We start from the raw sequence: 136,335 nt of genomic DNA on the forward strand, positions 1-136,335 counted from the left end.
AGAGGGAAAAAGAGGAAAAAGAAGAATTAAAACCCAAACTCTGCATCTCTGCGTTGTCAGTTCTAGGCTGTAAATTCCAACTATCAATAAAAGCTCAAAACTCACATGATGGTGGTGGAGTCCTCCCTCGTGTCACAGCAGCAACCATGGTGGAAAAGCCCTTTAAGCTCCTCCAGTGCAACCGCTCCCCAGCACTGCCAAGGCCACCACTGACCCATGGCACTGAGGCCTCGTCTGCATGGGGTTTGAACCCTTCCACCCTGCAGGGCACGCTCAGCCCTGGCCATGCCGCATCCCACCCTCTGCCCGGGCGGTGCAATGGCTTCATCCAGCAGCGGGTGCAGGCGGAGCACAGCAGCGCTCTGTTGTGGGGCTGCTGGTGCTGGATGCACCCCCGGTGTCTGCAGCTGATGGGTGAGGCGCTGCGGGGCTGATTCTCTCCCCCACCCTCGAGGGGCTGTCACTGACCCCGACTGGTCCCTGCCAAGGCTCTGGCCAGCAGCAGCTTTGGCACTTGCTGGCTCTGCACATCCCGGTCCCTTGTGCTGGCTCCGTTGTCAGAGCAGTGCAGTCCCAGGAGTCTGGGTGGCACTGGGTAAAACTGGGTGACACTGGGTGGGCACTGGGTGACACTGGGTAACACTGGGAGGGAACTGGGTGGGCACTGGGTGACACTGGGTGGCACTGGGTAACACTGGGTGGGCACTGGGTGGCACTGGGTGACACTGGGTAACACTGGGTGACGCTGGTCACTGGGTGACACTGGGTGACACTGGGTAACACTGAGTGGGCACTGTGTGACACTGGATGGGCACTGGGTAACACTGGGTGACACTGGGTGGGCACTGGGTAACACTGGGTGGCACTGGATGACACTGGGTGACACTGGGTGACACTGGATGGCCACTGGGTTCATCCAACCAGGTCCCGCTGGGGCAGAGCAGCAGTCGGTGGCCCCGGCACAGGCAGGACGCGGGTCCCTGCCTGGCACAGGGGCGCAGCGTGGGCCCGTCCCCAGTGCGGTGCAGCAGCCCCGTGGCACCGGGCAGTGCCCCCCCCCCGCCCCCCGCCCCGAGGCTGGGGGCCGCCCGCTCTCCGTGACTTTTTTTATTAAACCGTTAGTTTCTCTGTGCCGCGGCCCCAATGTACAGAAACCTCAATAATCTACACCTGCTGCGGCCAGCCCCACCGGCGGCGGCTCCAGCTCCTGCGCGGCCGTTATTGTACAACGGGATGGGGGGGGGTTAAGACTGTACAAAGAGCTCTGCACTGAAATAAAACATTGTACTCCGTAAAAACAGACAGGAACGAGCTGGGGGCGGCGGGGCAGGGACCCCTTCGGGTGAGCCAAGCCCCCCTCCAGCGGTCACACCAGTGCCGGGGGAGAGATGCTGCAGGAGCCGCTTGTACCGAGATTCCCCTTTGCACTGGTATGGGAAGGGGGGGACACGGGGGGGCCCTGCAGCCACCCCCAGGGCAGCCCCGCTCTGCTCAGAGCCCCCCAACAGCACAAACACGGGGGGGACAAGAGGAAGGGCCCTGAGGTGGTGCGGGGGGACACGGGGCAGCACTGAGTGCTGCCACGCTGGCGGCGGGGGGGGGGGGGTTGACCTGTGCAAAGAGCCCCGGTGGCACCAGCCAGCGCCACAAGGACTGGAGTGACCGTGTCAGCCCCGGTGTCCCAGCCCCGGTGCTGCTGCTGGAGGGGTCCCTTGGGCACAGGGACCCCAGGACCAGGGCTGGTTCCCCCCCTCCATGCAATGTGACAGGGCTGGCACCCCCCGTGGGGAATGTGCCCCCCCCACGACAGCAAACCTGACCGTGGAGGTAGAGACTGTGCCCAGCAGGGACACAGAGCCACAGCCATGGCCACATCCCTGAGCCCAGGGCCCAGAGCTCCAACCACCAGCAGCCGTGGGCAGCGGCTCCTGTGCAAGACCGGGACCCTCTGCCCGCAGTGCCATGGGGACACCAGATGGGCAGCGCACCCCTGTGCTCAACGCGTCACCCCCACCAACACCAGCACCTGAGCAGCAGGTCCCTGGGGCCAGCAAGGTGGGAGCGGGGTGGGCGCTGCACTATGAGACACGGGGAGCAGGGCTGGTCCCCCTGGGTGCTCGGTGGACATGCAAGCCATGGGGAGGGTGAGGAGGGCAGCTCCTGCCTCCTCCAGCAGTGCAGGGGCTGCAGTGGGGTGCGGAGGGGACACAATAATTACAGGGCTCAGACAGGCCCGGGGGGGGACAGAGCGGGACCAGCTCCTGCTCATCCCAGCTCATCCCGGGCCTGCTTCAACGCGACGGGATCCTCCACCAGTGCCTCCCAGCGCGGAGCCGCAGCTCCAGCCCCGCGGCCGCCCGAGGCCAGGGCTTCACCCGCAGCCGATCCCAGCCCCGGCTCCAGCGCTGCCGCTGCTCCGCGGGCCCGGACCCTGCGCCCGGACAGGGGCTCCCGCGCTCACGCATCCGACAAACAGCTCTGGATGCGGTCGATCCATTGCTGCGCCCCCGGCACGTCCTGGGCACAGAAGTTGTAAACGCGCTTCGTCGTCTTCAGCTGCAAAGGAGGAGGCAGGAGGTGAGGGGGGACGGGGCACGGCGGACCCCAGCGCAGGGACACTGCAGCCCAGCACAGCCCAGCACCACACTCACATCGAAGAAGGCTTTCTCATCCACCGTCTTGGGTGCCCCCATGGTGGGGGTCCCTGGGGTGATGGACTCCACCTCGGCCAGGTCAATGACTCCTTTGCACTCCGTGTCCATCCGGCTGTCATAGTACCGCAGCTGCAGGGAGGCATTCCGAGTGGTCAGAGCACGTGGGAGGGATGGAAGGAAGACAGAGGAAGGAGACAGGGATGGATGATGGAGGGATGGGTGGATGGATGCATGGGTGGATAGATGGAGGGATAGAGGGATGGATGGAGGGATAGAGGGATGGAGGAATGGAGGGATTGGTGGATGGATGGATGGATGGATGGATGGATGGATGGATGGATGGATGGATGGATGGGTGGGTGGATGGAGGGGTGGGTGGATGGAGGGATGGGTGGATGGAGGGATGGGTGGATGGATGGATGGATGGATGGATGCATGGGTGGATAGATGGAGGGATAGATGGATGGGTGGAGGGATAGAGGGATGGAGGAATGGAGGGATTGGTGGATGGATGGGTGGACGGATGGATGGATGGATGGACGGGTGGGTGGGTGGATGGGTGAGTGGATGGGTGGGTGGATGGACGGAGAGAGGGAGAGAGGGATGGATGGATGGATGGATGGATGGACAGGTGGGTGGGTGGATGGGTGAGTGGATGGGTGGGTGGATGGACGGAGAGAGGGAGAGAGGGATGGATGGATGGATGGATGGATGGATGGATGGATGGATGGACGGATGGACGGATGGAAGGAGGGAGGGAGGTATGGAGAGAGGGAAGGAGGGAAGAATAAGTGGACAGATGGAAGGCTGGAGGGCTGGCTGGCTGGGTGGATGGATGGATGGATGGATGGATGGATGGATGGATGGATGGAGGGATAGAGGGATGGAGGAATGGAGGGACTGGTGGATGGATGGGTGAACAGATGGATGGATGGATGGACGGGTGGGTGGATGGATGGGTCAGTGGATGGGTGGGTGGATGGACGGAGAGAGGGAGAGAGAAATGGATGGATGGATGGATGGATGGATGGATGGATGGATGGAGGGAGGGAGGGAAAGAGGGAGGGAGGGAGGGATGGAGAGAGGGAGGGAAGAATAAGTGGACAGATGGAGGGCTGGAGGGATGGATGGATGGATGGATGGATGGATGGAGGGAGGGAGGGAGGGATGGAGAGGGACATATGGAGGCAGGGAAGAATGGAGGGAGGAAAGGATGGGTGGATGGATGGAGGGAGGGAGGGATGGAAGGATGGATGGAACAATGGAATGATGCAAGGATGGAAGGACAGAGGGATGGAGGGATGGAAGCATGGACAGACCCCAGGCCTCCCCGCCCCTCCGTACCTGGTGTTTGGTTTTATCCAGCACGAACCAACGAGGCTTCCAGGGTTTCATGAAGGCTCCTTTCTTGTACAGAGACCCCTCGTAGGACCTGCAGGGATGGGGCAGCGCGTTAGGGCGGGAGGGAGAGGCGGGATGAAGCACAGCTCGGTCTGTGGCATCAGTGGGGACAGGAGGTGACCGTGGTCCCACAGAGCACCCACAGAGCATCCCCCCAGCACCCCGGGCCCGGCTCCTGCCTGTTCTCGCTCTCGGACGTGTGGAACTGGCTGTAGAGGGTGCTGGTGCTCCTGCGCCCACCCGGCTTCCCGCTGGACGGCGTGGACGTGCTGCTGGTGTCGCTGTCCAGGCTGAGGTTGAGCGTGGAGCCCACTCCACTCTCCTGCAGGTACACCCCGAGCGAGCGGCGGTGGTGGGACAGGCCCGAGGACATCAGCAGGGAGCTGGGGGTCTGAGGGAGCAGAGACCGCAGCGTGAGGAGAGTGCCCAAGCAGCAGCACCAGCATCTGCTGCATGGGGCACCCTGGGCACAGCCACCCCTTCAGTCCCTCCATGGACCTACCCTGCTGCCCTCCTGCCGCGCCTCGGTGCGCTGGGAAGCTTTCACCTTGTCCCATGTGTCCTTCCAGCGCTCCGGAATCTGCCCCAGCTCCATCTCCAGGTTGTGCAGCTCCTGAGGGGGCGTTCAGGAATCAGACCAGGAGGGGACAAGACCCCTGGGACCACCCTGGGGCTCAACCAACACCAACCCCACCACAATCCCACTGTTGGGACACCAATGGCGCTTCCCCAGGGGCTGTGCTCACCTCCAGCAGTTTGGAGATGGCGTCAGGCTCCACGCGGCTCCGGTTGTCGTAGCAGGGCCAGATGATCTTGCGCTTGGTCTGTGGGGCTCCGGTGTCCTGTCGATCCGTGTCCTCCACCGGCTCCGGCTGCCCCTGGGCCAGCTCCCAGTCATAGGAGGGGCCCTCGGAAAGCGTCTCCTCCGTGTAGTAATCCCACACTTTCAGGTTGGAGATGTTGCTGTATGGCCTCAGCACCTGCAGGAGCACAGGGTGATGCTCAGGGAGGGCAGGACATGGCACTGGCCATGCTGCAGGGACATGGCCTGGAGAAGGCTCCATAAGGGGAGACCTCAGAGCAGCTCCAGTGCCTAAAGGGGCTACAGGAAACCTGGAGAGGGGCTTGGGACAAGGGCCTGCAGGGACAGGCCAAGGGGAATGGCTTGAACCTGCCCGAGGGGAGACTGAGCTGAGCTCTTAGGCAGAAGCTCTTCCCTGTGAGGGTGCTGAGGCGCTGGCCCAGGGTGCCCAGAGAAGCTGTGGCTGCCCCATCCCTGGCAGTGCTCAAGGCCAGGTTGGACACAGGGGCTTGGAGCAAGCTGCTCCAGTGGAAGGGGTCCCTGCCCGTGGCAGGGGTTGGGACTGGATGAGCTTTAAGGGCCCTTCCAATCTAAACCATCTCATGGGTCTCAGGGGCCTGACTGCTCCTGCTCCCCAGGGTGGCAGACAGCCCCTTGGTGGGCAAACACCTTGGTCCATCCAACAAGGGACTGCTCCCTCAGCTCCATGGAGGTGCTGGGGTGTGCAGGGCAGGACTGAGCTCTCACCTCCCCATCCTCAGGAGCATACATGTAGTTGAAGAAGATGGGGGCCTTCTTGTTCAGGCGGTCGATGTAGTCCCAGATGGACTTGTAGACCTGCTGGCTCTTCCTCTCCCCCTTCTCCTCGTACAGGAGGCCTGAGGGGAGCAGAGAGGGGATGAGGTGTTCTGTGAGGACACGGTTCTGTGCTGCCATCCCTGTGTGCCCACACACTGCCCTCACCCAGCTCGATGCGCTCGTAGTCCGAGTCCAGCAGGAATGTCCGGAAGCGGTTGGAAATGTAGTGGTAGCTCAGGAACTTCAGGTAGTACTGGCTGAACTCGAACTCCATGGGGAACTGCAGGTGGATCTGCAAGGAGCAGCATGGGTGAGACCCCCGGGACACAGGCTGCTCTGGGACCGTTCCCTGCTGCAGGACGAGCTCCTGCCCCCGGTGCTCCCGAGATCCCGGTGCTCGGAGCTCACCTGGTGCACACAGTCCAGGAACTGCAGGAAGATGGGAGCAAACCCGCTGCTCTGCCCGGCCAGGGTCTGAGCCCCGCGGTGGCTGAAGCGGTGCCCGAAGCTCAACCACTCCTTCTCCACGAGCAGGCGGAAGCCTTCCAGTGTCCGGTAGTAGGGGTCAGACAGAAGCTGCACCAAGGACACGACCTGCAGGGACAGGAGGGGTTTGAGATGCTTCATGGAGCGGTGATGGTCACGGGCAGATACCGTGTTCAGCATCTGGAGGGCTCCTACCTGCGTGGTGATGTCCCAGCCGTCCTCCAGGCTGACCAGCACTGAGGAGCCCGTGTCCAGGAGCTCCACCACCAGCACCGAAATCTGCAGGATCTTGTGGATCTGCAACGTGAGGGACAAGAGTCACCAGAGTGCAGGAAGCTCGTCTGCTGGTCCCTGTGCAAATGGAACATTCCTCCTGGAAGTGACTGAGCCAAATGGAGCAGAGCCCAGGGGTTACACAGGGCTGTGACACAGAACCCTGATGGAGTGAGTGCAGAGAAGGCCCATGGAGATGCTGCGAGGGCTGGAGCAGCTCTGCTCTGGAGCCAGGCTGAGAGAGCTGGGCTGGGGCAGCCTGGAGAAGAGAAGGCTCCTGAAGGGGAGACCTGAGAGCAGCTCCAGCGCCTAAAGGGGCTGCAGGAAACCTGGAGAGGGGCTTGGGACAAGGGCCTGTAGGGACAGGCCAAGGGGAATGGCTTGAACCTGCCTGAGGGGAGACTGAGCTGAGCTCTTAGGCAGAAGCTCTTCCCTGTGAGGGTGCTGAGGCGCTGGCACAGGGTGCCCAGAGAAGCTGTGGCTGCCCCATCCCTGGCCGTGCTCAAGGCCAGGTTGGACACAGGGGCTTGGAGCAAGCTGCTCCAGTGGAAGGGGTCCCTGCCCGTGGCAGCAGTTGGGGCTGGATGAGCTTTAAGGGCCCTTCCAACCCAAACCATTCCATGAGCCTATGATTCTGTGACAACTGACCTGTGACAGCCACTCGGACTCCTCCAGGGAGCGCAGGTAGGCAATGCTGGGGTCCGTGGAGGGGCAGCCTGGCACACAGGCCTTCATCAGCTTCTTGAAGCTGGCCTTGACCTGCCGCACGTCGAACACCTCAATAGGAACCACCTCCCAGTGCTGCAGCGGGTCTGGCTTCACGCCCTGAACAAGGAGACAATCCGTGCTCAGACACCCCAGCAGACCCACCACCCCCAAATACAACACTAGACCCATGTGTTCAGTTCTGGGCCCCTCACTCCAAGAGAGACATTGAGGGGCTGGAGCGGGGCCAGAGAAGGGCAATGGAGCTGGTGCAGGGCCTGGAGCCCAAGTGTGATGGGGAACGGCTGAGGGACCTGGGGGGTTCAGATGGAGAAGAGAAGGCTCAGGGGGACCTGATGGCTCCCTACAAGTGCCTGAGAGGAGGATGGAGCCAGGAGGGGCTGGGCTCTGCTCCCAAGGAACAAGGGATGGGACAAGAGGAACCGGCCTCAAGCTGCCCCAGGGCAGGTTTAGATGGAGCTGAGGAACAATTCCTGCCCCAGAGGGTGCTCAGGCATTGGAACAGGCTGCCCAGGGCAGGGCTGCAGGCACCGGCCCTGCAAGTGTTCACACAGCGTGGAGACGAGGCCTCAGTGCCATGGGGCAGTGGTGGCCTTGGCAGTGCTGGGGACTGGTTGGACCGGATGAGCTCAAAGCTCTCTTCCACCCTGGCTGGTTCTATGCTCCTATCAACCATGTGTGTGTGTCCCGGTGATGCCGCTGGGGTCACCTTGAGCTGGGACTTGTCCCCAATGATGTAGAGTGAGGCGCGGTGCGGGCGCAGGAAGCCGGGCTCAGCCGTGCCGTTGTGGTGGGTTCCCAGCAGCTCCTTCCCCGCCAGGCGTGACCCGATCTCCACGTTCAGCGCGTAGCTGCTCATGCGCCCGCTGGCCCGGATGCTGCCCCACTTGCCTGCAGGACAGCAGCATCAGGAGGGGTTCTGGGGGTCCCGGCAGCGGTGTCTGTGCCCCCCCCGCTGGGCTGGCACGGGGGCCAGCAGCTTGGCACCACATCACCCAGCCATGGCCAAGCCACTGTCCCCCGGCACCCGGCAGCACATGCAGGAGGCGCTGGAGCCAGGTTTGCTTTTGCTCCTCTCTCCTTGCTGGGTGCTGTTGGAGTCCTGCCTGGTGCAACCCAGCCCAACCCAACCCCGGCACCCCCGCACCCATCACCCAGCCCCGCCACCGCCACCCAGCACCAGCAGCGTGCAAGGAGTCCAAAGCAAACCCGAGCAGAGGAGTGGGACACGGGCTGGGCTGGGCTCGGTACTTACCCCCAGCGCCGGGAGCCAGCGACATGCTCAGTGAGGTGTTAGCGGCCCGAGGGGGGGATTGGGGTGTTAGTGGGGTGAGGGGTGGGGTGTGGGTCAGTGATGGGTCAGCCCCAGTGAGGGGGGTGTGTGTGGGGTGAATATTGTGGTTAGCACCGTGAGGGGTGTTTAGGAGGGGCCGTGTCATGGTTAGCACCAGTGAGGTGTCACAGGGGGTGCATGGGGGTCAGTGTTGTGGTTAGCACTGGTGAGGGGTGCGCACGGGGGTCAGTGTCATGGGTAGCACGGGTGAGGAGGGACAGGGGGTGCACAGACGTCAGTGATATGGTCAGCACCAGTGTGGAGTGTGTATGGGGGTCAGTGGTGGGGTCAGTGCCATGGTTAGCACCGGTGACGGGCGACAGGGCGTGCATGGGGGTCAGTGCTGTGGTTAGCACCAATGAGGGGTGCATGGGGGTCAGTGCTGTGGTTAGCACCGGTGAGGTGTGCATGGGGGTCAGAGCTGCGGTTAGCACTGGTGAGGTGTGCATGGGGGTCAGTGTTGTGGTTAGCACTGGTGAGGTGTGCATGGGGGTCAGTGCTGTGGTTAGCACCAATGAGGGGTGCATGGGGGTCAGTGCTGTGGTTAGCACCGGTGAGGTGTGCATGGGGGTCAGTGCTGTGGTTAGCACCGGTGAGGCGTGCATGGGGGTCAGTGCTGTGGTTAGCATTGGTGAGGTGTGCATGGGGGTCAGTGCTGTGGTTAGCACCAATGAGGGGTGCATGGGGGTCAGTGCTGTGGTTAGCACTGGTGAGGTGTGCATGGGGGTCAGTGCTGTGGTTAGCACCGGTGAGGTGTGCATGGGGGTCAGTGCTGTGGTTAGCACCAATGAGGGGTGCATGGGGGTCAGTGCTGTGGTTAGCACTGGTGAGGTGTGCATGGGGGTCAGAGCTGCGGTTAGCACTGGTGAGGTGTGCATGGGGGTCAGTGCTGTGGTTAGCACTGGTGAGGCGTGCATGGGGGTCAGTGCTGTGGTTAGCACTGGTGAGGCGTGCATGGGGGTCAGTGCTGTGGTTAGCACTGGTGAGGCGTGCATGGGGGTCAGTGCTGTGGTTAGCACCGGTGAGGCGTGCATGGGGGTCAGTGCTGTGGTTAGCACCGGTGCAGGGGCTGACGGTTCCGTACCTCGAGGAGTGTCGCGGCCCTTCGCCGACGCGCACTTTGGGGTGGACAGGGTGATGACTTTAGCTCGGTGACCGAGCCCTGGCAGCACAGACAAAGCGACTCAGCGAGGGCACCCAGCGAGGGGACCCGCGCTGCCTGGACACGGGGCACCCAGGGCCCCAGGCGCAGCGGCTGCAGCGGTGATGGGGATGAAGGAGATGGTGGCTCTGGGTGCTCAGAGGGTCCCTCCCTCCCTCCCTGCAGCTCAGAGCTCGGGGGGAAGGAAGCATCTACTCTACACCATTTCCCCGAGGCGGGGCCTGTGTGAGGCCCCACAGGCAGAGTTCCCTCACACATCCTCACCTCCACGGCTAATAGCACCAGGCCCATCGTCCTTCCCTCCCATCACCTGCTTCATGAGCGATCCCAGCTTAGGCTGCCTCTTGTCGGCGTGATCTGTAGCACCAACAGAACGTCAGCTCTCGTCTCGCTGGGCTGCTCTGGGGTTCTCCCACCTCACCCCCCAGCACTGCTCAGGGTGGAGGGCAAGGCACCAGAGGAAGCAGCACAAGCAGGAGCGCTGGGGCTGGGACCCAGCATGCAGGGACACCTTCCAGCAGGAGCCACACCACGGCACCCACTGCAGCAGCACAAACTGGGACTCGACCCTCCTGCAGCTCTGCTTCAGTATTGGGGGTCACCCAGGCACTGCCACAGCCCTGCAGCCCTTGCTCTGAGCTCCATCACCACCATGCCAGATCTGCCACCCCAGCGCTGGCCTGACACCCCCTCCTTTAGCCACGGCTCTGGGCATGTCCCCAGCACATGCCAGGAGGGGCTTTTGGCACATCCTCTCCTCCCCAGGCTGCAGGGAGCCCCTGGCTGGGTCCCCATGGTCCCTCTGGCCCCCAGTGAGCTCTGCAGCAGTGATGGGGTGGAATGGTTGAGACAGAGGATGAATGACACTGGAGTGGGACAGTGATGACAGCTCTGCCACAGCTGGAATGGGCAGGATGCTCACAGAGCAAAGGAGACACAGACTTACCAAGGCTTCCCATGACAGCACCGGGTGCCAGCAGTGCTGGGAGCTCAGGTGGCAGGGCCTGTCCCACCAGGTCCTCAGCAAGCACCCAGATCCAGTGCTCACAGGTCTCAGGCCACTGGGGTTCCCAAAACCAATCCCAACCTCATCCACGGAGGCCCAGCTGGAGCTGGGAGCTGTGGAGCAGCCTCTGCTGCCTCCTCTGAGGTGGGCCATGGGGGCCAGCAGTTCACTCAGTGCCCATGGTGTGGGATGCAACCCATGGCTGCAGCCTCCTGTATCCCTGTCCCCGAGCTCCTCACCTGAGCTGCTCATGTGAGCCGAGGTGAAGCCACTGAGCGTGTTGCGCCCGCTGGCGTCGGCGTAGTGCGGCATGGAGTTAATGACAGCCTGCAGGTACTTCTCCTGCTCCAGGCTCGTGGAGTCTGCCTGCGAGGGGCCTGGCGGAGAGCACCAAAACCACCGTGAGACATGGCGAGGGCTCTGCAGCATGGCCCCAGCATGTGCAATGCCCTGGGGTGGAGGGGGTGGAGGGGACAGAGGGAATGGAGGGGACGGGGGGCACAGAGGGTACAGGCACCTGCAGTGGGAGCATTCTGGGACTTGAAGAGGCCCACGACGCCCTTGCCATGCAGCCCCCCTGAGCGCAGCAGCACGGCTTTGGTGCGGGAGTTCCTCCAGCACACCACGGGGAAGCGGTTCTGGCGGTAGCAGCGGGAGATGCGCTGGATCGTGTTGTCCTGGATGCTCTGCGGCACGATGAGCAGCCCGGGGTAGCTGCAGGGGAGAGCAGAGGTGCTGCGGAGCTCAGTGGGGTGCAGGATGAGCCCCCCCCAGCACGCACAGCGCAGCTCAGGGCCCGCTGCCCTCCCTGCCCCGCAGGAGCCACCCCGGCGCTCACCTCCGGCATATGGCGTACATGCGGTTGACGGTGGAGATGCGGAAGGGCTCGCTCTTGGAGCGGGTGAGGCTGCTGCTGAGGGTGCCCAGCCCCAGGCGCTGGTAGTCCCGGCAGCAGGCCCGCTCCACCAGGTGGTTGATGGTCATCTTGTCTGAAGGTTTCATGGTGGTGGTGGGGGTCAAAGTGCTTCTGTCCATCTCTTCAGACACTGCGGAGACAAAGGGGTCAGGGTCCGGCACTGACAGTGTCCCATGTGCTGCTGGTGGAGGTGAATGGGCTGGAGGCATCTCCCAAACCACCACAGACAGGGCAGGGCAGGGCAGGAGCTCCATCCCACCACCTCCACCTGAAATGGTGAAGCTCAACTGCCCCAAAGTGCTGGGCATTGGACTTTGGGGCAAGAGCCTTCACTTGTGAGGTTAAAAGCACAGAGAAAAGTCAGCTGCTGCCTGGGGGCTGGCGTTAGAGCAGGTTTCTTTGGTGCTTTCACATTGCTTGATATCACTGAGACAAGAAACAGCACAACACTGACCGGCCAGAGCCGCTCCACCAATTGGTCTCATCTCCTCCCTTAGGGGGGAGCAGCTCCAGAGAAGCTGTGGCTGCCCCATCCCTGGCAGTGCTCAAGGCCAGGTTGGACACAGGGGCTCGGAGCAAGCTGCTCCAGTGGAAGGGGTCCCTGCCCATGGCAGGGGTTGGAACTGGAGGAGCTTTAAGGTCCGTCCCAACCCAAACAACTATTGTGGAATTCTATGATCTCCACAGCATACAAACTATCTCCATGAACAGAAGGGAAGATCCCAAATCAGCCATGTCCAGTCTGCTGGATGAGCCCCACACCGGCAGGAGGGACAGGTCCCAGCAGGCACCATTCCCAACTGAAACCCTAATCCCATCCACCACATCTTCTCTGACCAGCCTTTCCACCCAGGAAGGTTGTCACCTTCCACACAGAGGACTCCTTCCTGGCCCTTCTCAAACCAATCAAGCTCTTCTCATGTCTAACCTAACCTGACTGCAGATGAAATTTGGGACTTCTCATCTGAAGAGCTGAGACCAAAGAACTCCCTCCTCTCCACAGGGCTCGCTGGGTACTGGAAGAGTGTCCCACAGCAGATGAGAGCTGGTGGACCACTGAGAACTGGGAGAGGTAACCACGGTGGCAGCGCAGGGAAGCTCCTGTGCCTGCTGCCCTACGGAGTGATGAACATGACCTGGAAGAAGCTCCTGCCCCATCCAACAGCCGGCTCCCAACCTGAGATCTCATCCTCGTTGTCCTCGGGGAAGTGCTGGCTGCCCCTCTGCTCCCACATGGGGGGGGTGTACTTCTTCCGCGTCACATACTGCCGCCCAATGGTCTTCTTGGCGTTTTTCACCAGGTTTTTGGAGAGCGTCCTGGGAGCAGAGAACAGGCTGAGACCCCCAGCACCACCTCCCGTGGCCACAGCCCCGGCACAGCCCCACCAGCAGCCCCGAAGGGTTGAAGACACCAACACTCAGTCACACCGAGAGCGAAGCAGAGACGGGCGCGTCCCACACCACCGCCTGCAGGCGCGGGGTGGTCGCTGTCACCACAGGAGGGGAGATGCCACCTCATGGCTCCCTGGTAGGAGGAGCCGGTGCCTTCGACGTGGAGGGCACCGAGTAGGGGCAGAGCTCCAAGGTTTGGCCGTCTATGGATGGAGCTGCCAGGCTGGGCAGGAGCCCCAGGCTCCTATCCCAAGGGAAGCCTTGTCCTGGCTCTAACTCTCACCTCCACACTGGAGCTCCAGCAGGCACTGATCCAGCTTGTCCCTGGAGGCTCTAGCTTATGGCAAAGGCCAGAGCCATGACAGGGAGGTTTCCAGCCCACCCTGGACATGGGGTGGCTTGTGGAAGGTGACCTGCTCCACACCATGTAGGACAGGGACAGCATGGCTGGGTTCAGCCATTCCTCAGGGCATCCCATGGAAAGCAGGAAGGGAGACCTTCCAAAACCCTTGGAGATAAGGCTGCATGGTCAGAATAGGCTCAATATGATAGAGCTCCAGAAGGCAGGAATTCCTGAAGACAGGAATACGTCCTGCCCACACACAGGACCTCATGCTCATCACCTCCTTGGTGAGCTCATGGGCTCAAAGGGGAACAAATGAAGGAGACATGGGATATACATCCCACAGGGAACAGCCATGGCCAACCCTGGACAAAGCTACACTGATGAAAGACTTCTCAACATTCACCTGATCAAGACAGGGCTCAAACTGAGACCTTCAGGTGCCTTGTTTGGCTTTGTAAAGTGGGTGGTGAAGGACTCCAGCTGCTCCCTGCACGTACCAAGGGAGGGAGAGCCTCAGGACAGAGGAAAACCATTGTCCTGAGAATGAATGCTAAGGCACGGAGACTCAGAACGGGAGAACCAAGGTTTGTAGATAATGTGGGGCACTGGAAGCAGCCTTGGAGAGGGGTGACAAAGCCCATCTCACAGGTTCAGACACTGGAGACTGTGCCCAGGCCTGGCAGCTCTAGAGCTCTCTGGAGGTTAGTGGTAGAGGCACAGCTCCATGTCGTGGGGCCACCACAGTGGCATGGAGCACAAGGGTGGCTGATCAACAGATCAACCACCTCTAAGCATGGTGCTGCCGTGGTGAGAGCACACCCTCAGACCTGGAAAAGGGCATTCCCAAGAGACAAGCCCCAGGCCACATGCAGAGCAGGTTAGAGGAAACCCTGGGAGCAGCCAGAGTCAATGCCACCTCGCAAGCTCCCACCCAGGCTGAAGGCATCTTACGTGCTGGAATGGCCAAGGTGCCCGAGGGACATGACCCCCACTGCCAGGCCCTGGAACATATCGGTGACCTGCTGGGAGCTGAGTCACAAACACACGGGAGAGGGGCTTAGAGCGGGGCACAGCAAGCGAGCAGAGCAGCACCGAGCCCAGCCGTGCCTGTCGCTGCCACCGAGCGCAGGGCAGGGGCTGGCTGCAGGGCAGCACCTCCAGAGTTCCACCACCCCCAGTGCTCCCATCCTGCAGCACAGCACAGCCTGGTCCCTCACATCCCTGGAGCCTCTCCCTTGGACACCTCCTCAGGGCTTGTGGGCTGGGGAATGGGGCAGAGATGCCATGGAAGTGGACACCCCGCTTCCCACCTCTGACCGGCTCTCTGCTGGGTGTGCAGCACGTGCCCCCCGCAGGGACACGTGGAGACCCTGCACCAGCAGAGGCCCACAAGCAGAGGTCCCAGGGACCTTCACCCCCAGCCTGGGGGGTTCTGCCCCTCTCCCAAGCGAGCCCCACTCAGCAGCTCTCTGCAGGTGTACAGAGGAGGGAGAAGAGAAGCCCTGCCATGGATGGGTGCCCGAGCGGTACCTGAGCGAGGGGTTCTTCTCCTTGGCCTTGGGCTGCATGGCCTGCTTGGGCGACTGGCCCACGGTGAAGGCGAAGGTGCCGCGCACGTGCTGGGGGTAGCGCAGCTTGTGCAGATGCTTCCGGAAGATCTCGGCGCTGTCTGAAGCCACCTCCTCGTCAAAGGCGATCTTCAGCAGCTGCAGGACACAGGCGCTGGGTCAGGCTGGGACAGGGCTCTGGAAAGGGCTCATCCCACAGCGCAGGGCACAGCTCAGGTCCCAGCTGGGAACAGATGTGAGGCTGCGCTGCTGTCCCCCTGTGCCAGTTCCTCTGTCCCATTCCCCTTCCTCCTGCAGACCACTCCAAACCCAGCACTGCTGCTCCTCAGCTGTCCCCAGTGCCAGTCACTGTGGCTCACAGTGCAGAAGATGGGCAGGAAGGAGCAGGCAGTGTGGTTTAGGCGCTTTTCTCCAAGCACAAGTCTCCCAAGATGTAAAATGCTGAGTAACTCCTCATGTTGTGACACCTCTCCCTGGTGTATTTCTCTCCCCCACAACCTGCTGCAAAGCTTTGCAGAACCACCTCCTAGAACACTGTGTGGGGATGTCTCACGCCTTCTCAGAGCTCCAGCAGACACTGGAGCAGTTGGAAAGAAGTTTACGAGCAAGAAATTGCTCCTTCTTACAAGAGGATTGTGTCTGGAGCACCTGTGGAGCCAGGAAGAAAGAGCTGGGCTGGGTCAGCCTGGAGAAGAGAAGGCTCCTGAAGGGGAGACCTTAGAGCAGCTCCAGTGCCTAAACAGGCTGCAGGAAACCTGGAGAGGGGCTTTGGACAAGGGCCTGTAGGGTCAGGCCAAGGGGAATGGCTTTAACCTGCCAGAGGGGAGACTGAGCTGAGCTCTTAGGCAGAAGCTCTTCCCTGTGAGGGTGCTGAGGCGCTGGCACAGGGTGCCCAGAGAAGCTGTGGCTGCCCCATCCCTGGCAGTGCTCAAGGCCAGGTTGGACACAGGGGCTTGGAGCAAGATGCTCCAGTGGAAGGGGTCCCTGCCCGTGGCAGGGGTTGGAGCTGGATGGGCTTTAAGGTCCCTTCAACCCAACCCATTCCATGGTGCTATGAAACCACCACAGCTGGGTAGTGCCTTGTCCCAGGGGCTGGTGGAGCCGTGGCCACACACCAGTGCCATGCACAGGAGCACCCACAGCCCCTCATGGCCTCACCTGGAATGTGCACGAGCGCAGCTGCAAACCCTCCTGGATGAACTGATCCACCTGGGCCTGGACATTGATCTTCTTCTCTTTGGTCAGCGAGGCGATGGGAAAGGACCTGATCACCACCTGCTCCCCCACTGGGCACAAGCATGGAACAAGTTAGACATGGTCTCAGCCCTGTGCAAGCCCAGCCTACACCAGACCCTTGGTGCCATCACCACAGGGAGCATGAAGTGGCCAGAAGCACGCTGGACATTCAACAGCCAGCCTACAGTGACTTGCACGTGATGCCTTGGATGGGCATGAGTAATCATCATCTACCACATGTGGAGAGCAAGAGCAACCACCTCCTTTGTAGTAGTGGGGCACAACCATCAAGCTTGTGGTGGCTGTAGAAGCCCCCAGCAAGGCCCAGTGTTGGCTAGGAACCCGCTCAAGGGAACCACTGCAGTCCTAAGCTGCAGCCCTGCTCCAGGATTGCTCCAGCCACCTCCTCCCCAGGCACCACCAACCCCAGGAGGCAGAGGACAGAGGACCTTACCCAGGGGGTCAGTGGGAGTGCCTTTGAAGATGATGCGGTACGTGGTGAGGAAGATGGCTCCTTCTGCAGGGAGCAGAGGTGGGCCACCAATATTCCCTCCAGCAGCTTCCTCCCGCCCATCAGGCATGAGGTACACGCGGAGCCCTTCCATCACACACTCCTCTCCCACCAGCAGGTTGGGGCGCAGCAGCTTTGGCTACAGGGATGTACAATAGGAAGTTCAGACCCACGTGTACTGTGGAGGGGGACTTAAAGGTTCCCACAGCACCAGAACCTTCCACAGCAGCAGGCTGGGTCCATACCTTCTGGATGGGAGGAAGCCTCTTGCTCTCCCTGTGCACGGCATCCAGTGTCTCTATGTGCATCTGCACGATATCTGTGAACAAACATGAAGTTAGAGATGGAGAGCAAAGTCCTGTCCTGTACAGCACCCAAGCACGCTGCCAACCCACCCTGTAGCACCTTCTCTTGCCCTTCCTACTGCTTCTTGCAGAACCATCTCCTGAGCAGCCCCCTGGGGTGATGTGGAAGGATTCCCAGTGCTAGCACGGAGTTACCCAGTCCCCAGCACTGCTGCAGGGTGTATTACCAGGGATCATGACATGCAGCCCCTTGAGGTGCTCGTTGGTGACTCCACTCTCGGTGCAGACTTTGTCCACGAAGCGGTTGATGAACCTCACCACGTAGTTGGCCACATCCGAACTCTCTGCATCCTCAAAGCCACTTTCTGTGTCATAGCTCTCGGCCACGCTGCCAGCAATGCTGCCACGAGGAGCAGGGAAGAGTCAACCCTCAACATCTCCTCTGCTGTGTCCTCACACCACACAGAGCGCAGGAGAGCTCCTGCTCTTGATATGAACCCAGGAGAGCTTCCACCATTGACATGAACCCAGGAGAGCTCCCAATCTTGATATGCACCCAAGAGAGCTTTCAACCTTGATATGAACCCAGGAGAGCTTCCACCATTGACATGAACCCAGGAGAGCTCCCAATCTTGATATGAACCCAAGAGAGCTTCCACCCTTGATATGAACCCAGGAGAACTTCCACCCTTGATATCAACCCAAGAGAGCTTCCACTCTTGATATGAACCCAAGAGAGCTTCCACCCTTGATATGAACCCAGGAGAGCTTCCACCCTTGATATTAACCCAGGAGAGCTTCCACTCTTGATATGAACCCAAGAGAGCTTCCACTCTTGATATGAACCCAGGAGAGCTTCCACCCTTGATATCAACCCAGGAGAGCTTCCACCCTTGATATGAACCCAGGAGACTTCCCACCCCTGATATGAACCTGTTACGAACCCAGGTGAGCTCCCACCCTTGAGATGAACCCAGGAGAGCTCCCACCCCTGATATGAACCTGTTATGAACCCAGGAGAGCTCCCACCCTTGATATGAACCCAGGAGGGCTCGCTCCCACTTCTGATATCAACCCAGGAGAGCTTCCACCCTTGATATCAACCCAGGAGAGCTTCCACCCATGATATGAACACAGGAGAACTCCTACTCTTGACATGAAACACCCCTGGGCACTGCAAGCTGCTTGCATCCTGCCGGCCACTGAACGATCCCAATGCCCTGAGTGCTCCTGTGTCCCACCCCACTTCCCAGCCCTGCTGACCTGTTGGTGACGAAGCTGTTGCTGACGCTCTCCATGTCACCCAGGCCGGAGCTGCGGAGCAGGCGGTTCTTGCTGGTGTCAAGGGGCAGCAACAGGTAGCTCATGCGGTTGGCGTAGTGGATGGCCTGGCTGAAGACAGTGCTCTCCTCCTTCTGGATCAGCTCCTGCTGCTTCTCTCTGCTCATGGTGGGCCAGAGCCTCAGCTGCTCCGATGCTATCTCCAACGCAGACTTGGCTTCCTGTGGCTCCTCTGGGCTCTCCTGAAGGAGATAGAAGAAGATCAGTCACCTTCATTGACAGACCTACCAGCCTTCCCCAGATGTTCCATAGAAACCTCACAGAACCTCAAGCCGGTTCACCCTCCTCAGCCCATGGACCACAGGGACCCTGTGTCACTGCTGTCACCTCCTCACCTCATCCGTGTGGTTCTCCTCGCTATTGTCCAGGTACAAGGCTCGGATGTGGTTCTGCACATCACAGTAGAACATGGCCTCCCAGAACTGGATGTTGGTCCACACCACGTGCTCCTGCACGCAGCTGTAGGCGAACTGTGTGATACCCGGGCTCAGCTTCTGAAAAAGCACAAGGTGGAACAGAACTTCAGCACAACCTGCCCTCAGCTCCCACCCCTGCAGCCTTCACAGACCCCTGAGCCTGGGAGGGCTCTGCAGGGTCAGGACATGAGGACACTGCGGATACTCACTCGGCAGAAAGCAGTGACCAGTGGCAGGAGAGCAGCTGCAATCCCATGTTCATCCATGGCAGTGCAGTCCTGGAGTGAAGAGAGCAGAGCTTACAAAGGCTTCACCACAAGACCCCCAGACCCCTGTGATCCCTGTGCTGTGCTGTCCCATAGAATCATGGAAAGGGTTGGGTGGAAAGGAGCCCTAAAGCTCATCCAGTTCCAACCCCTGCCACGAGCAGGGACACCTTCCACTAGAGCAGCTTGTTCCAAACCCCTGTGTCCAACCTGGCCTTGAACACTGCCAGGGATGGGGCAGCCACAGCTTCTCTGGGCACCCTGCGCCAGTGCCTCAGCACCCTCACAGGGAAGAGCTTCTGCCTAAGAGCTCAGCTCAGTCTCCCCTCGGGCAGGTTCAAGCCATTCCCCTTGGCCTGTCCCTACAGGCCCTTGTCCCAAGCCCCTCTCCAGGTTTCCTGCAGCCCCTTTAGGCACTGGAGCTGCTCTCAGGTCTCCCCTTCAGGAGCCTTCTCTTCGCCAGGCTGAACCAGCCCAACTCTCACCCTGTCTGCATGGGCAGACAAGCTCTCCCAGCCCTGCCCTACCTGCAGGCAGCAGTTCATCATGCGGATGATGAAGTCAAACTGCTGGTGGTCCAGCACTGCTCGGTTCTGCTGCACGTGCAGGTTCAGCTCCTGGGTCAGGCAGTGTCGTGCCGCTCGGCCCTTCATGGCACGCAGCACTGCAGGGAAGAGCTGCAGAGAAAGAAGTCACGGGGGAGAAAGAGGGGTTCGGTGGAGCTCTGGTCACAGAGTGAGCTCAAGGACAGCCCACAGTGAGGGGGCTTCACATTCTGGCTGTTGGCTGGCACCAGGGTGTCTGCAGGCCGCTCACTGCACTTGGATGGGGAGGCAAAGCCACAAACCCACACAGAGCAAGGTGAGGAGGACCCAGCCTGGTTATTTCCCCAGGCCAGACCCCGCAGAGCAACCTCCGTGTCTCCTCTCCTCACCCACCAGCTCCTCAGGACCCCCCTCACCTTTTTGGCTTCCAGCATCTTGTTCTCAAAGACGTAGGAGATGCAGTTCCTGACCACCTCCAGGCGCCGGGCGCTGTTGGCGAGGGCATTGCCATTGCGCTCCATGATGGCAGCTGGGGAGAGAATCCCCCGTTAGTGCAAGCAGGGGAGGACCTTCACCCATGGTGGGGAGAAAGCATGGAATTGTGGAATGGTTTTGGTCCAACCTGGCCTTGAACACTGCCAGGGATGGGGCAGCCACAGCTTCTCTGGGCACCCTGTGCCAGTGCCTCAGCACCCTCACAGGGAAGAAATGCCTTATATCCGATATTAATCTCTCCTCTTTCAGTTTAAACCCATTGTCTCCCATCTTATCACAACCTGCCCTTGTCGAAAGCCCCTCTCCAGCTTCTTCCCCTGTTCCACACAGGCAGGAACTCACCCTTAAGGAATACTATGGGGTCTTCAACCATCCCCTCATGCTGGCTTATAGAGCCCAGGGAGCTCTAAGCACCCCAAGGGGGCAGAAGCAAATGTGGACAGTGATGCTGCTTCTTCAAAGCACATTTTACTCCTCACATGGAACCCTCAGACACACCATAGTGTGCCAAGGAACTGATACACCACAGTAAAGCTCCTCCTGGGCAGGGAGGTCCCTCTGCACACACGCACCGATGGGGGGCCCCGATGGCACCATGCATTTCTTCTCTGCCTTCACAGCAGGAGGAGCTGTCTGCAGCTTGGCGGTGGCCTGGTCGATGATCCACTGCACCGTCCCCTCATCCAGCCGGGGGAACGGCTTCTGGTGCAGGCGCAAGTGACAGCCCTCCGTGGGCTTCTGTACCTTGTGCATGGTCACCGCGGGGTACGGGTTCTCCTGGAACACCAAACACAGCCTCTTGTCAGGCCTGTGGACACCACGGGTCCTGTCGCAGGGCAGGAGCCTCAGGAGATGCCCCCATCCTTCAGCAACCTCCAGCGCTCTGAGCCCCAGCACTCCCCCAGATGGTATCTACAATCCCTGGACACCCCCCAGGCCTGAGGGCAGGTCCCTGGGCAGAGATGCTCGAAAGGAGCCTCAAGGACAGGTCACTTTGATCCTGAACACAGCAGTGAGCTAAGTACCGTTCAGAAGCTCCATCATGAGATGGCCAAATGCCCACAGGTGATACTCTGCTTTCAGAAGACCTTTGCTGGACAGCCCTGGATCAGGCAAGAAGGCAGTGGCTGCTCCAGAGCAAAGGCATGGAGTGCTGGATGCCCATGTAATCCAAAAGTGAGGAATCCCACTCCTGGGAGTAGCTCACACCAGGCCAGACACTGCTGTGTACATCACAGAATAACAGAATGCGTGGGCTTGGAAGGGACCTTAAAGCTCCTCCGGTCCAAACCCCTTGCCACAGGCAGGGACCCCTTCCACTGGAGCAGCTTGCTCCAAGCCCCTGTGTCCAACCCGGCCTTGAACACTGCCAGGGATGGGGCAGCCACAGCTTCTCTGGGCACCCTGTGCCAGTGCCTCAGCACCCTCACAGGGAAGAGCTTCTGCCTTATCTCCAACCTGAACTTCCCCTGTTTCTGTTTGAATCCATTACCCCTTGTCCTGTTGCTACAGTCCCTGATGAAAAGTCCCTCTCCATCATCCTTGTAGCCCCCTTCAGATACTGGAAGCTGCTCTGAGGTCTCCACGGAGCCTCTCTTCTCCAGGCTGCACAGCCCCAGCTTTCTCAGCCTGTCTTTGTGTGGGAGATGCTCAAGCCCCTGATCATCCTCGTGGTCTCCTCCTCGTGACAGGTCCCTCCCACCACAGCATCACACACTGCGAGCATCACTTCCAGCAAGACCTTATGGAGGGAGCACAGAGCAATGGAACTCAGGCCCGAGCAGCTCCCCCTGCACTGGGACCTCCAGGACTCACATTCTTGTAAAGCTTCTCCGCCAGCTCCTTGATGTGCCTCAGGATCTTCTGCTTGTTCCCCTCCTCTGCACGCATGCGCTTTACTTCGTAAGCCACGAGCTGGGGGCAGAGGACACAGGTGAGAGGAGCAGGTCCTGCAGGATCCGGACACCATTCCCACATCCCAGTGCAATGCTGCAGCCGGAGCATCATGGCACATCCCCAGCTCAGGCCACTGGGGCAGGGAGAGCAGAGCAAGCACAGCCAGGGCAGGCGGGGGGCTGCTCCCGAGCTGCTCCTCTCACCTCATCAAACAGGTCGATGGAGCGGTACGGAGCCCCGCGCTCTGTGACAAAGCCGGCGAAGGCCATTCCCTCCAGCACCTTGGTAAGGAAGTCATCCTCTGTCAGCCCCCTCTGCCCAAGGAATGCTGCCTGCAACAGGGGAGATCACCGTCAGCAGCTCATCTGAGCAATGGGTGCCCACCCCAAACCATCCCCAGCATGGCTCTGAAGGAGCCTCTGGCTGGCACCACAAAGGGAGAAGCACCAGGTTTGCTGTGTCTGCTGAAGCTATTTGGACCCTTGGCAGATGAATGTGGGAGCTCATCCCACCCCAGAACCACCCACTACAGCTCACCACATGCCTTCAAGCAACACTGAGGGCTCCACACCATTGCCCTCCTCACCTCTCTGGAGCAGCCCCTTGCTATGGGATGGACCTGAGAGGTGCAGGACTTGGTGCCAGAGCCGTAGCACTGCATCACAGTGGGTGCCGAGTCCTGTGGTCCTGAACCCACAGTGGGAAGCACAGATGTTGCAGTGACCAAAGCAGCTAAATGAGTGACATGCAGGTCATTCTGCACAGACTGATTTCACCACAGAACCACAGAACCCCAGACTGGTTTGTGTTGGAAGGGACTTTAAAGCTCATCCAGCTCCAACCCCTGCCACGGGCAGGGACCCCTTCCACTGGAGCAGCTTGCTCCAAGCCCCTGTGTCCAACCTGGCCTTGAACACTGCCAGGGATGGGGCAGCCACAGCTTCTCTGGGCACCCTGTGCCTCAGCACTCTCACAGGGAAGAGCTTCTGCCTAAGAGCTCATCTCAGTCTCCCCTCGGGCAGGTTCAAGCCATTCCCCTTGGCCTGGCCCTACAGGCCCTTGTCCCAAGCCCCTCTCCAGCTTTCCTGCAGCCCCTTTAGGCACTGGAGCTGCTCTCAGGTCTCCCCTTCAGGAGCCTTCTCTTCTCCAGGCTGCCCCAGCCCAGCTCTCTCAGCCTGGCTCCAGAGCAGAGCTGCTCCAGCCCTCGCAGCATCTCCATGGCCTCCTCTGGCCTCGCTCCAACAGCTCCACGTCCCTCTTGTGCTGCTGCCCCAGAGCTGGATCAGGGCTGCAGGGGGGGTCTCCCCAGAGCGCAGCAGAGAGGACAATCCCCTCCCTGACCTGGATGTTATGACCTGGAAGTTCATAATTATCTTTCACTCATTTTATGGCACTTTATGACGGGCATTTTCAGTTTATTGCAGGTTTATGACTTCATGGAACCAGTGAATCTTTGTTGGGCACCTGCTGGGAAAAGTACAGCTCAAAGCCCTTATGAACGTGCTGCTGCTTCTAATGGCAGGGACCAGGAGACGTTTTGAAGCTATTTCCTGCTCTCCCTGCCCTGCCCGCCCTTCTGGTAGAGCTGACACAAGAGAAGCAATAGGGAAGGCAGCTCCTTCCTCCTTCCTCTCCCCAGATGTAGGGAAAATCCTCTGCCAGGACGTGAGTGACACATTCCAGGAGGCTCTAAGGCATCAGGATGCTGGCAGCAGTGCACTGACCACACGGCTATAAACCAGGAAGCGCCACCTGATCCTCAAGACCTTGGGATGGCCAAGGACAAACAAGGGATGCAGGTGGAGCTGGGAGTGATGTAGAGGTCACTGTGCAAACACAGCATTGTTTCTAGATAGAGCTGTATTTGTGCAAACCTCATCCCAAACTCCTCCCCAATGTACCTGGAAAGGTGTTATTCCAGAGGACAGTTTGGAACAGTAATTCTGTGGACAGGTTGGATGGGGCTTGGAGCAAGCTGCTCTAGTGAAAGGTGTCCCTGCCCACGGCAGGGGTTTGGGACTGCATGAGATTTAAGGTCCCTTCCAACACAAACCATTCCATAATTCCATGGTTCTATGGCAGGAGACCACAGAGGAGATGGAGCTGAGTTACCTCCAAACCAGGCTCCCTGATGGGCTCCAAAGGATTCCTCCCTTTCCCATCCAAATGCTCCCAGCTCCAGAAGCTGTTCCCAGCTCAGCCCGGATCCAGTCAGAACACCCGGAGTGCCAGTGCTCACCTTATGGAACCTGATGACAGGCTCGGGATGGATGCGGATGATGTGCAGGCACCAGCGGTAGCCCTGCAGCAGCTGTGCAAACAGGCGGAGGAAGACAGCACGTATCTCCTTGTCCTGTGAACAGGAAAGGACAGCATGGTCACAGCACGGTCACAGCGTGGTCAGGCTGAGGGTGCAGATGATCCAGCTCACAGGGGTAGGAGTTTACAGCAGCACAGAGGTGAAGGGATCAAACCTTGTGTTAGGGTCAGTGTCTGCTGAGCAGGGCAGGAAGTTCGGCAGGTTACAGGGAAAAATGGACCCAGCAGGCTGGGTTCACTGCTCTATGACTCCCTGTGGAGCCAGGCTGAGAGAGCTGGGCTGGCTCAGCCTGGAGAAGAGCAGGCTCCTGAAGGGGAGATCTTAGAGCAGCTCCAGTGCCTAAAGGGGCTGCAGGGAACCTGGAGAGGGGCCTGGGACAAGGGCCTGTAGGGACAGGCCAAGGGGAATGGCTTGAACCTGCCCGAGGGGAGACTGAGATGAGCTCTGAGGCAGAAGCTCTTCCCTGTGAGGGTGCTGAGGCGCTGGCACAGGGTGCCCAGAGAAGCTGTGGCTGCCCCATCCCTGGCAGTGCTCAAGGCCAGGTTGGACACAGGGGCTTGGAGCAAGCTGCTCCAGTGGAAGGGGTCCCTGCCTGTGGCAGGGGTTGGAACTGGATGAGCTTCAAGGTCCCTTCCAACATAAACCAGTCTGGTATCCCGTGATTCTGTGTCCCCTTCCCAGCACCCCTGACACTGCACACAGAGGACAAGGCAGTTCTCAGAGCCCAGGGTTTGCTGAAGCACGCAAATATTCAATGTCTGTCTCCAGTAAACCCAGCAGCTACCAAAAGGGCACCACTAGTTCCAGGCCATGCCTCAGAGCTGTGGCCTCAGTGCCCTGCAGTCCTGTGCTCTCTTTGCCTCTTAACCTCAACAGCACTAAGGTGGAGACAGGCTGAACTCCTGCCTGCCCGCTCCACGCCCAGAAACGAGGTGTCCACCAGGAATGACAGCTCACAGGAGGGTGCCCCCCTGCCGACTCCACTCACCTGCATTTTGAGAGAAGAGACAGAAATTGTTGAAGGGGGGAATGCAAGATCTGCCACCTCCAGCTCCGGGTCCAGGACCTGCACAGACAAGGCACAAAGCACCCTCAGGGACCTTTACCTTCACAGCTGGAAAAAGCAAAGCAGCGTTGGGGAGACCTTCTAACAGTCTTCTAGTACATAAAGGGTCCTACAGGAAACCTGGAGAGGGGCTTTGGAAAAGGGCCTGTAGGGACAGGCCAAGGGGAATGGCTTTAACCTGCCAGAGGGGAGACTGAGATGAGCTCTTAGGCAGAAACTCTTCCCTGTGAGTCTAGTGGAAGGTGTCCCTGCCTGTGGCAGGGGGTTAGAGCTGGATGAGCTTTAAGATCCCTTCCACTCAAACCAGTCTGGGATCCTGTGATTCCTCAGCGACCCAAGAGCACTCACAGAATAGGTCTGTGGGTGTGGAAATGACCAGGGCTGGAACCAGCAGACAGCAGCACCGCTGGTGCTCTGCTTTTGCGGGCAGTGGGAAGGGGGCTCCTCTCCAGCTCTGGGATGTTCCCTGTGGAGGGCTGGGGCTGGAGCTGAGCAGCAGGAGCTGCGGATGCAGCACGTGTGTGGTGCAGCTGCCCTGGGCACGCTCCGATGGCCACAGGGCTCTGGGAACACAGCAGCAGCAGGAAAGCTCCAGGGCTGCAGCTGCTTCCTCCCATACAAGGGCTGGGAGCCAGCACCCCATTCCCAGAAACCTTTGGCAGCAGAACCTTCCTCCGGCACTGCCACGCAGCAGAGGCTGTCAGCATGGGGACAGGTCTGCTGTGAGACGGTCACTGGGACCCCGAGGTGCGGAATTATGCTGTCAGAGGAGTTCCTGCTGCTCCATTCCCAGCTCCCTCAGGGAATACGTGTCATTCCCAAGGCCTGGCACCCGGCCGATGGGACAAAGGGACACACTCACCATGGAAAGGGCTTCCCGGGTCTGCTGGAGCAGAGGCTCAGGGAGCAGGGAGATGTGCACACACTCGGGGACATTCACTGTCCCGCCATCCAGGTCCGCAATGACAACATCCAGCTGGAAGAGGCAGGACAAGGCATGAGACAAGGAATGAGACAAGGCCAGGCTTCGCTGCACCCTCCCCACCACCTCCAGTGGGCCATGGAAAGCTGGGGTGGGAGCCCCATTCAGGAGGGTGGCTTGGGAATCCTGTGTGTCCCCTCCCCATCTCCTGTGAGCACTCTAAGCCTCCAGTAGTTACGTTCTTTACCCACTGCCACCAAACCCAAGCATTTGCCAACACACAACCTACAAGTCACCACCTCCCAGGACAGTGACAGGGGAGGACAATCTGGTGGGGGGGAGGCACAGCTCTGCTCAGCAGGCACCAGACTGTGGCTCGGTGCCTTCTATGAGCCCCTGGCCCTGCTTCACCAGAGCAGCACTGGGATGGGGGTGTTTCAGAGGCTGCACAGAAGCTGCTGCAGTTGGGATTGGCCCCGGTACGCTTTGGTTTCACTCAGGTCCTGCAGCCTCAAGTGCCAGCATGGCCTCTTGGAGCAGCACTCAGCCCACAAAGCAATTCTCTGGCTGATCCCAAGCTTGGCATAGCACGGCTGGAGCACAGCCCCGGATCAGCAAGGCAGGCCTGAGCAAGCTCAGCCTAAGGACAGTGGCTGCTGCCGGCTGAGAGCTGGAGCTCGACCCCTGCTCCTCCCTCCCGATCCCGATCCTGGTGCAAGGAACTGGAGTCCTAGCGTCTCACCAGCTCCTGTGTCTCTGACTGGAAGATGGAGTGCACTCCGATAATGAAGGGTGTTGGTGTGCTCAGCACCTCGAGGAGCTGCGCGGGCAGGATGGGCACGTACGTGAAGCTGCAACCAAAGGAGAGCATCACTGCAGCCAATGAAACCCTGCCCTGAACCCAACCTCAGCACTGCTGAGCCCACCTCTGGAGGTGGCGGTGACTGCAGGCTTTCCCCCAGCACGCTCAGCCACAGAACCCCAGACTGGTTTGTGTTAGAAGAAACCTTAAAGCTCATCCAGCTCCAACCCCTGCCACAGGCAGGGACCCCTTCCACTGGAGCAGCTTGCTCCAAGCCCCTGTGTCCAACCTGGCCTTGAACACTGCCAGGGATGGGGCAGCCACAGCTTCTCTGGGCACCCTGGGCCAGCGCCTCAGCACCCTCACAGGGAAGAGCTTCTGCCTAAGAGCTCATCTCAGTCTCCCCTCGGGCAGGTTAAAGCCATTCCCCCTGGCCTGTCCCTAAACACCTCCAGAGCAGAGCTGCTCCAGCTCTCGCAGCAGCTCCATGGCCCTAACGGTGAGTAAATAACTGTGTTTTGGGCCCTGCTGGCAAAGGGGCAAGGAGGTGAATGCCCACAGTTCTTGGCTGTGCTGACAGCTCCTTTCCTGACACCTCTGGTGTGCAGAGCAGTGTAATTCCAGTGTCCACAGCAGCAAAGAGGTGCGAACTTTCCACCACTTTCTCCCTATGGCAAGCCTGGAGCTCTATTACTGGAAGCAGGGACCAGGGTATCACCAGCAGTGTCTGTAGCTCCAGGACCTGCTGCCTTGTACTTTTCCAGGCTGTGGCAACCCCTGACAGAGAGAAGCAACCCACCAGGCTCTTGAATGTGATCCAGCAGTGTGTTATCACTCCATGGAGCTTATCTCCCCAGAATCCATCCCATTCCCCTTCTCCCAGCTGCATTACAGAGCACAGAGCACCACTTCCACTGGCACCCATCCATCCCAGCCCTGGGCATGACACTGAACCAGGACACTGGGAAACTTCCAGAAAGCCTGGTGCAACCTCTGCCCACCCTAGACGGGGCCAGACACATAACAGAGCTCTTGTTAAGGTGGTGGCAGTGGTGGCCAAGCCACTGTGGTGGCTCCTGTGGACATTGGCACCCCACTCACTAGGCCATGGACTGGCCACTACCGGGGCTGTCTGCACGTCCCCCAGGTAGGACAGCCCAGATAGATGGGCCATTGTGCTGCAGCTCCTGCTGTACTGCATCCATGCTGGCCTGCAGTACCCCCACCTGCAGAAAGGCTGCTTGTATCCCAAAGAAAGCTTCCTTTGGGAGTTCCACTGCTCTGCTGGAAACCTTTCCTTTGGCTGCACTGAGATTATGACTCCAGGGCCAGAGAACGACCACGGTCAGCGTCTTTGAGCCTTCAGGAACCTTGTGAGGCTGTAGAACATGTTCTGTCTGAAGAGCTGAGAGAGCTGGGTTGTGTCAGCCTGGAGAAGAGAAGGCTCCTGAAGGGGAGACCTTAGAGCAGCTCCAGTGCCTAAAGAGGCTGCAGGAAACCTGGAGAGGGGCTTGGGACAAGGGCCTGTAGGACCAGGCCAAGGGGAATGGCTTGAACCTGCCAGAGGGGAGACTGAGATGAGCTCTGAGGCAGAAGCTCTTCCCTGTGAGGGTGCTGAGGTGCTGGCACAGGGTGCCCAGAGAAGCTGTGGCTGCCCCATCCCTGGCAATGCTCAAGGCCAGGTTGGACACAGGGGCTTGGAGCAAGCTGCTCCAGTGGAAGGGGTCCCTGCCCGTGGCAGGGGTTGGGGCTGGATGAGCTTTAAGGTCCCTTCCAACACAAACCTGCCTGGGATTCATCCCATGATGCTGTGACTATGGTCTGGCAGCAGCTCTTGGTGGCTGTGGAGGGCTGAGGGCTCGGGGTGCTCTGGGTGCCCTCACCTGTACTTGAGGGGGAACATGAGTGCAAGCAGAGCCCGGCAGGCGTCTGTCAGCCGCTGGTAACTGCTGGACAGAAACAGGATCTTGTGCTCGGTCAGCGCGGCGCAGAACAGGTACAGCACGTTGGTGATGCCTGGGAGAAAGCAGAGGAGAGCTCAGAAACGAGGATCACCTCCTGCACCCACCAGACAGCAATGACCCCCCCATGGATCCCACCCCTCATCTCCAACTCCACACCACAGAGGAGCTCAACATCAAGCAAAGAGCCACTTCCGGGATGTGCTTCAATGGAAGCCCCTGTTTTGGGAGAGAGGTGTCTTCCTGAGGTGCTGGTGTCATCAATCACAGGCATAAGGCCAATGGCAGCACACTCTGGGCACCCCTTTTTGCCACCCAGCCCAGTTCCCATGGGATCTGGCCACACATCTTTATGTGGAGCACTGTGTGCAGTGCTGGTGTCCCCAGCGTAAGGGCATGGAGCTGCTGGAGCAAGTCCAGAGGAGGCCACAAGGATGATCAGGGCTGGAGCATCTCTCATATGGAGACAGGCTGAGAAAGTTGGGGCTGTTCATCCTGGAGAACAGAAGCTGTGTGGAGACCTCAGAGCAGCTTCCAGAGTCTGAAGGGGGCTACAAGGATGCTGGGGAGGGACTCTTCATCACGGACTGTAGTGATAGGACAAGGGGTGACGGGTTCAACCTGAAACAGGGGAAGTTCAGGTTGGAGATAAGGCAGAAGCTCTTCCCTGTGAGGGTGCTGAGGTGCTGGCACAGGGTGCCCAGAGAAGCTGTGGCTGCCCCATCCCTGGCAGTGCTCAAGGCCAGGTTGGACACAGGGGCTTGGATCATTGTTCCATGATCTGCCAGTCCCTGCCCTGCTGGGGAAGGGGAGGCAAAGCAGGGCCAGGAGGGCTCCATCTGAGGCTGCAGGAGCCCTGTGTGACACGGCAAGCTGGGGAGCAGGGCAGGATCTCCAGCCAGGCTGATGCAGGCGGCTCTGGCCCGGCCTGGGCAAAAAGGCCACCAGGGGAAGGGGGTCCTACAGGCCCATGGCACTGGTGGAAGGGGGTGCCAGTGCGAGTGGGTGCCAGGGGAAGGGTGCGCTGGTGTGAGGGGCTCCGGGGTACATCAGTCTCACCGAGCTGGCGGAAGAGCAGCGCCACGCTGCAGCTGCTGACCGGGAGCGAGTCGCTGATGGGTGTCTGGATCACCTGCCGGTCCCCGGCTCCCAGTGAGATGGTTCTCTGCAAGGGAGCACACGCACGTCACCGGGCACAGCCGCGCACCGAGGGCAGGCAGCGACAGCCTGAGTGCCCCCCAGAGCAGGGCTGGGACCACTGTGCCCTCAGCACCACCCTCACAGGGTGCAGCACGTCCCACCACAGCAGATTGCCTTGTGGCACCATGGCTGCTGCAGGAAGAGGGAAGAGGGCCCTGCAACACCACGCATTGTGTTTGACTGGGGACATGGGCTACAGGGGGGAATGGGAGCTCCCAAAACAGCTGTCACTCCTGGACAACATGAGCAACACCATGACGGCAGCAAGCCCTGAGACCTGCACAGTGACAAGCGCATGAGGAGCTTCAATAAATCTTGGAGCAACCTGCTCCAGGGGAAGGTGTCCCTACCCGTGGCAGGCGGCTGGAAGTGGGTGAGCTCTAAGGTCCCTTCCCACACAAATCATTCATGATAAGCAGAAGGGAAGAGCTCGCCTGTGCCATGTGCACCAGTGCTGCCTGGCAAGGGAGCAGCACCAGCCTCGCCAACCAGACAGGGTGCTGATGGCTCCCGGGCTGGGGACAGACACCGCACATACCGGACACACTCTGCTTCTCCCCCAGTACAACTTTTTACCCAGACCTCAGCTCATTCCCAGTGGCACAGGGCAGCCTTCACGTGTCCCAGGCTGGAGCTCACTGCCCTCTCCTCCTCTTTCTACATCTCTCCAGGGAGGACATGCCTGCAACAGCATCTTTCACCATGCAACCCACTGCAACAGCCACGGATCTGCTTTCCACATCCCTGGCAGTGTCCAAGGCCAGCCTGCACAGGGCTTGAAGCAACCTGCCCTAGTGGAAGGTGTCCCTGCCTGTGGAACTGGATCTTTAAGGTCCCTTCAACCCAAACCACTCAATGATTCCATGATTCTGAACGCTGCAGCCCTGGAAGAGCTGATCAAACACCCCTGACCTCATCCTCCAGAGCAGCTGAGGGTGTTTGCACCACCCCAGCTCACAGGGTGACTGCTGCAGAGCAGGACTGAACCCCCCAGAGCCCAGTCGCAGCAGTGCTGCACCAGTGCAGCACACACAGACACACACACACACAAGGCACTAGCAGTGCCCAGGCCTCCAGCTTGGCCCCGGCCACAGCGTGTGTCCCCCTCACAGACAGTTAGAGAGGTTGTTAAGGAGGAGACAGACCCCAGGAAGGAAAAGGTGTGCGTACCGCTGCTTCGTCCTCCGCGTCAGGCTGAGACAGAGACAGAGATGGCACAGTCAGTTAGAGACAGCACAGGAGACAGGGGAGGAAGGGAGGACACAGGCAGGGCTGACAGCGAGCTGGGAACGCTCCCGGAGTAAGGAGATGCAAACACACACATGAAGCCAAGGCAACAGGGACCACGGAGGGATGGAATACTGGGACGCAGCAGGAGAACAAGGAAGTGCCCCACGAGCTTGTTCCCACAGCACAGAGACCTGCAGGAACTGGGAGGTGGCAATAATTGTGCCAAGGAGTGCCACACAGGGAGGCACAGAGGCTCCAGAGCTGCCCTGCTGTCTCCCGTGCTGCTGCTCACTTGGTGCACTGGGAGGAACCAGATGGAGTCGGACAGAGCTGGGCAGATCCTGCAGGAAAGCCACAGTGCAGAGCCGTGGCGCCTGGCACACAGCCTGGGAGGGGCAGCACCCAGCTCCTTCTGCAGAGGCTTGGGTATGGCCAGCACCCATCCCCTCCTGAGACACCTGGACCAGGGTCCAGCTCTGGGGCGACAGCACAAGAGGGACATGGAGCTGCTGGAGCGAGGCCAGAGGAGGCCACGAGGATGATCAGGGCTGGAGCAGCTCTGCTCTGGAGCCAGCCTGAGAGAGCTGGGCTGGGGCAGCCTGGAGAAGAGAAAGCTCCTGAAGGGGAGACCTTAGAGCAGCTCCAGTGCCTAAAGGGGGCTACAAGGATGCTGGAGACTCTTCGTCAGGGACTGCAGTGATAGGACAAGGGGTGATGGGTTCAAACTGAAACAGGGGAAGTTCAGGTTGGAGATAAGGAAGCTCTTCCCTGTGAGGGTGCTGAGGCGCTGGCACAGGGTGCCCAGAGAAGCTGTGGCTGCCCCATCCCTGGCAGTGCTCAAGGCCAGGTTGGACACAGGGGCTTGGAGCAAGCTGCTCCAGTGGAAGGTGGCCCTGCCCGTGGCAGGGGTTGGAACTGGATGAGCTTTAAGGTCCCTTCCAACACAAACCAGGCTGTGGTTCACTCCATGATTCTATGTCCATAAAGCACCAGGACCACTGGTGTTCTCCCAGTAGCTCTGGATGATTAGAGGGATCTCCAAGCCTGTGCCAGGCAGTTACGGCAGCTCAAGGGGCACCACTCCTGCCCAGCAGAAAGCACCAACCCAAGAAGCCTTCACAGATACCTGGGTCCAAGAGAGCAGCTTCCCCCCAGGGTCACAGGCTGCAGCAAGGGAAGAAACCTCTGTCTGTGGGCCCCAGAGACCTGAGGTGCTGCCCCAGCCCTGTGAAGGCTCCCCCACGGGAGAGAATTTAATGGTGTTTTTTGCTGGGGGAAGTGGAGCTCAGCTGGAAGTGAAGCCACTGCAGCAAACAACACATCCATGGCTACGTCTGAGGTGCTGGCAAGGCACAGGAACAGCAGGGCATTAGGCTGCTGCTTCCAAACACCTCCTGCCAGAGGGCCCAGCTGGTCTCTCTCCATTCCTGCCATCTCCAGGCAGCTCCAGCTCTTCCTCATCCATCTGCTGAACAAGGCTGAGCCCATCTGGCCCTGCCCCAGCAGGAGGGGGACACATGCCTTGGAGGGGACAACAGGAGGTTGTCTCTGATGGCCTCACCTCTGGGCACAAGCAAAGCTGCTGCTTCTCAAACCCTGTCCATCAGAGCTGCTGCTTGCACAGGCACAGGCCAGTGGGTTAAGGAGAGAGCCCCAAGCTGCTCATCTGGCCAATGCTGGCCTTGCTTGGCCTGTCCCCCTGCTCTCACAGATGGCCCGTGACCACCTGGCTCTGAAGCAGGTCTCCAGGCACTCAGATGGGGCTGAGTGGAGCAGCAGGACCTCCCCAGTGCAGGAATGAGCATGGACCATGGCAACTGTGTGCACAGACACATCAGTGACTATGCAAGTGGAGAGAGCAAGGAGCCAGGGCCAAGCTGTCCAGTCATGGTAAGTTAAAAGGCAGCGAAGCAGCAGGATCTCAGCTGCTGGAGGAGCTGAGGAGCTCGGAACCACAGAGCTCTGTTGTTTCTGCTCTCAAGAGCTTGGGAAGGCACCAGCCAAGCACTTCAGCAGCTCCTGGTTGCCAGCACACGTCAGCCTCACTCAGCTCCCCCAGCACAGCAACCAGACAGAGCTGAGGAACCCCTCTGTCCCTGCCAGAGCTGCTCAGGGGGCAGAGGCATGAAGAGGATGAGGAAGGGGCTGAGCACCCACCTGAGCTCCACCAGTGATGGGGATGGTGCAGGTCAGCAGGTTCCCAATGACATTCTCCAGGGACACGCTCAGTCCGTCCACGTAGATGGTGTAGATCAAGCCCAGGCTGTTCTGGAGAGGGAAGCACAGCACACTTGAGAAGCACAGCACCATGGAGCATGGATCCCAAGGGGTAGGGACCTCAGGGATCATCTGCTCCAACCCTTCCAGGCGAAGCATCATCTAGACCAGATGTCCAAACACCCTGTCCAGCCCAATCTTAAGTGTCCAGTGCTGGGGAGTCACCACTTCCAATGGCTGGTGGTCCTCAGTGGGAACAGTTTTTCTCATATCTAGTCAGAACTGGGACATGGGGCTCCTTGTACAATGGGAGTCCCCATCTTCTTTGTGGCCACCCTCAAATAGTGGGACATGGAGATAAGGTCTCCCCGGAGCCTTCTTTTCTCCAGGCTGAACATTCCCAGTTTTCAGCTTTTCCTCATATGCTGCCCAGCCCTCTGGTATTCAGGCCTCAGTTGGAAGCAGTTCTTCCCTGTGAGGGTGCTGAGGTGCTGGCACAGGGTGCCCAGAGAAGCTGTGGCTGCCCCATCCCTGGCAGTGCTCAAGGCCAGGTTGGACACAGGGGCTTGGAGCAAGCTGCTCCAGTGGAAGGGGTCCCTGCCCATGGCAGGGGTTGGAACTGAATGAGCTTTGAGATCCATCCCAACACAAACCATTCCACGGCTCTATGACCCCCTGGACAACCTGCTCCAGCCGACCCTGCTCAAGCAGGGGTTGGACCAGGGACCTCCAGAGGTGCCTCCAGCCTTGGTTGTGTGGGTTTTTAGGGCTGTGAGTCTGCAAAGCCCAGGTTTTGTGCTCTTTGCAGCAGCTGCAGCCAGAGCTGGGAGTGATTTTTTACCCTTGTCAGTTATTAATGCCCTGAGCACTGCGTGTCCCACGGGAACAGCCTGTGCTCCATTCACAGAGCTGGTGTGAACAAGATGTGCAGGAACAGAGCAGAGCCAAGCACTGGGATCCCACAGCGGGAGGGGAAAGCAGGGAGACACCCTGGCCTGGAGCACACTGCCCTTCTCTGAGCCACCATCAATCCTGGGTGGGCTCCCCCTCTGGAGCACGAGGCAGGCAGTGTGATGGGTCTGGGGAGGTGACCACCCCCTGTCCAGCCATGGAGCTGGCACAACAGAGCCCCGCCTGCACCCGTCCTCACACCCCTTCCCCAAGCACAGAAAGCAGCAGGGCTGGGGAACATTCCCATGGCAAGGAGCGATGTTCCCCCAGGAATGGGCTGTTATGCTGCTTCTGCTCACAAACCAGGTCAAGGCCACCAGGTGCCTGGTGTGGCCGAGTCCTTGGGTTGATGTTCAGGTTCAGCTGCTGGACCAGGATGCAAGGAGCAGGATGGGAACAGGCTGCTCTCCCATAGGCGCTGTGCCAGGGTGCTCCACCACCTCCTGCTCCGGCAGCGACTACATGGCTCCAGGTAGCTCCCAGAGCCAGAAACCCTTCACTGCCATTGCTCTCCTCTCCACACCCAGTAGAGACCGTACTCCCCCTGCCCGGAGCACTTCAGACTTACCCTGAACACCTCCGCATGGTCCAGCCGTGACACCAGCACCAAGCTTTTGGGAGCAAAGAGCTGCGCAGGTTGAACGGGAGATGATGGCTCTTCCTCCTCCTCCCCGTCACCATTTCTGGGGTGGCTCTGAGGCTACGAGACAAGGCCCAGGGTAAGCAAAAGAAGCTCTTCCCTCTCCCAGGATCTAACACCAGGGCCTGGGCTCTCTTGCACAGGCACAGCCAAAGCCAGAGGCTGCCTCCGTCCCTTCCCACCCGCAGTACCTGGGCGCTCTCGATGGGCTCCCAGAAGGTGAAGCAGGCGCAGTAGTGCCGCTCCGAGTTGATGTCCGTCAGCACGGCCACGAAGAAGGTCGGGGGGTTCCTCTCCGTGAAGAGCTGCCAACCACTGGGCTGGCAGAACTGCAAGAGAGGGCAGGCACTGTGTCAGGAGGAGGTCGAACAATGGGATCCTGACCCTCTGCTCTGCCCTGCGAGACCCCACGTGCAGCACTGTGTGCAGTGCTGGTGTCCCCAACATGAGAAGGACATGATGGAGCTGCTGGAGCAAGTCCAGAGGTCATGAGGATGATCAGGGGCTGGAATGCCTCTCATATTGAGACAGGCTGAGGAAGTTAGGGCTGTTCAGCATGGAGAAGAGAAGCTGTGTGGAGATCTCAGAGCAGCTTCCAGAGTCTGAAGGGGGCTACAAGGATGCTGGAGAGGGACTCTTCATCAAGGACTGTAGCGACAGGGCAAGGGGTGATGGGTTCAAACTGAAACAGGGGAAGTTCAGGTTGGAGATAAGGCAGAAGCTCTTCCCTGTGAGGGTGCTGAGGCGCTGGCACAGGGTGCCCAGAGAAGCTGTGGCTGCCCCATCCCTGGCAGTGCTCAAGGCCAGGTTGGACACAGGGGCTTGGAGCAAGCTGCTCCAGTGGAAGGGGTCCCTGCCTGCGGCAGGGGTTGGAGCTGGAGGAGCTTTCAGGTCCCTTCAACACAAACCATTTCATCATTCCATGCCCCCCTGGCCAAGATGGGAACCCCACACACCCTGCAGCCACGGCAAAGCCTCAGGAGCTCCCAGCACAGGGCAGTGATGGGCTGGGCTCTGCTCTGCCCCTGCAGCCATCGAGGTGCTGGTGATCACACCCAGACACTGGAATAGCACCGGGAATGATGGAAGGTGACCTGCATGCAGCCAGGGCTGTGTGCCGGCCCCATGTCCACTCCAAGAGGTGGCACCGCTTCCTTGGGACCAGCAGCTGGAAAACACCTGCACCAGCTCCACAGTTCAGGCAGCTCCAGACACAGCTCTGCCCATCCCTGGGACTTTCCACACACCACGGCCGGGGAGTTAATTCCAGCATCAGCCCAGGACTCCCCGGGGAGGGCGGTTCGAGGTCTCAAAGGGTTTTTCCTCTGTTTCCTCAGCATTTGGCTGCTGAGGAGCTCTGGAAAATTCCTGGCACTGGGGGAGTCCTGAAGAGTGGGACAGCGCCGGGACAGAGCCACTCCTTCCAGCTGGATGTGCCCCCAGGACATGGAGACCTGAGCAGGACTGAGGATGGGAATAAGGTGGCAACTAGGCCAGAAAGGGCTGACAGGAGCTGAAGGAATCACTGCAGAACCTGAACCATCGTGAATCACGGAACCCCAGACTGATCAGGGTTGGAAGGGAGCTTAAAGCTCCTCCAGCTCCAACCCCTGCCACGGGCAGGGACCCCTTCCACTGGAGCAGCTTGTTCCAAGCCCCTGTGTCCAACCTGGCCTTGAGCACTGCCAGGGATGGGGCAGCCACAGCTTCTCTGGGCACCCTGTGCCAGCCCCTCACAAAATCCCACCAGCTTTAGCAGGATTCCGTGTCCCCATCCTGCTCACCCACTCAGCATCACCACAGGCACCACGACCACCACCCCTGGGGCCTGTCATCACCCTGTGGCCTGGCTCCTGCTCTTCCAGTGCTCCTGCACCGGCCCTGGGCTCGGGGCTGCCCATGGAGCCAGCTCTGCCCGGAGGGGAGGACACTGCACCGGGACCCGTTCACATCCTGTGTCTGTCTCCAGAGCAACTTCCACCCATTGCAATGGGACAGTTCTGTTTGGAGCTGCTGTCAGAGCGACGCCAGGGCAAGAGCTCCGGGGTCAAGCTCCCTCCATGCACCGGAGAACCTTCTCCCCCGCAGGAAGGGACACAGCACGGGCTGCACCACAACGTTGTGGTTATGGTACCAAACCCCACAGTGGGCTCCATCCGGCTCTGCGGAGCTGCTCTGTCCCATCACTACACCCCACTCCCCCCCAGCCACCTTCCAATGCTGTGGAAGCCTCAGACCCCCCAGGCTCCCAACAGGATGGGGCTCCAATTGTTTAAATTCCAGGGATGTTTTGGCTGGACAGTTTGACCCTTGGGGTGGGGGGAGCAGCTTTCCTCTTGCTTGGGACAGTTCCCAAGTGCCCTGCAGACAGCCGGGAAACACAGACCAGAACATGAATACAGAGTCTGCCTCGGGACGGAACAGTACAGAAAGTCCAAGATTGTGATGGAATTCTGGTAACAGGATGAGGAGATGACGAGGGTGATGATCCCTGTGGCTGCAGCGGGAACTGCCAAAGCCAAGAGCCCAGGACAGGGCAGAGGAATGAGGATGGGGATCGGAGCCGTACTCTGGGGGCTGGTCCCAAAGGCGCCACTCACATGGAAGTTCTCCAGCACCAGCACAAAGATGGAGATGACTACCAAGTCTGGATGAGGGCATGAGACGAGGGGAGGGCAGCCAAAACTGCCTCCCAAGGGCAAGGGCATCCCCTCAGTGAGGCCCAGGGGAAGCACAGGGACCTGGAGTGGAAAGCAGGCAGGTCACCCTTTGCTATACCATGGAATCATGGAATCCCAGGGTTGGGTTGGTTTGGAAGGGACCAAAAAGCACATCCAGTGCCAGCAGTGCCACCAGCCCAAAGAGGAGTTTGCGAGGCAAAGCACTTGCGAGAGGCTTTGTTGTGGCAGAGCTATGCTATCTGTGATGAGGCTGTTCATACTGATACTGCATCCATTCAGCTCCTCTAGGATGTTCTGGATGTTCAGGATGTTCCAGCATCCCAGACAGCTGATTCCAGAGCAGGATGAGGAGCACAGCAGCCAGGACAGAGCCAGCCCCAGACAGGGCATGCAACATCCTATGCACGGCTCAGCACACTGGATCTGTGGTTTTCCAGAGCTGGAGCTGTGTCAGGGGGCAGGAGGGACCCCAGTGTGGTGGCTGCCCTGCTCAGACCCTGAAGTGCCCATTGAGGTGGGTGCACACAGTGCCATGTGTCCCATGCCCCATGCACTGCTTCCTGGTGTCCCGATCCCAAGGGGTGACACATCACCAGCTGTGATGGATGGCACTCACCAGCTCGATGCCCTGGGGAAAGGGGTTGTCCTCCCAGTCCTTCTCCGGGAAGCGCTGCAGTATCTGTCCCTGCCCATCCCTGCTCCCTGAGGAGACAAGAGCAGGGTTAGAGTGCAGGTTCTGAGTCCGCTTCAGCCCCCAGCAGCGCAGGTTCCCAATAGCTTCAGCGCCTGGGAGCAGCACTGGGGTGCTCCAGCACTGTGCCAGCCCCCCATGGACATGGAGAGCACAGAAGAGACCCCAGTCCCTCCACAAACCCACTGCACAGCCCCTGCCACAGGGAAAAGCAGCCATTTCCATAGATATGGGAGCAAACAGCAAAAAACTCATCATCTAATGGTGTGCAAAAGGCAAAGCACAAGTGCAGCACACCTCTGGTCAAGTTCACATTACAGTTCCCTTCCTTGGGTCACTAACACGAGATCAGACACACAGATCGCACATACAGCTCGGGGGAGAAGGACTTGGAGTGTTGGTCCATGAGAAGCTCCCCATGACCTGGCTTCAGTTTGTGCTGGAGCCCAGAACCACCCCCGTGTGCTGGGCTGCATTCCCAGAGTGTGAGCAGCAGCTCAGGGAGGGGATCCTGCCCCTCTGCTGCATGAAGGGGAGACCTTAGAGCAGCTCCAGTGCCTAAAGAGGCTACAGGAAACCTGGAGAGGGGCTTTGGACAACGGCCTGTAGGGACAGGCCAAGGGGAATGGCATTAAACAGTGATTTCCCCTCTGCACTCTACACCAGCCACGTGTAATGAACTGCTTCAGTGGATGACGCTGGAGTTGGGAACATGGAAACCCTGAGGAGCACTTTGCTCCTACCCCTGGCTGGGCACAGCTACAGACAGCACACGGAAAGGGGGATGCTCCATCCCCATGCAGAATCACTGTGTGGTTACTGCACCCACAGCATCATCCCAGGGGATGACTGTGTCTGCCCCTACAGCAATGCCAGCTCGATTTGGGAGCTGGGTTTGGCTCCAGGACTGCTGTTAGGGCCAGGTAGCAGGAGGAGCCTCCTCAGAGGACATGCACCACAAAGGACTATTTTGAGCACCCGACCTGTCTCCACCACCCTTCTCACCACAGCTGCATTTAGCTGAACAAGGCATCAGAAACACCACTAACAGTCTGGGGGCCGGAATGGAAAGGTCAGGGGAGGAAACAGCATCAGTGTCACGTTGACCAGATGTCCCCGTGCTCAGACACCTCCTCACACATGGACAGGTCCTGGCATCACCAGCAGCACCAGTGCTCGCTGCATCAAGTCCTGCCCTCTCTGAGCACCATCGGCCTGGCTCCAGCTTCCCAGGTGGGAAGATCCCTCTGAACACAGGTCAGGACAGCAGTTCTCCGATGGCCTGGTGAGTGCTGTCAGCCCCATGCCCTCCACAACAGCTCACCCCAGTAGCACAAGTGCAACATGTGTTCACTCACGCTGTCTTGGTCATGAGGGAAACAGATACAGGATCATGGAATGATGAAATGGTTTGTGTTGAAAAGGAGCTTAAAGCTCATCCAGCTCCAAGCCCTGCCACGGGCAGGGACCCCTTCCACTGGAGCAGCTTGCTCCAAGCCCCTGTGTCCAACCTGGCCTTGAGCACTGCCAGGGATGGGGCCGCCACAGCTTCTCTGGGCACCCTGTGCCAGCGCCTCAGCACCCTCACAGGGAAGAACTTCAGCCCTCATCATCCTCAATGCAAACAGAATAATCCTTCCAGGAGCTGGCTAGAACAAGGGGAATCTCGATCCTCTGGGTATTCCCAAATCCAAGGGCTGCCGCGATATTTAGCAACCTGTGGGTACATCCTGATGATCAAGGCCAGGTTGGATGGGGCTTGGAGCAACCTGCTCTAGTGGAAGGTGTCCCTGCCCGTGGCAGGAGGCTGGGAATGGATGAGCTTTAAGGCCCCTTCCAACACAAACCATTCCACAATTCCATGATGCTCCTGGCTGTCTATCCAAAGCTGCCTCACTGACACACTGTCCAGCCAAGCTCCAGTGCCTCCCTCAGCTCCTCCTCACCTTGCCAGCTCCTCTCCTCCTGCTTCCCAGCATTACCACTGCAGCATCCCAGCCCCTCACCGGCCCCACCAACATGTCCCATTGGCACTTCCCTTCCTGCAGGCCCAGCCCCAGCGACCCTCCCGCTGCTCCAGGCAGGATTCCCAGGCACACACGTGTCCCTCTGCTCCCCTCTTCCTTCCTGCTGCTCCTGCACTGCAGAGTGACCGCGGCACGGGCTGACCCCGGGCAGCAGTGACGGCCCCAGCAGCACCAGGATATATTTGGAAGCTGAGGAGATGTTATCAGGAGACAGGAAATTCTGAATAAGCCAGAAGTTAAACACTCGGTGACACGACACAAGAGCTGAGCAGGGCGCTGGGGCAGCGGGAATGCCGGGAACACTCACCGGGAACAGCCGGGTCCCAGTTCGGAGGGGTCATGGACAAGGGAGAGGCTCCCCATCACTGCCCTCACATTGCTGTCTCTGAGCTGGTGCCTTGCCCAGAGAAGCTGTGGCTGCCCCATCCCTGGCAGTGCTCAAGGCCAGGTTGGACACAGGGGCTTGGAGCAAGCTGCTCCAGTGGAAGGGGTCCCTGCCCGTAGCAGGGGTTGGAGCTGGATGAGCTTTAAGGTCCCTTCCAACCTAAACCATTCCATGTTCTATGACAACTCACCCACCACCTCACAGGGAAACAGGCCAATGAGGAACCCAACCATGCAGCAGCTCCTCCTGCCTCTGTGGGAGCTGGACCTTCTCCACGGCTCCTGCTGTGGTGTCACAGTGAGGGGAGATGCAGAAGGGAGTTTTCCTGAGGTTTTCAGGGAAAAGGTCTTGTTTGGAGCAAGCCCTTCTCCACCACTCACCCCCAAAGCCTCCGCTCACGAGTTGCTGAGAGCACGGGACCGTGTTTCACCTTGGTACAACCAGTCCAGGCAGTCCCAGGGGATCAGACCTTCTGCAGGCTCAGACACGGCTCCCACACCCCCAGACCTCAAACATTCCATGGGATACAGCATAGGAAACACACAGCTCACAGCTCCCAAAGCCAGGATGGACGGGGCTTGGAGCAAGCTGCTTTAGTGGAAGGTGTCCCTGCCTGTGACAGGGGGTTGGAACTGGAGGGAGTTTAAGGACCCTTCAACCCAACCCATTCTATAATGCCATGATTCTGTTCTAAGTGCTCAGCCCATGAGGAAGAGCTGCTTCAGCATTCCCCCTCTCTCAGCATGGAGAAGGGGTGTCTCCCTGTGCCAGGACAGTCTGCCAGGTCATTGCAAGCCCCGAGCTGTTTCACCAGCTCCCCCAGTACAGGGAGATGGAAGCTCTGAGGTGTCGCTGGAGGCTTCCAGGAGCTGCTCGAGGTCTCGGAGCCAGGATCCGTGCAGGAGTTGTGCTGTTGTAAATCACAAACCACTGCGTGCTCCCGAGCACCGACCATAGCTGCGGCGGTGGCTCCCTGCAGAGCAGCACCAACCACAGGGCACCAAGCCATGAAACACACGAGGCCCTGAAGCTGCTGCCAAGAGCTCTCACTGCTGGGCTCTGCGGTGAGTGATGCAAGGAACCCAAACCGTGCCGAGAGCCTCTTCCCTGCGCTGCACACCAGTCCCAGGCCAGCGAGCAGGTCAGTGCTGGAACGAGCAGGGATCCACGTCACCCTCACAGCTCACCTCCAGCCCCGCTTGGGCAACGGCCCCGCAACAGGTAGGAGCTGTTGCATCAACCGGAGCTATGGCACAACCAACCTGGCAGCAGGTCCTGGGGCAACGCAGCGCCCATCAGGGCAAGGAGCTGGCTCCTGGCAGAGATGTAGTGGGGCATAGGGAACAGGGCACGGTGCTGGGGGGAGAACAAGGGCTCTCCAGAGACACCCCATGCATGGGAAGAGCAGGAAGAGATGGGGAGGAAGGGCGGGGAGGCACTGGCACAGGGTGCCCAGAGAAGCTGTGGCTGCCCCATCCCTGGCAGTGCTCAAGGCCAGGTTGGACACAGGGGTTTGGAGCAAGCTGCTCCAGTGGAAGGGGTCCCTGCCCGTGGCAGGAGCTTTAAGGCCCTTTCAACGCAAAGCTCCTGGATCCTCCCTAGGTGTGAGACCCTCACATCCAGGCTGCGGTGTTCATCCCACTGCTCTCAAAGTCTCCTACAAGACTCATCAAACTGTCCTGGTGAGAAAGGCAGGACCACCACGTACACTGCTGCTACCTGGAGTCAGCACACACAGGACCGGGCTGTTGTAGCCCATGGACATCAGCTCCTCCTCCCCGGGGAGCAGGAAAAAGCTTTGGATGATTTATAATAACAGAGAGGGAGAATAAGGCAGAAATGGGGATTCAGACAGAGGCCAACCCCATCCATGAGACTCACGTCCTTCCCCGTCCCACCAACTCCAGCGCACCAGCGGGCACAGCGGCCCCCGACAACAGAGGAGTGTCTGCGGGGGGACAATGACAGCTCTGTTTCTCCTTATGTCCCTCTAAAAGCAGCACAAAGAATAGCCTTTCTATGGAGGAGAACAAAAGGGCTGTGTGTGGGGCTGGGCTGCCCCCCCCTCCCAGCCACTGCGCAGCCCATCCCTGAACCCACCCCAACCCAGCGTGAGCAGCAGCTCAGGGAGGGGATCCTCCCGCAGCCCCTCTGCTGTGCTCTGGGGAGACCCCCCCTGCAGCCCTGATCCAGCTCTGGGGCAGCAGCACAAGAGGGACGTGGAGCTGTTGGAGCGAGGCCAGAGGAGGCCACGGAGATGCTGCGAGGGCTGGAGCAGCTCTGCTCTGGAGCCAGGCTGAGAGAGCTGGGCTGGGGCAGCCTGGAGAAGAGAAGGCTCCTGAAGGGGAGACCTGAGAGCAGCTCCAGTGCCTAAAGGGGCTGCAGGGAACCTGGAGAGGGGCCTGGAACAAGGGCCTGTAGGGCCAGGCCAAGGCAGCAGATCTGAACCTGGCACAGGACATGCAGCCGGATGCTGCAGGACCGGAGCAGCACAGACACCCTGGGATCTTACAAAGGTCTTTTTCACAGAATCATGGAATGGTTTGAATTGGAAAGGACCAGTCCCAACCCCCTGCCCCAGGCAGGGACACCTTCCACTAGAGCAGAGATTTAAGGCAAAAGTCTCTCCTATGAGGCACAGTCACACCCAAACACGACTCCTGTCCCGCATGCATGTAAGAACAGAACTCGGGGGAAGATGACCTCAGTGTGTGTTTAGTGATGGCTGGCAGATGTCTGAGGACATGGCTGCTCTCTGTAAACACAGGACGATAGTGATCAGAGGGACACACACTCGGGATGGACCCAAGACAGAAGCGGGTGGCGAAGGAAATCATCTACATGCGACTCCCATCAAAACCTGACCAGCTCATGGCATCTCCCAAAGGCAGGCGAAAGCCTCCACTTTGGGATCCCTCACTCCCACCCCTGAGCAGATCCTACAGGAACGCAGCTGCCGGTGGGACCAGCTCGTGTTTTCCCAGCACAGCACCTCACTGACTCCTGGGGGTGCCTCTGGATGAGCCTCCTAGGGATGAGGTGTTTGCAGAAGAGCTAAAATTAAAGCTCCTGGAGAAGCGGATGGTGGTGCTCCTCACCTGCTATTTTCACACCATCCCCTCCCGGGCCCTGCTCCCATCCCTGAGCTGTCATTACCCTCCTTAAATCAGCTCCTATTCACCCTCAAATTAAGGCTGAGAAGTGCTGGTGAGATCCCATGGTGAGATCCCATCCCTCAGGCCAGTGGGCACGTGGCACTGGGCAGTAGGTGACCAGACCTCCTCAGCAGCACCTCACTGCAGGCAGCAGCAGGACCTGTGAGCTGCAAACCCAACAGGGTTGGACACACTGTGGGGCAAGGGCTTGGGGCTGGAAAACACCAGGAGCCCCCATGGACCTGCAGGGATGTGGAGCCCGTTCCTCTCTCGCTCTCCTGAACCCCAAAGAAGAGGTCCACTTGGATATCCCAGTAAGGCGGAAGCTGCTGTGCTTCCCAAGCACGATGCTTCCAGGATGATCCTCAGCTGCCTTGCTGCATGTCCAGGGCAAATGGCAGAATGGGTCGGGAGGGATGAGAGAGTCGGTGAATGCTTTTTGTGGAAGGGACCTTAAAGCCCATTCGGCTCCAACCCCTGCCACAGGCAGGGACCCCTTCCACTGGAGCAGCTTGCTCCAAGCCCCTGTGTCCAACCTGGCCTTGAGCACTGCCAGGGATGGGGCAGCCACAGCTTCTCTGGGCACCCTGTGCCAGCGCCTCAGCACCCTCACAGGGAAGAGCTTCTGCCTAAGAGCTCATCTCAGTCTCCCCTCGGGCAGGCTAAAGGCATTCCCCTTGCCCTGTCCCTGCAGGAATCCCCTCCTGGACCAACTGCTCACGCTCTGGGGGTGCAGCCCAGGATGAGGTTGGTTTCTGGGGATCCAGATGGTCCCGCTCAGCAGAACCTCCCATTCAGCCTGGAAGAACCCATCCAGGGCAGGAGCTGCAGGGAGAAGTTTACCCCTGTCTATGGAGCCATCCCCAGAGCCAGAGCCCGGGCTGGGCTCGGGCCAGGTTCTGCTGTCCTGGCACGGCCGCAAGAGCTGTGTTTATCTTTAGAAACACAAGAGGAAGTCATTAAATGAAAAACTCCTCCTGCTTCCGAGAGCTGCTCCCGGGAAGCACCGCCCGGCCCGGGGGGCAGGCAGGGGCAGCGGCAGGAACTGGGGCAAACAGGAGCAGCGACAAGGGCAGGAGCAGGGGCAGGGGCAGGAGCTGGGGCAGGGGCAGAGGCAGGGGCAGGGGCAGAGGCAGGAGCAGGGGCAGGAGCACGGGCAGGGGCAGGAGCAGGAGCAGGGGCAGGGGCAGGAGCATGGGCAGAGGCAGGAGCAGGGGCAGGAGCACGGGCAGGGGCAGGGATGAGGGTTCACAGCTCCTGCCCTCGCTGTGCCATGGCAGTGCCGGGAACCTGCTCCCAGCCAGCGCCCAATGGCCCTTCCCAAACCCCTCCCATCATAAATACCTGGGGCCTGACACAGCATCAGAGCCACAGTCACCCAGAGCATCACACGCACCATGCCATGGAGAGCTCCAGATGCTCCAGCCCGCCCTGCGGCTGCATCCCTTTGGATCAGCCTCCAAACACCAGCCTCAAATCCCAACAGCACAGAAACTGCATCAGACTGAGCTGCAGCATCGTGAGTTGTGATGTAGCAGCAGTAGGCGCTCAGAGAGAAGGTGAGATGTGAGCAGGAGGTTCATCCCAACACGGAGTCACCAGGAGGGATGCAGAGCTATGGTAACTGCTGGGAGCAGCATCCTCACCCAACTGGAAACACTCACTTGAGTCTGGGGTTTGCTGTCTCTTGAGCAAGGAGCTGGCCCCGAGGAGCATGTCTTTGCTGCTCAAGGTCTGTGCTCCACCTGAAGCATGGTGGCACACAGCATGAGGCACGGGGTGACTATAGACAGATTCACACTCCTGGAGACACCACAAGGGTCTTCCTTGCTCCAACCCCACTGAAAATAGCTCCTCCTGGTCAGATTTGCAACTGAATCCCCAAATCTCCAACTGAAATCCATAGCTTTAGTGTAAGTTTCTGGATAATCCAGTTTGCCACAAAGCAGAACAAAACTCTATAGAGGCTGCAGAGGGAATCTCCCCACAACGGGAACGCCTCAACCCCAAGTGTCTGCAAATGTTGTTTGGGAAGGTCCCAGAGCAGCAGCAAAGCATCAAACCTCACCCAGGGACCTGCAAAGGACTCATGGTCCTCAACTGCCCCACTCTAGCACTCTCCATCCACTGTGCCCTTACTGAGGTGCCAACAGTGGTCCCCAAGTGCTGCAAAGGATGAGACCACCCCACACAGGACACCTACAAATTCGGATTCACACAGTCCTGGTTGTCAGTGTCCCAGAGCTGTCACTGAAGACTGCACAAATGACACTTCTATAACAGAGCATCCTCAGATGGGCTCAGGGAGACCTGATGGCTCCCTACAAGTGCCTGACAGGAGGATGGAGCCAGGAGGGGCTGGGCTCTGCTCCCAAGGAACAAGGGATGGGACAAGAGGAACCGGCCTCAAGCTGCACCAGGGCAGGTTTAGATGGAGCTGAGGAACAATTCCTGCCCCAGAGGGTGCTCAGGCATTGGAACAGGCTGCCCAGGGCAGGGCTGCAGGCACCGGCCCTGCAAGTGTTCACACAGCGTGGAGACGAGGCCTCAGTGCCATGGGGCAGTGGTGGCCTTGGCAGGGCTGGGAACGGTTGGACTGGATGAGCTTGAAGGTCTGTTCCAACCTGGTTGGCTCTATGATTCTACGATTCCATCTCCTCCCAGCTGGAAGGGGCCGGTGCCTCTAGCAGACCAGGCTCAAGCGAGGAGTTAATAACACTGAGCACACCAGAGCTGGGCCAGTCTGGGGCTGGGAGGTACCGGACACCAGGAGCAGCTGAGGGGCAGGGCAGGGCAGTTCCATTCTGTAACGGCTACGTCCAGAGCAGAACTGCTGATGTTTGACAGACACAAACCTCATGATTTGTGTTAAGGAGATTAAAAAGGACGCGGAGCTGCTGGAGCGAGGCCAGAGGAGGCCATGGAGCTGCTGCGAGGGCTGGAGCAGCTCTGCTCTGGAGCCAGGCTGAGAGAGCTGGGCTGGGGCAGCCTGGACAAGAGAAGGCTCCTGAAGGGGAGACCTGAGAGCAGCTCCAGTGCCTGAAGGGGCTGCAGGGAACCTGGAGAGGGGCTTGGGACAAGGGCCTGTAGGGACAGGCCAAGGGGAATGGCTTGAACCTGCCCGAGGGGAGACTGAGCTGAGCTCTTAGGCAGACGTATATAAATATGCTCAGGAAGAACGTGTAACTTCAGTCCTTCACCTCCACAGCAACACTCAGTGCATGAAGCCCCATGAAGTGCCGCCATATTCCATAACTTCCAAGAGGATTCCCTGAGGAGCTGCACTGACGCCGGGACACAGCCAGGTCTCATCCTGCACCAGCAGCACCCCAAGATGCTCCCAGCTCCCGGCTCATCCAGGCCAGGCTCAGGGCTCGCCCATCTGCAACCTCACAGCCCAGATGTGCTCCCACAGCGCAAACCACCCTGGAGAGCTGGATGGGAGGGGATGACAGTGAGAACCGCTCGGGGTGGGACTGCTGCCCATACCCCCCCGGAGGGAGCCGGCTCCCATTGGGAGCACTGGAGAGCCACGTGTCTGGGTGCGGGGATGGAGCTGGTTTATCCTGCTCCTATTTCATCCCACATCCCTCACTCCGTGCAGCGGCAGGGCCAGGAGGAGGCTCCCACCATCGGCACTGTCACAATGCCGGTGTCCCTGTGGCACTGAGCACATGGCACAGCTCACACCCGCACAGCGGGCGCGTGGCGAGGGCTATAAGCGGCGCTGGGAGGAACCGGCTCTATTTTTACCCACTGCCACATTCCAGCAGCTGCCCTGGGAGCCGGCACCGGCCCCGCTGCCCCCGGGCCTGTAATTACAGAGCGAGGGCACTAAAAACAGCACGAGGAGCCCCACTGCCCTGCCGCAGCCACGCCACGCACGGGACATCGGGGAGCATGGAGAGAGGTGCAGATACCTCGGGTGGTGTGAGCATCCCAGCATGAGGGGGTGCTGACAGGAGGCTGGAGCCAGGAGGGGCTGGGCTCTGCTCCCAAGGAGCAAGGGATGGGACAAGAGGAACCGGCCTCCAGCTGCACCAGGGCAGGTTTAGATGGAGCTGAGGAACAATTCCTGCCCCAGAGGGTGCTCAGGCATTGGAACAGGCTGCCCAGGGCAGGGCTGCAGGCACCGGCCCTGCGAGTGCTCACACAGCGTGGAGACGAGGCCTCAGTGCCATGGGGCAGTGGTGGCCTTGGCAGGGCTGGGAACGGTTGGACTGGGTGAGCTTGAAGCTCTTTTCCAGCCTGGTTGGTTCCACAATTCTAAGTGTGGAAACAGGAGAAAACATTCTCTCAAATACATTATTAACCCTGCAGGGAAGCTCTGCTGTTATCACACTCACTCTGTTGGCCCAATGTGTGCCCAAGTGCTGCTGATCAGCCATTGGTCACGGCACAAGCTGCCACCAGCAGGGAGAGCTCCACAGGGCACTGGAAGGGTTCTTCCAGAGACCACCATGCTCAGCCCAACCATCAGCATTCCATCCACCCTGGAGCCACAGTGCAAAGTGGCCTTACAGGGATGATCACTCCATCAGCTTTAACGTCCGAACAGAAGGACCCAAGTAAGAAGATAGCTCAGCTGAGGTGATCCCTCCAGCAGCCATCACCCACCCAAGCCAGCCACAGCCTCCCAGCGGAATCCTCACCGTGCCTGGAGGGGAACAGCACCTTACCTGAGTTACTGGTGCGTGTTTGGGGCACTGGGGGGTCATGGGCTGTGCTGACTGTGGCTGCGAAGCCGGTGGATGCGGTGCCAGGCTCCAGCTGCAGCACCAGCACCAGTGGAGGTCACTCACAGGACTTAAACAGGGGAAGTCCAGGTTAGATCTAAGGCAAAAGCTCTTCCCTGTGAGGGTGCTGAGGCGCTGGCCCAGGGTGCCCAGAGAAGCTGTGGCTGCCCCATCCCTGGCAGTGCTCAAGGCCACGTTGGATACAGGGGCTTGGAGCAAGCTGCTCCAGCGGAAGGGGTCCCTGCCCGTGGCAGGGGCTGGAACTGAATGAGCTTTAAGGCCCCTTCAACCCAAACCAGTCTGGATTGTGTGACTCTAAGAAGGGCGGTAACTCTCCTGAAGGGGGGCAGATAGAGGGTTAAGAAGCGAAGCAGCTCGGTTCCTGCACGAACCTCTCCATATGAGCCATACAGCCAGCCCAGAGCAGGAAGCGGCTGATGCTGAACAGAACTGAGAACACCCCCGTTACAGACTGCCCTGGGATGGAGAACCAACACCCACCCTCGAGCTCCAGCTTCTGCACCCACAGTTCCTCACTGGACCGGGCTTTCTGCTGTGGCTACAGCACTCACAGGGCTCATGTCCCACAGACCCACAGCAGCCCAAGCCCTAGAGCTGACACAGGGCCCCCAGGAAAGGAACCAGCTCCTGCCTGCAGCTTAGGATCAACCAGGTTGGAAAACACCTTCAAGATCACCAAGTCCAGGCCGTTCCCCAGCACTCAAAAGCAACCCGCTCTAGTGGAAGGTGTCCTCCCCGTGGCAGGGGGCTAGAGCTGGACGAGCTTTAAGGTCCCTTCCAACCCAACCCATTCCATGACTCTATGATTCACACACACGTGTATCCATGTTCCAGGAGCTGGCTGAAGGCACTGGCTGGGTTGTGAGTGTACTCCAGCAGGCAGCACGCAGGGATGCTCCTCCTGGAGCACCCGCCGCTCCTCCAGACCCTCTCCTTGTCCTGGGCACTGCGATCACCATCAGTTAAGTGCAGTGGTTGTGGCTATATAAGGAAAAAGAAGGGGATGTGCTGCCCGTCAAACCCAGCTTCCTGTGGGGCACCACCAGCCCTCAACAACGCACTTTGTCTTCAGAGTGACAAGAGCCAACAGCACCAGGAGCAGAACTTCAACCAGCAGAGCACCGAGGTGGGCAAGGAGCAGTGTGTGAGCTCAGCGGGGCCCAACAGCGGGTGCAGAAGGTAAAGGAGCAGGTACAGGCTCCTCTCTACAGCCAGCACCCAAAGAACCTGCTCCTGTGGCCTCCCCAGGTACTTTCCCACTTCCTGACACTTCATCACTACAGCCAAGATTGGGGAGGTCCATAAATCTCTAACCCAAAGGAACCAGGAGCCGGTTTATAGGGACACGCCAGCGAGGTGGTGGCACTGCTGCTCAAAAGCTGTTGACTGATAGCACAAGGGAAGGAGCTGCTCTGATTGACACAAGTTCCTGGGGAGATTTCAGCTGGACCCAAGAGGAAAATCACTCCCACTGAGAACCAACAGCCATTGGAATAATGTCCCCAGGGAAGTGCTGACTCTCCAACATTGTACACTGTTAAGATTGGGCTGAACAGAGCGTGGAGACATCTACTCTAGGTCATGCTGTGCCTGCAAAGGTTGGAGCAAATGATCTTTGAGATCACTCCCAACCTGGGATTCATGATTCTGTGATGGACATTCACATTCTGCTCATAAAGGATCCCCTCTGGCAGGTTAAAACCATTCCCCTTGTCCTGTCCCTACAGGACCTTGTCCAAAGCCCCTATGCAGCTTTCCTGCCTGTCCCTTTCTTGTGAACACGATGACTCCACGGTGGCACCAGGCCAGGGGGGATAACCATGGGCTGTCATCGAGCTCAGGCTGCAATGAGACAGCTCTGCCAGTGCTGCTCTCCAGAGGCTCAGTGGCTGCGGGTCTGGTGCTGGGTGCAGTCACGGGATGAGTGTTCCATGGAAGCTTAGGGCTTTGGTCTCTGAATCATCAGCTGTGGGATGCAGCAGGACACGTGCAGAAAGCCGGGGCTGTTCGGTCTCTGAGCAGCAAAAAGGATGAATCCCTGCACACCACACGAGGAGGAACGATGCTGCCTGGCTCCAACCAGGAGTATCAGTTACAGCCTTCACCAGAACAGGAGCTGTTTCCTTCCATGGCTCGTGGGTACATGAAGTGTTTGTGAGTCCACATCCAGGGGAAGGTGAGTTCTCTGTTGGCCAGAGAAGCTGTGGCTGCCCCATCCCTGACAGTGCTCAAGGCCAGGTTGGACACAGGGGCTTGGAGCAAGCTGCTCCAGTGGAAGGGGTCCCTGCCCGTGGCAGGGGTTGGAGCTGCAGGAGCTTTAAGGTCCCTTCAACAGAACCGAGTCGGGGGTTCCATGATTCCAGTGAGGCGGCAGCACCTCACCAGGCCTTCCCAACATCACCACAGGTTTTCTCATCCACATTAAGACCTAACACAACACTAGAGGTAATGTCTGAGCTCTTTGCCTCACTGATAACCCACAGGAGTCACTCCTGCAGGTAACTACTGCACAGACCAGCACAGGCCTCATTCTTCTCAGTAGGAAGCTGACCTGGAGCAGGCTCTCCCTGGTACACTACACTCACCACACCCCGCCTGACCTTTTTCCTAAACAGGTCTGCTAAGGTCACATTCACATCACCCGCAGCTTGGCTCGCCTCATATCCTATCACCACCTTCCCAAAGGAACCCCAGTCGTACCAGTCCAAATCCAAAGTGCCACCCAAGGTGCTGCTTCTCCACCAGCACCAGTCACCCCGTGTGTCTCGGGTGGTGCTCCCGTTTAAACCCACCCCACGGCACATCCCTGGGATCCCCCCACTGCCACCACAGCCAGCAGCATCCTCCAGCCTCAGCTGGGCAGCACTGAACAGAGCAGACATGTCTGGAGGCAAGCACCAGACATGGTCCCACTCTGCGCTCACCAGGCAGGGATGTCCCAGCCGATGCTCCCACTGCAGAGACATGGCACAACATGGGCAGGAGGAGCAGAGGAGGATGTCATCTGCTGGGGTTCAGCTCCAACAGCACCTCTTGGAGAGACCCATTTCCAGTTCTCAAGCCTGAGACCACCCCAACTCATGTACAGGACCTTGCCCTTGCCGTGCTGAACATGAGGTTCACACAGTCCCACCTCTCCAGCCTGGCCAGCTCCCTCTGGATCTCATCCCTTCCCACCAGTGTGTCACCCCACCACACAGCTCCATGTCATCACAAATGTGCTGAGCGTGTTTGACCCCAGTGTCCATGTCACCAACAAAGATGCTGAACAGGACCAGCCCCAACACCAACCCCTGAGGGACACCAGTGGTCTCACTTGGGCATTGAACCATTGACCACAACTCTCTGAGTGCAACCATCCAACCAATTCCTTATCCACCGAGTAGTCCATCTATCAAATCCATGCCTCTCCACCTCTATCAAATCTATCAAATCCATGCCTCTCCACCTTAGAGACAAGGATACTGTGCAGGACAGTACCAAACTCCTTCCACAAGGCCAGGCAGATGACATCAGGTGCTCTTCTCTTGTCCACCAACATGACGGCCCCGCCACAGAGGCCACCAAATTGACCAGGTACAATTTGCTCCTGGTGAAGCCGTGCTGCTGTCACCACTCACCCCTCGCTGTCCCTGTGCCTCAGCAGCTCTCTGTGCAATCAGCAGGTTGGGAGGCCCTGGCCTGGGGAGGAAGATGCTGTGCAGAGCCACAAGCAGTGGAACCAGGTTTCTGCTGCACTTCCTCCGGCTGCCCACAACACAGGAACAGGGCCAGTGAGCTCAGACACACAGACAGACTTGGGGGTTTCCTCCTCACAGAGCTTCCTGCTGCATCCTCTGCATCAGCCCCTTCAGAAACACAGAATGAACATGCAGGGACCCGAAAGGCAGCAGCTGCCCAAGAGGTTGGGCTGTTCCTGCAACCCACCTGGGCACTTGAGAGCCAGAGCAGAACACCCACTGTAACCAGGATGACACAAAGGCCTTTGCTCTGGGAGAGGAGAGGTTGGACAGGGCTTGGACCTGCTCTGGTGTAAGGTGTCCCTGCCCATGGCAGGGGACTGGAACTGGAGGAGCTTTAAGGGCCCTTCCAACACAAACCCAATCCATTCTAGATGACCTGCATCGCCTGCCCCTTCTCACCACTAACTGCTGCCACCACCACCAAACCCTCCGTGCCTCCTGTTACCAGTTGCTAAACTGGAAGAGGGAGAAAGAGGACTGCAACACAGCAGAGACACATTCACAGGAGCAGGAGGATCCTGCCCCAAGGTGCCTGCAGGCTCTGCTTTGACATTACCAGAGCATTTAGTGGTCAAGAAGACCTGTAGCCACATAGAGGAAAACCAAGCACCCAGCGCCGGAGGGCTCCACACCACAACCATGGTGAGAGGTGGAGGAGAAGCTCTCAGGGTAAGGAACCAAAGGAGTTTGAGGGTTAACTCCTCCTGCCTGGAGCACAGGGAACTCCAGGGCATGTTCCTACCTGGGGTTCTGTTTGTGGTTTTGGATCCCTAAAACCGCTGCTGCCTTTTCCAGCCTGGCACATCCCAGCACTGGAAATGGGAAAAGGGAATGCAGTGCAGTCAAACCTCAGGATTCTGTCTCCCATGGAAGGAAAAGAGGGAGAAATGTGACATGTCCCAGCTGGCAGCAGTGTCAGTAAGAGCTGAGGAACGTGGTTACAGCACCTCTGCAGACAGGAGTTGCCTCCTCCTGCTCCTCACAGCCCCACACGGTGACCAATGTGTCTCACACACACCAACACCGCCCATGACAGCCACACCAACACCAGCTCCTGCTGAAGCCAGCCCAGGGTGGGGGACCCTGCTCACAATGGGGAAGAACGACTCAACCAGAGCATTCAACCATTGGAGGCCATTCATCCAGCACAGGTATTGCTGCAGTGACCCAGCCCACACGGACACCAAACACATCCGCGGTGCATTACCCAGCAAGAACTATCCATTTGTCTGAAGCAACATCATAGAATCAGGGAACGCTTTGGGCTGAAGGGACCTTAAAGCTCCTCCAGTCCCAACCCCTGCCACGGGCAGGGACCCCTTCCACTGGAGCAGCTTGCTCCAAGCCCCTGTGTCCAACCTGGCCTTGAGCACTGCCAGGGATGGGGCAGCCACAGCTTCTCTGGGCACCCTGTGCCAGCGCCTCAGCACCCTCACAGGGAAGAGCTTCTGCCTAAGAGCTCATCTCAGTCTCCCCTCGGGCAGGTTAAAGCCATTCCCCTTGGCCTGGCCCTACAGGCCCTTGTCCCAAGCCCCTCTTCAGCTTTCCTGGAGCCCCTTTAGGCACTGGAGCCGCTCTCAGGTCTCCCCTTCAGGAGCCTTCTCTTCTCCAGGCTGCCCCAGCCCAGCTCTCTCAGCCTGGCTCCAGAGCAGAGCTGCTCCAGCCCTCGCAGCAGCTCCGTGGCCTCCTCTGGCCTCGCTCCAACAGCTCCACGTCCCTCTTGTTGTTGCCCCAGACACGGGGCTGCAGCTGCGCTGGGGACTGCCCCAACCCATGCCCAGGACACCACAGATTCACCACTTGCGGAGATGAGCCCATGGAAATCTTTACACCAAGGTGCTCCTGGTGCCTTATTTAGTGTTGCAAAGGCTCAGCCCCCTCAGTGACCTTTGGGAAAGGACCTGCCGGTGCACAACCACCACAGCAAGCACAGGAAGCAGCCGCAGGAGGAGACCCATGGGAGGTGATGTGGGGAGGGGAGAGCAGACACCCCAGTGCTCCTGTGCACACCACAGCCCGTGCACGGTGGCGGGTGCACAAGGGGGAGATGATCCCTGCTGTGTCCGCACAGCACCAACTGTGGCTTTCAGGACTGGTTGTCTCATACAGGGACCACGGGATTGATCCCTGCTGATCTCCCTCAAGGAAACTGCCAGTGCTGGGACCTGTCAACAAGGTACTGCAGGACCAACCCCACCTCCCCATCCATCCGGCAGGATCTAATCCCATGTCTCTGTCTGGCATCTGTCACCCTGAGTCTGGCTCTGCAGCACACAGAGCTGCTCCTGGAAAGGAGTTCAAAGAGAGTAAGACAAATATTGAGTTTTCAGAGAAGCTGTGGCTGCCCCATCCCTGGCAGTGCTCAAGGCCAGGTTGGACACAGGCGCTTGGAGCAAGCTGCTCCAGTGGAAGGGGTCCCTGCCCGTGGCAGGGGTTGGAGCTGCAGGAGCTTTAAGGTCTCTTCCAACCCAAACAATTCCATGGTTCTATGATTAATAGAGGATGTGGGACCAGACCTGCAGTTCCCAGATGGGCCAGCACCACTGGGATGCTGTGGTGTGAGGTGACCCCCTTTGACAGGATCCACACTGATTGCTCTAACACCCCCATGCTCCACACCACCAGGTAACTGCCACACGCAGTTCTGCACATGGGATGCACAGGGATTCATCCCCTTTTCCCGAGGTCCCCCCACAAGTACTTATCCAGCAAACAGAGCCCACCATCAGCAACCACTGGAGACACCTCAGTGTGAGGGTTTGGGTTTATCTGCTGGATGTGAGCATCACAAGAACCAGTTTGAGTCAAAGCCATGAGTCACTTGGCCAGGCCACACATGACAGAGCGATGGGTATTTTTACTACCAGTTGGAAACGCCTCCCACCAGCGCGAGCTGCACAGACACCCAGAGCAGCAGAGCCAGGACTGCAGCGCGGCACAGGGGCTGGGACCAGCAGTGGGGCAGAGCAGGATGGGACCGAGAGCTCTGCTCTGCCTGGGTTAGTGCAGTTCCTCACCCAGCACCGGCCCCAGCCATGTTGGTGCAGGAGCTGTGAGCATCTCGGGGAGCACAGGATGGATCCTGCTGGATCCGTGTTGGCAGGCGGAGCACGGGGACAGAACCTGCGTCACACACAGCTCGGGACGAGACACGCGAGCACGGAGCTGGCTTCCTCCGAGCGGCAGTCTCCACCTCCACCCGAGCTCAGGAGCAGAACCCACATGCCCAAAGCACAGTCCCAGCGCAGGAACAGCACTGCGCTCTGAAGGAGCCACCACTGAGGGCAGAGGATGCGGAACACCACAGGATGCTCCAGGATGCGCAACTGCAACTGGACATGGAAAACGCTGCAGCCACCCTGCTGAGGTCCATGAGCAGCCAGAGCAGCCCCAAACCCCCACAGCTCTCTCAGCCTGGCTCCAGAGCAGAGCTGCTCCAGCCCTCGCAGCATCTCCGTGGCCTCTTCTGGACTCGCTCCAGCAGCTCCACGTCCCTCTTGTGCCGGGAGCAGCAGAATCGCACGTCTCCAAATCCCCACATTTGATTTCTCTATGTTTGTAATTCCATGCAGGAGGAGGCTGAGCCTCATCCTGATCCATAAACCCCTCCCAGAGGAGCCCTCCATCCACACTGAATGTGTTCGAGGTTGAGCTGTTCAGGACTCTCAGGCCACGGGGGACACACAGAGAAAAACCTCTTGGCTGTGGAGGCAAAGAGCAGCCACAGGCCCTGGCTTTGCAAAGCGTCATTTGTGTGCAGCAGGATGAGAGCCAAGAAATGGAACCCATCCATTTACACACAATACGTGAGCAATCATCACACAACACAGCCAACCCTCACCTATGAAATACACACTGCTGGGCATACTCAGCTCCACACATGTACCCAGGAGCAGCCCCTCTCATCAGACACATGGATGTAGATGCAGGAGCTGATTGAGGTGCAGTGACACCAACCAGGACACAGGGACACCGCGGTCACATCCTGCAGCATCTTTACTTTCGGTTTTGGATTCACAAAACTGCACTGAGCAACATTAACACCTTCTTAGGGCACAGACAGAGCTGGGTTAATTCAGCCTGGAGAAGAGAAGGCTCCTTAAAGGGAGACCTTAGAGCAGCTCCAGTGCCTAAAGGGGCTGCAGGAAACCTGGAGAGGGGCTTGGGACAAGGGCCTGTAGGGCCAGGCCAAGGGGAATGGCTTGAACCTGCCCGAGGGGAGACTGAGATGAGCTCTTAGGCAGAAGCTCTTCCCTGTGAGGGTGCTGAGGCGCTGGCACAGGGTGCCCAGAGAAGCTGTGGCTGCCCCATCCCTGGCAGTGCTCAAGGCCAGGTTGGACACAGGGGCTTGGAGCAAGCTGCTCCAGTGGAAGGGGTCCCTGCCCGTGGCAGGGGTTGGAGCTGGAGGAGCTTTAAGGTCCCTTCCAATGCAAACCATCCCATGATTCTCTCTCTGAAGACAACACAGAGCTACCTCAGATCCCACCCTCTGCAGACCTTCCCCACTCCCCATCCCTCCCCAGCCATTAACCCTACTGACACAGGAACTCCACAGTACCTCACCACACGCAAACCCATCACTGCTGCTGCACACATCCAGCTGTGGGCAGAGCTGAGCCCCCTCCCCACTGCTGCGGAGGGTCCCATCCAGCCCTCGCACAGCTGAACCCCCCAGTGTCATGTGGGTCCCCCACAGCCCTGGTGTGTTTATAGCCAGCACAGCACAGCCCAGCCTGTGCCCAAGCTACAGCTCTAGGGGACCAACCCAACCTGTACAGCAGTTAGTCACTGCCAGAGGAGCAGCCTGTCCTTCCTGCAAATACCATCTGAGCTGCAGCAGGGAGGAGATGTGACAGCAGGAGCGCAGAGAGCAAGATATACATAGACTCACAGGGTGGTTTGGGTGGGAAGGAGCTTAAAGCTCACCCAGCTGCAACCCCTGCCACAGGCAGGGACACCTTCCACCGGAGCAGCTTGCTCCAAGCCCCTGTGTCCAACTTGGCCTTGAGCACTGCCAGGGATGGGGCAGCCACAGGCCCTTGTCCAAAGCCCCTCTCCAGCTTTCCTGCAGCCCCTTTAGGCACTGGAGCTGCTCTCAGGTCTCCCCTTCAGGAGCTTTCTCTTCTCCAGGCTGCCCCAGCCCAGCTCTCTCAGCCTGGCTCCAGAGCAGAGCTGCTCCAGCCCTCGCAGCAGCTCCATGGCCTCCTCTGGCCCTCCTCAAACAGCTCCATGTCCCTCCTGTGTTGAGTAAACACAAGATGCAACCCAAAAAATCCCCAAAACCAATAACCAGTATCAGTGTTCACATCCCAGCAGGCAGATCGGGCAGGTGCCAGAGCATCTCTGACACACATCTTGATCCAAAGCACCCCTCACACAGCTCAGACACCTGCAGATGGGGATGGGAAAGGGTCTGGCTTTAGCTGTCACTGCCCAGAACATGCACTAACGGCCCTCTGGAGGGGATGCCCCAAGCTGGGGTTCCTCACCCCATGACAGTGTCCACTCAGCAGCACAGGAACTCAGGCTTTGCAGAAGCTCCCCACGGTTCGCAGGACACCTCTCCCCACCTCAAGGCTTTCCTGCCTGTATTCTGCTGCCACCCATGGCAGAGGTGCCCAGTTCCCTGCTGTGCCAGCAGCATGGGCAAAGCATCCACTCCAGGTGTACCAGAGCCGATTCGACCATGGGCAGACACCTCTGGCTGCAGGTAAATGTCTCCATCCATGGCAACAGGAAGCCCCACAGACCACTGCAGCCCTGCTCAGCCAGAACAGCCTGGGGAAGGGCTCACACCCCCAGCCACAGCCTTGGTTCCAAGAGGGCTCATTAGATGAGATCTATGAGCAAGCTGCTCTAGTGGAAGGTGTCCCTGCCTGTGGCAGGGCCTGGAGGAGCTTTAAGGTCCCTTCCAACACAATCCATTCCGTGGTTCCATGACTCCGTCTCAGTCAGTGCCTGTGATCAGCTCAGTTCAGACCCACACAGACATTAGCTTTACTGGGACAGGCACCACCAGACACGTGCTGTGGTTTTCTACTCCCAATGCCTGGATATGGGTTCCCAGCTGAGGCTGATGTCCTGCCAGGCCTGTGACCAGCCCAGCCCCTGTTCTGTATGTGACAGGCAAGATCTTAAGTCAGAAAGTGAACACTCAGTCAGAGAAAAACAATGCACTAAGGGTCAGCTCTTCCCTTCCTCATGTCCCACTCAATGAACCACATCACCTAGGAGCAACATTCTTCTGCCCCAAACCACTCCTAGACAGCATCAGGAGGATGTGGGCAGTGACTGATCACTACTCAGCCCCAAGAGCCTCAGGACAAGGAACACGGGTGAAGTGTCTGCCTTGTGGAGGCCTCGGGCAGCCCATGTCCTGCAGCAATCCCAGGCTGGATCCGACCGAGGGCACCAGGAGTGCGGCTCCTTCCCAGCCCGGTGCTGCGGGATGCTGTGACACAGGGGAAAACACCTGCAATAGTAACACCATCACACCCACCACGGGACCAGGGAGCGCAGGGCACACCAAACCTCTGAGATGGCTGCCTGTGCCTTGGCCTGCCTGCTATGGGCCCTCAGAAGAGCTGCACTGTGCTTCCCAGAGCTCTCATCCCCACAGGAGAGCCCCTGGAGCTGGGATCTGCACCCACACAACGGTGCAGCCGCTCTGGGTGGGAACTGAGCTCCCAGCCACAACTGCTGTCACCACCGAGCCACGGGTGGGTGGGGAAGGATTCCCCATCCCTGGCTCCAGCGCAGGCTCAGAACCACCCAGGCAACAGCATCTGTGAATGAGCAGGTTGGGAACCGAGTCCAGCTCTGGGGCAGCAGCACAAGAGGGACGTGGAGCTGCTGGAGCGAGGCCAGAGGAGGCCATGGAGCTGCTGCGAGGGCTGGAGCAGCTCTGCTCTGGAGCCAGGCTGAGAGAGCTGGGCTGGGGCAGCCTGGAGAAGAGAAGGCTCCTGAAGGGGGGACCTGAGAGCAGCTCCAGTGCCTAAAGGGGCTGCAGGGAACCTGGAGAGGGGCCTGGGACAAGGGCCTGTAGGGACAGGCCAAGGGGAATGACTTGAACCTGCCCGAGGGGAGACTGAGATGAGCTCTTAGGCAGAAGCTCTTCCCTGTGAGGGTGCTGAGGCGCTGGCACAGGGTGCCCAGAGAAGCTGTGGCTGCCCCATCCCTGGCAGTGCTCAAGGCCAGGTTGGACACAGGGGCTTGGAGCAAGCTGCTCCAGTGGAAGGGGTCCCTGCCCGTGGCAGGGGTTGGAGCTGGAGCAGCTTTAAGGTCCCGTCCAACACAACCCCCGCTGCGGTTCCAGTCTGGATGCTCTCGGTGCGGAGCCATCAGGATGCCCCTGTTCCAGGCGCACTCCCCCTCTCTCACTGACAGCGCCGCTGTGCCCCAACCCGCGGGGCCGGGGGAACATCACGGACACAGCCGCGGAACCCAAACAAAACCGGTCCCACACAGCGCACCGCGGCCCCGCGGCACGGCCGAGGCCTGCAGGACCCGTGGGGCGCTTCCCGGTGCGGGGGGGGGGGGGGGGGGCCGGTGCCGCGGCCTGCGCCCTGCCCGGTGCCTGCGGAGCCGCGCCCGGGGAAGGCCGCGGGGCCGGCCCGGCCGCTGCGGGGCTCCATCCCCCTCGGTGCCGCGGCCGGTCCCGGCCGCGGTCCCCCCCCCCTCCGGAGTCCCCGCACGTCGCTGGAGCGCGGCGCGTACCCCGCGCTGTGCCGCGCCCCGGGGCCGAGCGGAGCCGTGCCCGGTGCTGGCGCCCGCGCCCCGCACCCCAGCCCCATGCCGGCCCCGGGCTCACCGCGCTTGCCGGGGTCGTATCCGACGAGCACGAAGTAGTCGGCCAGGCGGGCCATGGCGGGATCACCGCGGGGTCAGCGGGGGTCACCGCGGGGTCACGCGGGGGGGGGTCACCGGGGGTCACGGCCCCGCCGCCGCCGCCGCCGCCCCGCGCCCCGCCCGCCCGTGCGCCCCGCCGACCGCCGCCATCTTGGCCCCTCTCACGGCCGGGCCCGGCCTGATCCACCGCGCATGCGTCAGCCCCGCGGGGAGGGGCGGGGAGAGGCTGCTGATTGGGCGAGCGGGGAAGGGGCGGGGCCACGGCGGCATCGGTGCCCGGGACCCCCTCGGTGTGCGGGGCGCGGGGTGCGCGGACCCCTCCGCGAGCGCAACCGGATGTGGGCGAGACCCGCGGCGGCGCCTGCGCGCACGGGCACGCGCGTGAGCCCCCCCCCCGGTGTGCGGGACCCCCCGGTGCTCAGCCCGGAGCTGTTCGGGGCCCCCCCGTTACACCCGGCCCCCGCCCGCCGGGAGGGCACCCACCGGGACCGTGGGCCGTGGTGGCCCTGCCCCATTGGGTGCCGGCTCACACGTGGGGTGCTGGGTCACGTGCACCCGCCCCACTGGTGGTGGGAGATGCTGTGGGGTTTGGGGGCCCCGTGAGGAAACGGTGTCAATCCCACATAGACCGCTTGCGGTGTGATCACCCCATCCCGTCCCATCCCCATCACATCCCACCTCATCCCTATCCCCATCCCAATCCCATCCCTATCCCCGTCCCCTCACCATCCCATCCCTACCCCATCCCATCTTCATCCCTATCCCTATCCCCATCCCTATCCCCATCCCCTCACCATCCCATACTTATCCCATCCCATTCTCATCCCATCCCCATCCCAGTCCCATCCCTATCCCTATCCCCATCCCCTCACCATCCCATTCTGCCTTGCCCCACCTCATCCAGCACCATACACCAGAGCACTGCTGTCCATGGCCTGCCCATGCCTGGTCCTGGAGCAGGCCCGGCCCCCATCAGCACCCATTCCACACTGGCTCATCTAGAGCTGGGAATGATTCATGGCAGGAATTCCTCGTTCACACTCCCACTCGGGACTGGGACATGGGGGGGGGGGGAAGGGAGGAGCACCTCGAGTCACCGGACACGGCCCCTGACGCGTAAACCAGGATCTACGCTGGTTTATGGTGGGGGCTCCCATGGGCCCCCCTTGCCTCTGTTTCCCAGTGTCACCAGTTCATGGCTGTGGCTGCAGTGGGGACACTGGTCCCATGGTGCTGGGGCAGTGGGTGCCCAGTGTCATCATGTCCCCCAGTCCCATGTGCCAGTGCTGTGTCCTTGTGTCCAGGTGTCCCTGCATCCCTGCATTCCTGAGTCTTTGCATCCCTGTTTCCCTGAATCCCTGTGTCGCTTCTTCCCTGCATCCCTGGGGCTCCAGGTCCATCCTTGACCCTGGGGATACTGGGGACCACGAGGACCCTGCAGATGCTGGGGACACTGGGCATACTGGAGATGCTGGGGATGCTGGGGACACTGGGCATACTGGAGATGCTGGGGATACTGGGAATACTGGAGACACTGGGAATGCTGCGGACTTTGGGGACACTGGGGACCCTGTGGATGCTGAGAACACTGGGAAGCCTGAGGACACTGGGGATGCTGGAAACTGTGGGATATCTGGGAACATTGCAGACCCTGAGGACACTGTGCCCCTCTCCTCCCCCTGTGCTTGCAGGGCCGAAGGCCACATCCCTCCCCTCTCCCAGCCGTTCCCTGCTGTTTCCCGTGCCCATGGCACGGTGCCGAGCGTATCCCAACGGCTCCAACACCGTGTTCCTGTGGAGGGACACGGATCCAGCACCGCATGAGCTGCGTGTCCGGGGACATCCCCGGTCACCCGGCACCGCCCCCTCCGCTAGGTCTGAGCCCTTGGGCAGAGCCGCTGCATGGGCAGGGAGCTGGTGTCCCCATTGGTGCCATAGCGGGCAGGAGAGCTCTGGGACTGCTGCAGGGGCACAGCGATGGGCACAGGGATGGACACCCTGGGGGGTGAAGGCACATACACCTGGGTCAGAGCAACCCCGGGCACAGCTACAGACTGGGCAGAGAAGAGATTCAGAGCGGCCCTGCAGAGAAGGACTTGGGGGTGCTGGTCGATGAGAAAATGAACATGAGCCGGCTGCAGTGTGCGCTCGCAGCCCAGAAAGCCAACCGGATCCTGGGCTGCATCAAAAGGAGCGTGACCAGCAGGGCGAAGGAGGTGATCCTGCCCCTCTGCTCTGCTCTTGTGAGACCTCACCTGGAGCATTGTGTGCAGTTCTGGTGTCCTCAACATAAAAAGGACATGGAACTGCTGGAACAAGTCCAGAGGAGGCCACGAGGATGATCAGGGGCTGGAGCACCTCCCGTATGAAGACAGGCTGAGGAAGTTGGGGCTGTTCAGCCTGGAGAAGAGAAGGCTGTGTGGGGACCTCATAGCAGCCTTCCAGTGTCTGAAGGGGGCCTATAGGGATGCTGGGGAGGGACTCTTCATCAGGGACTGTAGTGACAGGACAAGGGGTAACGGGTTAAAACTGAAACAGGGGAAGTTTAGATTGGATATAAGGAGGAAATTCTTTCCTGTTAGGGTGGTGAGGCACTGGAATGGGTTGCCCAGGGAGGTTGTGAGTGCTCCATCCCTGGCAGTATTTAAGGCCAGGTTGGATGAAGCCTTGGGTGGGATGGTTTAGTGTGAGGTGTCCCTGCCCATGGCAGGGGGGTTGGAACTGGATGATCTTAAGGTCCTTTCCAACCCTAACTATTCTATGATTCTATGGCAGCTCCCAGTGCTCCTGCTCCTCTTCCTGCTCCTGCAACCATGCCTGCTCCTGTTCTTGCTCCTATTCCTGCTCAGCCCGTTGGGTTTGTGCCGGTTTCTCTCTCTCGTTGGGAATAATCCAGCAACAACCAAACGGAAGCACTGGGAATGCCGCAGAAATTCCCTCTGGGAAGAGGTCGGAAGAGCCAGACCCCGCGTCCCACACAGGGGGTCTGTGCCCCCCCACCCCGTCAGGGCCTGCCCCAGAGCCCAGATCAAGCGGAAGATCCCGGCGATTCCGAGAGCGCGGAGCCCGGAGGGGGCGGTCCCCGGCTCGGGCACCCTGCGGTGCTGGGGGGGCCTCGTCCCGTCCTTGCAGCGCGGGCATCACCCGGATGGGTCCCTCCTCCCATCCCTGCTCCATCGCAGCTCCCCCAGGACATGTTCCGGCCCCATCCCAATCCGTTTCCCCTCCCCGACCACTCCCCAGCCCCATCCCATCCCAGCTCCACCCCATTCAAGCCCCCGGACATGCTCCTGCCCATCCCAGTCCTCCCCAGGACGTGTCCCAAACACATCCCAGCTCCCCCAGGACATGTCCCTGTCCTGTTCAATCCCGCCCCAGACCCCCAGGACAGCTCCCCCATCCCATCCCAGTTCCATCCTATTCAACCTCCCAGGGCCTGTCCCAGTCCAATCCCATCGCATTTCCCCCTCCCAGAACAGCTCCCCCAGTCCCATCCCGTTCCCCTTTCCCCAGGATATGTCCTGACCATATCCCATCTCTCCCCGGACATGTCCCAGACCCCTCCCATCCTCATCCTATTCGTCCCTCCCAGGACATCTCCCCCAGTCCCGTCCCATCCCAGCGGCCGAGGACACGTCCCGGTCCCTTTCTATCCTATCCCAGCCCCATCCCGTTCCGTTCGTGCCGGGCCGGGGCCGGTGCCGGGTTCCGGTGCGGGTCGCTGGGGCTGCCCCCGCCCGTGGCTCCTCCCGCCCCGGCGGCTCCTCCTCGCCCGTGGCCGCGCCGAGCCCGGCGATATTTAACCTGGGCCGGGGAGCGGCGGCCGCAGCGACGGCCCCGGACACCGGCACCCGGGAGCCCCCGCACACACCCGAGCCCCCTCGGAGCCCCCAGAGCCCCCGGTCCCCAGCCCCGGGACCCGCACAGGTACCCCCGGGACCCCCCGGGACCCCGCATCGCCCCACGGGCTGCGGGACCTCATGGGGAGGGACGGGACGGGCGGCACCGGGAGGCGACCGGAGGGCACCGGGAGGCAACGAGGGGGGGGGTACCGGGAAACATTGGGAAGCACCAGGGAGACACCAGGAGGCACCGGGGAGCAACCGGCGGCCGCAGGGGCCAGCGGGAGGCGCCGGGCGGCACCGGAGGGTACGGGGGGCGCCGGAGCCGGGCCCAGCCGCTCACCGCTCGTCCTCTTTCTGCAGCCCCGGAGCCACCGCCGGCCCGGCCCCGCCATGAGAGCCCCGGTGCCGGTGGCGCTGGGTTGCATCAGCTTAGTGCTGTGTGTGCTGGAGCTGCCCGCCGGCCTGCCCCGGCCCCACGGCCGGGCGCACAGGCGCAGGTGAGACCGGACCCCTCTACCCGCACCCCCCCATCCCGCACCCTCGGCCCCAAACCCCCCTGCCCAAACCCCCCTGCCCGCACCCCCCATCCCGCTCCTCCCCTGCCCGCACTTCCCTGTGCGCGGTGTCTCTGTGCCCCCTGCCCATCCCCTGCTTGCCCCCCCCCGCACAGGTGTAGCAAGGAGCCCTCTCCATGCAGTGGCTCTGTGCCCCCTGCCCATCCCCTCTATGGGGCAGCTCTGTGACCCCCCTGCTCATACCCCTGCCTGACCCCCATACACAGGTATGAGCATGGGGCAGCTCTGAGCCCCCCCTGCCCGCTTCCCTGCCTGCCCCCCCATGTAGGTGTAGCAAGGAGCCCCCTGTGTGGAGCATCTCTGTAGCCCCTGTCCACCCCCTCCCACATGGGGTGTCTCTGTGACCCCCCTGCCCACCCTCCTGCCTGCCCCCTCTATGGGGCATCTCTGTACCCCCTGCTCACCCTCCCTGCCCTCCCCCTTATGCAGGTATGGGCAGGGGCCCTTTACATGGGGCAGCTCTGTGCCCCCCTGTCTGGGGCGCCTCTGTGCCTCCCTGTCCATCCCCAAGAGCCCAGCTCCTGCCCAGCCCATGTCCGCCTGTCCTGCCAGCCACGGGGCTTGGGCACGGCCCAGTGTGCCCATTGTCTGCGTGTCCCGGCCTGTGTCCCGCTGCCCATCACCCCCAGAGAGGTGGGCACTGGGGGGTCCCCGAACCCCAACCTGCCATCACTACCTGCCCCATGCCTGTCCCTATGGGGACACGGGGGTGATGGGGGGGGGGGGAGCATGGACTAGGGGGGTCCCTGAGAGTGTGTGTGCACGGGGCATGCAGGGCACACACGTGTGCGGGGTGATGAGGACCGTGTGTGTGTGTGTGCAAGGCGTGTGCCAGGCGAGGGCTGGGCTCCAGCCGCAGGAGGTACATGCGTGTACACGCGTGTGCCGGGGCTGCGTGCGTGTGTGCGTGCACGGCCGCTCGGGTGCGTGTTGCTGCTTGAGGAGCGGGCTGGGGTTGGGATGTGCCTGCTCCATGCCCAGATCCGCAGGGATCGGCCCAACTGATGCGGGGGGGGGAGTTGGGGGGGGGGGTGCTGCTGGTGGAAGGGGACCCATTCCAGTGCCACAGCACCCAGGGGTGCAGGGTGGACCCATCCCACAGTGGGGATGGATGGGGGGGACACAGGCACCCCAAATGCTGGGCATGGACTGGGAGATCAGGATGGTGTGGCCGCAGCTCCACGTGCTGGGGATGGGGGTCCCTGTGATGGGGGTCCCCAAGACAAAGGGTATCTGAGACATTGGGGTCCTGAGGACATGGCAGTCTGAGAGACCCAGGGGCACTGTTTAGGGGACATGGGGACTCTGTTGTGGGGACCCCAGCAGCAAGTACGAGCAGTGGGGACCGTGAGTCCAGCTCTGTGCTGGTGCCAAGTCCATGGGAATGCCGCGAGCAGCAGTGGGAATGGGGCAGGAGCCACATGTGGGAGCTGTGGGGTCCCGGGGTTGGTGGGTGCCCCACGGTGCGTCCGGTGACATCCATAAAGCCCTGGGATGTGGCCCAGGAATGGGAGCAGGAGCAAACCCATGTGCCAGGGCAGATCCCGTGTGCTGGGGCAGGAGGGGAACCCCACAGCCAGCGGCGATCCCATGGGATGCTGGCACTGATCCCATGAGATGCTGGCACTGATCCCATGAGATGATGGCAATGGGGCTTGGCTCCAGGACATGGGGAGGCTGCTGGAGCTTCCAGAATGGGAACAGGATGGGAATAGAACGGGAATGGGCAGCAGGAGCTGGGAATGGCCTCGGGAGCTTCCTGAGCCGCAGCGCCAAAGGAATGTGGCCTCTGGCCCCATGGAACGCGGCGTCCGGCCCTGACACACGTGTGCTGCGTGTGTGCAGGGGTCATGGGATGTGTGTGTGTGCCTGCATGTGTACAGGGGTCATGCAGTGCGTGTGTGCTGGGACGTGTGCGTGCTGTGTGTGTATGGGTTACAGCGCGGGTGTGTGGAGGGAGGAGCAGCTCGTGCCATGTGAGCCATGGAGCCGGTGACACCGGAGCATGGACACGGGTGTTGGTGCATGTGGCAGCTCCTCTGCCCTGGTGCTGCTCCTTGTCCTCTTGTCCTGCTCCTGGCCCACGGCAAGGGAGGGGTCCGGGCCCATGGAACCGATCATGGGATCAGCCAGGAGGGAAAAGCCCTTCAAGCTCACCCAGTCCAACCATTCCATAGCGCTGCCAAGGCCACCACTGCCCCATGGCACTGAGGCCTCGTCTCCACGCTGTGTGAACACTTGCAGGGCCGGTGCCTGCAGCCCTGCCCTGGGCAGCCTGTTCCAATGCCTGAGCACCCTCTGGGGCAGGAACTGCTCCTCAGCTCCATCTAAACCTGCCCTGGTGCAGCTTGAGGCCGGTTCCTCTTGTCCCATCCCTTGTTCCTTGGGAGCAGAGCCCAGCCCCTCCTGGCTCCATCCTCCTGTCAGGCACTTGTAGGGAGCCATCAGGTCCCCCTGAGCCTTCTCTTCTCCATCTGAACCCCCCAGGTCCCTCAGCCGTTCCCCATCACACTTGGGCTCCAGGCCCTGCACCAGCTCCGTTGCCCTTCTCTGGCCCCGCTCCAGCCCCTCAATGTCTCTCTTGCAGTGAGGGGCCCAGAGCTGAGCACAGGATTCGAGGTGCAGCCTCACCAGTGCCCAGTGCAGGGGCACAATCACTGGCGCTGCTGCCGGCACTGGTGCTGATATAGGGCAGGACTCTGACAGCTTCCTGGCTGCCTGGGCACAAGCTGCTCATCTCCATCCATTGACCACCTCTGTCCTCGGGTCCCTTTCCACCCCACATCACCCCCTCCCACCGCACTGATGCTCTCTCACTCTCTCTCTCTCTTGCAGGGAGCCCCCGGACCGGATCCCGTCCCCGCTGTCCCCCTTTGTGGACCCTGCGGTGCTGCACTCTTCCGGTGCTGCCCGGCACCGGCTGCCCGCGCCATGGCCTCCCCCGGCACACGCGTCGCGGCACGGGCACAGGCACACGCGTGGCCGGCGGCACACGCAGCTGCTGCGCGTGGGCTGCGTGCTGGGCACGTGCCAGGTGCAGAACCTGAGCCACCGGCTCTGGCAGCTGCGGGGACAGTTGGGGCGCCAGGACTCGTCCCCCATGAACCCCCACAGCCCCCACAGCTACGGGTGATGGGGACCCCCGGCCCTTGCCCCCCGCATCCCCACTAAAGCACTTCCAGAGTCACGCGTGGCTGAGCTGCCTCTGCACACCCATGGGGGGCCACGGAGCATCCCCATGGGGGGCTCCCACCCCATCGCCAACAGCAACCCCATGGAGCGCAGAGAACATGGAGTTGGTGGCCCATGGTGGCAGCAGCGGTCCATGGTGGCCCATGGTGACGGCAGTGGCCCGTGGTAGCCCATAGTGGTAGCAGTGGCCTGTGGTAGCCCATCCAGGGCTGGTGACATCGGGTCCAAGGGGCACCAAGGATCCTGCTGACCACAGCAGCCTTGTGCAAGAGCAGCAGCTGCTGACTCAGCACCTCAGCACCCTGCCATGGGGTGGGGGGGGGGGTGGGGGGGTAGGGGAGCCTGCCGCTGCACCCCATGGCACTCCTATGGCACCCCATGGAATCCCTATGGCACCCTGATGGCACTCCACAGCACCCCATGGCACCCCCTTCATCCTCACCCAGACCCGAGTACAGCCCATGGGTCCTGCACCGGGACCTCATTCTCCCAACCAAGGGGCTGGTGCCAGACGGGGCTCAGCACCCCGAGGTCCCTTCCCCCTGCTGGGTGCCATGCAGAGCAGCACCTGGTCCTGCCCTTGGAAAGGTGCTGTCCCCTTCCCCAGCACCCTGCGCCCCACGTGGTGAGACTGGGACCAGGTGCTGGGGGGTGCTGGGGGTGTCAGCCCATCGCCATCCCCATCCCTGTCCCCTGGTGCCATGGTGTGGACAGGGAGGATGGTCCCTGTCCCACTGCTGACACGTTGTGCCCCCATGGGCTCAGTGGAGGCCCCTGGACACGAGGGGACCCCGGTGGCCCTGCCACCCCATGCTGTGACACCCCATGAGCACCCACAGCCCCATGAGCACCCCACTCCCACTGAACATCCCCCCCCCCCCAGCCCTCAGCCACCCACCCATGGGTGCCTCTGACGTTGTGCAGAATAAAGGGTGTGAGGAGGGGTCCTGGCTTGGGAATCCCATGGGAATGGGGCATGGAGACGGGTGGGGGACGCGACTGTCCACAGGCAGTGGGACAGCCAACAGTGTGCGTCACCCCATGCACACAGCGTGTCACCCCATGAACACAGCGTGTCACCCCATGCACATGGCGTGTGTCACCCCATGCACACAGCGTGTCACCCCATGAACACGGCATGTCATCCCATGCACATGGCGTGCGTCACCCCATGCACACAGCGTGTCACCCCATGAACACAGCGTGTCACCCTATGCACATGGCGTGCGTCACCCCATGGACACGGTCTATGTCACCCCATGCACGTGCCGTGTGTCACCCCATGAGCACAGCGTGTCACCCCATGCACATGGCGTGCGTCACTCCATGAACACAGCGTGTCACCCCATGCACATGGCGTGCGTCACCCCATGAACACAGCGTGTCACCCCATGCACATGGCGTGCGTCACCCCATGAACACAGCGTGTCACCCCATGCACATGGCGTGCGTCACCCCATGGACACGGTCTATGTCACCCCATGCACATGGCGCGTCTCACCCCATGTATGTGGCGTGTGTCACACCGTGCACCAGCCGCATGCCCATGGCCTGGCATGTCCGTGTGTCCCCAGAGGGGCCGTGCCCCCCATGACATCCCCAGCCCCATTGGCAGCTGCCTGCTGGGCCCTGCCCCCAACCTGCTCCGTGCAGCCCCCCCAGCCCCCCCTGCCTGCTGCCCCCTCCCTGCAGCCCCCAGCCCCTCACTGAGCCCCAGGGCGCAGGCCGAGTCCTCCCCCGAAGTCCCCATCAGGGTCACACCGCAGCCCATTTGCTCCCCATAGGCAGCCCCAGGGCCACCCATCGCTGGGGGTTCCCAACTTGGGGGTCCCTGCTGGGGATCAGGGTTTGGGGTTGGGGCTTGGGGTCCCCGCTCGGGGCCGCCCAGCCCTGGCCCAGCCCCTGCCCCAGTTGAACCATTAACACGGGTTAACCGGTGACCCATTGTCCCGCGGGGATAAAGCCGGGGGGGGGCGGGCAGGGCCGGAGCCGAGCACCCACAGCCCCGCCGCCATGAGCAGCCAACGGGTGGTGAGTACGGACCCACATCGCCCCACACATGGGGGGCAGAACCCCCCCTGCACTGCCCCACACACCGTGGTCAGAGCCCCCCCCCCGCATTGCCCCACACATGGGGGACAGGACCCCCACTGCACTGCTCCACACACTGTGGCCAGAGCTCCCCCCGCACTGCCCCACACATGGGGGGCAGGACCCCCCCGCACTGCCCACATACGGGGGACAGAGCCCCCTCCCTGCACTGCCCCCCCCCCCCCCCCCCCAGGACAGGACCCCCCTACACTGCCCCACACACCGCGGCAGACCCCCCCATCCCCCTCTAAGGGGGCTCAGCCCCACAAGTGTCACCCCCATGGGAGCCGTGCCACAGGCAGCAGCCCCAGGGACCCCCACCCCAGGGCTGGTCCCTTCTGAGGGGAGGAGGAGCCCCCGGGACCCACGGCTGTATCCTCCCTGCTGTGGGGTGACAACCCCCAAGTGGGTTGCAGCCAAGTGACCGGCCAGGGGGGGAATGGGGGTCCCACAGTGCTGGGGGCCTGCCCCCCACCCCTGGGGGGTGCAGGATGTGTGGGGTGCTGGGCAGCACCCTGGGGTTCAGCTGCACCCAAGGGCCTTGCAATGCTGCGACACACGGGGCAGGGCTGCACAGCACCATGCAGTCCCTGCAGCACCCTTGGGTCCCCCCTGCTCCCCCCATCTCACCGGCAGCACAGGAAGGGCCCCCCCCCACCCTGAGCAGCCCTTTCCTCTCCCCAGGAACCCAACTGCCCCGAGGAGCTGCCCCCCGGCACGGCCGAGCCCCAGCACCAGTACCGCAACTACACGGTGAGGGGGGGGCTGCACCGGGGGAGGCGGGGCAGGGGGGTCCCCATCACTGGGGGGGTTCTCCTGCACCAGGTCGGTTATTATGGGGTGTCCCTGCACAAGCAGGGTGCAGGGGGGATCCAGCTACAACCCCCATATCCAAGCCAGGTGGGGGGGTCTCATCCACTGCTGTGGGAGTCCAGGGGTGCTCTGCTGTGTTGGGGGGTGTCCCCACACCCTAGACCCCCCCCCCCATTGCACACAGGAGGGGAAGCTGCTGGAGCGGGTGTACAACACGTACCGGCTCATGCACACACACCAGACCGTGGACTTCGTGCGCAAGAAGGTGCGACCCCCCCTGCAAACACCCCCCCACCCCCCAGCACCCCAAGTCCAAACCATGCACTGGGGCACCCACTCCCTGCGCACTGCAATGGGGGTCGGGGGTGTTGGGAATCCCGGTGCAGGTTGTGGGGGTCACTGTCCCCCAAAACCCCATTGCATCCCCCCCCACACACACAGTGTGCGCAGTACGGGCCGTGCTCGCAGCGCCGCATGACTGTGATGGAGGCCCTGGCGCTGCTGGATGAGCTGGTGGATGAGTCCGACCCGGACGTGGACTTCCCCAACTCCTTCCATGCCTACCAGACAGCCGAGGGCATCCGCAGGGCCCACCCCGACAAAGGTAAAGCAGGGGGGGTCCCGCACCCCTAACCCCCCCCACCCCCCTGGGGTCACATCCATTGGGGGTGACAGCTCCGCTCACCCCTAGACTGGTTCCACCTCGTGGGGCTGCTGCATGACCTGGGCAAGGTTCTGGCGCTGTTTGGGGAGCCCCAGGTGAGTGGGGGGGGGACTGGGAGGCAGGAGGGGATCCAGGGGGGTCTGGGTGGTCAGAGCCCCCTATGCACCCCTGCAGTGGGCCGTGGTGGGGGACACCTTCCCCGTGGGCTGCAAAGTGCAGAAGTCGGTGGTGTTCGGAGACTCCACCTTCCACGACAACCCCGACACCAAGGACCCCCGGTACAGGTGAGGTGGATGCTGGGGGCTGCGCCCCATGTTACACCCCTCATTGCACCCCACATCACCTCCGGGGTGGGGGGTGCAGGCACTAACCCTGACCCCCACAACCTGGCTCCATCCCCAGCACCGAGTATGGCATGTACCAGCCCCGCTGCGGCCTGGAGAATGTCCTAATGTCCTGGGGACACGATGGTAAGGGATGAGGGGGGAAATAGGGGGGTCCCTCACCCACAGACAGGGCACCCGGACCCCCTTTCTTTCCCAGAGATTCAGGCCTGAAGCACCTTTGCTGGGGGGTGCAGCTCTTGGGGTGCTCTGCCCCATCACTGCACCCCAATGCTCCCCAGAGTACATGTACCGGGTCATGAAGTTCAACAACTTCGCCCTGCCCAAGGAGGTGAGGGATGCGGCTGCAGGGCACAGGGGGGGAAGTAATGGGGGGGACACATGCCCCCCCCCCCCCCCGGAGCTGACACTCCCCCTCCGTGCCCATCCCCATGCCCTCAGGCCTTCTACATGGTGCGGTTCCACTCCTTCTACCCCTGGCACGCACACGGGGACTACCTGCACCTCTGCAGCGAGGAGGACCTTCGCATGCTGCCCTGGGTGCGCGAGCTCAAGTGCGTGACTGAGGGGACGGAAGGGGCTTTGGGAGGGGGCTCAGCCCCAGGTGACCCCCCCCCCCAAGTACTGACCACACTGACTACTCCACAGCAAGTTCGACCTGTACACGAAGCAAGAGGAGCTGCCCGACGTGCAGCAGCTCCGCAGCTACTACCAGTCGCTCATCGACAAGTACTGCCCTGGGGAGCTGTGCTGGTGAGGGGGGGGCACACTGGGACCCCCCCAACCGGGGGACAGCGCTGGGACCCTGGGACCACACCAGGACCCCCACCGCACCAGGACTGTCACTGCACCAAAACGGGAGCCTGCTTTGCACCAGGACCCCCAGTACCACACTGCGTCAGGATCCCCACCACCATACCCCACCGAGACCCCCAGGGCGAGGCACCGGGACCCCTGCCACAAGACACAATGCACTGGCACCCCCACCATACTGCATCGAGACCTCACCGTACTGCAGTGGGACCCCCAATGTAGTACACCAGAACTACCACTGTGACCCCCACTGCACCACCCTGAGACTCAGCACACCCCAGCGCCATGGCACAGCCCCTTCACCGTGGGGGGCACTGGGGCCAGACAATAAACCTGCTTGTCGCACACTCCCAGTAGCACCTGCACTATAGGGGAGACACTGAGCAACCCCTCCCCAGGCAGGACCCCCATGGGGGCACACGGGGGACTCCTCCCCAGGCAGGAATCCCAGCAAGAGCCATGGGGCTGGAATGTCAAAGGCTTTATTTAGAAAACATAGGAACCTGCTGAGCTCACCGGGGGAGCATGGAGCAGGCCAGTGAGGGGGGGCAGCACCTCAACTGGGCTAGGGAGCACCCAAACTGGTCTGCTGGTGCCTAAGGGCTGGGAAGGGTAACTGGAAAGGCTGATGCTGCCCAAAGCTGCTCCCACCAGCGCTGAGCATGACCCCACCAGTGCCTGGCATTGCCCCACCAGTGCCAATACCCACCCCACCAGTGCCAGCATCACCCTGAAGCCGTAGCACAGGGGTCAGAAGCAATGGAGCCACCCGGTGTTGCTGGCATCAGTGCAGCACCCTGGCGTGCCTTCAGTCCACTGGTGGAAGACGAGACCCAGGCCAGCGGCTCTGGGTGCTACTTCTTCCTCTTGGTGCCATGGCGGCCACCCCCGCAGGCCTCGGGGCCACTGCAGGCCCGGCTCTCACCCCTCTCCTGGGGCTCCCTCCTCCGCATGTGCCCGTTCTTCTCCGTGCCCCCCCTGTCCGCAGGGTCCCCGCGCCGGGGCCCTTTGTGGCAGGCGGGGGGTGCCCCCCCCCGGCACTGGCGGCGCAGGGCTCGCAGGAGGCAGGCAGTGGCCACCACCAGGTAGAGGGACCAGAGGATGGCGGGGCTGGGCACAGGGCGGCAGAGCTGGCGCAGCGACTGGAGCACCCGTGGCAGCACCGTGGCCAATGGGCGCCTTGCTGGGGTCTTGTCCTGCTGGGGGTGAGGAGGGAGTCAGGGGGGCACCGGGTGACTGTGGGGTGACCATGGGGTGACTGTGGGGTGGGGTCCTACCTTCAGCCCGTGCTGGTTGAGCAGGTTCTCCAGCATGGGATCACCCAGGGACACAGTGGGGAAGAACTCCTGCACCCGCTGCCGACGCCACCACGAGTGGCTGTGGGGTGGGAGAGCTCAGCACCATGCCTGGCCCCCCCCCCACAGCCATGGGTGGCTCTTGACACCCCCAGGCAGAGCCCAGGCTGCTGAGGAGCTGCAGGGCAAGTTAATGATCCCAGGTAGATCCCAACTCCAGCCTGCACCACCCCCTGGGCACTCACACAACCGTACCATCTGCAAGCAGATGTGGAGTCACATCAGATCCAGGGAGCAGATGGGTGCGGAGGGGTCCGGTGCCACTCACCTGCCCTCGGCGCTGCTGGTGAACCAGTACTTGTAGAGCTGGGCACGGATGTAGACAGGGGGGCGGGCGCTGAAGGGATACTGGGACTCATCGACCTGCACCAGGCGGATCACTGCAGGAGACGTGGTGTCAGCTGCAGCCGGGAGCCTGTACCCATAGGCGCAGGGGCACCCCGAGGTGCTGCTGGGCTGGAGCCTGTGTCCCTGGAGCACAGAGCACTGCCACAGCCCCACTCACCGTCCTCCTGGCCCTGCAGCAGGCGGTGCACGAAGCTGCTGAACCAGGGGCTGCTGCTGTGGTGGCCCAGGGCCGCAAACCACATCTGCCAGTCGAGCCGGGGCTGGTGTGGGGCCACCACGGGGGGAGGCCTGCTCACGTTCCCTGGCTTGTACATGAACTCGATCTCCTGGGGGGCAGAGGGATTAGGGGGTGTCAGCGGGGGTAAGGAGGTGGCCCTGGAGCTCCCTCAGCTCTGCTGGCATAAGGCTAAGCGCACTCAGAGTCACTTCTGGGGTTACCATGTGCTTCCAGAGGGACAAAGCCCCCCCTCCAGGGGACAAGCCAGTGCGACATAAATGTTTGGATCCAGTCGAGTTGATTCCTCAGCCACCCCACACTTGCCTGTGGCACTAAACACAGCTGTGAGACTTGATTCACCAAAGCTCCGAGCATTCAGTTCACAACAACCACAACAGCGCTCCAGGCGTGAGGAGTGCCTGGAAAGCTGCCCAGGAAAAAGGACCTGGGCCGGGGGGTGGTTGACAGTGGCTGAATGAGCCAACAGCGGGCCCAGGTGGCCAAGCAGGAACAGCACAGTTGTTTGTGCCAGCACCAAGCGTGGCAGCAGGGCCAGGGCAGGGATTGTGCCCCTGCACTGGGCACTGGTGAGGCTGCACCTCGAATCCTGTGCTCAGCTCTGGCGCCTTCTCTACAAGGAGACATTGAGGGGCTGGAGCGGGGCCAGAGAGGAGCAATGGAGCTGGTGCAGGGCCTGGAGCCCAAGTGTGATGGGGAACGGCTGAGGGACCTGGGGGGTTCAGATGGAGAAGAGAAGGCTCAGGGGGGACCTGATGGCTCCCTACAAGTGCCTGACAGGAGGCTGGAGCCAGGAGGGGCTGGGTTCTGCTCCCAAGGAACAAGGGATGGGACAAGAGGAACCGGCCTCAAGCTGCACCAGGGCAGGTTTAGACGGAGCTGAGGAACAATTCCTGCCCCAGAGGGTGCTCAGGCATTGGAACAGGCTGCCCAGGGCAGGGCTGCAGGCACCAGCCCTGCAAGTGTTCACACACCGTGGGGACGAGGCCTCAGTGCCATGGGGCAGTGGTGGCCTTGGCAGTGCTGGGGAGTGCCTGGACTGGATGATCCTGAAGATCCTTTCCCACCCAAGGGCCCTGTGACTGGGGACCAGTGCTCACCGTCCAGTTCTGCCCATCGTAGCTGCCTTCCAACACCACTTCGGGCCGTCCCCCCACGCCGGTCATTCTGCGGAACAGCCCGTAGGAGTTCACGAGCTGGAGACGCTGCACTGCGCCAAACGCCTGGTGGATGCCGGGCCACAGCTTCCCGTTCGACTCAAGCTCTATGTAGGTGAAGGGCACCTGGGGAGGGCAGAGAAAGGCTCCAGCATCATGGCATAGGGGGCCCAGACCACGTCCTGCTCCCCAAACCCCATCCCTGCACTCACCAGGCTGATGGCAAATACCCCCACGGCTGCGGTGGCGAAGATGACCCATTGAAGCATGGCCCAGAGCTTCCAGAAGCAGCCACGGACACAGGCACAGCTACAGAAGGGGAGAGGTACATCAGACCCATTTGGGTTGGAAGAGTCCCTGAAGCTCAGGTCTTTCTCCTCAGGCTGCTCCATCCAGTCTCCCCCAGCCTGTAGTTGTGCTTGGGCTTAGTCCCCCTCTAATGCTCCCAGTACCCATGGCAAGGCTCCCACTTCACACAGCCCCAGGGTCCAACCTTCCCACCCAGCCCCATCAGACCCAAGTGTCCCTCCCTGCAGCAATCCCACCCCCAGGGACCCCAGAGCAGCCCCAAGTGTCCCCCCCCGTCACTCACCGGTACAGGGCAGCCAGGATCTCCCAGGACAGTGAGAGGAAGGCCAGTCCCACCAGCGGCAGCGTCACCGCCCGCAGCCACGTCGTGAACTCGTGGTAGGTGAAGGCTGGAGCAAAGGAAAACCCATGGAGGGTCAGGGAAGAGCCTCTTCCAGCCCGGGGACACCGGGACCCGCAGCCCCTGCCGCGACATACCCACTTTGGACTCCAGCAGCCTCTTCTCCCAGTTGATCTCCAGGCCGAAGTACTGAATGCTCCAGTAGAGCAGGAGGCTGTAGGTGCTCAGCTCCAGCAGCGTGGACAGGAAGGACCCGAGGCTGGGGGGCCAGGCTGTGGCATGACACAGTAGCTCAGTGCCACAGCAGACAGAGGCCAAACACATCCCTGCAGCAGCAGCCAACCCACCACCCCTCGCGGTCACACCGGGACGGGGCAGAGACGAGAGCCCACCCCCCAGGCTGGGCACCCCAGACTCACAGCCTGTGTTTCTCCTCTTGCTGCGCCCTGTTGAGCGCCCCACATGCTCCTCATCCAGCAGGGAGGAGGCCAGGACGATGGTGAGCATGTTGAAGAAGTTGTAGTTGCCCGTGAGGATAATGAGGGCCTGCAGCAGGACCTGGGGAGGAGCGAAGGGTTGGGGTGTCGCAGTGGTAGGGGGCAGAGGGCATCAGGAACCCCGTCACCACCATGGCCACCCCAGCTCCCACAGGGACCCTGTTCTGCCCATGGCCTGAGCTGGGCTCCCCATCCTGGGGAGCACCACGGCACTTGGGGTTACAAGGAGCAGGACTGGACCTGTTTCTGCCCCCACCCCACCTGGCTGTAGAAGGCGAAGAGCCGGAGCCGGCGGATGGGAGCGAAGAAGAGGACAGGGACAGCGATCTCGATGACATAGGTGGCCACCACACTGAACTTCTGGAACCACACCGGGAGCTGGTGCGTGAACCATGCAGCTGGCGTGGGGATGCACTGGGTCTCGTAGTGGTAGGTGAGAGCTGGGGGGACAGCAGGGGTTGGGGGGGGACATGGGGGTCACAGGGATGCAGCATGGAGTGGGCAGAGCCAGCACAAAGCTGTGCCAACACAGGAGAGGAGCCCACAGCAGCTGTCTATGGGCATGGGGAGCTGAGCCTGAGGCTCAGGGCAGTGCCCCTGACTGGTGCGGAGCCCCACAGCCACAGCCCCCCCTCACCTGTGAGCCCCCACCATGTGGGGCAGCGGCTGGTGAGCTTCACCACCCCCGAGGCGAACATGAGGCGGAAGAGCAGCCAGCGCACGAGCCAGAAGGTGACGCTGTCGTGGGGGCGCCAGGCTGGGGGCCCCCACGAGAGGATGCGCAGGGGAGCCACCAGCACGGCCAGGAACCCCGCTTCCAGCAGCAGACTGTCCCTGTGGGAGCATCAGCACTGTGGCCCCCCTTGCCACCCAGGCAGGGTGGACCCTCTGCAGGGCGGGAATTGGTGGGAGTGACTTACCATTGGAAGTAGAGGAAGACCTGTCCCACCTGCAGGAGAGAGGGAGGCTGGTGAGCAGGGAATGGGGGCAGGATTGGGCCCTAGTCCATCCCCCATGGCCCTGGGGTGGCCACATTCCCCTGCATGTACCCCAGTGCTACTGGGAGAGAAGACTCCATGGTGTGTGCAGGAACACAGCCCAGCCCTATTTAGCTCCAGCACAACAGTGTCACTCACAGAACCATGGAATAGTTTGGGATGGAAGGGACCATAAAGCTCACCCAGTTCCAACCCCTGCCACAGGCAGGGACACCTTCCACTAGAGCAGGGTGCTCCAAGCCCCTGTGTCCAACCTGGCCTTGAGCACTGCCAGGGATGGGGCAGCCACAGCTTCTCTGGGCACCCTGTGCCAGCGCCTCAGCACCCTCACAGGGAAGAGCTTCTGCCTAAGAGCTCATCTCAGTCTCCCCTCGGGCAGGTTCAAGCCATGAGTAGCAGCAGCAGGAGGAGGAGGGCAGCAGACGGGAGCAGCTCTCACACCAACCCAGGCTCACGGCTGGAGCCTGCCCCAAGGAGCAGGCACAGGGACTTTCTCTCCAGCATACCCTTAAAAGGGAGCGAGGAGAAGGAACTCTGGCCGCGCATGGGCCGGAGAAGGCAGAGCCACACACGGCACAGGAGCCACACAGGGACAGAGCCCCCATGGGTGGTGGTCCACCAGAGCTCCCTCCCACCCAAGAGGTGCTGCTCCCTCCCCTTGCCAGGGCACTGAGTTGCTCCGAGTCCCGGCTCCTGCCATGGCTCTCCTGGGACATACGGACACGGCTCAACAGCACTGCCTGTGCCATGCAACAGCTCCCTGTGGGGTGCAGCTGGGTGCTGGGGAGACTGTGGGGTGACAGCACTGCAGGGGACCCCCTTCCTATAGCCAGCCCTTCATCTTTCCAGCTTCCCAACAGCATTCCCTGCAGTGCCAGACACAACCCAAACTCCAGCAGGAGGGAGCAGTGAGGGCTGGGGGAGATCTCTAAACAGAGGTGGGATTTCCTCCTTCATTCCCTGGTTTCAGAGGAAAGAGGATCCCTCAATCCCTCCTACTGCTGCCTGCACAGCGGGATCTGACTCACCAGCAGGATGCGGCTCAAGAGGGTGGATTCATGGCTGGGGGACACAGATCTTGTGGGATACGGGGAAAGGGCCTGGAGCTTGGGATAAGGGCCCTGGCAAGGCTTGATAAGGCAGGGAATCAGCTCTGCAGGCAAGTCCAGGGGGGTTTATCCTAAGAAAGCACCAAGAATTGGCACAAGGATGGGGCTGTACCCACCAACATGAGCCAAGGAGGTATCAGCACCTTCCCCACATCTCCAAGGGGGAAGCTGAGAGTGCCAGGAGCTCATTAGATGGTATTAATGGAACAACGTCACCTCCCTGCACTCCTAGATCCCACTCCAACCCCTCCAGGGCTCCAAAAACCCCTTCCCATTGGATCTCATACCTGGTAGAGTGAGAAATAAAACACCCAGAGCAACGCAAAGACCAGGCTGTCCCTCAGGGGCTCCAGCAGCAAGGCACCGAAGGAGCAGAGCACGCCAAGGAGGCAGAGCAGCTCCATTCCCAGCTCTGTATCCAAACCCAGGCTGGGTCCGAGCCACAGGAGGGTGGGAAAATCCCGGAACTGCTCCCATAGACCCTTCCCACTGAGGCGCAGCACTCTGCGAGCAGGCAGGATTCCATCTCTTCCATAGAGACCTAGAAAAGGGATGGTGGGAAGTGGGATAAAGGTACTTTTAGGCTGGTAAAGGTGGGGCAGCACACTGTGAGCCCACCCTGTCAGTACCTGGAGAAGGGGCTCCAGCTCATCCCCATTCAACACTGGCTTCCCAGTTTCATAGGATCATGGAATGGTTTGTGTTGGAAGTGACCTTAAAGCTCATCCAGTCTCAACTCCCTGTCACAGACAGGGACACCTTCCACTAGAGCAGCTTGCTCCAAGCCTTGTCCGACCTGGCCTTGAGCACTGCCAGAAGAGCTTCTTCCTTATCTCCAACCTGAACTTCCCCTGTTTCAGTTTGAACCCATCACCCCTTGTCCTATAGCTGCAGTCCCTGATGAGGGTCTCCCCCCCCCCAGCATCCCATCCTCAGCATCCTCCCAGTATTCCATCGCCTCCCTCCATCACCTCCGCCCCACCACAGCTCGGTGCCACCAGCACACCTACTCGCAGCACACTCAGCCGCACTCTCAGCAGCTTTAATACCAAACATTAAAGACCGCTGCCCGCAGCGCAGATCCCTGAAGGACGCCGCTGGTGTCCACCAGACACGGAGCCGTTATTCCCTCTTGGAAAACCCATTTCCCCTCGGACTGGGCACGGAACAGCCCTGGGATGAGCCCAGACGGCGGCCAGACCAGGGTGAGCCACGTAGGAGGCCGGAGCAGCCGCGGCCGCCGCAGCACTGCGCTACGGTACCTCAGCGCGGTGTGGGCCGGAGCCCGCCGGGACCCCCGGGACAGCACTGCGGGAAGGGAGAGGCCCGCACCCCCCCCCCCCAAATGAGAGACCCCGGGACCCCGCGCCCCGCCGTACCGGGGATCTGCACGTAGAGCGAGGCGAAGGCGGCGAGGTAAGCGGCGGCCAGCCCGGCCAAGAGAACCGCCCGCACCCGCCGAGGCGGCTCCGCCATCGGCGGCAGCAACGGCGGCGGCGGAGACACCACAGAGACCCTGCCGCGCGCTGCGCCTGCGCGCAATGACGTCAGCACGCCCCTCCCCGCGCCGGTTCGGGCGGGAAGCGCAAACCGGAGGTGGGGAGGGGAGGACGGGACGGGAGCGGAGCGCGGCGGTGAGCGGGGCCGGGAGTCCCGGGGGCAGCGGGATCAGAGGCTCGCGGGGAACTTGGCTGCGATCGGCACGAACGATCGGCACCGGGAGCTTGACCGGCACCGGGGACCGGGAGGTTGATGGGACCCAGCCGCCGGGTCCCGCTGAGCTGCGGCTGCGCCGCGGGGGGAGTTGGTGTTCATCGCCCCGTTCGGGCTCAGGAGGGGCTGCTCCGCGTGTGCGGCTCCTGTGGGGCTGAGGAGAGCTCAGAGCTCAGTCCCGGGCCTCGCGATGCAAGTAACGGGGTGCGCAGAGGAGCTGTGGCTGCCCCGTCCCTGGCAGCGCTCAAGGCCAGGTTGGACACAGGGGCTTGGAGCAAGTTGCTCCAGTGGAAGGGGTCCCTGCCCGTGGCAGGGGTTGGGGTAGGGTGAGCTTTAAGGGCCCTTCCAACCCAGACCAGGCTGGGTTTGTACAAAATGAGACATTGAGGTGGCAGAGCGGGGCCAGAGAGGAGCAATGGAGCTGGTGCAGGGCCTGGAGCCCAAGTGTGATGGGGAACGGCTGAGGGACCTGGGGGGGTCAGATGGAGAAGAGAAGGCTCAGGGGGGACCTGATGGCTCCCTACAAGTGCCTGAGAGGAGGATGGAGCCAGGAGGGGCTGGGCTCTGCTCCCAAGGAACAAGGGATGGGACAAGAGGAACCGGCCTCAAGCTGCACCAGGGCAGGTTTAGATGGAGCTGAGGAACAATTCCTGCCCCAGAGGGTGCTCAGGCATTGGAACAGGCTGCCCAGGGCAGGGCTGCAGGCACCGGCCCTGCGAGTGCTCACACAGCGTGGAGACGAGGCCTCAGTGCCATGGGGCAGTGGTGGCCTGGGCAGTGCTGGGAACGGTTGGACTGGTTGATCTGAAGCTCTTTCCCAGCCCAGTCGATTCCATGATGTGTGTTCACTGCATGGTTCTGTTCAACTCCAGGTTTCCATCAGCTGCTCTCTGTGACCTCCCCTGCTCCAATGCCACCTGTGGGATCACCGGCTGGTAACGGGGGGGTTTAACCCCGTTCAGAGCTCAGAAGATGCCCCCCACCAAGGGGGAGCTGGAGTCCCGCTTCCTGCACCTCCTGCAGCCCATCCGCGACCTCACCAAGAACTGGGAGGTGGACGTGGCCGCGCAGCTCGGCGAGTACCTGGAGGAGGTGAGGTGATGGGGGGGTCCTGCCAGGGTCCATCTCAACCCCACTCCCCCGCTCACCATTCCCATCACTCCTGTTCCTGGCAGCTGCAGCACGTCTGCATTTCCTTCGACAATGGGAAAACCACCATGAACTTCATGGAGGCGGCGCTGCTCATCCAGGGATCCGCCTGTGTCTACAGCAGGAAGGTGAGGAGCTGGTGGTGACGGGGCAGCGGGTGTCAGGGGTGGCACCGAGAGTCTGCCAGGGATGTGAGCACTGATAAGGGTGGGATTGAATGGAATATCATGGCCAGGTCCACTCTGTGATGTACAAAAGAGATCATGTCAGAACTGGTGATGATTGATATGGGGTTGGATTAAAGTGATTTACACAGCACTGCACTGGGATGATGTGTATAGACATCAAAAATCCGAAGGGATAAGGGAGATCCTCCTGTTGAGGATTATGGATGTCATAAAATCACAAATGACAGACTGGTTTGGGTTGAAGGGACCTTAAAGCTCATCCAGCTCCAATCCCTTGCCATGGGCAGGGACACCAGGTCCCAGCTTGCCCAAACCTAGCCTCAGAAAGGCAGAAACAGCGAAAAGAAGAACAAGATGAGCCAGAATCTGACCCCAAGCACTGGGGATCAGAGGAGGGTGGTGGTTCCCCTCATATCAGCTCTTCTGGGAGCTGTTTTCTTCCTCTCCTGAGCCTGGTTGTTTTCCTGCCCAGGTGGAGTATCTCTACTCACTGGTGTACCAGACACTTGACCACATCTCCAACAAGAAGTAAGTAGGGCTGCAGTGCCTGCTTCTCCTAACCTGCTGCCCCTCAGCAGTAGTTGCATTACAAACCCAAACATGCCTCTTGCAGGGTTGGTCTCGAGCCCATGCAAGCACTCTGGGGGGGCTGCAGGAAATGTCCCCAGTGGGATGAACCCCAGAGCCTGGGGCTGTGATTGTCCCCATGTGCTCTTCCAGTGCCACAATCCTGTGATTTTCCTGCCTGCTCTCAGTGCAGGCCAAGGGGAATGGCTTGAACCTGCCAGAGGGGAGACTGAGATGAGCTCTTAGGCAGAAGCTCTTCCCTGTGAGGGTGCTGAGGCGCTGGCACAGGGTGCCCAGAGAAGCTGTGGCTGCCCCATCCCTGGCAGTGCTCAAGGCCATGTTGGACACAGGGGCTTGGAGCAAGCTGCTCTAGTGAAAGATGTCCCTGGAACTGGAGGAACTTTAAGGTCTCTTCCAACCCAAACCATTCCAGGATTCGCTGATGCTGATTCTGTTTTCTGCTTCCTGATCCAGGCAGGAGAAGTTGCCCAGCTCCCTGGGTCCAGATGGGACAGACGCCGACGCCACATTTGGGAAGGAGGACATTGCTGAGAAGGTGAGAGCTGCAGCTCCAGTGCCACTGCTCTGGGTCCATCCCATCCCTTTGCGCGGGTCCTCGTGGCCCCACAGATGGAGGCGGGTGACCACATGTGGGTCTCTCTCTGCAGTTCCTCTCCCTGGATGACATCAGGGACACCAGCCGGGGCACTGTGGACATGAAGGATCACCAGTCCAATGTAGGAGCCATTCCCCTCCTTTGCTCTCCCTTCCTGGGCTGGGGTTTCCCGGGATGAATCCCGAGGTGCCCCCATCCCACCTGTTTGCCTCTGCAGCCTGTGAACATCGTTCCCTCAACTCCCATGTCCTTGGTCCCACCAGAAGACGATGAGAAGAGAGACAACCCCCTGCTCAGGTGAGATTCCCTCAGCCACTCCTGTGGCTTTACCTGAGTGCCCCCACGGTGGGGCTGGGCTTTCCCTATGCCTCAACCAGGGAACTGCTGCCCTCCCAGTTTAACCGGGAGGGATGATCCCGGAGGCTGGGAGCTGCCTGTGGTGCAGGCAGGGTGCAGGGGGAAGGGATGAGCCAGGGCTGGGCTGGGAGATCTCAGCAGGGCTGAGCTGGGAATGACTGTTGGGAAGGCCTGGGCTGTCCCCCCCGCAGCAGTAGGGCCATCCCCTCCCCTAGGCTGCTCTGGGGTCTCTGATGGGGCTCTCCCCGCAGCTGCAAGGGGGAGGTCTTGGCGAGCCGCAAGGATTTCCGGATGAACGTGTGCACCCCGCACAAATCCGGAGCATTCCTGCTGGAGCTGGCGGGGCTGTCCCCAGCCCCACTCTGGAGCCCCGGCCCTGCCCCAGGTATCGCATGGGTACAGGGCATGGAACGGGATGCTCCTGCCCGCTCCCCGCCCGCAGGGAGGCCGCCTGGGGCAACCCTGCGCTGGCAGCCCTGGTGCCAGGGCTGCTACCAGTGACCTGTGGCTGTTGTCACCCGCAGCAGCTCCAGCCGGTGTCCCCGGCGGCAGCAGCGACCGCAGCAGCAGCAATGCAGAGGCTCCCGTCCGGGCACTGAGCTTCTCTGAGGAGGGAGGTGAGATCCCGGGGCCCTGTGTCCTGTCCGTGTGCCTGTCCCTGTGTCCTGCTGCTGCGCGTGTCCTGCTCACTGTTTCCACATGTGTTGTGGTTTAGCCCAGCCGGTAACTCAGAACCATGCAGCCGCTCGCTCAGTCCCCCCCGCTTCTTCCCCCTCTGTGCTCCTGGAGGGATGGGGAGGAGAATGGAGAGAATGTAACTCCCATGGGTTGAGATAAGAACAGCCCAGTAACTAAGGTACAACACAAATCACTGCTGCTGCTACCACCAGTAATAATAATGATGAGGGAAATAACAAGGGGAGAGAATACAACCGCTCAGCCCTCACCAGCCAATACCCGGACCGACCTGAGCAGTGATCTGGGCCTCTTGGGTGATTCCCCCCAGCTTCCACCCCAAGCATAACGTGCTGTGGTATGGAATAGCCCTCTGGCTAGCTTGGGTCAGGTGTCCTGTCCCTGCTTCCTCCCGGCTTCCCATGCCCCTCCTCGCTGCAGAGCATGAGACTGAACAGGCAGGGTAAGTGCTGCTGCGCAGCAGCTAAACCCACGGCTGTGTTTTATCAGCGCTGTTCTCAGGCTAAAGCCCAAACGCAGCCCTGCACCAGCTACTGGGAAAGAGAAAAGCGACTGCTCCTGCTGAACCCGGCACAGGCTGTCCCCGTGGTTTTGCCGGTGTCTGCCTGTCCTGCCCGTGCGTCCTGTGTCACATCCCTGTGTCACGTCTTGCTTGTCCTGCCTGCGTATCCATCTGTGCCACAGCTGCTGTGTCCCTGTGAAGCCCCTGGGGTGCTCTTTGGGAAACAGGGAACCCCAGAGGCTCTACCCAGCTCATTCCCATGCAGGACTGGAGGATGACGGTGCTGGCGGAGATGATCCCATGCAGGAGGATGCCGCAGCGCTGGCTCCAGGTGGTGCCAAACACATGGAATCACAGCGGGTAGGTGAGGGCTGGGACAGCGCCACGCTGCTCACCGGAGCCTCGGCTCATCCGGCCCATCCTGCCCCTGCCAGAGCACCCCAAGATACGCGCTGCGGGAGCGAGCCCCTGCCCAGCACCCCCAGACCCATGTCAAGGTAGGGGGGACCCAGAGCGTCCTGAGGCTGTGGGGCACCGGGAAGCCCTGGGATGTCCCAGCCCTTCCCAGGTGCCCCAGGGAGCTGTGGCTCTATCAGCACCCGCTCCCTGCAGGAGCTACTGGATCCATGGCAAAGTCTCGACCCCTTTGCGGACTCCGAGGACAAACCCCTCAGGAAAGGTACGTGATGGGAGCTGGGGAGGGGGCTGCTGCCCTGGCTCTGTCTGCGCAGCACCGGCTCGTCCTGGTTCCATTCCCCATCCTCTTGTCCTTTGGCATCCCTGGAGCCACAGTGGGTTTATCCCAGCTCCTTTTCCCACCCGCTTGTCCCTTGGCATTCCTGGATCCTCCGCGGGTCTCTCCTGGCCCCATGGTGCCCAGAGGGGCTGTGCCAAGGGCTGAGGCTGGAGCCACCCTCCAGCATTCCCGGTGGCGCCCGGGGCCGGTCTGACCCTTCCTGCTCGCAGGGAGACCATTCCTGGTGCCGCCGGGCCTGGAGGATGTGGTGGGGGGGAAGCGCAAGAGGAAATCCCCCCGGAAGCTCCAGAACTTCATGAAGTGGTTCGCCATGGCCTGTGAGTACCGCAGCGTGTCCCATGGGATCCGGCCGGGATCCAACGGGAAGGGTCAGCTGAGCCCCACGGTGGGACCTCAACAGGACACCTCGGAGGTGGCTCTGGTGGTGACAGCCCCGTGTGGGGTGTGGTGGTGGCAGAGGGGTCGGTGCTGCTGTCCTGGGGGGTTCTTCCTCTGGGATCCCAGTCCTTCTGGTGGGAATGGGCACCTTTGGGAGCTTCAACCCTCTGCTTCCCCCAGACGACAACGTCTCGGACGGCAGAAGAGCCAAGAGGAACGGCCCGACCTTCGCTGGTGAGTGGTGGGGCTGGGGAAGACGCTCTGTGTCCTGCCTGTGCCTCTCGGCACCCCCAGCCCCTGCGCTGTCCTCTTGGGGGAGCAGAGCCAGAGCAGAGGGGACCCTGCACCCCAAAACTGTGAGTGGAGCCTGGGATGGCACCAACAGCCACCCTGTGCCTTGATGGGGGGAGCTGGAAGGGCTGGCCCCATCCCGTGGTGCAGGGCCCCCCCTCAGGGTGCAGAGGTGCTGCCCTGCACCCATCCCACTGCAGACCTGGAGGTGCTCTACTGGAAGCAGATGAAGGAGCGGGTGGCTGCGCAGAGGAAGCTGCAGCCCAGGGTGAGTGGGGCTGGAGGTGGGGGGGCGCTGGGCTGGGGGGACCCCCCCTTGTACCCCCAGGGTGGGGGCTCAGGCCTGTTTCCTGAAGGAGCCACTGCAGCCCGAGGAGGAGGCAGAGCTGCTGGAGGAGGAGCGAGGGGCTGAAGACGATGAAGGAGAAGGTGCTGCACCCCCAGTCCCTATCCCACCCCTATGGAAGGCCCTGTCCCACTGAGACAGGGCCTGGGGCAGTCACTGAGCACATTCCCTCCCCATAGGTGACTTTGGGGAGCACGAGGACATTGAGGCCCTGGAGGAGCTGGAGGACGGAGACCCCAGTGAGTGCATGGCCCCGAAGGGGGTTGCACCCATGCTCAGCCCTGTCCCTGTGCATGTCCCCATGTGCCCTCACTGCCGCTGTCCCCTCTGCAGATCCCCGTCCCTCCAACTCTCTGTGCTACGAGGAGCTGGTGCGCAGGAACGTGGTAGGTGCCATGTTGGGGGGGCCTGGTGCACGTGCCAGAGGCTGTGGGGTGTCCGCACCCCGCCTGCTGTCCCCGTGCACCCCAGCCCTCCCTGTGCCCCCTAGGAGCTGTTCATGGTGGAGTCGCAGCGCTATGTGCAGGAGACAGAGCTGTCACAGCGCGTGCGGTGCTGGGAGGAGCGGATGGTGCCACTGCTGCAGGAACAGGCAGGGATACGGGAGGGGCTGGGACCCCTCTTTCCTACCTCTCCTTTTCTATCCCCCCTTTCCTAACCCCTTTCTTGTCCCCTTGTTGCTTTCCCTCCCCTGCTTTTCCTTCCACCTTCCCGCTCTTTATTTCCTCCCCTTCCCCCCTTCCTTATTTCCCCCTCCATTTTCTCACCCTTCTCCCCCCTTTTTCCCCTTGCCCTTTTCCTGTTTCCCTCTGCCCCCCTCGCTGATCGACCCCCGCAGGAGTCCCGCCAGGCTCTGGATGTCCGTGGCTATGGGCAGGCGCTGGTGCAGGGCTGCGGCGCCCTCGGGCACTGGTGCTCGTTCGCCCGGCTGGTGGCGGGGCAGCCCCAGGCCGAGGTGAGCCGGTACCTGATGGCGGCTCTGCAGCTGGTGAGTGCGGGGGGCCTGTGCCATGGGGGGGCTGTGAGCGCCCTGGGCCTGCAGCTCCTCAGGGCCACAGGTGGGGCAGGAATGGGACCGGGGGGTGCTGCGGGTGTTCCGGGGCGCCCTGTGCCACCCCGGACCCCAGCGTTCCCCTGTCCCCTGCAGGCCAATGACCACGTGGTGGAGCTGGCGCAGGAGCCGGGGCTGGAGCAGGGGCTGGACACCCTGCGGCTCCGGCTGCTCACGCACCAGCAGGCGCACGAGCGCTTCCAGGCCTTCCGCCTGCCCTCGGCATGCCCGTGAAGGTGGGGGACGGACACCCCCCGGGCACCCCAACCCCCCCACCTACCACCAACCCCTTCTCCACTCCCTTTTGTGCCCCCTGAAATCCCCCAATGCCCATTTCGTACCCCCAACACTCCTTTGCACCCCCCGTTCATACCCCAGCCCTCCCCCTTCTGTACCGTCTTCATACCCCCAAACAGCCCCTTTTGAACCCCCAAAGCCCCTCATGTGAACTCAACCCCTTCTTACTCACACCCAGCGCCCCTTTTGTACTCCCAAACCCACCCTGGGTATCCCCAACTCCCCCCTTCTGAACTTCCACCCCCCCATGACCTCAGTCCCCTCCATGTACTCCCAAACCCCCCTTTGTCCCCTCACTCCCCCTCCTGCCGGCAATAAACCCTGTTCTGATAAAATGAACGGCTCTGCTGCTCTGCGGGGACAGACCTCAACCCCTGGGGATGCACCTGGAGGGTTCGGGGGGGGTAGCGGAAGGCGGTGGGGTTTGCACTGCCCATACCCACTGCCAAAGGAGGCATCGGGGGGTGTTGGCGTCCCTCCGCCCTGGTCGCTGCCACTGCAGACGGTGTCAGGGTCCATGTTCCCCCAGTATCTGCTGCTGTGGTGGGTGCTGGGGTCACCATAGGGGATGTTGGGGTCCCCCTTACCCTGGTTCCCCCCACCCCAGGAGACACTGGGGATGTTGGGGTCCCCCACCCCTATACCTGCCATTGTAGGAGGTGTCAGGCTCTGCATCTCCCTCATTCCCCACTGCCACAGGGGTGCTGGGGCTGATTCTGGTCCCTACCCCATGCTCCCTGCCACGCTGGGGGGGGGCTGTCAGAGTCCTCCCACCTCAGCACCCACCACCCCAGGGGCCACCAGGGGCTGCCAGGGTCCATGTCCCCCCCATAACTGCACCCTCGGGGGCTGTCAGAGTCCTCCCACCCCGGTGCCCACCACCCCAGGGGCCATTAGGGGCTGCCAGGGGCCATGTCCCCCCCATGACTGCACCCTCGGGGGCTGTCAGGGTCCCCCGCTCCCCGCGGGGGGCTCAGACCCACACGTGTGCTGCAGGTGCTTTATTGCAGGGGCTGGTAGGTGCGCATGTGCTCGCGCACGCTGCGCTCCAGCTCCTCGGCGCTCTTGCCGCTGCCGTAGCAGTCGAGGAGGAGCCCGTCGGGGCCCAGCAGGTAGATGAGGACGCTGTGGTCCACGATGTAGTCCCCGTCGGCGTCGCGGGGCCCGGCGCTGGCGTACACGCGGAAGGCGGCGGCGGCGGCGCGCACCTCCTCGGCGGTGCCGGTGAGCCCCAGCAGGCGCGGGTGGAAGTCGCGCAGGTACCGCCGCAGAGCGGCCTCGTCGTCGCGCTCGGGGTCCACGGTGACGAACAGCGGCTGCAGCGGCGGCAGCGCCGGGTCCCGCTCCAGCGCGGCCACGGCGCGGCCGATGCGCTCCAGCGCGGCGGGGCACACGTCGGGGCAGTGCGTGAAGCCGAAGTAGAGCAGCACCCAGCGCCCGCGGAAGTCGCCGCTGCCGCGGGGGGCCCCGCTCTGGTCCCGCAGCGCGAAGCCGGCCGAGCCCAGCGCCGCCCCCCGCAGCGCCTCCCGGCGCCGCCGCCGCCGCTCCCGCTCGCGGCGCTGCCGCAGCCACAGCCACGCGCCCGCCGCCGCCCCCGCGCACGCGCCCGCCGCCAGCGCGCGCTGCCGCAGCGGGAGCGGCCGCGGCTCCCGGCGGGCCGCGGGGGGGAGGCGCAGGCGGGAGAGCAGCGAGCGCAGCATGGCGGCGCTGGGGGAGGGGACGGGGCGGGGCGGCGGGTGACCTCCGACCTTTCACCCCAGCCTCACCTCCCTCCGCGCCGCGCGCCCTCCGACCCCTCGCCCCCCTCCCTCCCTCGCTCCGCCCCCCCGCGGCCCTCCGGCACCGCTGACCTTCGCCCTCCGTCCCCGCCGAGCCGCGTCCCGCCCGCCCCGCTCAGCGCGGGACGCACCCGGAACCGGAAGTCTCGGGGCGGGGCTTGCCGGGCCGGGAGCATCCGCCAAGGCTGCGACCCCCGCGGCGGGCCGGCCGGAGGAGCGCCCCCTGCTGGACCGGCGCGCACCGCGCCCCCTGGCGGCGCCTCCGCGCGCGGGGCGGCGATGGGGGGATGGGGTCATCCGGGGTCATCGGGGTCATCGGGGTCATGGGCAGTTATGGAGGTCATGGAGGGTCAGCGAGGTCATGGGGTCACTGGGATGATGGGGTCATTGGGGGTCATGGAGGATGGGGTTCATTGGGGTCATGGGGGCCGGGGGGCTGTGGGGTCATAGAGCCATGGGGCTGTGCAGCTATTGGTTTATGGGGTTATGGTGCTGTGGGGCTAGGAGGTTATGGCGTTATGGGGCTATGGGGTTACAGTATCGTGGGGCTATGAGGTTATGGGGCTATGGAGTTATGGTGCTGTGGGTCTATGAGGTTAAGGGGCTATGGAGTTATGGTGCTGTGAGGCTATGAGGTTATGGGGCTATGGAGTTATGGTGCTGTGAGGCTATGAGGTTATGGGGCTATGAGGTTATGGGGCTATGGGGTTATGGTGCTGTGGGGCTATGAGCTTATGGAGCCATGACGCTGAGCCAGAGCTCAGCCCCACTCCCCAGGGCCTCCTCCAGCGGAGCAGGGCACGGGCTGGGAACGGGAAGGGAGCCCCCGCAGCGTGCGGGCGGCTCTGCCCAGCCCAGGGCGCCGGGGCGGCGCAGGGAGCACGGATGGAGCCTGCGGCTGACTCTGAACTCGGCCTGTTCCCGGCCGGAGCCCCCCTTCCTGCCCGGAGCCCATTCCCCGCTCCGGCCGTGCCGCCGGCTCTAGTCGGGCACGTCCACGATGAGCGGCGTCAGGTACTCGGAGTGCCGGATGCCAAAGGTCACTCCCTGGGGCCGGCTCTGCAGGGGGGAGCACGGTGAGGGGGGGGCTCTGGCCCGTGTCCCCCCACGGCTCCCCCCGGGGTCCCTGCTGACCTGCTGGGGGCTGTACGCGCCGGGGCCCGGTTTGGTGGTGGTGTCCCCCGGCAGCACGTTCCGCGCCAGCATCGAGAACCGCGGCGCCCGGTGCTTGTACACGTCCGTGTCCACCATGCGGTACCGGCACGGCCCCGGCGTCTGCGGGCACGGCAGGGGGACATGAGCCGGGTATCGGCACCGCAGCCAGAGCCTGCACCCAGCACCCTGACCCCCCAGTAGCCCAGGACCCTGACCCCCCCAGTACCCTGCCCCTGGTACCCAGCACCCGGTGCCCTGACCCCCAGCACCATCACCCTCCCGCAACCCTGACCCCTGGTACCCAGCGCCCTCACCCCGCAGCCCCTCAGCATCCTGACCCCTGGACCCTTGGCTCCCTGACTCCCTTTGAGCCCCAGGCCCCATCCACCTGATTCCCTGCCCCACCTTGCACAGGTCCTGGTAGAAGGTGCCGATGGTGCTGCGCCCCGACACGGAGTAGCTGGGGGCCGAGGTCTTGTTCACAACGCGTGGGCCCAGCATGGGGGGCAGGTGATAGGCAGCGGGGCCTGGGGATGGGGGTCAGTGGGGGGGGCTGGGTGACAGCCCCCGGGAGGGAGGGACCAGCCCAGCCCAGCCTGCGGGGAATATGGGGGAGGACGGGAGTGTCCATCGCATCCCGAGGGGATCATGGGGTCCAGTGCAGGGATGAGGGGGCTCCCATCCCATAGGTGATGGTGCAGGGATCCTCAGGGTCCCATCCCATAGGGGATCCCATCCCATCCAATCCAATCTTACCCCATCCCATCCCATGGGGATCATGGGGGTCCGATCTTATCCCATCCCATAGGGAATCCCACGCTATCCATCCCATGGGGGATCATGGGGGCCCCATCCCATCCCATGGGGGATCATGGGGGCCCCATCCCATCCCATCCCATGGGGGATCATGGGGGCCCCATCCCATCCCATCCCATGAGGGATCATGGGGGCCCCATCCCATCCCGTCCCATGGGGGATTATGGGGGCCCCATCCCATCCCATCCCATCCCATCCCATCCCATCCCATCCCATGGGGGATCATGGGGGCCCCATCCCGTTCCATCCCGTCCCATGGGGGATCATGGGGGCCCCATCCCATCCCATCCCATCCCATCCCATCCCATCCCATCCCATCCCATCCCATCCCATCCCATCCCATGAGGGATCATGGGGGCCCCATCCCGTTCCATCCCGTCCCATGGGTAACGATCGTCTCGCCCCCGCGCTCTCACCCGGTGTCTGCTGCACGGCCCCGTGCTGGGTGCGGGAGCGCAGGGAGCAGGCGGGGGCCGTGGGGAACGCGACCCTCCCGGCGCGCTCCGGCGAGTACCGGCCTGCGGGGGGGGGGGGGGAGGCTCAGCGCGGGGCCACGGCCCGGCCCGGCCCGGGGCGGGGTGGGGGGGGGGGGGGTGCCCATGGAGGGTCCGGGGGGGTCTCACCTGGGCCGGGGGTGCTGAAGGGCACCGGCTCCCTCGGGCGGCTGCGGATGGAGTAGGCGGGGGGCGCGGCGCGGCCCCTGGCGGCGGTGCCCGGCGGCAGCAGGTACACGGGGCCCGGGGAGCGCTCCGGCGGCCGCCGCTCCGCCCGCAGCCCGAAGCTGAACGCGGGAGCGCGCTCCCGGGACGGGTCGTGCTCGCGGAAACCTGCGGGGCCAGCACGGGGGCGGTGGCGGGACCCCAAACACCGCAACCCCCCCCCCCCCCTCGGACAACACAGACCCCCCCCGCCCCCCGTTCCCCGCAGCCCCCGCAGCCCCCGCATCCCCCGCAGCCGCACTCACCGATGCTGGTGGGGAGCCCGTACTTGGGCCCGGGGCCGGTGTAGAGGGCGGCGATGGGCCCCCGCGGGCGGTGGGGCCTCCAGCTGCCCACCCAGGGGCCGTCCGACATGGGGGACACTGCGAAGCGAGCGCCCGCCCCAGCCCGCACCTGAGTCTGCGGGACAGGGGACACGGAGCAAGGGACCGAATCCTGCGGGACAGGGGACATGGCACCGGATCCTGCGGGACACGGGACACGGTACCAGACCCTGCGGGACACCGGTGCCTCGCACAGGGACACGAGGCTCTGCAGCCCTGCCACAGCGGGAGCGGTTGGCACCGGCACCGTGTCACCGGTGTCACAAAGGACGGGAGTGGATTCTGCAGCCCCTGGAATCCCCCTGCTCAGCACCCCGCAGGTTCACCCAGCACCCCATGGACACAGGCCCCAGGACTCTATGGATACAGCCCCCAGCACCCCACGGATGCACCCCCATACCGGGGGTCCCCCATCCCGGGTTCAGGTCCCTGTGCAGCCCCTCACCCTGCACAGTCCGGCTCCAGCCTCTCTCCTCCCCTGGTTACCGGGGCACCGGCACAACAAAACACTGGGCAGCACGGGGCAGGGTGAGGGGGTACAAGGACATGGGAACACAGATGGGGATGTACATGGGTATAGGACCTGGCAATGTACATGGGGGTGAGGAGAAATTCAGGCTGAGAACACTGGGGCTGTGCAGCCTGGAGAACAGAAGCTGTGTGGAGACCTCAGAGCATCTTCCAGTGTGTGAAGGGGACTACAAGGATGCTGGGGAGGGGCTCTTCACTAGGGACTGCGGTGACAGGACAAGGGGTAACGGGTTCAAACGGAAACAGGGGAAGTTTAGATTGGAGGTGGAAGCTCTTCCCTGTGAGGGTGCTGAGGGGCTGGCACAGGGTGCCCAGAGAAGCTGTGGCTGCCCCATCCCTGGCAGTGCTCAAGGCCAGGTTGGACACAGGGGCTTGGAGCAAGCTGCTCCAGTGGAAGGGGCTGGGGCTGGACGAGCTTTGAGGTCCCTTCAACACAAACCATTCTGCGATCACCAGCTCCTCCTCCAGCCCTTCCTGCCCCACGGCCCGCACCTCATCCCTCGGGCACCCGACGGGGTGGCTCTCAGCACCCAACGGCTGGGTGTGAAGCCCTGGCACGTGCCGTAGGCGGCACAAACGTTACTGCAAGAGCCAGGAACAGTTTCACTGGGGGGGCAGCTCCCCCAGCGCTGAGCGCGGCCCCGGGTCACGCACGGCTCCGCGCTGCGGGGCAGCGCCGTGCCGCTCCGGCCTGGCCTCACACCACCAACCCCGCAGCCCCCGATCCAAACCCCAGCCCAGCCCGCCCCTTCCCGCAGCGGGACTGAGGACCACAGGACCACGGAACGGACCGGACCGGCAGGCACCGCAAGGCTCAGCGATCCCGGGCGCGGCACACGGCTTTGCCTCCACTCCCCCCTTCCTGCGGCCGGCCTGCCGCGACAGCCCATTGGCGGCGCTCTGGAACGTCACCGCCCGACGCGCTTTCCCATTGGCCAGACAGGGGCTCCGCTCCGCCCCCGCACTGTGCTCCGCCCCTCGGCCGGCCCGGCCGACCGCCAGGTACGGGCCTCACCGGGACACGGCGGGGACGGGGACCCGGCCCGGTTCCTGCGCCCCGCGGAGACCCCGCCCCGGCGGCAGCGGGGCCCGCCCGGTTCCCCCCCCCTCCCCATCCTGCTCCCGGTGCCTTCCCCTTGCCCCCATACTGGTGTCCCAGTCTCCCTGCCACCGGCTCCCAGTCGCTGCCCCAGCCGGTCCCTGGCTCCCTCCCAGTGTCTCCCGCTGTGCCCAGTTGCCCTCCAACTGGTGTGCCAGTCCCATTTCCAGTATCCCCAGTTGCCGCCCCAGCTGCTGTCTCTGTCCTCCTCCCAGTGTCCCCCAGTGTCTCCCATTTGCCCAACCCCGAGTGTCCCAGTGCCTCTCTGACCAGCCTTCCAGTGTTCCCGAACTGTCCCTGGCTGGTGTCCCAGTGACCCCAGTTGCCACCCCTCCGGTGTCCCACTCCTCTGCCAGATGCCCCTGTCGTGATGCCCCCATTGTCCCGCTGTGCCCCATGGCCCCGCTGTCGCGGTGGCCTTGGCTGACGCGGGGCCGCAGTGCAGGGCTCAGCAATCTGCTGTACAAGTGCTGGATGCCCGGGCAAGTGCTCAGCGTGGGGGACGAGGCGCGGCAGGTCCTGCTGCGCGTCTATGGGGCCATCCTGCAGGTCAGCACCTGCACCCCGGTACCCCCAGCACCCCTGGTAACCCCCTTACCTTATGGTAACCCCAGTATCCCTCAGTCTCCCCCCATCACCCCGCAGCATGTTTGACACCTCCCTGCTCCCCCCACCACCCACAATCACCCCTCAGAACCCCCCAGCTCCCCTCAGCATTCCCAGCACCCCTATCAGTCCCTGGTACCCCCAGTACCTCACATATTCCCAGTATCCCTCGGTCTCCCCCCATCAGTCCCCAGCATCTCCAACACCCCTCTGGCATCCCAGTGCCCCCCATCACCCCTGGCACACCCATATCCTGTGGAGCCCCCCCGGAACCCCCATACCCTGTAGTCCCTCCTTATCCCTCTGTGCAGGGCCTGGACTCGCTGGTGCTGCAGAGCGTGATGTTCGCTGTGCTGGCGGAGCGAGCACTGGGGCCGCGGCTCTTCGGCGTGTTCCCGGAGGGGCGGCTGGAGCAGTACATCCCGGTACGGACCGGGGGGCCTCACCCCTGCCTGACACCCCCCTGGGGCCACCACCCCGCTGAAACACCCCCCACCGCCCCCAGAGCCGGCGCCTGCGCCCCTAGGACCTGCGGGACCCCGACATCTCCGGGGAGATCGCGGTGAAGATGTCCCGGTTCCACAGCATGGTGATGCCCTTCAACAAGGAGCCCAAGTGGCTCTTCGGGACCATGGCGTGGTGACGGTGGGTGCCATGCGGCTCCTCGATGCCTGGAATCCTGTGGGATCCGGGAGCGGGGCACATGGAGGCTCCCCAGTGGCCCCGGCTCTGTGCTGGGGACACAGGGGATGTGGTGGGGAGGCAGCACCCAGGGGTGTCCATGCAGCCACCACCACCGCACTTGTCTCTCACCCTGCAGGTATCTGGGGCAGATCCCGGAGCTCACCTTCCCCCAGGCAGAGCAGCTCAGGCAGTTCAACCAGCTCAGGAAGTACAACCTGGAGGCAGAGATGAGGAGCCTCCGGTGAGCGGCGCCGCGCTGCTCCTGTCTCCTTGCTGAGCTCCTCACAGGAGCCAGGGGGGAACCGGCTTCTCTGGACCTGGTCTCTTCCATCCCATGCCCTTGGTGGATGTCACCATGAGATGGCTCTTGGAATGGTCCCCACGTCCCTGGGGCAGGGTCTCTGCCACGTTAGATATGAGGCAGAAGCTCTTCCCTGTGAGGGTGCTGAGGTGCTGGCACAGGGTGCCCAGAGAAGCTGTGGCTGCCCCATCTCTGGCAGTGCTCAAGGCCAGGTTGGACACAGGGGCTTGGAGCAAGCTGCTCCAGTGGAAGGGGTCCCTGCCCGTGGCAGGGGTTGGAACTGGAGGAGCTTTAAGGTCGCTTCCAAAACAAATGATTCCAGAATTCCCTGATGCTGATCCTGTTTCTGCTCTCTGATCCAGGCAGGAGAAGCTGCCCAGCTCCCTCGGTCTGGATGGGAAGGATGCCGATGCCACCTTTGGGGAGGAGGACATTGATGAGATGGTGGGAGCTGCAGCTCCAGTGCCTCTGGTGCTGCTTTTGTTCCGGGGCTCTCTTGTGCCCCCCGGACCCCAGTGTTCCCCTGTTCCCTGCAGGCCAATGACCACGTGGTGGAGCCGGCACAGGAGCTGGGGCTGGAGCAGGCGCTGGACACCCTGCGCACCAGCAGGTACACGAGCACTTCCAGGCCTTCTGCCTGCCTTTGGCATGCCGGTGAGGGGGGACACCCCCCCAGGCACCCCTGAAGCACAAAATCAGCCTCTGCAACTCAGAGTTATAAAGCAGGTATGTTTATTGCGGTGCTGGGTGCAAGGGGGATCGCTCCTCCTAACTCGCACACCGAGGGGTTAAGGAAGCAGATAGTTATATACACACAAACATGCATATTCACTAGGTTCCCGAGAGTTGGGAGGGGCTGTTACAATTAGTTTAGGTACTCATTATCATAAGTCTCCTCCCTTTTGGTGCTTGCACACTGCCTTCTGATGGTCGTGGGCAGATGAAGTAAGTCTTACGGTGCACTTTCCACCTTTGGCACAGTTGGATGCCCCAGTAATCACAAACCTAGCTGAAACCAGCCAGATCTGTAAGTTTCTGATAGCTGACAAAGATTTAGAACAGTGTGACCTTCGTACAAAATTCATTGCAAGCAGAACAGGATGGGCAGACAAGGAGTATCCCAAGCTAGCAGATGTTTGGGAGTCACTGTCTCCAAACTAACTGATAATTAGCAGGATGGTCACTCATTAGAAGGATGGAAAGAAATAATTCACCCTTTTGTAGACTACTAAATTCTGTTGTCACACCACAGACTTACAACACAAACATTGTTCTCTATCTTAAGACCCAAGTTTAAAAGTATCTTAACCCTATGTTTTCCAGGCACTTGCTTTCCTTATATTAAGCCCCCCCTTTCTTTTACCTTGGCAAATTCTTTTGCTATAAACTCCATTTTACTCAGGAGTTCTGGCAAAGTATTTACCACTTTTGACTTGTTGTCTAACCTTCTGTCTTTTCCAATCTTTATAATCAATTACGGACCTTTTACAACACCAAAAAGAATACTCTATCATGCCACAAGTAAGCAGTGTTAAAACAATTAGTATTAAGATTTCTGCAACCAGTTGCCTCAACTAGGCGAGATTAGGTAATCATGAAGTTAACTTTTCCATTTTTCTTCAAAACCCCAAGAGGTATCCTGCTTGGTCATTGCATGAAATATTTCAGTTTGTTTCCAAATTTCCTCCAGATCTGTTTCAATTCTGCCACTTTGGTCTATAGAACCATTGATTGTAGAACAAACCCATCCTTGTGAAGCACCTAAGGTGCATGCCCCCTCCCAGCTGGGGTAGAGTCTAAGGAGCATTTTCTCCACATAACCAATACCATCCTTTCCCTTCAGGAATGGGCCACCACTGAACTACGATACCATCTATATTAATAGTGTGATTGCAGTTTGAAGAGTGACCTACACCTGCGGCATTGCTTTGTACACAGGTACAATATTCTTAACCCCAGTCTCCGGATCTGAAAGGGTGAATTGGATAATCCAAACCTGTCGCTCTTGTCCCTAATATTCTATTTAATGCCAACAAATAGCAATAACCTCCTTCGCTCAGTAATTCAGAAAAATCTATTTGCCACTGCTGTCCTGGATAACTTCCTCTCCCAATTGTCCCAGTTTGATTCCTATTTTACAGTTTTAGGATTATTCTTAAGACAGAGCTGACATTGTTTTGTCACTAATTGAACTATGGTGTATAGATTCCTTCCTATAATTTATATACAAAGAGTTGCTACCCAATGAGTTTTATTATGTTCCTCCTGAACTAGCTTCCAGAGTTGATTATAGGGAATTACAATTCGCCCATCAAGTATCTGAACACAACCCTCTTTGTTTTCCTGTCTTTTCAGGTCTTCAATCAACTTTTTATCCTCTTTTGAATACCTAGGTTCAGATTTCTCAATTGTCAGTTTGCCGTCAGGGATTAAGGGAATGATTTTAGATTGTTCAGATGCTCGTTTGGCTTCGAAATCGGCCAAATTATTTCCACTTTTCTTACTAGGGTCACCTTGTTGATGCCCTCTACAATACATAATAGTTACTTCCTTGGGTAGCTGAACAACAGTTTCTGTAGCATGTTTAATCTGTTTCTCTTGTGTGTTCAAAAGTCCTCGTTCTTTCCAGGTAGCACCATGTGCATGGACCACACCAAATGCGTACTTAGAATCAGCCCAAATATTGATCCTTTTGTCTTTAGCCAATTCCAGGGCTCTTGATAACGCTGTTATTTCTGCCTTCTGGGCAGAGGTGTTTGTGGGTTAAAGGTTTAGCTTCTGTTACCCGTGAAGTGGTGGTAAGGGCATATCCTGCCTTTCGTTCACCATTTTTCATGGAGCTACTACCATAAGTAAACCAAGAATCAAGTCTGGTCGGCTTGAATATACAGTCTGTATAGTGGCCAAGCAGTCGTGTGTTAGTGGTTCTGTCGATTGTTCCTGCAGAAAGGATGCTGGATTCACCACATCGGTGACCACAATTTCTGTATCATCATGTTCCACAAGGGTGGCCTGGTACTTTGAAAACCATGATGGAGATAACCAGTGCGCTCCTTTCTGTTCCAGGGCTGCTGATACCACATGGGACACTAGCACAAGTAATCTTCTGTCCCCAGGTGAGTTTGCGAGCCTCTTCCGTATTCATGACAACTGCTGCCACAGCCCTCAGGCATCCGGGCCATCCTCTGCTTGCTTCATCCAGCTGTTTTGAAAAATACTGCCCTTTTATAGGGTCCTAGTTTCTGAGTGAGGACCCCCAAGGCTGTTCCTTGTTTTTCATAATATAGCTAAAAGGGTTTGGTTACCTCTGGAGGTCCCAGAGCTGGAGCTCTCATTAGCTCTGTTTTTGAGTTTCTAAAAGCCCCCTCTGCTGAATCGGCCCATCCCAAAGAGGGAGGATTTCCTTTTAACAGTTCCTATCGTGGTCTTACCAGAACACCATAACCATGGATCTAAAGTCTGCACCATCCAGTCATTCCCAGGAACGCCTGGAGCTCCTTGACAGTCATGGAGTTTGGCAAACGGCTTCTTTTCTAGCAATTCCAAGTTCTCTCTGTCTTCCTGTTACTTCATATCCTAAGTAGGAGAGAGTTTTGAATGAGTTGGGCCTTTTGTTTGGATACCCGATAACCATTCAGTCCCAGGAAATTCAGTAATCCCACCATCCACTGGACACGTTCTTCCTTTGTTTCTGTGGCAATTCCTAGGCCATCCACATGCTGTAACAGAGTCCCCGTCTGAGTGGGAGGCTTCCATGATTCTAGTTTTTGTGCTAACTGATTTCCAAAAATCGTTGGACTGTTTTTAAACCCCTGGGGTAATACCACCCAAGTTAATTGAGTTTTCTCACTTAACTTAAAATGTAGTCAAGAAGACATGGGTATTATGGCACCTCTCCCCTCCAACTACTTCCATCACTACATTTGCTTTACTGCATCTTCGCTTGGGTTGTATTATACTTGATCTTCATACTTTGGCTGTATTCTGTACTGTGAATATGTGGCAGTAACATCATCACGTGGCAGTAACATCATCACATGGCTGCACCCCAGCATCTGTGGAATGATCGCTACCTCACTCTTTCCAGTCCAAGCCTCATTATCTGTTTCACGCCAGTAAAACTCTTCTGGTCTGAGTAAACAGAGGTAAGGAATGAAGTGCCACGTACCTGGATGGCCCAATGGTGTCCTCCTTTTTACAGTCTCCCCTGAAAGACTCCAACACCATTTGAAAAGTGGGGGAAAACTGAAGTTTTGGGGTGTATCATCTGTAACATGCTCTTACTTTGTATCTTCAAAGTAAGAGAACAATGTTAGGGCCCACCGAAAGACAAGCAGGCAGTTCAGGTTTAACAGTCATGGTTAGGTTTAACAATCTTGGGTTTATAACCAGATGGACTAAATTATGGGAATTCACAAAATTCTACATTCTGCGTAAGGTCAGGCTGTTCAAAATAGTTGTGTGATATGAGTGAAAGAGATTTGTATTTGTCAAATACACATTACTTCTATATGCTCTAAACATGCCTACATATGCTGCCTGTGCTTGCAAGCACTATGTATCATGTTATTCACAGTGTTACTTGTCACTGAAGACCCCATGCATGTTTTAAAGCAAAGCAATCAGTCTGTCTACAATTAGAGTGAAGTTACCCGGGGTGAAATGTAGGAGTTATTTAATACAATACAGCTATCTTACACAAAAGCATATGACAGTGAATGAAGAATAACAAATGCAGTTGAAAACGTAGGAGGAATTTGCAATGTAATTATCAAAACTTAAACTTGATCTGCCTTGGCAAAGTGAACAGGGAACTGTGAGGGTGGGAAATGTGAATACCAATAGTAATACATTATTCCACAGAAATGTTTTGGTGTATTTATTTCTTGGAGGTTCTGAGACAAGAATGCCTGTTTGCAGATACTGTAACTAAGACATCACAGCATAGTTTACCTTATGAAGCATCTAACAATATTACCATGAAGGAACACCATTACTCTCAGGTCTCTGATAGACGTTTTCCACTAACGATGCTGATATTCATGTGCCTAAGAGGTCAGGCATTTAAGTGCCTATTCAGTTCTGATTTCAGCACGTTTTAAAATTCTTGGGAGTATTTAATCATAGTGATTGACTTAATGGTCCTTGCCAAGTCACTTTCATCCTTGACTAGTACCCAAATGATCAATAAACTTGACCATGCCAAAAGAGGGTAAAAAGAGAGACACGAGAAAGGAGAAAGAAGAAAGAGGAAAAAAACCCTAACAGGGTAAGAAAGAGAAAGAATGAGACAGAAGTGGGGGACAGACAAAGCGAGGAAGGAAAACAGAGCAAGAGCACAAGAATGAAAGAGAAAAAGACGGGAAGAGAAAGAGGGGAAAAAAGAAAGGAATGAGAGAAGAAAGGCAAGAAGATGGGAGGGAGCGGGGAAGGGAAGAAGGGAGCAGTAAGAGGGAGGACATATGAATATGAAACGTAGGATAATCTACAGCTTGAGCACAGAATCATTCAAAAGGTTATGGGATGCTAGTATTTAACAACAAAACAAGCACAATAAAAATGCAACACTACAGCATTTGAGGAGTTGATCTGTTTGAGGTTGGGGGTATTCCATAAAGAAATCCAAATCAGTCCTATCAGATGTGCCTAAAATTTGCCTTAGTAGCTGAAGTGCTATTTTAAAAATGCATCTAAATTACTTGGAAACATAAAGGTCTTTGAAAAATAGCAAGAATTTGCCCACAGACGTATGTTGGGCATCCCATTTTTAACTATAAACATTTCGTCATTCACATTCAACATCTAACTGATGAGCCAGAATTTCATTTTCATAAGTAATACAGGTAACTCACAGAGTAAATCTTACTGGATGTCAAAGAGACATGACTTCTAACCATTAGAATAAGACTCCTAAGTAAGTTAGGCGTTGAAGTACTGACCAATGCAATGCATGAATTAGAAATTATAATAGCAAAAAGTCTAGGTCTTCAGTATCTGCTTCTTATCCTTTATAACTGATAAGTACTTACCCCAAGGAGACTCTGAGTTCCAGAGCTGGGAAGTGTTCTTGGGTGAATAAGGGCAGAACTTTATTCCAAGCACATAAAAAGCAGTGAATACTGGAAGTGAGGCCATTTATCCTATTCTGAAAGCACAAGTCCCCCTTCAGTTTTCAACCACTCTTGAAAAATGGATTCAGTTACACTCATGCATGCATAAATGTGAACACATGCATATAGTAAAGAGAGATATATTGGAATTCTTTTAATGGATACGGCAGGCAGGTTCTGAACCTGCCCATGTAACCTAAGACAGGAACCACTTAAATTTTGTCAAAAAGGTTGATCCTAATGTGGCAAGGCCCTTAACACCAGCACAAGGCTGCTGCCACTTGTGAAATCACATCTCTGAGCCACTGCAGAGGAAGCCAACAGGCTCCCCAAGTTTCAGTTACAGCAGTCACACTCCAAGACTTACGTGTCTGCAAGAGAGGGCTGTAGACAATTCACAAGGCCATGAAATACATACCTTTGCTTCTCCCCAGTAAACAAACCTTATGGATCCAGTGGGGCTGGTTACTGTCAGACCTTGCAGCTAAAGATATTCTCATGCCAGCTACATACAGTCTTACAGCTCCAGAGATGAGTTCAGTGAGCCATATGTGGGGCCACACTCAGCTAAATGCTGTCCTCCTCACTAAAACAGAGCATGGGTGTAAGAAGTGGAAGACACACACTGCTCACCCCTACACCCACAAGGGAGAAGACTCTTCGCTATGCAAACTTCCTCCTCTGCATTGTGCTCTTGGCATAAACTCGAATCTTTACTTTTCTAGATTCTTTAGGTACTACTTTCAATGATTCTGCGGTACTACTGCATGTATGTATTATTCATATATACATACGTTCATACAAAGTCACATATGCACCTACACATATATAGAAAACCTCTCCTCACATCCACACCCATTGAAAACAGTTCCTAACCAGGACATACCTTTCCCCAAAGGCACTCCATGCACACACAAAAAACACCCGCACTGTTCAACATGGGGAAAAGCGAACCTGTGTACCGTCATACAGACCCAGGCTTTGCAATTGCCTGCCAGAACTTCCTGGCTCACGCACTCAAGTTCATGCACAATTCACTTCAGATTATACCCATGCACTCACACAACACGCAGACTTGTGCACCATATGCACATGTGTGAAAACATACACATGCAAAACTGTGTCAACAAACACATACACCGATGCAACACAAAAGCATGACATAAGCATGTGCAGAGGCACACACTAACGTGTGAGAACACACGCACACAGACGCACATACAAAATACATGCAGTCATGCACGTACAAAATACATGCAGTCATGCACGAGCAGATCCATGCACTCTCACACTTGGGTGCAGGCACACATGTGCACTCTCATGCACAGGATACTAAGCAGAGGCACACACGTGACCACAGACGCATGCATGCACACGCTCACACGCACCACAGGAGCACGTGCACCCCTGTTCAGCACAGCACAAGCAGCACATAAACACAGAGACACGCACTCAGACACACGTGCAAGTGCAAACACAGGCGCCAACACGCGCACCCGCGCTCACAGGCGCTCAAACACTGCACCACACGTGCACTGACACGGGCAGGCCCGCACAGACACAGTCGCACCGCAGGGCCAGTCACACGTGTGCACGTACATGTGCACACGCACACCCCTCCCGGACCCCGTGGAATGACCACCTCCGCACCAGAGACGTGGCTCGCCCGCACCCTCCGCACGCTGCCCGCGGCGCAGTGAACCCCGCGCACCCTGCGCGGCAGCTGCAGGGGAGAGAACGGAGCCCGGCAGCGCGAGCCCCCCGCAGCGGTTCGGTACCCTGCGATACGCGGATAGACTCCGCAACTCGTTAAAGTTGTAAAGTAGGTATGGTTTTATTCAGCGCTGAGGTGCGTGGGGAGAGCTCCTCCAAAGTATGCACACCCAGGGTCGTTTTTCCCTCTACATTTATTCTCTTGAGGTATAGAATCATAGAATCATAGAATAGTTTGGGTTGGAAAGGACCTCAAGATCATCCGGTTCCAACCCCCCTGCCATGGGCAGGGACACCTCACACTAAACCATCCCACCCAAGGCTTCATCCAACCTGGCCTTGAACACTGCCAGGGATGGAGCACTCACAACCTCCCTGGGCAACCCATTCCAGTGCCTCACCACCCTAACAGGAAAGAATTTCTTCCTTATATCCAATCTAAACTTCCCCTGTTTAAGTTTGAACCCGTTACCCCTTCCCCTGTCACTACAGTCCCTGATGAAGAGTCCATCCCCAGCATCCCTACAGGCCCCCTTCAGATACTGGAAGGCTGCTATGAGGTCTCCACGCAGCCTTCTCTTCTCCAGGCTGAACAGCCCCAACTTCCTCAGCCTGTCTTCATACGGGAGGTGCTCCAGTCCCCTGATCATCCTCGTGGCCTTCTCTGGACTTGTTCCAGCAGTTCCATGTCCTTTTTATGTTGAGGACACCAGAACTGCACACAATACTCCAGGTGAGGTCTCACAAGAGCAGAATAGAGGGGCAGGATCACCTCCTTCGACCTGCTGGTCACGCTCCTTTTGATGCAGCCCAGGATATGGTTGGCTTTCTGGGCTGCGAGCGCACACTGCAGCCGGCTCATGTTCATTTTCTCATCGACCAGCACCCCCAAGTCCTTCTCTGCAGGGCCGCTCTGAATCTCTTCTTTGCCCAGTCTGTAGCTGTGCCTGGGATTGCTTCGACCCAGGTGTAGGACCTTGCACTTGTCATGGTTGAACTTCATAAGGTTGGCATCAGCCCACCTCACAAGCGTGTCAAGGTCCCTCTGGATGGCATCCCTTCCCTCCAGCGTATCAACCGGACCACACAGCTTGGTGTCATCGGCAAACTTGCTGAGGGTGCACTCAATCCCACTGTCAATATGTATACATATGCATTAGATTACTGATACACCTGTACATATTTAGTATCTATCCCAGCTTCAGTGCCCCCCTCTGGTGATGGGCAAGGGTCTCAAGATGAAGTAAATGAGTCTTCCTCCTGTGGGCAGGGGTCTTCAAGACGAAGTAAATGAGTCTTCCTCTTCTTAAACCTTTCACCTTTTAATCTTCACGCATGGCCTTAGGGTTTGGTCGGTATCCCGGCCATAAACCATCAGTTTCTCCCCCTTATCAACAGAGTCAGGCGTTCGCTTTTCCTTGTCCACAGTTGCTTATCCGTAGAGCCAGACCTCTGCCTCTCCCCTCATCAGTGGCTTGTGCCTCTGTTCTGCTCAGTAGGCATGACCGGTCTTTACAACAGACGATACTTCTGTTCAAGCAAGCGAATTGCTCCAGCCCCCTCGTACGCCGCTCAGCCCCCTGCAGCACCGTGCTCCGCGGCCGCTAGGTGGCGCCACCGCCCCCCGCCCCGCGCCCCGGCCGTGCGATGCGCGCCTCCGCTGCGAGCGCTGGAGCGGCCGCCGCCCCGAGGCGGACCGGTCCCTCCTGCAATCGGCCGGCAGACCCCGCGGAGACCGGCTCGCTGCCGGGCGGGGAGCGTGCCGAGAGCGCGCCTGCGTGCGTGCGTGCGTGCGTGCGTGCGTGCGTGCGTGCGTGCGTGCGTGCGTGCGTGCGTGCGTGCGTGCGTGTGTGTGTGCGTGTGTGTCTGTGTCTGTGTCTGTGTGTCTGTCTGTGTGTCTGTGTGTGTGTCTGTGTGTGTGTGTGTGTCTGTGTCTGTGTGTGCGTGTGTGTGCGGGCGGGGACGCCAGCAGCCCCACGCACCGCGCGTGGATCGTTAATGATGAGGCAGTGATCGTTTCCGCTCGTGGCAAGGGGGCCGCATCTCCTGCCCGGGGCTGCGCTGGCGGCTGCGGAGCCCTCGGCGCCGCGCTCCGTTCCCGAGCCGTTTTCCCAGGCGGAATGGATCCTCGTGGGGGAGCAGGGGGGCGGGGGCAGGATCTCCAGTGCACATCCTGTTTGGAGTTTGTTGGAGGGAGTGCCCGAGCTTCAAGATGCTCTTCCGTGGCTCCCGGAGGATGCTGCAACGAGCCCAGATTGTGATGGGTTTCGGCTGCGCAGGGAGTTGGGGTAGAGGGGGGGGAGAGGGAGGAAGCGGGGGGGAAGGAAAAGACACGCTCGAGATTAGCTGAGGCTTTGTGCCCCCGTTGGAGAGATGGTTGAGTCCTCGTCAAGGTTGGCGCTCGTCAAGGTTACCATTCGCTCCGAGCTGTGACCGCGCACCATCAACAGCAACAACTCCGCTGCGCCTGGCCGAGGAATAGGAATTAGAAGCTCTCGAGAATAATATGAAAGGGATCTGCAGAGGGGAAATCCGTACAAAGGAATCGAAATTAGCAGACTTGGGAAAGGGAATGTACTAAATGTGGCCGTCTGGACTTCATCCTGGTGAAGAAATGGAGATTAAAAGTGGGTTTACATTTTGGAACTTCGTCTTTTTATTGATGGTTTCGTGTGTGAAAGGTAGGGTAGCATTTGAGAGGTATATTTTTAGGGGTCCGTTTGCTTTCGGTCAGAGCGTTGCGACCTCTCTCCTTGTTATACCAAGGTGTGTTTCAAAATATATTTATCTCTTAACTTACATTTTTATCCTGAGTACTTTGCAGTGGAAAGATATAAATGATGGCTAAAGCGGGGAGAAAAGGAGTTGATTCACAGCTCTCTTCGGAGGTAGGAAATATATTTGCTTGCCAGGCTTGGCGTTCAATGCAGTGGCTGAGCTGGGGCTCAATAAGTATTCTTGCAGTATGCTCAAATGGAGACGTGAGTTGGTTCCTGTAGCCTCTAACTAGTGTGTATTCCAGCAAATCCCACTGGATGACTTTTTTAAGGGGATAATGATGGTAGTGTCTATGTGTGTTGCGGGGGGGGGGGGGGGGGGGGGTTGGGAGGAGGTTTACCTACACTTCTGGGTTTCGGTCGAGCCACGGGCTCTTTGCGGGAATGCCTATATCGATGCACTTCTTAGTTTAACCCGTTGTGTGCGGAAAGTGACACAGGACCCCAGCGCGCACGCAGTGGTCTCGCAGCCCGAAATGCGCTTCTGGCTCAGCTGCTGGCTTGCATGCGGGGCTCACCGCCTGCCGACAAGGCGCGTTAGTAATTCAGCCTTGAAGGCATGGTCTGCCGCTGGGTGCAAAGATAGGCACCTTTTCTCTTCCCTCTTCTGGTCCCTTTCCCTGATGTATGTGGTAGGAGGTGCATATTGTGGTGGGTTTTGTCTGACCATTTATTTTATTTTATTTTTTCTAGGCAAGGGTTATTTTGCTTTTTTCCTGCTTTTGTGTTCATGAAAGGAGAGCAAAAGGAATCCTCTAGTTAGCGGCATAAATATCTCCACGAAGTCCGTGCTTGCAGACAGTTAAGGGAAATGCTACGCACAGAGAGAAGAAGAAATATGTGGCTTGAATAATGTGCACCTGCAAAATTACGCAGGCATCGTTAAAGGGTGATCCCATCACGCGTGCCTTCAGTAAAAGGATCTGTTCTGCAACTCCCCACAGTTGGCTGCCTACCCGAAATAATCTCCCCTTGTTTGTCGCCAGTGATTAGTATCTGATTAATCACCCTTTTAACCCCCTCCTCATCCTCATCCCTCCTCCCCTCCTCGCTCGTACCCTCCCGGAATATTTAGTAGACATTATCGATCCTCTCTGAGTTTTTAGACTTTAGTTATCGCCTACAGAGGTTGCCTGCACGGTGGGAAGGAGGTGTTCGGGGCGGGGGGGGTGGTATTCAAAAGCGTGCTTTCCCAAGTTGGCTGTGCCTTGGATGAAACAGTTTATTGTAGAGCTTTGCAGCTGCTTATCCCATTTGCATCTTGTGGAAAAGATAATTCGTGTTTCATGGAGAGGGTATCGAGGGCTTTTACCTCATCCCACGTTATCCTAACACGGGGGATCCGAGGGGAGGGTGCTTGCCTGCGACGTTAATGTGCACTTGGATTACAGGCAGCTGCTTTCTGTTTGCATCTACTGACGGTAGCTGCTCCATGGGCATTGCCCCATTCTGGGGGAGGTCTGCGACCAAAGACCAGCTCCGGGTTTTTCCCTGGCTCAGCCCGCTGTCATTAACTCGCTCCCCGCGCCGGGTGCCACTATTGGAAGCCATGGGCTGGCTGCGCGGTGCTCCGCGGGCGCGGAGCGGGGGCGCCGGGGCTACTGCGCAGCAGCCGCTTGGCGAGCACGAGTCGCGGGGCGGCAGCATCCCGCAAACCTCAGGGCTCGGGCGGTCCTCCCCGCGCCGCGATGGCCGCGGAGCTGTGCTGGGTTCCGGAGCACGTGTTGAGAAGCCGCTCCGCCTGCCGTGGGGCATGGGGGAAGGATAAAACACTGGGTGCTCTCTGTTCCTGCCCCCGTACATCCCAGAGAGATGCTGTGAAGCGGCTTCCTCTCTACCGTCAGGGCCTGAGCCTCCCAGGTGCTGACCCTGGCAGTTTCCATACACTTTCTTTGGACTGGGGGGCTCGTCTCAGCAGCTGCAGATCCAGCGGATGTAGGCTTCTTAAGGCAGCTAAGCTCCATAGAACTGGCTTAGACTCGCTGCAGCACTGCATCTCTTTTGGGCATTCACATTCTCTCCCCACTCCCATGAATGAATACATTTTACCTTGATTTACATTCCCATTGTGTTAGTACATGCTTCTGCTCCCAGAAACCACGTCAAAGGTGAACAATAAATGAATACCTGCTCATTTAAAACATTCCAGATGTTGGGAGCAAGTTGACTCCCCAGATACTGCATCTGCTGTACCATTGCCCGGCAAGGCCTTGTCACTAAATCCCACCTGCAGCCCATACCCTTCACTTCCACAAAGCTCCAGCCCATACCCTTCCTAATTTAATTATCTCTACTGAATAGTTTATCACCACATCATAGCACCGAAACTGTTGCTGAGGTTTCTGTCACCCAGACTACTTCCGCAGCCTTGCTTGGTATCTGCTTCTCAGACCCTTCTTTTGTCATTGTCCCATCACCATTTGTCCAGTCTCAGTCCCCACCTATCCTACTGTTACAGGTGTCAGACTACCCCAGGGTGCTTACAGAGCCATGTTGGTTTGATTAATTATGTGCTCCTTGTATACATCCATATAGACAAAAAATATCTTCACATTGGCCCATAAATTTGTGCTTCTCTGGCACCTTCCACCAACACTTGGGAGGGGCTAGAAAAGGGAAAAGGAGAAAGAAAGAAAAAATGGAAGGAAGGAAATCGGCAGAACTGCTGGGGAAGGAATGCCGGGAAGACCTGAGGTAAAGAGGAATTGTACCTTCTTAAGGGAAAATCTTTAGCGGTTTACAGAGTATCTGTTACATCATGGATCAGTCTCCAACAAAAATCTTCCTCAGATAGACACGGGGTAACAAAGCAAATAAATTACATCGCTGAAAAGGGAGGGAATGCATGCAAACAAACAGAAACAACAAACAACTGCCCCACAGGCTACCCAGCCCTTAGAAAACGCAAAGCAGGGTGTTGTCTGGATGTGCAAGGCACCAGGAAAGTTCCTTCCTCTCCTCCCTCACTCCTACCACCAGAGAAATGAGGAGCGCCGTTTAGGCATGGGAGATACAAACCAAACTTGGAGGAGCAGGGAGTGGAAACCTCCACACCCAGGTCCTTACAGAAAGGGGAGGAGAGGGAGAAAAAAAAGAACCTGCATTAGTGAGCTTTGCCTCCTGGGATTGAGGACACAGTCACTGAGACCTGCACCCCTTCGGTTTGGCAACAACCTCCACCACCAAAAAAACAATGACCCAAACGTATAAATGTTTGTGATCTGTTTGTGGAAGCAAACCAGAGGGGAAAAAAGCGAAATGACCACAGGCCACAAGACTTCTCCATCCCTTCGGTTCATTGTCACTCCAAGACAGAGATCAGAGAGCACCAAGGTCTGCTTGTTTGTCTGCCTGGATAAAATGAAGCTTTGCTTCTGCTGTTGTTCCTCTGTTCTCCTGTTGCAGTTGTAACAAGCAGAACAAGGGCAGCTTTCAAAATGAAAGGGAGATGAAGCAATGATGCTCATTGACAGAAGCAGTGATGAAAAAATTGAAAGGATTTCCATTCCCAGTGATGGGTACCTGGCATGTGGGAATATTTAGCAGGGACAAAGCGTGTGCTGCTGCTCTCAGCCGCCTCTGCAGTCACAGAATCATAGAATGGAATCATAGAATCAGCTAGGTTGGAAAAGACCGTTAAGATCATCAAGTCCATTAGTCTGTCTTCTCTCTCATCCCACCTCAATCCCGCTCCCCTCAGGCTCTGCCAGCTCCTCCCCACTGCTTCTTTCCCGATCACTTGGCTTATGGGGTTCCTGGCGATGGCTGCTGTCGGCGCGGCACGGGCAGGCACACCGAGCTCCTCGCTCGGTCCCCGGAGCGGAAACTGTTGGGTTAGAAACGGCGGGTTCGGGTTTCCCCAGCGCCAGATGGTCGCTGCCGCTGCTGCATCTTTGTGCGTGTGTGTGCGCGTCTGATTGTGTGTGTGCGCGTTTGTACGCACGCACGGTACCGGAGACCCTGACCAGAGAAGGGACAACGTGGCCCTGGGGTTTCAACTCCTCGTCACGCACAGGCTCAGCTCTTCCACGGTGCCTCTTTCCCGCAAGCTCCCGCAGGGTTTTGCTCAGCGAGCTGCGCAGAGCGCGTCTTTTGGAGCTGCACAGCTCTGCAAGGACGCAGTTACCCGGTCTCACCCCCGCCTTCTCGGGGCTAAGCCAAGGCTCCGCTGAGCCCCTTCGCGTAGCGCACACCTCCTCCTACTACTCTTCGGCAGGTTAGAAATGAAGGAGTACACAACCCCTCTAAGCAGCATCGCGGAGACCACCGCGCCCTGCCCTACCCGATGGCATCAGGGACCCTCAAAGGGCACAGAGGAACGTCGCCTGCAGACTCCAGTTTTTCACTGCGGGAGGCAGCGGTCGCGACGTGGAGCCAGCAGGGAGCAGGGGCAGACCCTGCCCGCGGACCCCACCGCGCCCGGCACCGGCCCCGGCCCCCGCAGCCGCCTCAGGCGGCCGCATCACCAGGGAGTCCTTTTTAGTACAGTCTGCCACCGCTTGGCTTTGCTTACTTTGGCATGGTGACTCCTGCAAACCTTTGGATTGCAAGTCTGAGACAGCACTAGGGGCAGAAATAGCCCCCTGCTCACGGTGAGCCCCTTCCTAGAGAGAGCGGGCTCCAGCAACCCACAGGCTGAAGAGGGGACATGTTCTATCTGCAACTCTGTTATCAACGTCTTGACTTGGAAGCACCACCCCAGAAGACCTAAAGAATTCCGTGGATGTGCTTTCAAATCTCTCTCCCAAAACTCCCATGCAACAAACAGCAGAAACTTACAGTCTACCTGGCATTTTGCTTGCTTGTGGGAATTTTTTTTGGTTTGTTTTTTGAGGAAATCTCATTCTGATTTCACTTCAGCAGTGCAGAACTTGTCGTCTAATCTTACTGCAATAAAATATGCTTGACATCAAGATCCATATACATCGCTTTCAATACTGCCTATAAACACATCTCTCTGCTTTGCTTTAAATGGAACCTCAGGGTACAAAGCAATATAACACAAAAATAATTGTGCCCTTTTATGGCTGTGAGTGCCATGCAACTTTAAAAGCACAGCTCAACAAATTGGAATGATAAAAACATCTTTATTACATACAGCTTTAATATATATATATATATATATTTAAATTCACATTCTGTGGTGAAAGAGCTAATGAAGAGATAAAAGGAAAACAGGTTCTTTTCAGTATTAAAATGCTCAGCAAGGCCCAAAGACAGCAATAATATAAAAATGTACGTCTAGGGACTTAGTAAATTCACCTAAAGAGGCTGGCATCTGCATGAATGGAAACACAATTGCTTTTAATACCAAGCCGTCAGCCTGTTGTGCTTCATAAGGACAGTGGAAATTCAAAGAAAACACCAGAGTTGCTTTGTAATTGCAGGGGAAGCACAGGCGAGTGCTGCCTCCATTTTACTCAGTGCAGAACTGCTGGGGTTTGCACCGCACAGGAGGCTTTTCCATTCTGACGAAGTTAAAAAATTATCTGATTTACAGTAAAAACACTAAAACACACACAGAGCCTAAGATGCACCTTTGAAGTGATTGCCGCTGTGAGGCATTTATTGCACATACTGCCCATGGTTGGAAGCTTCGAGTTTCTAATGCCTTTTGCCCAAGCACCTTTATCTCAGTCATTATGTTATTAGAGGTAAACCCAAAACCTCATGGCCCTGGAGTAGAGGGATTAGCTGGAAAGCAGCAGTCAGACGAGGAAGAGTAACTCTGTTTACTGCAGCAGGCTTTTCTCCACCAGACCTGGCCTACCACTTCCATTTCTGACAGAGGATTTCTGCATCACCTGTGGCAAGGCACCTAATTATACCCATTCATAACAGGGTAACAAATAATCCCTTTTCCTTTTGCCTCCTCCAGCCGTACATTCTCACAGAGAGCGCATGTTGGAGCATGCCAAGCACAACAAATCCTGTTGTCCACCTCTAACCCCCCAAGTCGTGTTTTCAGTTGGCATCTCACAGGTGTGTGCATTCAGGGCCAGTCCGGACAACTGCTGAACTATGTGCTAGATAAAACTTCTTCCCATGGTTTTGTTGGTTTATTGCACTTTTTTTCCTTTCTTCTTTTTTTACTGTTTTGGTGGAATGAAGAAAGAAAAATAATAAAGAGCAACAAAAGGATGACAAAACCAAACCCAAAACCATTCTTGTGAACATTTCAGTCACACTGTCCAGTCAGTAGCCTCACCTCCAGACTCGACCCCTTAGCTAGATAATGCAATCCTCCTTGTGTCTCTTATGGCTTATATGACCATATCCCAGCCCAGCACCGTGGAGTGCTGGGGGATCCTGGACTCATCTCAATGCCCTGTTCGTACCCAGCACGCTCCCTTCACGCAGGATGTTTTCCCTCATTCACTTGCCCCAGTATATGAGCATCTTACACACACAGTTGATTACGCTATAAAAGATAACTAAGAAACTTTGACAAAAAGAATCAGAAACTCACAAAATTTCCAAGTTTGATGCAAAATGTTGTTCTGTCCCTCCCCGTTTCAGACTAGACTTTTCTTAGACATAACCAAACTCCAGACTCTATCATCTTTCCTTCTCACAGCCCACTCCAGTCCAACAGATACAATTACATGCAAATCGTCTGCGATTTTTAAGACGAGTTTCTGCCTATGCCACCATCCTCTGAAGCACAACTGAGCTGGTTTGCATCCAGCATCCCCCAGAGCTCTCCTGAGTCGGTGGAACAACCCATCCCGTGTCCTCACGTATCCTGCCCTGTCTACCAATAATTTGTAACCACTTACACGGAAGATCCCAGTTTCCCTTAGCCCGCTTGGGACAAAACCGTTCAAGAAACACTGATCAAATGTAGACACGATAAAAAGAAGTGACTCTGCCTCTTTTAACACAATCCTCTCTACTGTTTAAATTGAAATAACTGAGATTTTTCCTTTTTCTTTTCTTTCTCCAAGAGAAAGCAGCAAGAGAATCATTGTTTTGGCCTCAAGGCATTCATCAAGCCCTCTCATTTCTTTCTTGAGTTCAGCAGAGTAGCCACTTTATCTCGTGTGTGATTGGGTATTTTTTTCCCCAGGAAGATACTTCATTTTAGTGTATATGGAAGGTATATTGCACATAGAAACCAGGGGAATAGAGTAGCAAAGCACTAAATCTATCTGATAAAGAACATTTATTCAAAGACAACCACAAGGCTCAATCTAATTGACAGTTTCTGCGAGGGACCCATGATTAAAACAGGAAGGCTGCTGCAGGGAAGAACAGGAAAGAACTAGCACAGCCATTGGCAAGAGCTTGCACAATAGCTGTCATTCCCAGCAGTTATCACTAATTTGCTTCTAGCACCTAGATGCAACAAAAAAATGCTTCAACTGAACAGCAAGGTGGAGCCCAGGGGAAGAAGAGGTTAGGGAAAGTGCGAACAGGGTTTCTGTTACAAGTATCCTCTGGAATGTATGCTGGATATCCCAAATATGCATGTGTAAATTGCTGGGTTTTGCAGCCTATTATAAGCACATTAACCCATATGTTGCCTCTGTTACTGTTGTGTACAAACTCATCGGGTCAACAAGACCCTTCATGAAGACTTGCTTCCCTTTGTGTCATCTCTGTACAAAGGAGAAACACTATGCAGAAGAGTCAAGAATCTATTTCTGTTTCTGAAGAGATCTCCATCAACTAACCCCCACAGATGATAACCATACTGTGGCATTTGGCATGACTCTCTGATGAAGCATCTTGTGAACCCAACAACTGAGACAACAAATATATATTATGGGGTTTTTTTCCAGCTAGCAAACCAGTGGCAAGGAGGTGTGGTAGGCCCAACACATTGATACAAACTTCAAACACCTCCTGCCTGTGCCGATCTCATGCGGTAATGGAAAAAAAACGTGTGTACAGCATGTTGTTTCTCTTGTGCATCTGAGTGGTGTACCTTGGTACAAATGCTGGTGTGTGCCCCCTTGTTTAATAATGCATCTGATATGCAGATAGACTCCACAACTCCTTAAAGGTGTAAAGTAAGTATGCTTTATTCAGCGCTGGGGTGCATGGGAGATCACTCCTCCAAAGGGGGCACCTCAGCATAGTTTAAATGCAGCGGAGACCTGGAACTCACCTGGTTTATGCCCACCCCATCGGCCAGTGAGTCCCTGGATTTACCCAATCCACCCTGAGGATCACTAGCGGCCGCTCTATCGGTTGGCAATGCTCTAGACTCACCTGATCCACCCGCAGGATCGCTAGCAGCAATGAGTCTCCAACCTGCTTGCAAGCCTCACCTGCCAAGGGGAACTACGCTGTGCGCCAGACGTCTCTGCCTGCCTTACCAGCAGCCCTGGGCCAAGCATATAACCTATAGGCCCCCTAAATTACAAACCTGAATTCCAAGCATACCGTTTTCCTGCAGCCAGCACCAGCTTGTTGTCTGTCCCTGCAATGAGCGGACGAGAAGCAGAGCTTCTCCAGGCAAGCAGCCGGGTGTGCCTAGGATGTCCGCCCCTCAGCTGATCCTGCAGCCGAACAGAGGTCTCCTGCCTGGCTCGCCAAATGGACACGTGGATAGACTGCACAACTCATTAAAGTTGTGAGGTAGGGATGCTTTATTCAGCATTGAGGTGCATGGGGATCGCTCCTCCAAAGGCATGGGCACCTCAGCATCGTTTCCCTTTACATTTATTCTCTAAAGTTATACATATGCATGAGGTTGCACAACACACCTATACATATTCATGTCTTATCCCCGCTGCGTATTATAATGAGCTAAAAGGTTCTTTGTGCTTGTGCAGTGCCTCCTGGTGGTCGTGGGCGAGGGTCTCCAGATGAAGTAAGCGAGTCTTCCTCGAGCCTGGACTTTTCACCCCTAGTCGTTCATAGAAGTTTTTGCTGTAATTCTTAAGAAGTACGGGGAAAAAGTTGATGTGGAAGAATTGAAGTGTATTCTTCTCTAGGCATCAAAAACCGATCCATGCATTAATACTGCTAATATTTATACCCTGGATATTTGGTACAAAATCAGTGTTAATTTGTGGGACTGTGCCACAAAAAATGATGAAGTTGGCCCCCACTTTATGGAGCCCTTGGGGAAGTATTTCTGAAACTTCAAAAGTTCACGCTGGCTCACAAGCACAGGGGGCAGAAGCGGCCCCTTCGGCTCCCTCACCACCACCCTCCTTGCCGCACTCTGCCATGAGATCGAAGTGTCAGTCTGCGGTTGCTGCTCCTGTGGGTCTGCCGTCCGGGAATCCTGATGCTGACCTGGATGGTCCTTTTGACCCGGGACCTGTTGATCTGCAAAAGGAGCCTGATCTATATCCGCCAGAACCTCATGATAAATGGGCAGCTGTAAGGGGGGGGTGAGGTGGAGGGGTCGGGGGAGTGAAATGCAGATGCATTGTGCGCTTTCCCGGTGGTCTATCTGCCGGATCAATACCTGCAGTAGAAAGGTCTCTCGTATGCTGTAATCAAAGATACCAGGTGAACGGTGACAGACCACGGACTTGGGGCCCCATATACGTCTCATGTAATAGAGTCTCTCTGTGATATTAATGTACTAGAGGTTGGCGAATACAAATACGTCCATGTTTCTGTTGACCCTTGGAGACCTTTCTAGACATGGCTAGCCACTTCTTCAATGAAGGCTGGCCCCCTGCTTCAGAATGAGTGTGCATTTCGGTCAGTATAAAAGCCCGAGCCTCATGCGATGTGGGGGGGGCAGGACCACCCAGGTCAGCGTTGCCTCCGCGGGGACGCCCGCTAAGGTTGAGCCTGCCACCTCGCACTGCGGTGATGCTTCTCGGAGCTGGTTTCCTGAAGGTCTTCACAGGGTCCTTGCATTGCGTTCTGAACGTGGGGCCGTGCAGTGGGGGTAATGATTGTCTGGGTTTCGTGTTTCAAACACTGGAATTCTGTGGAGTGTGCCTGTGGGATCCCTTGTGTGTGTGTGTGTGTGTGCGTGTTGAGGGCGGACGGTGTTCTGTGTACTTTTTGTTGTCGGGTTCGCGTAAGAGTTTGTAATGGGGGGTGTAAAAAGGCAGTGAGGCCCCTTTAGTTGCTTGATAACCACGTTCAAAAGAAGCTGCCCTCCAATTCGGCTCCCAGTGTTCCACTGGTGGAACGGCCAGGATGGACACCGGAGCTGTGGAGTGTAGAAGAAAAACCCTCTGGATCTATTGAAGTATGGGGGCAGTTTGTAGAGACACCACAGAGGCTAAAGAGTGCCTGCAACAAGCTGCACGCATGGGAGAAGCCCTGCTTAGTGTGTTTCAAGTGACCTGGGGGTGAATCCAGCACTTGGAGGATCAGATGGATCGGGTGAAACAAGAACTGCTAACTGAAAAAGCGAGAGGGGCAGCGCAGCCACAAGCATTATCAGCTGCCACCCAAGCAGCATCAGGGTGGCAGAAGAAGAAAACCCCGAGACGAGGCAGACGTGAAAAAGGAAGGAGCCAGCGCAGCTCCTGTGTTTCCAGACTGCCTGGCCCTTTACCTGCAGGGGATGGCACAGCAAACTCCTTGACTGTTAACATTGTGTTGCCCTCATTCTCACTTTCTGGAACATGTCTCCAGCACGCTTTCTCTCACCAACAATAGGTCTAAGTCTAGTTCCTGCTCTTGTCTTCTTGCGTGCTCACTCTTAGACCTTCTCATCTACATTTACAGTGAGTCTGCAGTTCTCCACGTTACTGTGTGCACAGTGGCTTCCCCTTTCTATCGCAGCTTCTCATCCTGCCTTCTCTCCATCCGTTCTTCCACAAGCTGGGTTTCAGTCTTCACTTACTCTTCAGGGCCAGTTGCTCTTTTCAGCTCTGCTTTCAGGTGTGTGCTTTGTCAGACATCATGTCACAGCTGAGGCTTGGTCATGAGGTGTGAGCAGCTACCTCAGAGAGCAACTTTGTCTTTTAGCATCAAATCCACTCCATCCTATTAAGGTAAAATAGATCATGGGAGTGCTTTTTGTTAAATTTGAAATACAGAGTCCTCTCTGGTTATGTTTGAGGGGATTGTCCCAAAAAAACTTTGTAGATAGGCCCATTTTTTCCTGGATGTGGAAAAGTAAACTTCATCAGTGAGAAGTTTGGAGTTTCCACTTAAAACTGTGGTAGCCAAAGAGTTAGGAAAGACTTTTGTAGTTTGCTACATGATGGAGTTAAATGTGTCTTCCAGCCTAGAAAATCCCACACATGTACCTCATGTTGAGAGTCTCTGTGGAAAATACAGAATTCACTGGGAATTTTCTTGATGCATTAAAAACTGAAGGCAGGAAGTTTGCTCCTGCTTTATTGATGCTTTAAGGCTTTTCTTTTGGGACAGTGCTAAATGCCTTCAGGTTAAATTTTGTTTGAAAACACTCTGGATTTTCTCAGAAGATTGAAGAAGGTTTTAGGTGACATAAGAGCCGTCCAGCTTGCAGTGCAGTTAGAGAAAGTGTGAGACACAAAGATTCTTCTTGTGGAGACCAACAGCAAAGGGTAGAGAATGTATCTTCTTGCCAAGATAGTTTGGCAGTGGGATGCAAGTTACTTCATTTCATACTTTGAACACTTGGTGTAACTTCTGATGTGACTAGCTGACAAGATGGTTTTGGTTTGAGCCATATTGCTTAGAATCATAGAATAGTTTGGATTGGAAAGGACCTTAAGATCATCCAATTCCAACCCCCCTGCCACGGGCAGGAACCCCTCGCACTAAACCACGTCTTTGTTTTGGATAGCTCAACATCAGTGACAATAAAATGCCTTCTAAGTTATTTTTTCAACACGGAAGAGGGAGGTTTAATATTAAAATAGGAAAAGCAAAGCCAAAGTGAAGTATATTTTGGTGCTGGATGAGGAATTGAGCTTTTTCCTTTCTTAATTTCAAAGTAGCCTGGGAAATCCTCTTTGTGTGGCGCATCTTTGCCAGGGTAAAGGGGAACATTACTTACCCTTTCACAAAATAAATACAAAATGCCTTCATCCTAATCCGTGGGAAGCCAGCTGATTTGTCTGCTGCTACGTACAGCTGAGTGAGGCTGCTCATATGGATTTCACAAGCCTTTGATTTGTAATGTTTTCCCACTCTGTTCAGTTTGGTTTTACTAATCACTGCCTTCAGGCGACAGTATCTTTCTACAGGTTCTCAGCATTCTCTGGCCATTCGGTTTGCTCACGTGTTGTGGTGCTTAACCCTGGCTGGACACCAGGTGCCCACCAGGGCCACTCTGTCAGTCTCCTCCTCAGCTGAAAGGGGAGGGAGAAAGATCTGTGGGTCTGGGTAAGGACAGGGAGAGATCACTCAGCAATCACTGTCACAGACTTGACTTGGGGAAATTGGCTTAATTTATTACCAATCAAATCAGAGTAGGATAAGGAGAAATAAAAGCAAATCTGAGAATCTTCTCCCCCCACCTCCTTCTTCCTGGGTTTAATTTCACTCCCAAATTCTCTGCCTCCTCCCCTCCAGTGGTGCAGAGAGACACAGAATGGGGGTTGTGGTCAGTTCATCCCATGTTGTCTCTGCAGCTCCTTCCTCCTCTGGGGAGGGCTCCTCACACCCTTCCCCTGCTCCAGAGTGGAGTCCCTCCCTCCCCCAGGATGCAGCCCTCCATGAACTTCTCCAACATGAGTCCTTCCCATGGGCTGGATTCTTCCTGAACGGCTCCAGTGTGGGTCCCTTCCATGGGGTGCAGTCCTTCAGGAACAGACTGCTCCAATGCGGATCCCCCATCGGGTCACAAGTCCTGCAGCAAACCTGCTCCAGCCCAGGCTCCTCTCTCCACGGGGCCACAGGTCCTGCCAGCAGCCTGCTCCAGCACGGGCTTGCACAGGGTCACAGCCTCCTTCAGGCATCTCCCTGCTCTGGCGTGGGTCCTCCCCAGGCTGCAGGGAGATACCTGCTCCAACGCGCACCTCCTTGGGCTGCAGGGGAGCCTCTGCTCCGGTGCCTGGAGCACCTCCTCCTGCTCCTCCTTCACTGGCTTGGGGTCTGCGGGCTGTTTCTCGCACATGCTCTCACTCCTTCCTGCCCCTACGGTTCCTTCTGCGCAGGAACTTTTCCCCGCATCTTAAATTTGTTATCCCAGGGGCTCTGTCACTGTCACCGATGGGCTCGGGCTTCTTCAGAAGCTGGTCCATCACAGAGCTGCTGGCATTGGCTCTGCTGGGCATGGAAGAAGCTTCTAGCAGCTGCTCACAGAAGCCACCTCTGTAGCTCTCCAGCTACCAAAACCTTGCCATGCAAACCCAATACATGTGTCTGACTCTACTGTCTTTACTACCTTCAGTCTCTTTTTACTGTTATTCTTCTAATTTCATGTAAGACTTACGAAACTATCATGTCATGCAGTGATACAACAAATACCAGACTGTTCATGTAAGTATCCACTGTAGCCTGAGAAAATAGTGTTGATTTTAGTTTTATCAGCTGAAATCAAAGCATTACTGCCTACCTTGTACCTGTTTGGTGGTTTTTTTTTTTTTTTATTGAACAACAATTACACCTTTACGTAGTAACACCAAAGTAAAAATGCATCTTAGGAAAAAGAAATGAAATATCTCCATCTTACAGTTACATCAGTATCAGTCACCCAGGAATAGCAGTGAGCTAATTAAGCTCAGTGGAATTTTCCTTCTGTCATCCTTTGTTAGGCTCTATAGATTCTCCTGCCCTAGGAGGGTGAGCTGCAGTAGGATATTGTAAGAGGTAGCAAGTTTTGTGTTACTTTCAAGTGGATGTCTGCTTATGTCTGATGCAGCTTTCTCTGGCTTGCTTCCTCCATGGCTTCTCCCACTGCATGAAGGAGCTTCTTGTTCCTTTCAGAGCCGAGCAGAAGGAAGGGGCTTTGTTGAACAATTTCTCACTGATAAAACCCTTAAAATGCTCGGCCAGAACATGGATGTTAAGGGGATCCTGCTTATTCTGGATGTCAGTGAAGTTCTTTACCCAATAGTAGGGTGATTTTGCATAGAGCAGACCATGGGATGTCATTTCATTTCTCTTTGTAGTAATTTCTAGTCATAGGAATGTAGTGTAGGGTAGCCTGTGCTTCGCAACCGCAACCTTCAGGTTGGACCTTAAGTGCTGTTCTCCAAAGCCAATGTAGGCATCCCTGTTCCAGTGACTCTACGGAGACCATATGGACAAGCACACTTCTGACTGGCAGGCTGCTTGGTGATCAGGCCCTGGGAGAGGCAGGCTGGGACGAGCCTATGGTAGAAACTGTGGATCTGCTTGAGTGAGTGCAGAGGAGACCACAAGGATGCTCAGGGCCTGGAGCACCTCTGCTACGGAGACAGGCTGAGAGAGTTTGGGTTGTTCAGCCTGGAGAAGAGGGCGAGGTATACAGGAATGATTCGTGTCAGCAGCTTAGGACTTCTTGTCACCATCGCACTTTATGTGGAATCGGAACCCCTTGTGGTCATTGTATCTTGTGTGGGACATATAGGAATGATCACGATTATGATAAATGTTCCTGTCAATACAATGATGAGAGAGAAGAAGAAACAAAGGAATAACCCCTCTTACTCAACCGTTTTGTTTTTCAAAGGGTGCTTTGTTTAACTGCTTGAACGCTTTAAGGGGGTTATGTCACTAAGAGATACATACATCCTGTTACAGGATAAGTAACCGGGTAAGGAATGGAATTTATGGGGCTAAGATGGTGGTTAATTGCATGTGAAAGACATCTCTCTGTTAATGTATTACCAAGAAGTTCAGCAACGTCTTCACCGGAGAAAGGCCCCAGCAACAAGAAAAGAATAATGGAAAGGGGCCACGTCGGCATCCGGGTACAGAAGAAGGGATTGGCTGAGACCCCGGACCAAGAAGTATAAGAGACTAGAACCCAAAGACCCCGGTGTCCGTCCCTGGTGGAGCGGAGACTCCCCGGCGCACCCAGCGCTGCTTGCTTATTGCCGCTCGATATTAATCAATTGTAATAAAATAATCGAATCAGATCATGGCTAGGACGAAATTTTTATAACAAGAGAAGGCTCCGGTGAGACCTTGTAACAGTCTTCCAGTACCTAAAGGGGCCAACAAAAAGCCTGGAGAGAACAGCAAAGCGGTCCGAATGAGGTAGACACCAGAAGAGAGCCTCAGCCAGCACAGCAGGAAAACTCGAGACAGTATAATAATGCAGCTGCTAATCAGAAATCTAATGCTGCTTCAAATACTAGAAGGGAATTCGTACCTAAGTGGAATAAGCCATCTGGTATCAGAATAATTGAAAAGGCAATGAAACTTTCTGCAGAAGTGAAAGACAGGCCAGTAAACCATTCGGTTTCAGGCCCACCACCAAGTCCTGTAGACACGCAGCCTTTGAATGTAAAGCAAAAGACGAGGGGTTTGGCTGCTGATGAAGGTAAGCGAGGGTCGAATTCGTCTCAGTCTGACAATGTTCTGGAAGCAGAGAATGAGAATCTTGTTGAAGAGATGCTTGAGAGAGCTCAACCACAGAGCCTGAGGCATGTAGCATATTCTAATAGTCCAGGAAAGCAACCTGACAGAAAACCAGCTCCATTAAAAATACCCAATTACACCTTCACATCACAACCCAGGTCTCCAAAATACTCCTTGCAGTCCGATGGACCACCTCACAGACTGAATGTAGAACAGCCACTGCCATGTTACAGGAATCCACCTTCTTACCATGGAAATTCTCGAATGCATGTTTCCAGTATGGGCAATATGAGTTCTGTTCCTCTACCTCATCGTGGGAATCAAACCAGCCCTTCTGGGAGGCCATATGGTTCTTTTATTTCAGTAGATTATTCTCCAGATAAAGTACAAATGGACTCCTATCCTGCCAGTCGCCAAAATCCTCCTTCAACAAGCCCTGGGCTGATAGAAGTAGCCCCTGTTGATGCTTATACCAGCAACTCGCGATCCCCCCCAGGTGTCAAATGCAATGAAAACATAGCACTGCACTAGCTACTAAGAAGGAGAAAAATGACTGCTACTGCTGAACCCAGGAGAGTCCCCCATGAGGACAAGGGCCTGCGAGCGTGAGGCTGTTCCTATCTGTCTAGAGAGCGCTTCCTCCGCAGAGTCCCCCTGATCAGGCGGTTTGTGACCGATCCCCACAGTAATGTCTCCCATCGCTCGGCTCCCTTTAACCCTGACCCACAAACTCTCTGTTGACTGCTCTCCTGTCCCCAGACAGAGTTCCATACGCTCCAGCCTATCCCTACCACAAATAGCTGTTGAGGGCTTTTTAACGAGCAGTGGGCACGTGAGCGATCCAGGGCTCTTGCCATTGGTTAGAGTTCGTGGTGAGGACTAATGGCCCAGTTCCGGTCACTTCAGAGCTAAGTCGTGGCCACGTATGCAGAAGGTCTGCAGGAGGGAAACAACTCCCGGATGCTGAAGAAGGGACCAATCAGCTAGTGTTGCTCCCGGATGCTGAAGAAGGAACCGATCAGCTGTCTTTGATTTATGTGCAGAAACCAGTCATTGTAAATCTTAAGTGCGTGACCAAGCTTGGAAGCTATAAAAGGCCGTGCTCTGAAGTGAAGAAAGGTCAGTTTCCGATTACATTAATCAGCGTGCTGTCCGCTGATCTTCCGCAAAGAGCAACTCCCCCTCGCCGCCTGCCGGGCCCGTCTTTTCTGAAGAGCCTCTAACCGTCTGTTCCAACACTCCAGTCAGAGGAGCCATCCCACCGCGTTTCTGTGATGCCTATTATATCATGTGTCCGTAGACGTGCACGCATCCCTAATGCCTCTTGTTTGTTCCCCATACTACGGGCGCTTGTACAGAGGCATCTGAGCCGAGCTCCAAATGAAGCCGGCTCATTGGCTGGAGAGGCTGGAACATTGCTCCGAGCTGGAACATTGCTCCGAGCATTTATTATAGGTGCTGGCAACTGACTGGGCATGCTGGGACGGAAAAATGTCTGCCTTCACATACTGCGTGCTCCCCTGGTCTTTCTATTTCATTCTGCTTTATCTATCAAAAATATATTAACCCAAAAGCCTACTTCCATCAAAGACTCGATTCCAAGAACATTTCAAGATAAAGCTTATCTTATTACTGGTGCATTAACAAAAGCAATGTAAAGGGCTGCTGTCAGTCCTCTCCTGTTCTCTGTTTCTTTTTGCCCTCTTCTCAAAGCAGCTTCTCAGGGAGCACGCCTGGGACCTCGCGTGTTCTGGTGGACACCAGCACCCAAACATCAGGAGGCATCACACCTCTCCCCCTGGTGAAAGGCACCATGGGAAGGTCCGAGGGCCTGGCCAGGGCCAAGCATGCACCCCAGCAAAGGGAGGAGCACCACCAAGCGGCACCCACCCAAACAGGATAGAGCCCGCAGGAATTTCTACCGCACCGACCTTCCCCAAGAGCGCAGAGCCTGGGGCTGATCATCTCAAAGCTTGCACAGGGGAACTGTGCTTGCACTCGAAAAATCCATGCTCACAGAGGTCATCTGCGTTTCTGTTTTCACTGCATCTGTTTTTCATTTCCTTTCCCCTCGCCATCCTTACCTACCACTTCCTCTGGTATCTCAGCTCCCCCCACACCATGTGTGTACTTGTTAAACGGTTCATGCTGCCACCATGCAGAGCAAGCCACCAGCCAGCTGACACCTTACACAGCCATCATCCAGCACCACCAGCAGGCTCGGGCACTCACTACAGCCAGAGGCCTGGACATCTACACGCTTACGAGGGATCTCTGTCTGGGTCACCACGTCCTTCCTGGCCAGCAGAGAGCACTGAGTTTGCTTTGCTTTGGGGCCAGAGGACGCCAGCCTAGAGCAGGGGCTGAGCTCAGCCGTGCAGCGCCCACCCCACGCCCCCGCCTCCCGCAGCGCTCCCAAGGGCAGCGTTACCCGCTCAGGGCGCAGCCCCCACCTTGGCAAAAGAATGTCAATGGCAGCCAGTGACCGTGTTAAATCTGCCCCCACCCCTCCCGCCACTGATCCCTGCAATGCAGGAGCGCTGCCAGCTCTCCGCCAAGTCCTGACGAGGGACTCGGGGCTGCTTTGGTGGCTCTTTGCCCTTCAGGATTGAGACGCCTGCACGCTGTGATTTCCCACACTCCCATGCTAAAGGTGCCCTCTCCGCAGCCACTCATCTTGTTCTCGTTCATCGAGTGGTCAGCAGAAAGTTGGGGTCTGCTGACCAGAGAGACCGTAAACACAAGGGCTGAATCTGCAAGCAAACCCACAGAGACTTAATTCAACAAAACCATGCAGTACGTTGTCAAGGAAGGCAAACCCAAAACCCTGCATGCAGGAGCCGAAGCCACTTGGCAAACAAGTCTCAATAGAAAAAGGCTCCGTTCATGGCGGTCTCTCTGCAGTGAGACATGTGATGAGCATCAGCAGAGAGACAAAGACGAAGCACAACTCTCAGACCAGACAGACAGTGTTTGGGAGCCTCTGTCAGCAGAGCTGCTCCAGCAACACAGCCAGCACCTGAGATCCTGCTTTTCCTCCCCTTCATCTTGCAGATGGAAGCAAGTTACTCCCCCCGGGGAGCCAGGAGGATCCACACCGTCTGCCCCTCTTAGGAGCAGCACTGCCCACGGCAGCAGATCCAGCAGGACACGGGCAGGCCCTTAGAGGACCCACTGGCTGCAGAGAAGTTTTCTCAGGTCACGCTTTAAAGGTCTCCAATAGGAATTTAGTTCAACAACCCAGTTACTGCCTAGTAAATCCCCCGAGTTCTAGGCACATGTCTTGATTGCTGCTAAACCTCAGTAAATGACTCTTTCATCATCCATTGGCAATTTATTATCAAACAAGAACTAATTGCAACAGATAGGTAGCCGCTTAGATTGAAGTCGTTGTTTTACGTTAAGTAAATATAGAGATACATGAATTACACAAATATGTTCTAACCAACATACAGGCAGAGATGAGCACTGCGGGGATGGGGGTGGAAGACTTATTATTTATGGGCCCAAGAAAACACCCACAACAAGTGCAGGCTGCAGCATGACATCGTCGGCACAGCTCCCTCGGGCCTGGCGCTGGCAGCAGGGCGCTACTCCTTCACATGTGGGGTGAGGCAGGAGAAACAGAAAGCCTTGCGCAGAGCCCTCAGCACTCTCCTGAAGCGGTAGAGTCGTCGCCGTGGGGCCGCTCCTGGGTCTGGAAGAGTGGCAATGCCTGTGGGGGAAGAAGAGCTGTAGGCGAGGGACTTCCTTGGGCAACCCATTCCAGTGCCTCACCACCCTTACAGTAAAGAACTTCCTCCTTAAATCCAATCTAAACTTCCCCTGGTTAGGTTTGAACCCGCTACCCCTTGTCCTGTCACTACAGTCCCTGATGAAGAGTCAGTGCCCAGCATCCTTATAGGCCCCTTTCAGACACTGAAAGGCTGCTATGAGGTCTCCACGCAGCCTTTTCTTCTCCACGCTGAACAGCCCCAACCTTCTCAGCCTGCCTTCGTACAGGAGCTGCCCCAACCCCCTGAGCATCCTCGTGGCCCTTTCCACCCAAGGCTTGCAGCCCTCGGCCCACGCAGGGGAGGCTGGCACACACCCGAACTCAGGCGCACACTGCTGCCGGCCTGGCCTGCGTGCCACCCGACTCGGGGAAGTACCTGGCTCCTTCTCGCTCTCCTCAACTCCCGCAGGCCACGTTGATGGTGACTCCACATCCAAGCTTAGTGCCACGTCTGGCTTTTCCACCTGCTGCTGCCTTCTTCCCCGCGTGACAGTCACAGCCTTGCCCAGGTGTTTCCTCACAAAGCGTCTGAGCATACCCTGCAGGGCAGCGAGAGCACAGGCAGGGGATGGGGGCAACGTCAGTGGGATGACACAGGGAGCACCAGAAATAGCCCTGTCACAAACCCCCCGGGAGCTGCCATCCAAGGCCTTGGGAGCCCAGATGCCAGCCACACGCGCCTCACTCACCTGGCGCCGAGAGTCCCGAGACAAGGGAGAAGCTGCTGCATCTCCGTTGTCACCTGCTCCTGGAGGAACGTGGCATGCTCCAGCCTCTGCTGCAGGGATCTCGGTCGAGGAAGGGGCCACTTCATCCTCAAGCGCTGCTGGGGAGGCAACGGCTGCTCTGGCCTCTCGCTGAGGCTCTGAAGCCACAGCAGACTCAATGTCCTCAAGTGCTGCAGGCGTCAATGCTGCCACTGACACACCCAGCATTTGGCTCATGTCCTGATATTCCACCAGCTCTTGGCTGGTTCCTTGATCCACAGCCTGGAGCGGAGGCTCCCTTGTGATGAGCGCGGCTGCTTCCTGTGGAACCACCTCATGCGCATTGGGGCTGAGCAGGGCAAGTGCCTGGCTCTGTGCCTGCGGTGCTGCCTCCTGTTCATCAGCACCAAGAGAAGCTGGGGCCGGTGCCACCTCCTCTTGTGACGCTGGAGTGAGAGGTGCGCGCTGCTCCTCTTCCTCTGCAGCTGCAGCCAGGGTAGAAGCTGCCAGTTTGGTGTCTGTGGGAACCGCTGGGACAGGAGACAGTCTCTGCAAGTCTCCAGCTGCCTCCCCTGTCACATCCTTGCCCTTGCTGCTGGGGAAGCCAGAGCCCTCCTGGATATCGGCCTCAGGGTCCTGGAAGAGCTCTGGGACCGAGGGGTTGACCCAGAGGTTGCGCACGGTGATCTCTTCCACTTCGGACAGCTCTTTGTCCGTGGCCTCTTCCCACTCCTCCTCTTCCTTTCTGTCCAACTCCTCCTCGTCAGCTTCCTCGGCCAAGGTCCCTGGCGCCACCTGTAATCACACAAGAGGGGTGCAGGAGCTCAGTGGGCTGCACTTGGGAGCAGCAGCGGCTGGCCACAGGCACAGGCTCATCCCCCTCTCCTGTCCCGTCCCGTCCTGTCCTTGGCACTCACCTGCCTGGGTGCGGGCATCCGTCTGCGCCGCAAGGACAACCGAGGCGTCCGGCCCTCCTGCTGCTGGAGCTCCCTTTCCACAGAGCTGCCCAGCAGCCAAGGCACGCTGGCTCTCCTTTGTATGTCGAGCCTGTGCCTGGTGTGGGCTATGCTGCTGCTCTGCGGCTCCCCCAGAGGCTCTGCCATAGGGAGCAGCAGGAATCTCCCTGCCACAGGTAGCCCGTGCAAGGCTCCTGCTTGAATCTCCTCAGTATCTCCGGTGCCAGACATACGTGCCTCGCTCACCGGCTGCCCAGATTCACAAGCAAAGGCAGAAGCTCCTGCATCTCCTTCGTTGGATGCTTCTGGGGCAGAGTGGCATGCTCCAGCCTCTGGCACAGGCATCTCAGTCCATGGAGCTGCCACTTCCTCTTGCTGTCTTTCTGGTAAGATAATGGCTCTTTCAGTCTCTCCCTGATGGTCTCCACACACAGGAGACTCAGTGTCCTCAGTCCCCGCAGATGCCATTACTGCCATCGCCTCATCTAAGTTTAGGGCCATGTCCCGATGTTCCGCCAGCTGCTGGCTGGCTCCCTGGACCATAGCCGGATTCGCAGTCAGGATCTGTTCAGTGATGGTCGTGGCTGTTTCTTCTAGAATCATCTCACAGGCATCTGGCCTGAGCAGAGCAAGTGCCTGCCTCTGTGCCTCTGCTGCTGCCTCCTGCTCGCCACAGGCAGGAGAAACTGGTGCCACCTCCTCCTGTGCCACTGGAGTGAGAGGTGCGTGGTGCTCCTCTTCCTCTGCAGCTCCAGCTAATGTAGAAGCTGCCGACTGAGTGTCTGTGGGTGCGACTGGGACAGGAGACATGTTCTGCGGGTCTGCAGTAGCCTCTTCTGCCACATCCAAGCCCATGCTGCTGGGGCAGCCAGACCCCTCCTGGATATCTTCCTGGAGGTCCTGGAAGGGCTCTGGATCGAAAGGCTCGACCCAGAGGCTGTGTATGGCGATCCCTTCCTCTTCGGACAGACCTTCATCTATGTCCTCTTCCTTCCCGTCACACTCCTCACTTAGCGGGTGACGGGAGTCCCAGGGCAGGGGAGTTGTCACTGCATCTCCTTCATCGCCTCCTCCTGGTGCAAAGTGGGGTGCTCCAGCCTCTGCCACAGCCTTCTGAGGCAACAAAGCTGTCACGTCACCCTCATGTGCTTTGGGGGAAACAAGGGCTGTGCTGGCCTCTCCCTGATGTTCTCCAGACATGCAAGATGCCCTGTCTTCTTCAGCCTCGTCTGCTCTAGGGATGGGAGAGCCTGTGCTGGTCTCTATAGGAGACTCTGCAGCCACAGGAGACTCAGCGTCCCCAGCTGCTGCAGGCGTCAGTGCTTCCAGTGTCACATCCAAGATGTGGGACATGTCCTGCTGGTCCAAAGGCTGCTGCTCAGTTCCGTGCACCGCAGAAGCAGCCTTCAGCAGGACCTCCCTTGTGATAAGCCTGGCTGTTTCCTCTAGAACTATCTCAGAGGCATCCGGGATGAGCAAGGCACGTGCGTGGCCCTGTGCCTGCGCTGCTGCCTCCTGCTCCGAGGGACCGGCTGGGATAGGAGAAACGCTTTGCAGTTCTCCACTCGTCTCCCCTGTCGCATCCATGCCCATGCTGCTGGGGAAGTCAGAGCCCTCCTGGATACTGGCCTGGGGATCCTGGAAGAGCTCTGGCACCGAGGGGTTGACCCAGAGGTTGCGCACGGTGATCTCTTCCACTTCGGACAGCTCTTTGTCCGTGGCCTCTTCCCACTCCTCCTCTTCCTTTCTGTCCAACTCCTCCTCGTCAGCTTCCTCGGCCAAGGTCCCTGGCGCCACCTGTAATCACACAAGAGGGGTGCAGGAGCTCAGTGGGCTGCACTTGGGAGCAGCAGTGGCTGGCCACAGGCACAGGCTCATCCCCCTCTCCTGTCCCGTCCCGTCCTGTCCTTGGCACTCACCTGCCTGGGTGCGGGCATCCGTCTGCGCCGCAAGGACAACCGGGGCGTCCGGCCCTCCTGCTGCTGGAGCTCCCTTTCCACAGAGCTGCCCAGCAGCCAAGGCACGCTGGCTCTCCTTTGTATGTCGAGCCTGTGCCTGGTGTGGGCTATGCTGCTGCTCTGCGGCTCCCCCAGAGGCTCTGCCATAGGGAGCAGCAGGAATCTCCCTGCCACAGGTAGCCCGTGCAAGGCTCCTGCTTGAATCTGCTCAGTATCTCCGGTGCCAGACATACGTGCCTCGCTCACCGGCTGCCCAGATTCACGAGCAAAGACAGAAGCTCCTGCATCTCCTTCGTTGGCTGCTTCTGGGGCAGAGTGGCATGCTCCAGCCTCTGGCACAGGCATCTCAGTCCATGGAGCTGCCACTTCCTCTTGCTGTCTTTCTGGTAAGATAATGGCTCTTTCAGCCTCTCCCTGATGATCTCCACACACAGGAGACTCAGTGTCCTCAGTCCCCGCAGATGCCATCGCCTCATCTAAGTTTAGGGCCATGTCCCGATGTTCCGCCAGCTGCTGGCTGGCTCCCTGGACCATAGCCGGATTCGCAGTCAGGATCTGTTCAGTGATGGTCGTGGCTGTTTCTTCTAGAATCATCTCACAGGCATCTGGCCTGAGCAGAGCAAGTGCCTGCCTCTGTGCCTCTGCTGCTGCCTCCTGCTCGCCACAGGCAGGAGAAACTGGTGCCACCTCCTCCTGTGCCACTGGAGTGAGAGGTGCGTGGTGCTCCTCTTCCTCTGCAGCTCCAGCTAATGTAGAAGCTGCCGACTGAGTGTCTGTGGGTCCGGCTGGGACAGGAGACATGTTCTGCGGGTCTGCAGTAGCCTCTTCTGCCACATCCAAGCCCATGCTGCTGGGGCAGCCAGACCCCTCCTGGATATCTTCCTGGAGGTCCTGGAAGGGCTCTGGATCGAAAGGCTCGACCCAGAGGCTGTGTATGGCGATCTCTTCCTCTTCGGACAGACCTTCATCTATGTCCTCTTCCTTCCCGTCACACTCCTCACTTAGCGGGTGACGGGAGTACCAGGGCAGGGGAGTTGTCACTGCATCTCCTTCATCGCCTCCTCCTGGTGCAAAGTGGGGTGCTCCAGCCTCTGCCACGGCCTTCTGAGGCAACAAAGCTGTCACGTCACCCTCATGTGCTTTGGGGGAAACAAGGGCTGTGCTGGCCTCTCCCTGATGTTCTCCAGACATGCAAGATGCCCTGTCTTCTTCAGCCTCGTCTGCTCTAGGGATGGGAGAGCCTGTGCTGGTCTCTATAGGAGACTCTGCAGCCACAGGAGACTCAGCGTCCCCAGCTGCTGCAGGCGTCAGTGCTTCCAGTGTCACATCCAAGATGTGGGACATGTCCTGCTGGTCCAAAGGCTGCTGCTCAGTTCCGTGCACCGCAGAAGCAGCCTTCAGCAGGACCTCCCTTGTGATAAGCCTGGCTGTTTCCTCTAGAACTATCTCAGAGGCATCCGGGATGAGCAAGGCACGTGCGTGGCCCTGTGCCTGCGCTGCTGCCTCCTGCTCCGAGGGACCGGCTGGGATAGGAGAAACGCTTTGCAGTTCTCCACTCGTCTCCCCTGTCGCATCCATGCCCATGCTGCTGGGGAAGTCAGAGCCCTCCTGGATACTGGCCTGGGGATCCTGGAAGAGCTCTGGCACCGAGGGGTTGACCCAGAGGTTGCGCACGGTGATCTCTTGCACTTGGGACAGCACTTTGTCAATGTCCTCTACACACTCTTGCTCCTCTTTGGCCACTGCCGCATCCAGGATTTGGGTCACGTCCTGAGGTTCCACCAGCTGCTGGCTGTTTTCCCGATCCACAGCCACAGCCTGGACCGGAGGCTCCATAGTGATGAGCAGGGCTGCTCCCTGTGGAACCAACTCAGAGGCATCTGGGCTGAGCAGGGCAGCTGCGTGGCTCTGTGCCTGTGGTTCTCCCTCCTGCTCCCCATCATCAGGAGAGTCTGTTTCCTCTGCCTCCTCCTCGATCACATCCCAGAACTGGTAGCTTGCACCGACACTGGATGTGACCTGCACTTCTGTCTCTCTTACTGTGATGATGTCGGAGGCAGGTGCGTGCCACTGTGCTTCTGCTGCCGGAGCTTGACTGTCAAAGCCACAAGAGGCTGGGGTCTCTGCCTCCTCCTCAACAGCATCTCTGAAATGGACCTTCTTCAGGATGCTCCTGGCTGTGACCTCCAGATCCATGTTGTTTTCTTTGTGGCTGTGCGGGGCAGGCGCCCGGCCCTCTGCTCGTCCTGCTGCAGCCTGCCTGCCGATGCCGGGAGAGGCTGGTGCCTCTATCTCCTCGACACCGTCTCTGAAACGGACCTTCTTGATGCTTGTGGATGGGACATTCAGATCTGTGTCATTTTCTGCTGAGCTGTTGAGGGCAGGTGCCTGGCGCTGTGGCTGTCCTGGTGCAGCCTGCTCGACACACTCAGGAAAGAAAGGTACTTTTGCCTCCTCTTTGGCCACATCTCCGAGGTGGCAGTTTGAGATGCTGCTGCATGAAACTTGCACGTCTGCAACATTCACTGTGGCGCAGTGCAGGGCAGGTGACTGGTGCTGGGCTTGTGTTGCAGCAGCCTGCCTGCTAAAGCCACGAGATGCTGGTGCTGGTGCCATGGGAACGTGAGGTACCCGGTACTCCTCTTCCTCAGGAGCTCTGGCCAAGCGGCTCCCCTTGACCTGTTGCAGTGTCTCCATGTTGTTGGCCAGGGCGGGCAGAGGCTTTGCAAGCAGCTTCTCGTGCAGCGCCAGCAACTTGCCATAGAGCCTGCTCTCGATGTCTGCCGCCAGAATTGCTCCCTGGTACTCTGCGTCTCGCCCCGTCTTCCTGCTCTGGGAAGCACCAGTGCTCGCACGGCTGTCAGGATCAGGAGCAGGCGGAGCGGCCTTGCTGCCGTTAGCTGCCGTGACAGTGTATCTTCTTGCCATTGCAGCCCTGCTGTATGCCGGGTCCTGGCATGCCGCTGCCTGCTGGCAGGGCCCCCGGCTCTCAGCGCTGTTGTTGCGCAGGACCGCCCTCACATTTCCTGTGCCCCTCGCTGTGGCAGAGGCTGTGGGCCTGTGCGGGGCAGGCTCACAGCTCCGTGGCCTCGCAACACTGCTGCCATGTGCGGGGACGCGGTGCAGCTGGGCAGCTGTTGTGCGAAGCTGCTTTTGGCTGATGCTTGCGCTGCCGATGGCCGTGTCACTGAGTGTGGCTGCAGGGGCAGAGGGTGCCGGTGTCAGGGGAGGCAGCCTGCAGCAGCTGCTGGATGCTCTCGCTGGCCGAGGTGGCGGCCGAGGTGCCCTCTCCACCAGCAGTGGCAGACCAAGTGTCTGCTCCTCTGTCCTCGTGCTGCGCGGCCGCACCACTCCGTGCCTCAGGCTGCCCACCTGCAAGAGAAGCCCAGGGTAGAGGCTGTGTGATAGTGTCTCTTGTGCCCGTGTCCCAGCTGGCTGAGCTCATGCAGTTGGGCTGCCCCGCCAGCCCCATGGCAAGGCTCAGCCCCACAGGTGGGTGCTGCCTGCTCCCAGAGCTGGCTGGGGAGAGGGCTGGCCACTCGCAGCCCTTGGCCACTGCCCACAGCAGCCCCGGCATGCCCGGGCAGCCTGGGGGCACAGCATGGGGGGCTCAGCTTCCTCCCTCCCGCACCTCCCTCCTGCCCGTCAGCACTTCCCGTGCTCGGGAAGGTGTTTGGCCCCGTCTCCCTCGGGGTCCCTACCTCTGCCTGCTGGCTCACGATGGGCTGAAACCTTCCTTGGTAGGGCAGCTGTGGCAGCGGGATCCCATGCGGCTCTTCCTCAGGCTGCCTGTGGCCCACCTGCGGGCAGGAGGAGGAGGAAGAGGCGTGTGATGGAGGCGGCTGCCTCGGCACAGCAGCCCCCGCAGTGCCGGCAAGCCCGGCCCTGGCACCGAGGCAGCTCCATGTGGCCCCGTCCCACCACCGGCCTCTCACTCCTGGCCCAGCCCTCACCTGGCGTCTCCTTTGCACTCCCGGCCTGCCCTTGCTGGGCTGAGAGCGGGCGTTTGATCCGTTGTCCACTGGCATCTTCTGTGCCCTTGGATTCAGACTTGCTGTGGATTCACAGGGCAAATGCCACCTCTAAGGGTGCTCCAGGGCCTTAAATACCCCACCTGACAGACGTAACAATGCCCTGTGCTTTCCATGGAGACGCCTATGCCCTCATCAGTTCCAAACGGTCCCAGCTCCTCATGGGCAACTCCGCAGCAACCACTGAAGCTTTGTGACGTCGGCAGCGCCGTGCCCATGGCCACTGGGCACCCAGGGATGCACTTTACTCCTCCCGGTTTTTTTCCCTGACAAGATGATAAGGGAACAGAGAAAAGAAAGAGGGGTAAAAGAAGGAAGAAAACAACAAAAATAACAAAATACTTGGTAAGTGGCACTTCCTCATACAGATATTCAAGTTTTGCCAAGAGATGCAAGCACGATTTTTTGAGAATAACGGGACAGAAAAGCAATTTGGAATTATTTAAATAGTGCATTTGTGGACACTTTTCGGTAGTATGGTCAGCTTGAGCAGCACTTCCAGCTGAAACCAGACCTTCTCCATTGCCTTTTCCACTGCAGTTTGACTACGAGGACAAGTATCGGTTTCACCCTCACAAATGGATAAACCTTGCGTCAAGGTGCTGTGGCCAGGACACATCAGCTCCGCTGCCAGTTGGAGCTCATGGTGCTCTCCCTCTCCTCCTCATCCCACAATCATCTTAAAGTGAACACTTCTCAACCTTCCTTCCCTGTTCACACACATTGGAAGCAAACAATCATAGAATAGTTGGGGTTGGAAAGGACCTTAAGATCATCTAGTTCCAAACCCCCTGCCATGGGCAGGGACATCTGTCATGGTTTAAACCCAACCACAAAGGTCGTTCACTCACTTCCCCCCCCCCCCTTTTCTTTTACTTTCTTTTTTTCTCCCTCTTTCTCTCCATCCGTCCCCGCATCCCCCCAACCCTCCCCGCTCCTGGAGGGATGGGGAGGAGAATTGAGAGAATGTAACTCCCACGGGTTGAGATAAGAACGGCCCAGTAACTAAGGTGTAACACAAATCACTACTGCTACCACCAATGATAATAAGGGAAAATAACAAGGGAAGAGAATACGATACCACCGCCGAACGAGTTCGAACCCCCCGAAGAGAGACCGTGCCCATCCGGTTAACTCCCAGTTACCTTCCAGGGCATGACGTACTGTGGTATGAAATACCTCTTTGGCTTGCTTGGGTCAGGTGTCCTGTCTCTGCTTCCTCACGGCCTCCCCTCGTCCCTGGCAGAGCATGAGACTCACAAAGTCCTTGGCCAGAATAAACATTACTGAGCAACAATTGAAAGCAATTGGTGTTCTCAGCTCTGTTCCCAGGCTGGAAGTCAAAACACAGAGCTTGCACCAGCTACTGAGAAGGAGAAAAACAGCTACTGGTAAACCCAGGAGAGTATCCACCCCTTATTCCATACCATTCACGTCATGCTCAGAGCCCACATTTTCCATATACCATCTCTCTTACATATATATATACACATCCATACACACGCACAGACAAAGAAATCATTTCTTAGTGCATGGACCAATCCCTATAATGCTGTCGAGTCCATTCGGTCCATGATGTCAGGTTCCATCCATTGTAACAGTGTTTCAGGGCAGGAAAGGCTGTGTGCAGTGTTGGATCCTTGCCTGCTGATGCTGATTGTTCCTTCACCGCAGAACTCGTCTGGTTCTAGCAGAATTCACTCTCTGTTGGGATGATGTTTGGAGGGAAGTCAGGGCCAGTCGCTGGTGACCTGAAGACGTCCAGTTGACGGGCTATAAAAGTATTACACAGCAGGCAACAGCATACAATTAAGTTCATTGGCTGTTTTCCCCTAAAATCAAAACCCCTTGAAGTATACATAGAACTTCCCCATCTTCCCGCGTTACCCACCAAGTATATCCGAGTCCCTGAGAAAAACAGTCCCGCGAGTGGGTTTGCCTTTACCTGAAGCAGGAATAACCCAGACTGTCTTCCCCAGCAAATTCTTCATGTGCACCACAGGAACTTTGTCCCCCTCTACAATATGTAACAGGTCTGACTGGGCTGGGCCAGCTCTGTTGGCAGATCCTCCACTGTTGACCAACCAGGTGGCCTTTGGTAAGTGTGTATCCCAATGCTTGAAAGTTCCCCCACCCATTGCTCTCAGTGTGGTTTTTAACAGCCCATTGTACCGTTCCATTTTCCCAGAGGCTGGTGCATGGTAAGGGATGTGATATACCCACTCAATGCCATGCTCTTTGGCCCAAGTGTCTGTAAGGTTATTCTGGAAATGAGTCCCCTTGTCTGACTCAGTTCTCTCTGGGGGGCCGTGACACCACAAAATCTGTTTCTCAAGGCGCAGGATAGTGTTCCGGGCAGTGGCGTGGGGCACAGCGTATGTTTCCAGCCATCCGGTGGTTGCTTCCACCATAGCAAGCACATGGCGCTTGCCTTGGCGCGTTGGTGGGAGTGTGATATAGCCAATCTGCCAGGCCTCCCCATATTTGTACTTCAGCCATCGTCCTCCATACCAAAGAGGCTTTAACCGCTTGGCTTGTTTAATTGCAGCACACGTTTCACACTCAGGAAGAACCTGGGCAATAGTGTCCATTGTTAAGTCCACCCCTCGGTCACGGGCCCATCTATATATTGCATCTCTGCCCTGATGGCCTGAAGTGTCATGGGCCCACTGGGCCAAAAATAATTCACCTTTATGTTGCCAATCTAAGTCCATCTGTGCCACATCAATCTTAGCAGCTTTGTCCACTTGTTGCTTGTTCTGGTGTTCCTCAGTGGCCCGACTCTTGGGTACATGTGCATCTATATGGCGTACCTTCACCACCAGGTTCTGCACCCGGGCAGCGATACCTTGCCACAC

The 136,335-nt window shown here is 58.5% G+C and overlaps 8 protein-coding genes across 20 annotated transcripts; 4 read left to right on the top strand and 4 right to left on the bottom strand.

Moving 5' to 3' along the window:
• Positions 1-1,092: 1,092 nt before the first annotated feature.
• Positions 1,093-60,567, bottom strand: SBF1 (SET binding factor 1). 8 transcript variants are annotated; one of them, XM_065667432.1, is made up of 43 exons: positions 60,433-60,567; positions 38,481-38,566; positions 35,375-35,512; positions 35,112-35,243; positions 33,533-33,643; positions 30,005-30,110; positions 28,868-29,000; positions 26,925-27,033; positions 26,123-26,236; positions 25,183-25,260; positions 24,114-24,227; positions 22,078-22,206; positions 21,794-21,892; positions 20,551-20,755; positions 19,900-20,012; positions 19,466-19,615; positions 18,882-18,950; positions 18,592-18,750; positions 18,179-18,438; positions 17,143-17,315; positions 16,856-16,929; positions 16,554-16,749; positions 16,022-16,149; positions 14,826-15,001; positions 14,247-14,324; positions 12,735-12,874; positions 11,480-11,687; positions 11,159-11,355; positions 10,881-11,018; positions 9,900-9,992; positions 9,558-9,635; positions 7,850-8,031; positions 7,063-7,239; positions 6,337-6,438; positions 6,064-6,249; positions 5,821-5,947; positions 5,605-5,735; positions 4,802-5,035; positions 4,558-4,668; positions 4,235-4,446; positions 3,999-4,086; positions 2,652-2,783; positions 1,093-2,556 (listed from the first exon to the last, which is right to left on the bottom strand). In XM_065667432.1, the coding sequence occupies exons 1-43, from the start codon at positions 60,485-60,487 to the stop codon at positions 2,458-2,460; spliced, it is 5,820 nt and encodes a 1,939-aa protein (XP_065523504.1). In that variant the 5' UTR covers positions 60,488-60,567; the 3' UTR covers positions 1,093-2,457. The 8 variants fall into 8 exon arrangements, with proteins under 8 accessions (XP_065523504.1, XP_065523585.1, XP_065523776.1 ...); XM_065667513.1 differs by lacking the exon at positions 14,247-14,324; XM_065667704.1 differs by lacking the exon at positions 9,900-9,992.
• Positions 60,568-64,165: 3,598 nt separating this feature from the next.
• Positions 64,166-68,077, top strand: ADM2 (adrenomedullin 2). Its single transcript, XM_065669190.1, has 3 exons — positions 64,166-64,397; positions 64,676-64,812; positions 67,726-68,077. Exons 2-3 carry the CDS (start codon positions 64,706-64,708, stop codon positions 68,021-68,023), a joined length of 405 nt encoding a protein of 134 aa, XP_065525262.1. The 5' UTR covers positions 64,166-64,397; positions 64,676-64,705; the 3' UTR covers positions 68,024-68,077.
• Positions 68,078-70,006: 1,929 nt separating this feature from the next.
• On the top strand, positions 70,007-72,833 carry MIOX (myo-inositol oxygenase). Its single transcript, XM_065668980.1, has 10 exons — positions 70,007-70,113; positions 70,858-70,926; positions 71,171-71,251; positions 71,428-71,590; positions 71,678-71,745; positions 71,825-71,934; positions 72,053-72,120; positions 72,276-72,325; positions 72,436-72,548; positions 72,643-72,833. The coding sequence occupies exons 1-10, from the start codon at positions 70,096-70,098 to the stop codon at positions 72,749-72,751; spliced, it is 849 nt and encodes a 282-aa protein (XP_065525052.1). The 5' UTR covers positions 70,007-70,095; the 3' UTR covers positions 72,752-72,833.
• A 440-nt stretch (positions 72,834-73,273) lies between these two features.
• LMF2 (lipase maturation factor 2) lies at positions 73,274-80,700 on the bottom strand. Of its 3 annotated transcripts, none has more exons than XM_065668246.1 (14): positions 80,535-80,700; positions 79,443-79,696; positions 77,969-77,997; positions 77,686-77,882; positions 77,310-77,488; positions 76,971-77,109; positions 76,689-76,823; positions 76,495-76,600; positions 76,115-76,211; positions 75,846-76,028; positions 74,668-74,836; positions 74,431-74,542; positions 74,085-74,184; positions 73,274-74,003 (listed from the first exon to the last, which is right to left on the bottom strand). In XM_065668246.1, exons 1-14 carry the CDS (start codon positions 80,629-80,631, stop codon positions 73,662-73,664), a joined length of 2,139 nt encoding a protein of 712 aa, XP_065524318.1. In that variant the 5' UTR covers positions 80,632-80,700; the 3' UTR covers positions 73,274-73,661. The 3 variants fall into 3 exon arrangements, with proteins under 3 accessions (XP_065524318.1, XP_065524236.1, XP_065524406.1); XM_065668164.1 differs by having other exon boundaries at positions 73,274-74,006; XM_065668334.1 differs by lacking the exons at positions 73,274-74,003; positions 74,085-74,184 and adding an exon at positions 74,191-74,280.
• Positions 80,701-80,704: 4 nt separating this feature from the next.
• NCAPH2 (non-SMC condensin II complex subunit H2) lies at positions 80,705-88,398 on the top strand. 2 transcript variants are annotated; one of them, XM_065668463.1, is made up of 21 exons: positions 80,705-80,789; positions 81,741-81,960; positions 82,044-82,145; positions 82,678-82,733; positions 83,247-83,328; positions 83,441-83,509; positions 83,606-83,685; positions 83,997-84,130; positions 84,270-84,362; positions 85,209-85,303; positions 85,378-85,440; positions 85,556-85,622; positions 85,910-86,017; positions 86,259-86,312; positions 86,570-86,637; positions 86,711-86,798; positions 86,895-86,954; positions 87,049-87,101; positions 87,206-87,307; positions 87,554-87,703; positions 87,863-88,398. In XM_065668463.1, exons 2-21 carry the CDS (start codon positions 81,841-81,843, stop codon positions 87,998-88,000), a joined length of 1,782 nt encoding a protein of 593 aa, XP_065524535.1. In that variant the 5' UTR covers positions 80,705-80,789; positions 81,741-81,840; the 3' UTR covers positions 88,001-88,398. The 2 variants fall into 2 exon arrangements, with proteins under 2 accessions (XP_065524535.1, XP_065524610.1); XM_065668538.1 differs by having other exon boundaries at positions 86,726-86,798.
• A 651-nt stretch (positions 88,399-89,049) lies between these two features.
• On the bottom strand, positions 89,050-89,849 carry LOC136006765 (protein SCO2 homolog, mitochondrial). Its single transcript, XM_065664832.1, has one exon. It carries the CDS (start codon positions 89,761-89,763, stop codon positions 89,065-89,067), a length of 699 nt encoding a protein of 232 aa, XP_065520904.1. The 5' UTR covers positions 89,764-89,849; the 3' UTR covers positions 89,050-89,064.
• An 891-nt stretch (positions 89,850-90,740) lies between these two features.
• Positions 90,741-94,283, bottom strand: LOC136008833 (ciliary microtubule associated protein 1A-like). 3 transcript variants are annotated; one of them, XM_065668673.1, is made up of 7 exons: positions 94,177-94,283; positions 92,777-92,966; positions 92,436-92,639; positions 92,229-92,330; positions 91,402-91,523; positions 90,976-91,116; positions 90,741-90,900 (listed from the first exon to the last, which is right to left on the bottom strand). In XM_065668673.1, the coding sequence occupies exons 1-7, from the start codon at positions 94,273-94,275 to the stop codon at positions 90,823-90,825; spliced, it is 936 nt and encodes a 311-aa protein (XP_065524745.1). In that variant the 5' UTR covers positions 94,276-94,283; the 3' UTR covers positions 90,741-90,822. The 3 variants fall into 3 exon arrangements, with proteins under 3 accessions (XP_065524745.1, XP_065524834.1, XP_065524922.1); XM_065668762.1 differs by having other exon boundaries at positions 92,777-92,995; positions 94,177-94,249; XM_065668850.1 differs by having other exon boundaries at positions 92,777-93,967; positions 94,177-94,221.
• Positions 94,284-94,864: 581 nt separating this feature from the next.
• Positions 94,865-96,523, top strand: LOC136009001 (choline/ethanolamine kinase-like). Its single transcript, XM_065669113.1, has 4 exons — positions 94,865-95,033; positions 95,402-95,515; positions 95,596-95,735; positions 96,438-96,523. The coding sequence occupies exons 1-3, from the start codon at positions 94,881-94,883 to the stop codon at positions 95,614-95,616; spliced, it is 288 nt and encodes a 95-aa protein (XP_065525185.1). The 5' UTR covers positions 94,865-94,880; the 3' UTR covers positions 95,617-95,735; positions 96,438-96,523.
• Positions 96,524-136,335: the final 39,812 nt, after the last annotated feature.

Source organism: Lathamus discolor, chromosome 1, assembly GCF_037157495.1.
Source record: "Lathamus discolor isolate bLatDis1 chromosome 1, bLatDis1.hap1, whole genome shotgun sequence".
Lineage (NCBI taxonomy): Eukaryota > Metazoa > Chordata > Aves > Psittaciformes > Psittacidae > Lathamus > Lathamus discolor.

Coding starts and splice junctions, on each gene's coding strand:
- SBF1 (XM_065667432.1), bottom strand. CDS start 60,487: ATGGCCCGCCTGGCCGACTACTTCGTGCTCGTCGGATACGACCCCGGC. Junction 25,261..26,122: donor CCCGGGAAGCCCTTTCCATG/GTGAGTGTGTCC, acceptor TTGTCTGTGCAG/GTCCTGGACCCGGAGCTGGA. Junction 15,002..16,021: donor TGCGCTCGTGCACATTCCAG/GTGAGGCCATGA, acceptor TGTGTCCTGCAG/CTGCTGAAGATCGCCTTTGA.
- ADM2 (XM_065669190.1), top strand. CDS start 64,706: ATGAGAGCCCCGGTGCCGGTGGCGCTGGGTTGCATCAGCTTAGTGCTG. Junction 64,813..67,725: donor GGCCGGGCGCACAGGCGCAG/GTGAGACCGGAC, acceptor TCTCTCTTGCAG/GGAGCCCCCGGACCGGATCC.
- MIOX (XM_065668980.1), top strand. Junction 70,927..71,170: donor ACCAGTACCGCAACTACACG/GTGAGGGGGGGG, acceptor CATTGCACACAG/GAGGGGAAGCTGCTGGAGCG. Junction 72,549..72,642: donor CCCTGGGTGCGCGAGCTCAA/GTGCGTGACTGA, acceptor ACTACTCCACAG/CAAGTTCGACCTGTACACGA.
- LMF2 (XM_065668164.1), bottom strand. CDS start 80,631: ATGGCGGAGCCGCCTCGGCGGGTGCGGGCGGTTCTCTTGGCCGGGCTG. Junction 76,029..76,114: donor GGGTATTTGCCATCAGCCTG/GTGAGTGCAGGG, acceptor TGCCCTCCCCAG/GTGCCCTTCACCTACATAGA. Junction 74,837..75,845: donor ACGATGGGCAGAACTGGACG/GTGAGCACTGGT, acceptor TCTGCCCCCCAG/GAGATCGAGTTCATGTACAA.
- NCAPH2 (XM_065668463.1), top strand. CDS start 81,841: ATGCCCCCCACCAAGGGGGAGCTGGAGTCCCGCTTCCTGCACCTCCTG. Junction 86,638..86,710: donor AGAGGAAGCTGCAGCCCAGG/GTGAGTGGGGCT, acceptor GTGGGGGCTCAG/GCCTGTTTCCTGAAGGAGCC. Junction 86,799..86,894: donor TGAAGACGATGAAGGAGAAG/GTGCTGCACCCC, acceptor CCCTCCCCATAG/GTGACTTTGGGGAGCACGAG.
- LOC136006765 (XM_065664832.1), bottom strand. CDS start 89,763: ATGCTGCGCTCGCTGCTCTCCCGCCTGCGCCTCCCCCCCGCGGCCCGC.
- LOC136008833 (XM_065668673.1), bottom strand. CDS start 94,275: ATGGGCTGTCGCGGCAGGCCGGCCGCAGGAAGGGGGGAGTGGAGGCAA. Junction 91,524..92,228: donor GGCCGTGCAGCAGACACCGG/GTGAGAGCGCGG, acceptor CCCCATCCCCAG/GCCCCGCTGCCTATCACCTG. Junction 91,117..91,401: donor TCTACCAGGACCTGTGCAAG/GTGGGGCAGGGA, acceptor CCGTGCCCGCAG/ACGCCGGGGCCGTGCCGGTA.
- LOC136009001 (XM_065669113.1), top strand. CDS start 94,881: ATGGCCCCGCTGTCGCGGTGGCCTTGGCTGACGCGGGGCCGCAGTGCA. Junction 95,034..95,401: donor TCTATGGGGCCATCCTGCAG/GTCAGCACCTGC, acceptor CCCTCTGTGCAG/GGCCTGGACTCGCTGGTGCT. Junction 95,516..95,595: donor GGCTGGAGCAGTACATCCCG/GTACGGACCGGG, acceptor CACCGCCCCCAG/AGCCGGCGCCTGCGCCCCTA.